Source organism: Pinus tabuliformis, chromosome 2_1 (genome assembly GCF_031772625.1).
Source record: "Pinus tabuliformis cultivar Carrire ecotype Pingquan chromosome 2_1, CPIR1, whole genome shotgun sequence".
Lineage (NCBI taxonomy): Eukaryota > Viridiplantae > Streptophyta > Pinopsida > Pinales > Pinaceae > Pinus > Pinus tabuliformis.
In genome coordinates, this window is record NC_142299.1 from 358444988 (window position 1) to 358589166 (window position 144179).

At 36.7% G+C, this 144179-nt stretch overlaps 1 long non-coding RNA gene and 1 pseudogene across 3 annotated transcripts; both read right to left on the bottom strand.

Annotated features, from left to right (window-relative positions):
• Window positions 1-32021: 32021 nt before the first annotated feature.
• Window positions 32022-85796, bottom strand: LOC149200350 (uncharacterized). Of its 2 annotated transcripts, none has more exons than XR_016253826.1 (4): window positions 83842-85796; window positions 63876-63992; window positions 63499-63657; window positions 32022-32882 (listed from the first exon to the last, which is right to left on the bottom strand). It is a non-coding gene; the product is annotated as an uncharacterized LOC149200350 (long non-coding RNA). The 2 variants fall into 2 exon arrangements; XR_016253825.1 differs by having other exon boundaries at window positions 63876-64010.
• Window positions 85797-92379: 6583 nt separating this feature from the next.
• On the bottom strand, window positions 92380-101217 carry LOC149200351 (cysteine-tryptophan domain-containing zinc finger protein 7-like; annotated as a pseudogene). Its single transcript, XR_016253827.1, has 11 exons — window positions 100484-101217; window positions 99927-99999; window positions 98830-98963; window positions 98288-98686; window positions 96644-98107; window positions 95971-96443; window positions 95469-95788; window positions 95172-95335; window positions 94860-95020; window positions 93100-93266; window positions 92380-92799 (listed from the first exon to the last, which is right to left on the bottom strand). The product of XR_016253827.1 is annotated as a cysteine-tryptophan domain-containing zinc finger protein 7-like (transcript).
• Window positions 101218-144179: the final 42962 nt, after the last annotated feature.

Consider the following 144179-nt stretch of genomic DNA (forward strand, 5'->3'; position numbering starts at 1 on the left):
AAGAGCCAGTGGAAAGCGGAAACGAACAACCAAAGGCATCAGGGATACATAAAATAGGAAAAACAAGGAAAGGCGTGCATGTGCGTATAATCAGAGTGAGAGGAAGCCGAAGTTCAGGCAGAGGCAGGAGAGGCAGGAGAACAGGAGTGAAGTAGAATCTCAGCAGGCTTGGGAGCAGAGAACTACAGCAAAACAGTTTATACCAAGTGTGGGTTGGAGCCCACTTGGGCTGGAGCCTCAGGGCTGAAAGGATTGGAATCCTTGGGATTTGGTGCTCCTAAGTGCAAAACTATTGCCTTGGCAAAGAAGAGTTGGTGCTCTAGAGGTTGGTGCCTCACAAAAGTCCAAGTTGGTGCTTGGAAATTGATTGCAACCATTTATATATTGTATTTATTTCATTGCACTGTTTGTGTTAATAGAAGCATTTATTCCAGTTATCTATTCTGTGTTCCATATATATATATATATGTGTGTGTGTGTGTGTGTGTGTGTGTGTGTGTGTGTGTGTGTGTGTGTGTGTGTTTTGGTGATAAAAAGAACATCACCCCCCCTCTTAGTATTTCCAACAATGACATGTGGCATCCCATACAAGTTTGATCCACTAAACCGGTACATAATCAAGCCATTGTGGAAGAATTTGCATAACTTTATCTTGAAGAATCCAATCTCGATCTCACTGGTGGGGTTGGAAAGAATACACAAATGGCTACCACGGGATGCTATTTAAGACCTTGGTAAGTTGAAATCATAGAGATACAATAGTTTCAATTTCAGCCTTATCAATAAGCTCAAAATCGGGCTCTAAAAGGAGTGTATTTTTTTATTTTCATAAAGTTTGTTTGAAAAACTAGTTTGAAGTGATTCAAAGGGAATAACATAGATATCATTAATTGATTCAAACATTCATCCCAAAAAAAAAATCTACACCCATTAAGCCCTAAAAAAGATTCACTATAGTGCATGAAGAAGAAGAAGAAATGCAACATGATATATCAAAATTGCAGGAACAAGTGCAAAAATTGTCGCTCTCACAAAGAGAAACCAAAAATGAATTGGGAGTGGTGAATGTTAATATGAATGATTTAGAAGATAAAATAAAATCATATATGGAAGTTTTGAAGAAGTTATTAGAAAAAAGTCTTCCTAGTGGTGATAAGTTATTCTATGAAGCCCACGATGAAAACAAAAGGAATGTGAATCATCAATTTAGAGACTCTAACTGTAGGTTGAAGACCAAGCATATTCCAAAGATCGATATGAGGAAGTTTGATGTCAAGGATCCGGTAACATGGATACTACATATGAAGCATTTCTTTGATTTACACGATGTGGAGCACACACAAAAGGTACGCATTTCATCTTTATATTTAAAACCTAATCAATTTGCATGTTATAAATGGCTTTGTTTTCGTAAATCACTTGTCACTTGGACAATTTCTACAAAGGAATTAATAACACATTATGAGGATACGAAGAGAAATACTTTCTTTAGCCAAATGATAACTCTCAAACTCATTGAGGACTTTCAAAGATTGAATATCAAGTTAACTGATATTCCAGAGGAGTATCTCATTGATGTCTTCAGAGGGAGTTTAAAGGATAAAATCCAATATGAGGTTCGCCTTTGGGAACCTAATTCATTAGAGAATGCATTCAGATGGTAAGAAAAGTTGAAAGAAAAATTATAGAAATAAGGAGGTCTACCACTCACAACAATAAAGATGGAAGTGTTACCACTCCTAGTCTCCCACAACCTACAAGGTTGACTCCACAACAACTGAAGGAAAAAATAGCAAAAGGGCTTTGTTCCAGTTGTGATAGAAAATATACTAAAGGTCATAAGTGTTCTGAAAAGAAATTATTTTACATAGATTGTGAAGAGGAGGAAGAAAAAGAAGAAGATATATCAAAAGAAGATACATACTAGGAACCAACCCCAAGGATTGAAAAAGAAGAGATGAATCTGGCCATATCTTGTAATGCATTGGCAGGAATTATGTTATGAAACCAGCTCAAGAAAAGATAGAAAAGATAAATCCACGCCTTAGAATTCAGCCTCTTCGAGGGGGCAACCTCCTTTACATTACATAAATGAACAATTCTTGGATGATACAAATGAAAATACCTCCTTTCTATATATAGGAGTCTAAGTGGTCCCAATACAATCAAAGCCTACATAACAATAATATTGTAGGGCACAACAGTAACAATGGTGGGCTTCTATGTGGCATAATAGTAACAATATGGGCACTACATGGGTACATCAATATAATAAGTGGGTTATACTAATAACAATAAGGGGTTACACTAGTAGTATAGGGGCCTAACATGCCCCTCTCCTTCAAAAAGCGTTGTCCTCAACACTTGAGTAGTTCTCGATGCTTCTATATAAAATTCTTGTCCTCCCATGTGGAATATTCAGCGGGTAAGTTCTTCCACTTGATGAGATACTCTGAAATTGATCGATTTCGTAGCTGTCGGGTTCTTGTTTCTGTGACTGCTCCAGGTTCCAATATGATTTTTCCTTCCTCTTCAATTTCTGGCAATATTGCTTGAATTGGGATCTTTTGCAACTTTTGAATAAGTGGCCATACTTCTTCGTTCTTCTTCCATTCATTTGTTGCTTCGCTTATCCAATTTGGTTGGATAATATAAATAGCACAAAACAATGCTTCCACATCCTCATCCTTGAAGCGTCTTCCCATTCGGTAAGGTCGCCATTTTTTAAGTGCATGTAGTATTGCCAACATTTCCTTCTCATAAATAGCTTGCTTGAGATGTAGCAGTAAAAATACCCAATCAATCACATCAAAACATTTTTCACTACGATGTTGATCTACCTGTTGTTTCATTTGATTTTGCACCGAAGTGGCGTTATCCTTTAAAAGTTGGAGAACTTGTTGTTGATGCTCAATATGATCTTTCTCTACTTGAACCTTTTTCTACTTGATATGTCCTTCTATCTTTTGAGGAGTGGTAATTTCTTCCACTCCTTTACAAGATATGGTCGGATTCATTTCTTGATGCTCGATGTGATCTTTCACTTCTTGAACATTTTTCTTCTTGATGTGTCCTTCTATCTTGATAATTTGAGGAGTGGTAATTTCATCCATTGAATTACAAGATATGGTTGGATTCATTTCTTCTTTCTCGATGTGATCTTTCACTTCTTGCACCTTTTTCTTCTTGATATGTCCTTCTATCTTGAGAGTTTGAGGAGTGGTAATTCTTGCCAATGCTTTACAAGATATGGTCTGATTCATTTCTTCTTTCTCTGGGGTGGTGTCCTGACGTATATCCTCTTCTTTTGATGTTTCTTGATCCTTTTCTTCCTCCTCTTCATATTCTATGTAAAATAATTTCTTCTCAGCACACCTATGACCTTTAGTGCATTTGCTATCACAATTGTAACAAAGCCCTTTTTCTCTTTTTTCTTCCAATTGTTGTGGTGTAACCCTTGTAGGTTGTGGAAGGCTGGGAGAAACAACACTTCCATATTTATAGTTGTGAGGGGTATGCTTCCTGGTTTCCATAATTTTGCTTTCCATTATGTCACAAAGCCCTTTTACTCTTTCCAATTGTTGTGGTGTTGCTCTAAAGAAGGTGTTTCTCTTTATATCATCATAATGTGCTATCATTTCCTCCGTGAAAATTGACCACGTAACAAGTTTTTCACGAGAACAAAGCCCTTTGTACCATAAAAATTGATCTGGTTCTAAATATGAAGATGCAATACATACCTTTTGTAACAGTTGTACACCATGTATATCAAAATATTGCCCCATCTGAAGTATCCAATTTACCGGATCCTTGCTATCAAACTTCCTCATCTTGTTTTTTCTTGATTTTAGGAGCTCTACCTTGAAACGACTGTAACTCTGTACTTTCGGATCTTTAAGTTCTGAACTTGTGACCTGTAGTAGCCCTCTGTGTCCTCTTTCCAATGCCACAAGTCTGATCCAAATTGGATTCTCCAAGAAAAAGTTATGCACAATCTCCCGCAGTGACCTGATTATAGACTAGTTCAGTAGAGCAAACTTGTATGAAGTGCCACGTGTCACTGTTTCAACCTTTGACTCTAAAAATTATATAAACAAAAACTACAGTCCGTCCTCTTTCTGTACCTTCTTACGAAATTTCAATCCGATGCTCAGAAAGAAAGTTATGACGATTTTCCCCAGGTCACCTGTTTTGAGTGTAATTCAGGAGTCTGCAAAAAGACCAACTTCCGCAGATCATATCTCAGAAAATGTCGCGCGAAAAGATCTGAAAATTGGACCCAAGGTTCAGCGCCAATTCTTCTCAAATGGGTTTTTTTTCGACTTCTGAAACGTCACAGAAAAAAAGTTATAGCGAAAATGCCACGATGACCTGTTTGGAGCAGCGAAACCCTAGAATCCAAAGCTCTGATACCAAATGTTATGAAACCAGCTCAAGAAAAGATAGAAAAGATAAATCCACGCCTTAGAATTCAGCCTCTTCGAGGGGGCAACCTCCTTTACATTACATAAATGAACAATTCTTGGATGATACAAATGAAAATACCTCCTTTCTATATATAGGAGTCTAAGTGGTCCCAATACAATCAAAGCCTACATAACAATAATATTGTAGGGCACAACAGTAACAATGGTGGGCTTCTATGTGGCATAATAGTAACAATATGGGCACTACATGGGTACATCAATATAATAAGTGGGTTATACTAATAACAATAAGGGGTTTCACTAGTAGTATAGGGGCCTAACAAATTACTACTCCTAAAACTCTCAAGATATAAGGATATATCAAGAAGACAAAGGTAATAGTACTGACCGATTCAGGTAGTAACCATAATTTTGTTCATTATAAGATAGCCAAGGATTTGAATTGCTTTCTATATCCAACACCAGAGTGTCAAGTGATGGTTGCAAATGGAGGATCTATAAATTGCTTAGGGAAGTGCCATAATATCAATCTAACCATGGGGGAATATGTATTGAATTCTCTAATGCTTTGCATTCCAATGGGTGGTGTTGATGTTGTATTAGGATTCCAATGCTTACAATTTTTGGGGACAATAGCTTTTAATTTCGAAGAAATTTTCTTGATTTTTTTCTGGAAAAAAAAAAAAAAAAAAGGAAATTGAGTTAAGGGGTAAAGCACAGAAACCTAGGAAGATAATCAGCTCTAATGGCATGATAAAGCTTTTGAAGAAGAAACAACAAGGGGTAATTACACAATTATGGTCACTAGATGTTCAAACATCTAAGCCATCCATTTATTCAGATCTCCAAACAATCCTTCACAATCATTTTAGGGTATTTGAGACTTCCAAATGTATCTAGCCTATTCGTGATCATGATCATACTATTCACTTGATTTCAGGAATTGTTCCTCCAAACATCAAACCTTATAGATATCCCTATGCCTAGAAGAGTGAAATTGAACGTATAGTTCCTGAAATGTTGCAGGTATAATTCAACCTATCCAAGGTTCTTTCTCTGCTCTAGTAGTATTGGTGCACAAGAAGGATGGATCATGGCGTATGTGTCTAGATTATAGGGAGGTCAACATGTTCACTATTAAAGATAAATTTTACAATCTTGTCATTGATGAACTGTTGGATGAACTACATGGAGCAATTTGTTTCACCAAGATATATCTTGGTTCGCGATATCATCAAATTATAATGAAGAGAGGAGACATTATGAAAACAACATTTAAAATTCATGAACGTCATTATGAATTTTTTTATTATGTCTTTTTTCCTTACTGATGCACCTTCCACATTTCAAACTTTGATGAATTCCACTTTCAAACATTTCCTTAGAAAAATTTTGTTGGTATTTTTTGATGATATACTAATCTACAACAAATCTTGGAAAGGATCATGTTCAACATGTTGATAGGGCATTCAAGCTATTGGAGGAGAAACAATTGTATGCAAAACCCTGTAAATGTTTATCTGGGTATATGAAGTGGAATATTTGGGTCATAGTGTATCTCATGAGGGTGTTAAGGTAGACCCTAAAAAAAAAATCCATCAAGGAATGGAAAATCCTCACAACCTGAAGGCATATTCGAGAATTTCTCGGGTTGACAGGGTATTATCGCAAGTTTGTTAAGAATTATGGGAAAATAGTAGCACCTCTAACAACATTATTGAAGAAAGACGCATTTTTTTGGACTTCGAAAGCAACTAAGGCCTTTGAACATCTTAAAGAGGCAATGTGTCAAGCTTCAGTCATAGTTGTGCCTCGAGAAATGGCATTGGTGTTATAATGTTAAAAAAATACCCATTGCTTTAGAAATTTGTCCAATCAAGGGAAATGATTTATACAAATCTAATTATGAGAAGAAAATGTTGGCAACACTACATGCCCTAAATAAATGTTGCCCTTACCTAACGGGAAGGGATTTCAAGGTAAAAACAGATCATGATAGTCTTAAATACTTCTTGGAACAAAGATTGTCTTCAAACAAGTAGCAAAAAAGGGTCACAAAAATGTTGGATTGTGACTTTGAAATCATCTACAAAAAATGGAAGAAAAATGTTGTTGCAGATGCACTCTCAAGAAGGAATGAGGATGTAGAGGCATTTCTTTGTGTCATTTCTATTATCCAACCAAATTAGATAATTGAAGTGAAGGATGAATGGAAGAACGACGAAGAGGTGTTAACACTCATTCAAAAGTTGTAGCATTATCCAAATGTTTATGATACATTTATCTAGAAAAATGATTCATTATGGTATAAAGATTGTTTATATATATATATAGGAACTCTCGAATCAAACAAAAGGTTCTTTTGGATTTGCACACCTCTATTATAGGAGGGAACTCGAGATTTTTAAAAACTCACCACAGGGTCAAGGAGGACTTTTTTGGGGGATGGTCTTATATATGATATTCAGAAGTTTGTGGCTGAATGTTTGATTTTCCAACAAAATAAAGTTGATACAATTAAAACCCAAGGTATTTGACAACCATTAGTCATTCCAAGTCAGTGTTAGGAGGAGGTCTCAATGGATTTTACCATAAGTTTACCCAAGTCCGCAGGAAAGAGTGTCATCGTGGTGGTAGTTTATAGACTTACCAAGTATACACACTTTTGTGCACTATCTCATGTTTTCAAATCCAGTAGAGTCGCTATTGCATTTGTGGAAATAGTTCAAAAGTTACATGGAAACCCAAAGATTATTGTAAGTGACAATGATCCCATTTTCACTAGAAATTTTTGGGTAGAATTATTTTTATGTCTTGGTACTCAAGTAGCTCATAGCTCATTTTTTCATCCTCAATCTAATGGGAACGATGGGATAGTGAACAAATGTTTGGAAATATATCTTTGTTTCTTTTTATCTGATAAACAAACATAATGGGTCAAGTGGTTTTTTTAAGAAAAAACACAATGGGTCAAGTGGTTACCTCTAGCAGAGTGGTGGTATAACATTTCCTTCCATACCGCCTCAAAAATGACCCCATGTATGGTGCTTTATGGATATCATCCATCGCCCATCGCATCATCTTTAAGAGAAAATTCTAAGGTTCAAACAGCGGAAGATCACATCGAGTGTCAACAAAAAGTTCTCCAACTCTTAAAGTATAACCTGACTCTAGCGCAGAATCGAATGAAACAATAGGAAAATCAACATCACCATGAAAGAAGTTTTGACGTGGGTGATTGGGTATTTTTACAGTTACAACCATACAAAAAAATGTCCCTCAAGCAAGCTAAGAAGTATAATAAATTACCACCCAAGTACTATGGTCCTTACAAGGTGTTGCAAAAGATTGGTATTAAGGCATGCAAATTGGAGTTGCCTGCATATTCACGAGTACACCCAGTTTTCCATGTTTCATGCTTAAAGAAGGTTATAGCTGACAAGCTCTCAATTCAAACTATGCTGCCAAAACTTGACAAGAAAGAAAAATCATACTGGAACCTGAAGCAATCATGGAAACAAAAATCTGAGAGCGATGGAATCGATCAATTTCAGAGTATCTCATTAAGTGGAACAAATTACATGTTCAATATTCCACATGGGAGGATAAGTATTTTATACAAAAGCACCCAGAACTACTTAAGCATTGAGGACAACACTTTTTTGAAGGAGAGGGACTTGTTAAGTCCCTATAATACTAGTGTAGCTACCATATTGTTATTTTTTTCCCCATTGAAACCCACTATTGTTATTGTTGTGCCCTTATATTATTATCATTATGTAGGCCCTAATTATATTTTGACCCTTTAGACTCCTATATATACCAAGGAGGTCTTGTCATTTGAATCATTTAAGAATTGTTCATTCATGTGATGTAAAGGGAGGTTGCTCCTTCAAAGTGGCTTATTATATAGTTGTTGATTAATCTTTTCTTATGTTTCTATGCTATTTTTTATCTAGATGCATAATATTATGTCATTAGTTTTGACTATGTTTCTAGCAAATTTTTAGAACATATTGGTGAACCAAACCCTAATTGGATCTCAATTTCAAACTTTCCTCATCTGAGACTTTATGGTGTAAAATTTGTAGAGTTTTTAATATAGGTTGCTTTTTTAATTAGAAAATTCTTCAAATTGTGGGAAGAAAACTTTGTTTTATTCTGGCCTTGGTTTTTTCATCCTAGAGTAAGGAAACAACTATGATTCAATTTTGGCATCATTAGTTTGGTTTGGTCGGCAATCTCATTTGATGTTGTTGGTGCAACCATGGAGCACAAAGGAATTCTGGAACTCAAGAGGTATTTGAGAAGGCATGAAGAGTACCTCAAATTAAACAGGACCTCCTTGTTTTCAGTCACCACCAAGGTAAATGAAAATAAACATCTTTAACTTGCATCAATAATTAAATTTTAGTTGAAACGAAGCCAACGGATATCGAGAGACAACACCCCCCTTACTCAAACACTAGTTAGGATGAGGCAACTAGGAAACTAGAGCCTATGTTTTCATTAAATGAATGCCTTTAAAATCAAAAGGAATCTAGAAAAAATTTTGAAACAATGTTGGAAAGTTTGGATTGCATTTCTCATAGTGTATTGTAAGTTTTGATATGCAGTAGCTATGTTGAAGAATCATTTTGGTATAAGCTCTCAAACTTCTAAAGTTGTCTATGTACACTATTTTTTTGTAAGACCAGAGGATTTACATTATATTACTTTGAGGAAAAACTTGAGTACAATATAGATGGACTAATTTGTTTTTCCGTTATGGAGGCAAAACCAATAGCACAAAAGAAAAAATTATATATATTGCCCATATTTTTTTTGACTTGAAGGTCTGATATTTTAAACCATACGTAATGCTTTACATAGACCAAAAAAACAAAATACATTTTGAAACATGTAGAAGAACAGAGACCGAACAAAGAGGATTGTATTTTTGCATGTCATGTGGGCAGCTTGCCTCCTCGTGTCATGATTATAGGTCATGGTTAGTCGAACAACTTGTTGATTCACGCCCACCTTGGGGAGCTCTGTCTTGTTGGGCAATATCCTAATATTCATGTTTCCATTGAGCAGCGGAGATATGTTCTCATCTAGAGTCTAAAACCTCTAAGGTGAAGTTCAACCCTTCATTAGCGAACGTTTCCACCGACTTCTTCTATTTTCTGAAAATATTTTGGAGAATGAGTGCATTTAAGATTAGGAGTTGTTCTGTGATATTCTCTAGGCTAGCCAAAAGATGCCAACTCTCAGTGAATTTAGCTGGAGTGGAGCCATTTTGGATCCTTTTGAGCATGTTGATAATGATTTTGGACTCACCTTCAATAAAAAAATTAAAAAAAAAACATTTCTACGCCTAGTATCTTTGTGATTTTTATACTTTGGTCTACTATATAAAGTTCTGCAATGTTGTTGGTGTTATGGCCAATGGTGTCTGCATACACACATTGATTGTCTCATTTTTCATTTTTGAATACTCTTCCATAGTTGGAAATTCCAAGGTTGCCCTTGAATACATCATCAAAATTGAGTTTTATGAAACCTTTTGGAGGAGGCGGCCAATGATTTGGATTGGCCTGAGTGTGAGTGGGGATACTATGACTTGTCATCTTTGATTGATGCAAATCTTGAAGAATGAAGATGAAGGATTCTGAAGGGTTACATTCCCAATCTCAAGTATGCCATGGGGAAATGAGAATGGTTTCTTTAACTTTACGTAGAATTTTTTTCTAGCTCATGTTTAGAGTTCTCGTGGTGTCTTTAAAGATCCTCTTATTTCACTCTCTCTATATTTCCCAGACTATAAACCCTAGGAATAGTTGTCATACCCTATTGATTATTGGATTCTTAAATGGTGTAGAGTGCCAGTCCTCCAAGATTTTCTTTAAATTTGTTGTCTCTGAGGGTTTTCCTGAAGATGTGTTAAAATTGGCAACCAGGGCAAAACTTCATGTGGGTCATATTATTAATGGCTAATAATATTTTTATTAGATTCCTCTTGTCGAGAGGTGTAGGATTGATATAAAGATCATCCAATTCCGATAAGTATTCATGGAGATATTAATTTATTTTGATTATGGAATTATTATCAAGCCGACCTACAACTCATGTAGGCTCAGAAGCCCAAGAGTCGCATCTATTCACCCACCAACGTTGTGTATAAATATAAGAGGACTTTTCCTCATTTGGACTCACTCATCTCATCACATCTCTCTCTCTCCACTGCGCAGATATGAGTCTCTTCTCTACTATGCTGAAATGGGTCTCTCTCTCTCACACATGTGAAGCCGGAAACTGTTGAATTTGAAGCTGCAACTGCAAAAGTAAAGATTGACTTGCGTGGCCTAGAAGATCTCCTCTTTGGAACTGCGTTGTAGGTTCATCTGAACCTCCTTTGAAAGCCGCAACTTTTTCTAGTGGAATGAAGTCAATCCGACGAACGGTTTGCAAGATATCAACTGCCCTAGTTTGAAGATGGAAACTGCTGAAACTGAAGCTGCAACTGTAGAAGTAAAGATTGACTTGCGTGGCCTAGAAGATCTCCTCTTTGGAACTGCACTATAGGTTCATCTGAACCTCCTTTGAAAGCCGCAACTTTTGGTGGTGGAATGAAGTCAATCCGACGAACGGTTTGCAAGATATAGACTACCCTAGTTTGAAGCCGGAAACTGCTGAAACTGAAGCTGCAACTGCAGAAGTAAAGATTGACTTGCGTGGCCTAGAAGATCTCCTCATCTGAACTACGCTGTAGGTTCATCTGAACCTCCTCTGGAAGCCGAAACTTTTGGTGGTGGAATGAAGTCAATTCGACTGTCGGTTTGTGAGATATGGTCTGCCCTAGTTTGATAATGAAGCCGCTAATGCTGATGCTACTGATCTAGGGTTTGCTACTGTTGATATGAATCAGATTTATTGTACTATTTCTCTCTGCTGAATTATTGAAGATAAAAGAAGATTTGATCAAAGGGTTTCCCCACACATTGTGGGGTTTGTCCCTGGCTAGCCGCCACATCTTGTGTCTCTTGTCTTGGCTTGTTTTCTGTCGATCGTTTAATGTTCTATCTGCACTTTACTTTATGTACATGTGATTTCTAATCAGGTGGAATATGATAAGAAAAAGAAGTAAACTATTATAAGCATAGAACATACCATAACTTAACATGGTATCGGAGCCGAGGTGAAGACAAAGCCCGAACAAGAGCAAGAGCAATCATTGAAGAGAAGATTGGCAAGGCTATCCTAAAAGAACTATGGGGTCCTCAACACTCTTTCCTGCCGAAGACAAGCTTCGTGAGAAAGCTAACTATCACGGATGGAAGATGTCTATCGATCTAACCCTTGAAGATCAAGGAGTGTTGGACCATGTAAGAGGCAATATTTTTGAGCCTTCATCAAATGCATCTGCTGCTGCCTGGAATAAATGGAAAAATGGAGAAGTCAAAACAAAGAAGATCATCCGGGACTCTATCGACAAGCGCTTGGTGGCCTACATCTCTGATCTAGACACCTCCAAGGAAATCTACGACAGACTGGTGAGTTTATTTAAAGTTAATGATGCAAATCAAGTTTTGTTTCTTAGAAATAAGTTGAGGGAAATCAAGAAGGGTAAAGATGAAAGTACGCAAGCATACTTCTTAAGAATCATCGAGATCAAGAACGATCTCCTATCTATTGGGGAAACCATTACTGACAGAGAAATGGCACTCACAACTCTCGGAGGATTACCATCTGAATGGTATGTGTTCAGGACTACTCTTCTGAACAATAATGTAATTCCTAGTTTCGAGGAATTAATGGCTAGATGCATTCAAGAAAAAACAAGGGTAGAAGAGCAGGAAATGCCCTTGCCTAAAGGTCCTCCTGCTGTTTTTTTCTTCTCATGCAAAGAAAAGAAATAATTCCGGGACTAAATCAAAAGGAAAGGTTGGACCTAAGGCTAGAAGAAAATGACGATGTTACATTTGCGATAAAGCAAGTCACTGTGTATGAGGTCATGAGCATCATGGTAAATGAGATCATGGACATAAAGGGCATCATGAGATCATGGACATATAGGATAGCATGATGATGATGCACACTAGTTTGAGCAGCATTATGATGGATAAAATCATGGACATGGGCAGCATGATGATAATCATGATTAGAGAAGCATGGTACAGTATGCAGTGGTGCAACTCAAAATCCCTCTGATGGCAATCAAAGGAATGACAAATTCAACAGCAAAGGTAAGAGGAGAGCTGGGAATCAAGGAAGAGGACAAGCATTCAAGAAGGCTAGAAATTCCAGGATGTATGAAATGCACCTAACCTCAAAAAGAACCTAGTGTCCATCTCGGCAACGGAAGACAAAGGCTACAAGGTAACCTTCAGCGATGGCAAGGTACGTATATGGAAAAATAATGTTAAATATGCCTTTACACTTGGGTTTAGTTTTGATTCATTATATCAGGTCGATGGAAGTCTACTAGGTGTCATGTCTTATGACACATCTCTTCAGTCCGAACTTTGGCATCGGAGGTTTACCCACCTTCATTACAAAGCTCTACCCGATGTAAGACAGAAGGTAACAGGGATGTCTGAATTCCAAGTAGAGAAAGAAGGTGTATGTCGGGGATGTGCCAAAGGAAAGCTCAAAAGGGGACCATTCCCCTCAAGCCAAAGCAAGACCTCCGATATATTACAATTGGTTTAATCAGGCATACCTGAGGTTGGCATTAAGAGGGAGACTACTACACCACATACTCCTGAGCAGAATGGTGTGGTGGGAAGGAAGAACCACACGATGATGGAAGTTGTCTGGGCCATGCTACATGATCAAAGACTTCCAAAGTTTCTATGGGCTGAAACTACAATCACCGCCGTATATGTACAAAATTGATGCCCTCATCAAGCATTGGGTTCCTAAACTCCTGAAGAAATGTTCACCACCGGTCAAAGGGAAGTCGTGATTAGTCATGATGTCACCTTTGACAAAGATATGGCTCTCAGCAAGGTGGACAATCTACTGACTTTGAGTAGCTCTCAAGAAGCCGACACCAGGGAACCAAAAGGAAAGGATGATGAATCAATGCCTGATGTAGAAGAACCCATGGATCTGATTGATCCTCATCCACATGGGCCTTCCTCTTCTAGGAAGAGGCCTTCATGGCTTAGGGGGGATACTTGATGATGCTGAAGGACATGTTGCACCCTAAGGAACCTTCCATCAAAGTAAGAAACTTAACAGGTATCAGGGATACTTGACCATCATGAGCACGATCATACAAAATGAACCTTCATCATTCTCAGATGTCATCAAGCATTAACTATGGAAGGATTCTATGACCATAGAATATGAGTCTATTATGGAGAATGATGTCTGGGAAGTAGTTCCCAGACCCTGGACAAGACAATTGTTACTTCAAAATGGCTTTACAAGATAAAGCATGCAGCAAATGGAAGTATGGAAAAGTATAAGGTTCATTTTGTTGCTCGTGGTTTATCCCAGAAGGGAGGTATAGAATATGATATTTGCACCTGTTTCCAGATATACGACCATCCGCTTGATCATAGCCCTTGTGGCTTCACAAGGATGGAACCTACATCATATGGATGTTAAGACTACGTTCTTGCATGGTTCTATCAAAGAAGAGGTCTATGTGGAGCAACCTAAAGGATTTGAGATTTATGATTGAAAATCTCATGTATGCAGGTTGAAGAAGGCTCTCTATGGGCTGAAGCAAGCATCCCGAGCATGGTATGAGAGGATCGATAGCTACTTGATGAAGTTGGATTCACTAGGAGTGAAGTTGATCCTAACCTTTACTTTAAGGTTGAAGATGACAAGCCTCTCATACTGGTGTTGTATGTGGATGACCTCTTTCTAACAGGTGCAAACCCTCTCATTCACAAATGTAAGAGGGAGATGGCTTCTGAATTTGAAATGAAGGACCAAGGACTTGAAGTGTGGCAGAAGCCAAGGGAAATTTTCCTATCTCAAGGAAAATATGTGGTAGAGATATTTGAAAGATTCGGTATGATGGACTGCAAGCCTGTGACTACCTCGAGGATCTTAACTTTTAGAAGTTATATGGTAGTGATGTCGGACCAGACTTGGGAAATGCCTCTGAGTTTCAAAAACTCATTCGCATTTATGTTCTTGGTGAACCTCCATCCGAACATATGTTTTGCAGTTAGCATTGTTTGAGCTCATATTTGGTTGAGCCTCACTGGATTGATGCCAGGAATCTTCTGAGATGTCTTCAGGACACAATCTCTCATGGATTAAGATACACTGTTGGAGTTGTGAGACTACTTGGATATACTGATGTTGATTGGGTAGGCAGTGTGGTGGACTGTAAGAGCACTTCCGGGTACTGTTTCACCTTGGGATCTGCTTCGATATCCTGGATGAGCAGGAAGCAGAAGTTGGTGGCTTTGAGCACTGCCGAAGCAGGATATATTGTTACTAGCATAACCTCGTGTGAGGAAGTCTGGTTGCGAAAGCTCTTCAGTGAGTTGTTTCGATTTACATTGGATACCACTGTGATTCTCTGTAACAACCAGAGGTGGGATTCGATTATTGAGGAATCCCATATTCGTCAGTTGCTCCAGCAGATAGACATCATCTGGGATATGGTAAGTCGATGAGCAAGGAAGCTCCATCACATTAAGATGATGTACAGGTTGATACACCTTGCGAAAGCCCCGAAGAAAGATCTAATCTGTGATTTTCCCAAACGACTTGGAGTCGGCAAGAAACCTTTGTACAAGGGTCCTGCATGTTGCATACATTGAGCTCTGGGAGCTCTGAGGGTTTGCGGTTCCTACTGGAGCAACATATGACCACAAGGTGACTCACCCTCCCCTGGTGGTGCACACTAGAACAAGATGATTCGCTCTCTAGTGGGACAAGATGATTCGCTCTCTTGTGGAACAGGATGATTCGCTCTCCTGTGTAGCAGGATGATTAGTTCTCCTGTGAGGCCTGGATTGATGTGTTCTCCATGGCAGCCTGGATTGATGTGTTCTGCACGGCGATTGTAGCAAGATTGATGTGTTCTCCTGTGAGGACAGGATTGATTAGTTCTCCTATCGAGGCATCCTACCCATGCAGTCTGGGACTCATGGGAAGTACCTCTCATTTGATCAATGAGCAGGGAAATGAAGTTAGGGACCATAGTAGTACCAATGGATGCATCGTTGTAACTATCGTACTCCCTACGCTAGGATGACCTCCATTGATCTGGGATCAATGATACTGGTCTGGGACCAGTGGTAGGAGTTGTACCATACTATGACACTGACTTCGGGTCGGTTGAGACTGGTCTGGGATCAGTGGTACATACTCTGAGACTGACTTTGAGTCAGTGGAGGATGATATTGGTCTGGGACCATTGGAGTTGTACTCACTATGACGCTGACTTTGGGTTGGTTGAGACTGGTCTGGGACCAGTGGTACATACTCTGAGACTGACTTTGAGTCAGTATGATACATCCTCGATCATTTCTTCTTCTTCATAATTCGGACAAAAACAGAGTAGAACATAACAATGCAAGAGCAGAGCAGAACAAAACAAAAAAGTACAGATCAGTGCAGGGCAGAACAAGACAAAGAAGAACAGGCAAAATAGAGCAGAGCAGGGCAAGGGTCAAGCTGTACAAGGCAGTGCATTTGATGGATGAATAGTAATGATCGATAGACAGATTGCAGATGAAGTTCTCCATGGTTGAGAAGGAGTGTTAAAATTTGCAACCAGGGCAAAACTTCATGTGGGTCATCTTATTCATGGCTAATAATATTTTTATTAGATTCCTCTCGTCGAGAGGTGTAGGATTGATATAAAGATCATCCAATTCCGATAACTATTCACGGAGATATGAATTTATTTTGATTATGGAATTATTATCAAGCCGACCTACAACTCATGTGGGCTCAGAAGCCCAACAGTCGCATCTATTCACCCACCAACGTTGTGTATAAATATAAGAGGACTTTTCCTCATTTGGACTCACTCATCTCATCACATCTCTCTCTCTCTACTGCGCAGATATGAGTCTCTTCTCTACTGCGCTGAAATGGGTCTCTCTCTCTCTCACACATGTGAAGCCGGAAGCTGTTGAATTTGAAGCTGCAACTGCAAAAGTAAAGATTGAATTGCGTGGCCTAGAAGATCACCTCTTTGGAACTGCGTTGTAGGTTCATCTGAACCTCCTTTGAAAGCCGCAACTTTTGGTGGTGGAATGAAGTCAATCCGACGAACGATTTGCAAGATATCGACTGCCCTAGTTTGAAGCCGGAAACTGCTGAAATTGAAGTTGCAACTGCAGAAGTAAAGATTGACTTGCGTGGCCTAGAATATCTCCTCTTTGGAACTGCGCTGTAGGTTCATCTAAACCTCCTTTGAAAGCCGCAACTTTTGGTCGTGGAATGAAGTCAATCCGACGAATGGTTTGCAAGATATCGACTGCCCTAGTTTGAAGCCGGAAACTGCTGAAACTGAAGCTGCAACTGCAGAAGTAAAGATTGACTTGCGTGGCCTAGAAGATCTCTTCATCTAAACTGTGTTTTAGGTTCATCTGAACCTCCTCTGGAAGCCGAAACTTTTGGTGGTGGAATGAAGTCAATCCGATTGTCGGTTTGTGAGATATGGTCTGCCCTAGTTTGATAATGAAGCCGCTAATGCTGATGCTACTGATCTAGGGTTTGCTACTGCTGACATGAATCAGATTTATTGTACTATTTCTCTCTGCTGAATTATTGAAGATAAAAGAAGATTTGATCAAAGGGTTTCCCCACACATTGTGGGGTTTGTCTCTGGCTAGCCGCCACATCTTGTGTCTCTTGTCTTGGCTTGTTTTTTGTCGATCATTTAATGTTCTATCTGCACTTTATGTACTTGTGATTGCTAATCGGTGGAATATAATAAGAAAAAGAAGTAAACTGTTATAAGCATAGAACATACCATAACTTAACAAGATAACTATTGTGTGGTCCCATAATTCTAAGGCGAACAAACAATCATTCAAAAGATGTTCCATTGTTTCAATGTTGGAGTAGCAAAGTGAGCATTGTGTGAGGTCATGAAACGCTCATTTTTTAGACGGTTCTAGGTGAGTTCTTTTGTGGATAAGAACTCGTATAAAGAGTGATATTTTTTGCCAATGTTGTAGCTGCCAAATCCGCTTCCATGAGTTCTCCTGCACTAAAGTGTCTAAGCCCGTGCAAATGTTGTAGGCCTCTTTGATAATGTATTCTCCTTTGTGGTTCGGTCCCCATCTTAGGATGTCATTTCCATTATGAGTCTCCATTTTTCTTTGTTCCAATACCTGATGCAAGGCTTCATAAGTATCAGAGATGATATCATAGTCCTCTCTTAGGTTATTGTCCCATAACCTCCAATGGGGTTGCTCCATGGTGTTATTCCAGTAATCTTTGACTAGAATTTTGATTTGTTGTTGTCGTTCATGCTTGAGAGTAATTATGTTTACATTTCCATCTAGTTTGGGTCGTTGTTTCCATGAATCCTCCTAGAATAAAGCTAGTTTTCCACCCTGTATTTCCCAAACGCTATGGTTTATTAGATGTTTGTTGCTCAAAGATAGATTCCAGAGGAGTGACCCTTTAATGTGCCCTTGCAAACTAATGATTTGATTGTTGTTATATCAGGAACATATATACTTTTCCATGTCATGCTCCGTATAGCATCTGGATTTTTGAGCCAACTCCACTAGATCTTGGTCCCCATTGCCTTGCTTAGGATTTTTGGGTCTCGGAGGCCTTATCCTCCTACAAATTTTGTTTTTCATAGCTTTTCCCAAGAGATTAGCACCCATTTTTTTTCCTATTTGGCTTCTCCCCATAGAAAATTTCTTTAGATGGATCGGATTTTGTTAAGCATGTTTTTAGGAGCTTCTAGGGTTGGGATGCAAATATAGAGGAAGAGCATGAAGTATAGATTTGAGGAGGATGGTTCTACTTGCAAGATTGAGGGCTTTGAAGGTCCAACGGGATAGTCTATTTTTCGGCTTGGAAAGTAGGTTTTCTCAAACCTTGATGCGGAGAGGGTTTTGCACCAGAGGGATGCCTAAATATTTGGTCTAAAGGGAGTTATGTTGGAAAACAAGGAATCTGGAAATATGGGCTTGGATGGGAACAAGGGTGTTGAAGAAAAAAATTGAGATTTGATCAAATTTATTTCAACTCTCGAAGCATTAGTGAAGTCAACGAGAATGGATTGGTAAGTCTAAGCTTCTTTAATGGTTGGTTGGCCGATGAGGAGGGTATCATCAACGAATTGCTAGTAAGAGGAAGGCAGGCAATTGGGTATGTTAGATAAGCCTTTTATGGATCTAGTGGAGATGGCATGCTTTATGTGTCTAGCCAAGGCCATGATTAGGAATAGGTATGGTAAAAGGGGATCTCCCTAACGAATTTCATTAGATGGGTGAAAGGTGGGTGAGGGGTATCCATTAACAAGGATGGAGAAGAAGGCTTTGGAAATGAAGCTTGATATCCAAGAGACCGAAGTGTCCTTGAAACCGAAGCTTTTAGCATGTGGGATATATACTACCAGTTGAGCTTGTCAAATGCCTTTGACATATATAGCTTGATAATCATGCCTCGAGATTTTTTGTTCAGTGAATGGATTTGTTCTTGGGCAATAATGATGTCATCCAAGATTTGTCTTCCTTCAACATAGTCGAATTATTCATGGGAGATGATGGGGGGGAGAAAAGGCTTGAGCCTAATTACTATGACTTTAGAGATAATTTTATAAATGACATCACATAGGGAGATAGGTCTAAAGTCGACGAGGAATTCTGATTGGGAATATTTGGTGATAAGGGTTAAGAAGGTGGCATTAAGGGGAGTTGGGACGCTTTGGGTTTTCCTTGAGTCTTATACGCGCTGAGTGACTTCATTGCCCACGATGTCCCAACACTCTCGAAAAAAATCTATTATGAAATCGCCAAGGCATAGAGCTGTGTTCCTAAGCATGCTCATAGTTGTTTCTTCCACTTCTATTGTTATTTCTCTCATTAACATTGCATTTTGTTCCCGAGTGTTTATTTTGGGAATATGGGTTGTAATTTTGTGATGATTGGAGTTTTGTCTTGAATGGGTTGTGCCATGAGACTGTGGAAGTGGTAGTGAAGCACTTAGGGTGATATAATCATTTCCTTCTATTTTCTGTTGTTGGCAATTCTTAAGGTAAACAATTCAGTTTCTATGTCTATGTTGAGTCATAATCTTGTGAAATAATTCGGTGTTCCTTTTAGCTTCTTTGAGCCATTGGACCCTAGATTTCTAACTCCACAGTATTTCCACCTACTGTAGTGTTTCATTCAATTGAATTTATAAATTGTCTTCTTTTATGGTGCGTTCTTTTGTTTTTCCTCGATCCATCATGTCTTGTTCAACTGTTGTCACATCAAGTTCTAGTTTTTTTTATGCTTGTGTATGTTGTTGAATTCTTGTGCATTCCATCTCTTGAGGTGTTGCTTGATTTCTTTTAGTGTTTGATGAATCTCTACATATAATTTCCCTCTATGGAGGTAGTATCGTGCCACCATTGGTTGATGTTGTTCTTGAAATATGGGTGTTGGAGACAGAAAGCCTCAAAGCGAAAAGGTTGGTTTTTGGGAGTGCCTCTCCAATCTATGAGAAGTGGATAGGCCAATGATCAAAGACATGAATCAAAATAATATTGGCATGAATATTTAAGTTGACAAGGAGAATACTTTCATAAATTAGGAACCTATTTATGTGGGAGGCTACTTGAGATGATCTGCCTCTTTAGTTATTAACTTATTTCAAGTAAATAGGCCATTGTTGGTTTCTATGACTAGTAGCTTTGACTTATGAAGATTTGAGAAGTGTTGGGAGTCTTCCTAGAACTTCTGTGTACCTCCTTTTTTTTCTTGAAAGGATTTAATTATGTTGAAATGTTTGCCAATGATCCAGTGGTGAGGGTTGACAAGCTTTTCTAGGTTTTTTAAGTTGTCTAGGAAGGATTTTTTGTCTCTAGGAGAGGTAGGGCCATAGACATTAGTAATGAAGCCTTTGTTAGTGGGATCCATTGGGTTGAAATTGAGCAGTGAGAGTGTGTTGGGTGGGCAAGGAGTTGTCCAGAGTTAGGGTCTTTGGGTTCCAAAGGATTGCAATGCCTCCAGAAGCACTTGAGGCATCATTGGCAATAGCTTGGCATTTTCTCTAAATAGTACAGGAGAGTGGTGGTAGAGCATTTAGTTTCCTGTAACATTATGATATTAGGGTATTCATCTTTGATTTTGTGTTTTAGGATTCTTTGCTTGGTTCTTTTGTTAAGACCCTAAATATTCCATGATGTAATCTTCATTGACAAAGATGGTGAGAAGGGGGGTAGATCTTTGTCATGGGTTTGACTCACCCTGAGTTGACCACTTATTCTCCCATCTCTTTTACTAATTGTTGGGTGGATTTTCTGCCCCCTTGTTTACCTTCTTTTCCATTTTTGGAGTGATCCTTGTTTATGCTACGTTTAATTCCTAAGGAAGAAGAATGAGTGGGTTTATAACTGTTACATGAGTATTGTTTGCCATATTTCTTTTGTTGGTTGAATTAGACTTTTACAATCAATTGGACTTGCTCCTTGAGGATATTAATGGGCTCTTTGGTCTTTCATTCTTGGGTGATCTAGAGTATATCTATATTCTTTAAGTCATGGTCGTCTGGGTCTTCGTGCTCAGATTCATCAAGTTCATCTTCAAACATCTCGACATCAACCTCTATATTTTTTGTGTTGGATGCATGTGGAGGCTCTCGAGTAGTTCTACTTCTTGGGAAACCCCTAGTCGATGTTGAAATTTTTATGCTCACGGGATTTTTCTCCTAGTCTTGCAACTATACTTATGTTGTATTCAGAGCTGAGAATATGTTTGTAGTTGTTTCTTTGGAAGAAGAGGGGTCGACACTTCCTTTTTGTGTGGTATTTCTTTTGTTTAAAACTTTTTTACAACTATCCTTTGTTACTTACTAATTACCCTATGTACCTTTCTCGGTTTGATTTTGGGAGAATTTCCTAAATAGGTGCCCATATTCATGGCATTTCCTACAGTCGAATGGAATCTTTTCATAATCTATGGGTTGCTCCCAAATGGCATCATGATAATTGATGTTGATACTGGCTAGGACTTTGGTGAGGTCTAGGTTGACACAGAAGCATGCATAAGAGGTGTATCGACCATATTTATTGGTTTTTTATAGCAGCACGAAAGAACCTATGGAATTTCCCAATCCTTATAGGATGTCTAGCTCCCAAAATTCCTAGATAAATGAGTCATTAGAGAAATTGAGGTCTAAAATGGGCCGCCTAAGAAATATTATAAAATAATAATGGAAATAATAAAATAAGATTAGGTCCGCAAGTGGTAACACAATTGGCAAAAAACATGTTGGCAAGCCCTTGTGAATCCAAGTGATCAGAAATTCAATCCCCCCGGACATGTCTCACCATTCGAACCTACAAAAAAAAAACCATTTTTCAACTTATCTCCCTATGATTTTAGCGAAAACAATCGTAGGATGTAGAATTTATTTTTGCATCCAAAGAGTACCCATGTTGCATAGTGTCGACCGACATCCAAAAAATACCCTTTATTGATTATTTTTCTTCGCATATATATATATATATATATATATATATATATATATATATATATTATTTTATTTTATTTTTACTTCTTTATTTTTTCGTTATATATATATATATATATAATTATATATATATATATATATATTTCTTTTGAATTTATATTTTTTTATTTTCCATTAATTATTTTTATTTTATTTTATTTCAATTAATATTAATTATTTTTATTTATTAAATGATTTATGGTCTTAACTCCTTTTTATAATTTTTTATTTTCATTCTGGTTTCGAATTTGAATTTTATTTGTTTTTTATTTTTCTTCGAATTTATATATATATATATATACTTCTTTTGAGTTTATATATATTTTTATTTTTATTTTTATTTTATTTTTCACCGTTTTTTATTTTTTATTTATTTGTTTATATATATATATATATATATATATATATATATATTCTTCCCAGCAATCTTCGGGTGGATCTGTTTAACAGGCCATTGTTGGTCTAACACAGCCTCGGCAATCTTCGGTGGATCTGTTTAACAAGTCGTTGTTGGTCTAACGCAGCCCTGGCAATCTTCGGTGGATCTGTTTAATAGGTATTTTTTTTTAAGCACAAGATCGTTCTCTGGGCTTGCATACTTCACTAGTGAATGAGATTTGTTCCGATTTCATAGATCTTTTCGCAACTGTATGGTTTGTTTTCGCTAAGTCTCTATGCGAAAAAGCCCTCACTCGATAACGATCTCATCGACATCTCGACCTCACTTGATAAAGATCTCATCGGCATCCATTTTCTTTCTTCTTTCTGTCCTTAACAACATTCGTCTGCAGGACATTGTTGGCCTAACGCAACCCCAACAATCTTCGATGGATCTGTTTAACAGTTTTTTTCGGTAGCAGGCACAACTTCTGAATGATAAAGAGGGAAACGAAGAGGACACTTTCACGCGGCAGATCCTCTTCTACATCTTTTCACGGTGTACATTCTTAGGTTCGCATTCCTCCATAGGGCTTTTTCATTCTTCCGCATGGGCATACATAAGCTTGGGAATCATCGATCGGCCTTGATCCGAATGGCGCCCAGCTTCACAAAGATAGTTGTTGGCTCAATTTCGTCCGCCTCTAGGGGGCAAGCTCTTGCCCATATCATCAATGAAGCCCCAGCTCCCACTGTCCAGGTGGTCCAAGCCTCACTCGATGAGGCTTTGAAGTTTTCTGAAAGTGCCCTAATCTGTTGGTTCAATGGTTTTTGGTCGCGGCTGACAAGTCTCCATAGTTGGATCTCGGAGGTATGGAAGCTTGTCATTTCTGATGAAATTAATATCTACCCCTATGCTAGGGGTTTCTTTATAGTAGATTTTGCAAACCCTGAAAGCAAACAATGTATTCTACATTCCGGCCCTTGGTTTTGGGAAAACTCATGCCTATTCATGAAGCCATGGAACCTATCATTAGATCCCTCAACAACAATCATAACCTCAGCACTAGTTTGGGTGAGATTTCCAAACCTACCCTTGCATCTCTGGAATTTCTCCTCGCTAAAAGCCATTGGAAATGCAATTGGGAAGTTTTACTGCAGGTGCCCAGAAACAGAGGAATATGCCAGAACCACCTATGCACGCATCTGTGTGGAAATGGATTTCAGCGCCGGATTCCCAGCGGAAATAAACCTAAGAAGTAAAGACTATGTATGGAACCAGAAACTCGATTATGAAAGTGTCATCTTCAGATATTAATCCTGCTTTGAGACAGGCCATCTAGCCAAAAATTTCCCAAAAGCCTCCCAGAAAAATTCTGCTAGAAAGAATCATCACAGATCTACATGGTGGGAAGGAGCACAAAAAGAACATTACACTGTCATCAAGGAATAAAACTCTTTAGAAAACTCTGAATCACAAGAAAACGGGCAAGAAATAAACAACTCTCAAGACAAGCAGGGGGGAAGCCCCGCCCAACAGCGAAAAGTGAACTCGACAACCCCTCAAGCATCAACAGTTATGAGGATTCAAATACCGCACAGAATAAATCTTCATTTAACAGCAAAGCAGATCTCCGTCTATCTTCAAAAGGACGACCACAACAAATCGCGAAGCTAAGACACCAATGTCCCAAAAACCAGGAGAGATGAAGGAGATGCAAGATAAAGGAAGTTGGAAGACCGTAAAATAAAAAAAAATAAAAAAAATAAATAAAAAAAAAAAAAAACTAGCTACAGCACCAATCTCACTAAGAAAAACGAGAAGCCGAACAATTAAAAACTAGGAAAATTATAAGTCTGATAGACCAATTTGGTCTCAGTGGACGTTAACCACCACCACCATCATATATATACTTCTTTTGACTTTATATATTTTTATTTTATTTTATTTATTTTTCATTGTTTTTTATTTTTTATTTTTATTTATTTGTTCATATATATATATATATATATATATTTCTTTTGACTTGTATATATTTTTGTTTTATTTCATTATTTTCCATTAACTATTTAAGGTTTTAACTCCTTTTTATAATTTTTGACTTATATTCTTGTTTGGAATTTGACTTTGATTTTTGGATTCTTGTTAGAGCTTTTTTCTATTATTTCCGAAAATATTAAATATAGTTGTTACTTAATATAGTTGTTACTTAATAATATCTGTTTTTAATATATTAATAAATTAATATCATAATTTAAATATTATTGTTCAAATTACCCTTTCTCCGAAAATTACCCTTTATTGATTATTTTTCTTCGAATATATATATATATATATATATATATATATATTACTTTTTTATCTTCGAATTTATATATATTTATTTATTTATTTATTTGTTTTTTATTTTTAATTATTTGTTATATATATATATATATATATATATATATACTTCTTTTGACTTTATATATTTTTATTTTATTCTATTTATTTTTCATTGTTTTTTTATTTTTTATGATTATTTATTTGTTATATGATGATGATGATGATGGTTAACGTCCGCTGAGACCAAACATTGGTCTATCGGACCTAAAGAAACAAATTATTTATTTTGATTTAAGATTTTATTCCTATGCTCAAAAAAATTGGAGAGAAGCCTCCCGAGCTCACTATAATTTTGACATTGTAAAAGGCTAGGAAGATCAGTGTTGTAACAAAGATTGTGAAACTAAGATCTAATGTGGTTGTACGCAGGGCACTCTATGAGGAAGTGGTTTTCATCTTCGATGTTCCTATTCTCACATATATGGCAGATCCTTTCCATCCATGGCATTTTAGGAACTCCCCAACGACCTGTTTCACTATGGAGCTCATGAGAATTCGTTCTAATCTTTGCTATATTAATTTTCTTCTTTGAGCTAGTTAAAATAAAGAGATACTTTTGATCTTCTAGGGTGGGGTTGATGACCTTCTTATAATAACTTAATTTTCTTTTAGCCGCTAAATCTTTCTCACACCACATTTTTTCTTTGAACTTAGAAGTAACAATATCTTTAATGTTATTTATGTTTTGCAATGCATCATTCTCATTGATCTCCCAATAGTTTAACCAGGCCTTGTGTCTTTATGCCACCCCTCATTGAGCCTTAAGTGGTTTTGGCTGGAATTTAAAGTTAGCTTAGGAAGTCTATGATCGTCTCTGTTATTGAGTTTGCGCTTGTATAGCAGAAACCTAATCATAGCTAGGCTCTGAATAGGAGAAAGACCTGCTTCTATAAGGAGAATAGGATAGAGTGTGTTACTTTAATTTTTAGGTTATAAGTTATAGAACTCTTCTGGATTTGCTCAATCTTTCTCCATGATTCTCTGGAGATGCTGCAACCCCAAACCTCACAGCCATATAAGATAACAAGAGTGGCTAAAGTTTCAAAGAGGAACTTCTTTTTATCCCACATTACGAGGTTTGCTATATTACAATTATTTTCAAGACCAAAATAAGTTTTCCACCCCCCATTAATCATTTTCTCAATGTTTTGGTTCCAGTTGAGCTTGTGATGAATATCAATTCCTAAGTACTTGTAAGAATACACTTCCTCCAAGTTATTATTGTCATACATAAAATTAGCGTAAGTGTCCTTCTTGGATTGATAATCATAACTTTTGTTTTGTCAGTGTTAACAGTGATACCCATGGTAAAGCAGAAATCCTTAAGAAGCCTGAGTTGCTTATCAAGATCAGATGGGCACCTTGCGAAAAGAACAATATCGTCAGCATAGAGAAGAAGGATGACGACTATCCCAGCTAAGATCGTGCCATCACATCCTACTTCCTCTAAATAGCCTTCGAGCTTATCGATGTAAATGCCAAATAGGGTAGGGGAGAAGGGGCAACCTTGTTTAACTCTGATGTTACACTTAATATCTTTCGACCACCCCTCATTGCCCTTTAGCTTGGCAATTACATTCTTGTATAGCCTTATAGCGGCAACTCTCAACTCGAGAGGAACCTTTAGCTCTTCTAATATATTCCAAAGGTTGTATCTAGGAACCGTATTGAAAGCCTTTCTAAAGTCCACAAAGCAACAAAATAAATTGGATTTATCATTACGAAATTCCTTTGCAATGATCCTAAGCATAACGAGGTGGTTTATTGTTGAGTGATGCCTTCTGAAACCTGCTTGGCCTTTAGCCCACCTACCTTCACTTTCAAGCCATATGCTTAACTTCTTTTCCAAAATACTACCATATGACTTGGCTAAGAGAGGGTTGATCATAGTTGTTCGATAATTAGAGGAGTTATTTGTATCCCCACTTTTAAAAATAGGGATAATGAGGCTCTCAGTCCAAGGTTTACAGAACCCTTGCTTAACTGCTTGATGGAAAAGCTTGTGGATGTGGGGGATGAGAACAGGACCTCCAATTTTTAAGATTTCCACCTGGTAACCTTCAATGTCCTTAGCTTTCCCATTAGAGAGGCGATTAAACCCAAACTTAATGTCTTCTAGAGAGAAAGTTTCTTTTGTTGTGAGCGGGGTTTCCAAATTATCCATGACATTTGGAGATTCATAAAGCTTTTTAAGATAGGAATTTCAATCGTGAAGAGCAATTTTATTATTATCTTTAGCCTTCCTAGTCAAAATCTGCCTCCATAATTTCTTAGGAGATACCTTAAAGAGGTGTAAGAGATTCTCCTGTCTTTGATGAATGTACTGTCTCTTTTTCCTTTTAGTTAGGGCTTTGTATATTTTTATCTTGTCCATTTTAAAATATTCATCAACAGCTTCCTTAATTGCTCTCCTCGCACTTTTACAATCTTTTTCATACCATGGATTGGTTTTGTTATTTCTTTTATTATTTGAAACTTCAATTGAAAACTTGTTAATAGAATATGAGAGGGTTGTAGTAAAATTATGATAGAGCTCTTCTATGTTGTCTATACTAGATAAAGGAAGCAAATTAGTTTTTAATTCATTTAGAAAGAGATCATTTTTATTTCGATCAAATATTAAGTCCTTTTGGCTTTAAGTATTATTTTTTGTGGAAACTCTATGCATGACAAAATTGAGAGTTATAAGTAAAGGCTTATAATCAAAGTCAGGTTCGTGGTCGTTTAAGATGTCAAAATTTATTATTTCATTGTATAATGGGAGATCGGAAATAATGTAGTCTACCACGCTACTACCAAGTCCATGGATGCAGGTCATCTTGTTGGAATTGGGCCACTTCTTTAGACCGTTGCAAATTATGAGATCCTGTGCACTACAAAGCTTAACTAACTCTGACCCAAACAAATTTTCCCTGAGGTCTTCAGAGCTCCTTTTGTACCTACTAGCCAGAGTAGGGTCTTCGTCTAACCAGAGAGGATTAGGGTTGGAATGATTGCTTAAAATAATAGCTTGGTTGTTTGAAGTTTGAGCATTAAAGTCACCTATTAAAAGGATATTACCGTCATTCCTTAAGCTAGAAATATCATTCTCTAAACCATTGTAAGGGTTAGTTTTATCTATATTCTTCTTCTTATAGAAATTAGAATTGATGGGGGGAAATAACATATTGCTCTGTAGGACTTTTTATTATTAATGTCACTGATCTCTATCCAACTATATTGGTTGTGAGGGTCGTTTTTATAAATCCTAGCATGGGGGGAGATGTTCTTCTTAATGTAACAAGCTATTCCCCCAATGCCTCTATGGGAGTATCGCTTGTTCCAGGTAGACCATAGCGTAAAGCCATCTATGTTAGGGACCTTAGATTCTTCGTGCTCCCAAGTTTCAACAAGCAAAATAATATCAACATCATTTGAAATCCAACTTAGCTTGGGGCGTTTGTTCCATAGGAAGCCCCAACAGCTCCAAGAAAGGATCTGGAGCATGTTTAATTGTTATTGACTACTATCTTTTTGGTTTCCATCTCGAATAAAGGCTTTTCTATTTCTGATTATTGCCCATTTTCCTTCCTTTCTAGCTTCTTTTACCTTTTGAACCTCCTTTCTTAATTTTGCTTGATCTTCTGGAATGAGATCTTCATTTATGAATATTCTCGTTCTTTTTAAACTTGAAGTTTTACTAAGTATGTCTTACTTATGATCAGTGGAGCTCACTTTTATGCAGATTAGTCTTCCATTATTCTCAGTTAATTTCTCTAACCTTGTTGCTTCTGTGAAACACACTGTTTCAATTTGTAATCTATTATGTAATTCTGTCTGGGCTAAGGCTAAAGTATTATCATTTACTTCCTCTTTTAAACCGAAGATTATAAGGTTCAAGGCCCTTTTGTTACGTTCGTGGTCTAATTCTATTAATTTTTTCATTTCATCTTTAATTGGTTTGATATCTAATTTATCTACCACAATATTTAGGGTGAGGCGACTATTAACTTTTTCTTTTTGTTCTTTAATCATGTCTTTCATTATAAGACTCTCTAAAATATCATCGTCTCCTTGCTCGGATGGTTGGTTAGTATCTTGGTTATGTTTTTCTATAACCTGCAATCTAGTCTCCATTGCCTCCATTTTATTCTCCAGTGATTCTATTTTATTTTCTATTTGTTTTTGGATTGTGTCTTCAAGAGAACAAATTTATTTTCCAGCATGGCTTCTAACTCTTTTTGTAGCTTGGCTTCTCTTCTTCTCTATGTTTCTCTAAAGACTCTATATACTCATAAAGGCCTTGTAGAGTAACTATGCTAGGTCTGCCCTTGGTAATCTTTGGTAACTGTGGTGAAATATTCATACTTGAAATTATATGAGCAAATATGTATTAAAAAAAGAAAAAAATAAGGAATGTGCGCACCTGATATCAGCAAACCTGACTGCAGATCGCCCGTGCCCACCGCAACCCACAGACCAAAGAATATATGTGAAGAATATATAGAGTACATTTTTAACTCTTTCACCGAGACTCAGAACTTTTTCTTCAAAGAATATATGCAAAGAATATATAAAATACTTGTTTAACTCTTTCACCAAGCCTCAGAACTCTTTCACCGAAGTATATATAGAGTATGTGTTTAACTCTTTCACCAAGCCTCGGAACTCTTTCACCGAAGAATATATGCAAAGAATATATAGAGTACGTTTTTAACTCTTTCACCGAAGAATATATAAAGTAGTGTTTAACTCTTTCACCGAGCCTCAGAACTCTTTCACCCAAGTATATATATATGCGAAGAATATATAAGGTACGTTTTCTTTGAAGTATAATATATATATATATATATATATATATATATATTCCTTTTGACTGTTATATATTTTTGTTTTATTTTATTTATTTTCCATTAATTATTTAAGGTTTTAACTCTTTAATGATTTTTTATTTCCATTTTTGTTTGGAATTTGACTATGATTTTTGGATTATTGTTAGTTTTTTCTATTATCTCTGAGTCATAGAATATTTTAATAATATTTTATTTTAATAAATTAATTTAAATATTATTTTTCAAAAATATAATTGTTAATAATATTTATTTTTATTATATTAATAAATTAATATCATACTTCAAATATTATTATTCAAATATAGCCATTACCTTATTTTATTTCAATTAATATTAATTATTTTCATTTATTAAATGATTTAGGGTCTAACTCTTTTTTATAATTTTTTATTTTCATTCTTGTTTGGAATTTGAACTTGTGAGATTCTTGTTAGTTTGTTTTTTATTTTTCTTGGAATTAATATATATATATATATATTTGTTTTTTTGTTTTTTATTTTTAATTATTTGTTTATATATATATACACACATCTTTTGACTTTATATATGTTTATTTTATTTTATTTATTTTTCATTGTTTTATATATATATTTTTTTTGGCTTTTTATATTTTTGTTTTATTTTATTTATTTTTCATTAATTATTTAAAGTTTTAAATTTTTTTTTTATTTTTGACTTCAATTTTTGTTTGGAATTTGACTTTTGATTTTTGGAATATTGTTAGAGTTTTTTTCTATTATTTCCAAGTTATAGAATATTTTAATAATATTTGATTTTAATAAATTAATTTAAATATTATTTTCCAAAAATATCGTCATTAATAATATTTGTTTTTAATATATTAATAAATTAATATCATACTTTAAATATTAAATATTATTGTTCAAATATAACTTGAAACTTAAAACTTAAAAAAATAGATACTATACTAAATAATACATATACTACATAATACATATATATGTGATATTTCCATTTACCCATTACAATAGCTCACACTACATCGATTGAAAATATATTTATCCATATATCTGTTACAATAGATAAGTTAAAAATATACATGAGAGAGGGATACAGCATGAAAATCTTCCCTGGAAATATATGGAACGGGTCCATTTCAAATATAACTCCATGAAAGATCCAGGGTTTATCCAATATAGAATCACGTCCAATGCACATCCCGAGCATATCGAGGAAGGGAAGGAAGCATAACAAAAGTGAAGAATGCTGGCTGCTTCAAATTTCAGTGTTTGAAAACTGATTTCACTATTTCACTGTTATCCAACAGCGTTAGCAATTCATAAAATCTACTGTCGGCATTGGTATGACAAATCTCCAGCGTAACTTTATTATGGATCAGAATGAAGGCGTAGGCTGATCAATTAACTAAATCACCCAATTCCTGACATCTTTTCAGACAGGATTTTGGCCAAAATCTGGTAGTTGAGAAGGCAATAATGGCCAAACTAAAATTCCATCTACTGAGAACCATGAACTAAGCATTTTTCATGGTCTACGAATCAACCCATATCTTCAGAAGTGTAGTTTGGACAACATACTGATCAGATTGAGAGAATTGATAAATAGCTCCCATTATAAACACCACCATATAGTAAGATCTCTCTCAGGTTGATGTGGCACATTATTAAAATATAATTGTCAATTTAATAAAAATCAACACCGACCTTAAACTGTATAAACATGCATGGAACAGCCATTCATCCCCAACAAAATCTGTTACCTAAAAAAAACTTCTGATTGTTCAATTCAAGTAGAGGAAGGAGCCTCCAAAGAGCCGTTATATTCCAAACCCTTGGAAACAAAAGTAAACCTGGATCGATCATTTATGTGAAACCAACTCAATTACCTTTCTTAAAGGCAATTTTGGAGTGCTGTGATGACTATGGAATCTAAATTAATTACCAAAGAGGGGCAAAACCTGACGTGAAAGAAATAACTCAATGCTAGATTTTCCTTTAAGGACATTATAATAAAAAAATGTTAAAAAAATGAAACTTGTGCACTACAATTTCCTGTGTGTTTTTGGCACAACATAGACTTGTACATTAAAGTATTCTAAAAACCTGAATGTTTAATAGTGAATTGTTCTACACAATTGTATATGGCCAACATACCTTGCGGCAGTGTAGTCTCTCGTATACACATCGACAACAAAGATATTTTCATTCATTTTAACAAAAAAATATACCTAAGCAACCTGGACAATAACCCTTCATAAGGATCAGTGGTTTGTACAAGTGATCATCACTAGTCTCAATTTACAGAAAGTTAACATCTTTCATTGGCCAAAAGAGAATCACACCCCTAGCTTGTTTCCAATCTCTTCTGAAACAGATGTGATGTCTATTTCACTACTTGTTCAGGATTGGAGTTGTTCCCTCCATACACTCTTCTGTTACCCTGACAAGAGATGTTTCGCGCTTTGTATGTGTGAGTGGGTAATCCTCAAATGGAAAACCCTACAGCCTTCTTACAGACCCTGCTCAGTTTGACTGATTACTTCATTTTTCCAGCCTAGTTCAGACCACCAGGGCACTAAGCAGCAGACTGATCATTTATTGCATGAAACAGCAAGAACCTGATTAGCGAGACTATGAACAGACTCCAGAAACTCACTCAGGCCTGGCTGCTCATATATGAGAACTCACTCCCGTAATCCAGCATAGACCTTACCACAAGTCCCATCCAGGCCAGTCCCCTATAACACGAATTTTCCCTTGGGCTCAAATTTACCAGAATCTTTGCTCATATCCCCTGGGATCCTTCCCAACTCAACCACCCAGGCCTTCTCAACCCTGGTTTTTCTCCAAACAACATCATCAGTGTTGGTACCCTCTCAGTTGTCAATGCAGCAGCCAAAATTTCTTCCTCTTCTTCTTCCTTAGATGTGATGTAGTACACATACTAAAACATGCATCTTTGTTAGCTTATTTTAGGCTTTCAGAGCGGCCTAGTGTACTCCTATAGGTATTTAGTGTTGTCCTTCCTAATGCCATTGACCCACATCGTTAGACATTCTTTACAACTTCGATATTGCAATCCATGAAGAAAAGTGGGGCACCATCATGATTGCCAACTACCTGGGTAGATCCATCTCCCTTGGCTGGATTCACAAGCTTATTCATGAATGAAAGGTTATTTACTTTTGACAACATCCAACACACGATGATGGGGATCCGCCTGAAATATCACCAAGCCTTTGGTTGTAAGTTAAAATTTACGTACAATACAGATAATAAATCTAGTGATCGGGCAAACAAGAATACCTTGCCCTTAATGCAACTTAACAATCTATTTATACTTATCAAAACCATAAACTGCCGAACAAAAAAAAAATAAACACCGCAAAAAGATTCTGGCATTTTAAAAAATGAATACAAGGCAAGAGATGTAAACCATAAACTTCATTGAAATGGACTCATTTGATAAACAATATGCAGGATCACCTTTTATTTCCTTAATTGGATAATAATGCTAGCTAATTGACCGACATACTTTGTTAACTAATTACAACTTATAACCAGTATCTCTTTATTAAAGTAAATAATTATGTGGCTTTATTACATCAAACTTTAGTATTGGACTGCCAAAGATTACACCCCTTTAACATGAAAGTAATATTTTTTTAACTATCTAACCCTTGATATCAAAGAGGATTACAAAGATAAAATAAGAACATCTTTTCCAGCTGTTCACCTTTCCAGATTCTGGGTCCTGTATTGATGCTTAATCAAACTGCTGTATCCTCCATTTTTTATGGCAAATCATCTACACGTCCACATGAACAATCATGCCACATGCATGACACAGTCAGAGGATCACCTCATCTTCAAATACTGCATTTACCACAAGATCCAGAAGAGGTTCTTCTATCTATACTGAGATTCGAATGGGTCCCTCTCTACCTTCCTTCAGTTCTCATATTAAAGATGTTTAGCCCTTTTATGAGGGAGATTGTCGATTTTAAATTGTAGGCCCAGCATGTTCCTTGCGCGCCCGATTCTTTCAAGATCACTCTGTTCAGCCCACTCAGGGCAGCAAATGACATGTAGAGATCCAGACGTCTTCAACTATCAAATTGATGAGGCACTGGAGCACCTCTTGGCACCACCCACCCATCATACTCTTGAGCTTTCATCCCAGAGCCTAAGATGGGCGTCATATTGTAGACAAACTTTTCAAATCTGATAGCCCTTCCCAGTTTCAAGTTTTTAGCATATATGTTTAACGCCCACAGCCCCAGATAATGTTAGCTGATATAAAACATTTATGACAAATTAGTTGAAACATTTAAGGACTACTTCTGCACTTCTTTTCCGGATGATATGAAAAATAGACAAGCACACACTCGGGAATTTTTAGACAATGTTTTTGGTCTAATGACCCTGGAAGGAGAAAACCAGTGAAAGGAAGATTTTATTGCTTTTAATCTACTGAAATTTACACAGCAAATAACATTTTACGGTACTTATCTTCCCTTAAATGTTGTTCCAGCTTCTTTGGAATATGTGTCAAGGCATCAGCTCTAATTCTAGGAGTTTGAGCCACAGTTCCAGATCTCAAACAATAGAACCACTGTCAAATCAAAGCTCAGAAAATGACGTGTTCAGAGAAATCTTCCTTTGTTATCAGCCTTAAGTCTGGTGCAAATTTGTATCTGCCTCAACCTGTGTGTTTGGGTCTCTGACAGACCTAAAAAAGCGGCCCAGCTAACTGTGACTGTGCCATAAAATAGAGCTTCGAACAGCTCTTCTCCTCCACAAGTTTTACGCTGAGAATCACTCTCAGCCTCCCTCCTAACCAGCACAGACTTTCACTTGAATCTCGACCTGCAAACCCTATGAAACTCAGCCTGCTAACCCTCCCAAAATTCTCAATCTCCGTGCCAGTATACTTCAGCTGGAAACTCAGATTCAGTAGCCTTCTTGCTGTTCAATCTCCCTTCCTCAGTTCTGCAATCTCAGCCTCCTCTCAAGCTCTTCTCCTCTTCTCAAAATGCACATGAGAATAATGAGAGACACTTCCTTCATTTTTTTTGTCTCCTCAAAAGAAGAGGACCCTAACCCTCAATAGGAAATATAATTCAAAAGCTTCAACAGTCATGAGTTAACAAATTTAATTCAAAGTGCACTTGAGAAGTGCAAAAGAGCAAAAAATAGGAAATCAAAATCAAATTGTTGTCCTGTAAATGTTTGGTTTGATGAGGAATGCAAAATGGCAAGGAGAACCTTGAAAAAGCCAAGCAAGGAGAAGATGAATGTAAAGTTACATAAGCAAATACTAAAAAGGCAAAAAGATGAGTTCATGCAAACAAGGCGAGAAGAGTAAATATATTTAAGCAAGAATAATCCAAAGTTTTTTTTGGCAGGAACTGCAACAAGGAAGAAGCAAATTGAAAATAATATTACATCCAATCAATGGTTTGAATATGCAAGGCAACTCTCTGAGAAAGAATCTGAGGCGAAGCCCACCTTCCCCCCCCCAAACAAGATCAACACAACTTCAAAGCTCTTCACGTTACAGGAGGTGGAGAGTGGAATTAAGAAGCTGAAAACAAGAAAATCAAAGAACTTGGTTGAACTTCAAGCAGAGTATCTAAAATGGTGAATGAACACTCTTGCACCGCACATCATGGAAATATTAAACAACATCATTCAACAAGGACTCCCAAGAGACTAGACAACTAGCCTAGCAAAACCCCTTTTTAAAAGTGGAGACTTTAATAATACATCCAACTATAGAACCATTATGATCAATCCTTTGTTTGCAAAGCTTTTCGGCAGCATGGTAGAAAATAGAATCAGTAAGTGTGCAGAAGTAAAAGAAAAGAGGACAAGGGGACAAGCAGTTTTTAGGCCAAAGCATTCTACAGTGGATCATGGTATCACATTGAGACACATTGTTGAAAAGGTTTGGGAGGACAAAGAAGAAGTATTTTGTTGTTTTGTTGACTTCAAAAAAGCATTTGACACGGTCCCTAGAGATAAGTTGTGGTGTAGAATGGAAGAACTTGAAATTGTTGTGCATTATAGAGCCACCATCCATAGACTTTATGAAGAGGTGAAAGTCAAAATTAGAACCTCAGTAGGTATTTCAGAAAGCTTTAGAAGTGACATTGGAGTCAAGCAAGGTTGCCCTTTATCCCCGACTCTTTTTGGTTTATATATTGACAAAATTGGAAGCGTGGCTAAATCTGCAAGGTGGAGATGGTGTTCGGTTGGGGGAGTTTGTGATAAAGCTTCTTTATATGCTATTGATTTCTAAATCAGCCCATGGATTGCAACTACACTTATATGCCCTTGAGCATTTTTGTAGCGCAGTGGGAATGCAAGTCAATACTAGCAAGACCAAAATAATGATTTTCTCTAAATAAAGAAAGCAGAGCCAACATACTTTCTTCTTTGAAGACAACATTCTTGAAGAAGTAAATGAGTACATGTACCTCGGGATTGATTTCAACAACAAACTCAATTGGGAGGACTGCAGAAAGAAGAGAATTTTAGGAGGGTGGAAAGCATTATATGCTCTTCAAAACAGATGTAGAGAGGTAGAGTTATGGGATTGGAAAACAATTAAAATGCTTTTTGGACTCCTAGTTTGTCCAATGATGCTATATGGTGTGAATTGTGGGCTAGTAGCACCCCCGTCTCAAAATGGAAACAAATTGAGAAAATCCAAAAACGCTTGATCATGAGGAAGTTCAAAATAAAAAGTTCAATACCTTATGAGATAATGTCAAGTGAAACAGGAGCAACTCTCATCGAAGCAATTGCTATGGTGCAGCTCATAAGATATCTAAAAAGAATTGAGCAAATGAGAGTAGGTAGATGACCTAACGTTATCTTCAATGAAGGCATGAGTGAAAGAAAGAAAACATGGATGAAACAAAACTACACATGGATACAAAAATGGAATATCTACCCCAATGTTTGTCCCACAAACAGCAAGGAGCTAAAGAATTTTGTTATGGAGAAGTTTCGTAAAAGGGTATGGGGAAAAGAGTTGGGTAGAAAGAAGAAGTACTACATTGAAGAATTCAACCCTACATGTGATCTACAACAAAAAGAATTCATTGGAACTAGCATTCCATGGAGGGCAAAGGTTCTTATTGCTCAATTAAGGACCAACTCGCATCAACTTCGGTGTGAAATGGGACAATGGAAAAGGCCAAAAGAAGCTTAGGAAAAACGGGTGTGTACATTTTGTACGTCTAGGGCAGTGGAATCAAAAAAACATTTCATTTTGGAATGTGATGTATTTAAAGACATCAGAGAAAGTTATGAGAACATGTTAGCATTAATTTCTTGGCATTGTCTTTTCCGCAAGGGGATTGTTGGAGGTTGGGCCAACTCATCATCAATTTGAATCAGAAAAAGATTGAATTGCAAAAAGTGAAAAACAAGGAACTAATGGTCTCATAAACTACCGTGGACCTTAAAATATCATTTCATTTCTAATGGTTGAGATTAAATCTCAGCTCATTAGATCAAGGGTGGAGATCATTCCCTCTCTTGACCCCTTCTCTCATGTGGTCCCCCCTCAATTAATGAGTCTTCTAGTCACTTTTTAATACTTTTGTACATTTTTTCTCTCATAAAGTCACTTTAATATTAAAAGATGTATTTTGTACTTTTCTTATAAAGTCACCTTATAACACTAGTGACATTAATAAATTAAAGTATATAGTACGTAACCCATAAAAAGTAACTTTGCTCCATGACATTAATAAAACTCATAATGTCACATGACAAAAAGGTCATTAATATGTCTTCCTAGGCCAAAACGATAAATGCACTAGGAAACACTTCTTTGGTACCCGAGTTTTCAACACATATGACTAATGGATAACATAGTTCTAGGAGGTCCTAGACCCAGAGACAAACTCCCTCAATTCAGAGTACTAACCACCTTCACACTGGAGTTTCTTCCCCTTTGCTTTGAGTTGGTAGGAGTGGCAGGTTCTTTGTTATAATTCCAATCATAGGATCCCTCCTAAGATTGCACAGCAAGGGCCCTTCAATCTCACATACTCTACAGAGGACCACCTCAAATGGTGCATTGACTCCTTCAAAGTGATTAAGGACTTTGACCATGAGACTTTCCCCCTCTTTCAGTCTCAACATCGGAGCACCATTGCCACTAGACATGCGCTCATTTTGAGATGGTGCCTTCACTTGTGTTCTTTCATTACTTGACTCCATATTCTTTCCTTCTCAGACAAGCCACTTAGCTCTATATGGCTTGGGTGTTTTCACTTAGCTCTATATTGTTGGATCAACTATTTTCATTCTTCTTGTTTCACAGATTATGGGAATAGACTCCAACATACTTGCTCATAATTTTCCTCTAACTGTTTTCTGGAATAATTTTGGATAAGTTTATGGTTTTGTTCTAAAAGGGTATGTAGATTTTTAGTTTTAACTTTATTCATAAGCTAAGAACTTCTTTTGTTTTTTGACGCTTATGCTTCATGAAAAAAAATTGAGAAGTAAATACCTCAGAAGTGAAAAGATAAAAATAAAAAATACAAGTCCGAAAATGTTTGTGTATGAATTTTAGGGATTTATTCCAATAGCACGGTATTTGTATCTCTGTTAGGATCTGCAATTATATTATCCCTTTATGTTTAAGCCAAACTGCAAGATACTATACCCTTCTCTATTGCATTAGAATCTTTCTGGTATCCAAGATGTCTTAAATAATAATGTTCACATCCCCATACCATTGTTGTGTAAAATCTCCGAGGCATTTCTTGGCATATAAATTTCTTCTTTCTCACAAGAGGTGGAGTCATACCTAAAACATTCACTTTCGAAAAAGGGGTTGCTCTGTATGTGCCTTAGAACATGTTTAATTGCTGGGCATATGGACGTTTTTAATTCATTCAGAATTTCTAGGCATTAAAGCATTCTCCTGTTGTGATTGGTAGGTATCCTCACATTTTTCTACAAAAAAAAAATGAAATTTCTGCAAATGTATTTTTCTTCTACTCACTCTGAATTGTCCTTATTCTGCACACTTGTATATTTCTTCACGAGTGTAGGGTGTATGTATCACTCACACATGAGCACTCACGTGTCTGGACTCTGAATCAGTTCTTTCAAGGATTCTCTTCTTTACATTCAACCAAGTCTAAGCATGGGTGTAGGCAGATTAGGGGGGCTCGCAGAGCAGTTTCAGCTTTGCAATTTTCTTCCACTGTTTTGTAGAATTTCCTTGAAATACTACAACTGCTTCAATGAACAATTCTGAAAACTACTTTCTATTCATAAAGACACAAAATTTCCCTACTTGTTTGCAGCGGAATAGAACAGAAATAAAACACAGTCTCACAATGACAAAATACAATATTTTTCTAAGGAACCCAACTAGGAAAACCCTCTGCTTGTTTGATAATTTTATTGATACAAATTTTGAACAATAGATCTCTTACAATATAGTCATGTTTCAATAGAAAACATTATGGTCTTCCCTGCTTGTTCTAAGCTTAAAACCTTGCAAGAGTTATGATCCTGCTCCTCAATTTCCTTGCCTCGCTGAGCTCCTAAATCCTTGCATTGATCTTGGATTTAGCTCCTATTTTCTAGTGCATGAGGAGGTCCTATTATCAATGTTCCACGTGGACACATCCCCCAGGGTCGAGTGCACGCACCTAGGCAGGGGGGACTCCTCGGGAAACGTTTCCCCAGCGTGGATGATGCATCTCCCCAAAACGCATGCTTCTAGGCACACCCCCTCAAAAGGGGGAAGCCTAGAAGCACCCTTTTGAGTTTCAAGAACTTTTGGGTGGGGAAGCCTAATATTCAAGGCTATGGCCCTATTATTGCTATGCAATTCATGGTAATGTTTAAGAATTTAAAGTAAAAGTGGCATTCTCCTTTATCTTTCATTTTCATCCTTTTACTTAAATTTTAACAATACCATAAAATGACTCTCGATGTTTGAGAGTGGTTCCAACCTCATTGGATTTCAAATGGAGAAAATAGAATTTTAAATCTCACTCAAAATATAGCAGACTTCAATTCTTTTCAGGATTTCAGAATCAGGGGGATTGCAATGTTTGCATTGGATTTTGTAACGTACAAGGGCATGGAACTAGTATTTAATCAAGAGCACCAAGCCCTCTATGTACCTTGATGTTAGTGGCATTGGTTGTCAAACTCCTCTAGCATGACCCTACTAAAAATGTACCCGTCACTCAAACAAAATCTTGACTTAACCTACTACATTTTTTTCTACCTTATTTTAATGCTTAGAGGGTGATATTGATGATGAAGATCCCAATATAGGTAATGATTTTGATGATATGTAGGTATTTGTTGTAGAATGATTTTTTTTGGATGCTAGAGGCCACCTAGAGCCTATTTGTTGGTGTATTTTCAGTCCAGAGATTGATTGCACTCGATGCTAGTTTGGTTATCTGCACTCTTACATGTTATATAAATGAGAGTTTTTGCTTATATGTCTATAAATGGTTTGAATTCATATGGATGCACATAAATATATATGTTTTTCTTTAGACTTTTAATATTTTAGGTGTTTTTGGTCACCTAGTTTTTGGTCCAATTTTTTTACCATTTCTCAGTTCAAAGGGTTTTCCGGTTCGATCATCGGTTTGGTTTCGATAACATTGGTATCTACTATAGTTTATTTTGCTTAGTACTAATTAGATTCTAGAATGATTAATGATGAATTTAAATTTAAATGAATTTACATTTTAGAATGATGAGTGATAAATTTAATTTTTAAATCAATGTACATTCTAGAATGGTGAATGATGAATATGGATCAATGTATTTCATTATTGAATCTCATGGTGTACGGATGAATGATGAGTATGAAAGATGTATGTACCAATATGAACGACGAATATGGATCAATGTATTTCATTATTTAATTCAATTATGTATGGATCAATATGTTTATGTTTTCATTATTGAAAATGAATGAAATATTATATATTATATATATATATATATATATACCCCAACATCTTGTTGGATAAAGTTGTCATTGATGTCAATAAGAGAGCAATTCAGGTACTTTGTTGAAACATACACGAATGAATTCTTGAGTATGTCTGACTAAGCATGACTGAAGATGATGACAATTCCTACTGGTGTTATGGGTATATGTTGAAGCAGAAACATTAGTAAAAGCATGATAAAAAGACCAAAAATCTCTATGCATATATATATTGGCATGTATATATAATATATATAGGCATACTATATTATATATTGGCATTTATATTTCTTTGACATATATGTTTTATCGTTATCTTGGCAGCCACTTCTCACTGGTTCTCTTGTCTATCTCTTCGTGGTCGCTAACTATCCATGTTAGCAATGCTATCTACAATGGTCCCCTCCCTCGATGGTCCACTACACCTCAACACTCACGTCAACAACACAACAATCTCCCATCCCCACAACTGCGACAGTCAGCAGACTCGGAAATCCAATTAGTCGATGGTCCCATGTCTTGATTTGCAAATCAAGAATCAAAAAGAGGTGTGGAATTTCAACATGCATTGGAGTTAACTGTCCCATTTGACCCCGCAATCAGTCAAAACCACACCACGTGGCAAGTTCTTGTGAGTGTGAGTTTCACGTTAAAATTTATCTAGCGAGCATCTTGGAGATCCGCAACACCATTGTCCATTTGATCACGTCAGCCATCGTTCGATCTCACTCACCTTGTTATCTTCTCTAGTCTACCACGATTGTATCTGCAAGTTGAATTACAAGTCAGGGCTAATTTGCTACGTCGGCTCCTCCAAGGGTTGTGTTGATTCAACATTTATATAAGAGTTAAAAAAAAGGGCATTGAAGAAGAGTTTTAAAAAAAGGGGTAAATAAGCGAGGATCTCTTATAGAATAATTCACACCTCGTGGCCTCTCGAAGGCATGTGAAAATATATTTGAAGACCTTGTACAAGTCATATAAAGACATCTACTTACAAAATTGTGGTTAGCAAAGTCATAACTAACATCTGCAATGAAGTTCGTCTAGCACTGTGTCATGTTATAGAGGTGGAAATTACAAATTTGTGCAAGAGATATTCATTTTACCAGCAAACTTGTGATAGAAAAATGTTTGTCTTGCCCTGAAAATTTGAAGAGGACTTATTTAGGACTTACATTCTTGTGACTGAAATATATTTTTTGGGATTCTGTGGACTTGCGTACCTGTGGTGATTCGTTGGAAACCAATTAAGGGGATATCTTGGACTTGAAGAGACATCTGGAGGAAGCACAGTGTCAGTGATACTCTCTTACAAATCTTACAGACTAATGGAATATCTCTTGCAAATCAGTGCGCAGAACAATGTAAAGACCAAACCTTGCAGACCTATATGCAGATGTAGGATCGAGTCTTGAAGAATGGAAATATAGTATTGCAGACTTTGTTTGGAAGAAATACTAATACAGGAAGTGTTAGGTTCCTATACCAATAGGAGTCATAATTTTGAATGACTAAGGTTGAGCCTTGTAGTATTGTACATACCTTTGCTTTCTGCAAATGTTTTCCATATTAAAAAATTAAAAAATGTAAAGAGGGTATCTCCTAAAAGAATAATTAAAAGACAAAAAAAATGAAAAGGTCAAAAAAAATGAAAATATATAAACCCCAAAAGACAAAAAGAGACCATGAAAGTGTGCAAGTCAAAATGCCACTACTATTTACTTTTTATGCATAATAAATGATTGTGTGCAGCTTGTTACTTATGCCGCAATCCATGATAGTCAAAATGTTTAAACTTGGCTATTTCATACTTTGAATTTTATGTTTATAAGTAGTGAATAAATATGACCAAACAGTGTAATCTTCGCAGATCATTAAATAGGTAGAGTGAATAAAAAGAGCTCATCAGTTTAAGCTGAGCCCTTGGATGATACAAGGTTAGAATTAGATAGTTTATTTTGTAAAGAAGAGAAGAAGATTGATAAAGGTTTGCTAGCCTAAATGCACCCAAATAAAATGAATAAAAAATGGTAGGATAAATAAGTGGTTAAGTAGTAGGAAGGTTGCAGAAATATCATGTCATTTGATACAAAAAGCACTTATGTCAATGTTCCAAATGCATCATTTAAATATGCATAAGTGGTAAACAAAACAAAAGCAATGGTTCACAATTTGGTTTACTTAACATCCCCTCATTCATTTTAACCCCCATGACACTCACTAACTTCCCTTTCATAATAAAAATATTAATACCTATAGTTTTTAAGTCAAAAAGGCTCAGAGCATTTCTCTGACTTCTGGTGGAACCGGACCCTCGGCTTGATGACTTAAGAAGGAAATGTGTTAAATTTCATCACAATTCATTCGTCCCCCTCACAAAACCCCTTTTCACCATCACTGTTGAGTCCATTAATGAAATGTTGCAACTCCAACCAAGACCAAGCCTAACCCCACTCTCAATTGGAGACCTGTTGGACCTGTATCCCAAACTTAGCTATACAAAATTGGCCCAACTATTCCAAACCTTCATCAGAGAAGAGAGACACATCCCTAAAGACTCCCCCCCATATGTAGCTGTTCTTTTTCCCCATGGGGCCAAAATATTGTAGCCATGATATCCTGCATTTTGGGGAACACCACTAGTGAATACATTGATGAGGTAATCCTTGCCTTCATGTCCATCTACACTCCATGGTAGCCTCCTGATGTCATTTATGACTATGCCCAATTTATAGCTGATAGGATGCATGAGCAATTCCTTAGAATGAACAATGAAAGGGTTTTCAAGTACTCCTCAGTTTTATACCATATGTTCATATATTACCAACCTGATAAGTTCCCATTCACCCTTCAGAAACTGGACACCAAAGGTCAGCCCAGGTCAGTCATTTTTTGGACCCCGTTGATCCACCAATCTCAGTCTCCATACTCTTATTCTAATTTTGTTGATTTATTTGTACATCCAGTCATGACAATGTTGACTGGAAGCCCTCCTAGAATCAATCCAGAAATAAAGAGAGTCCTTCAATTGTCTAAACAGACCAAAGTGGGTGACTGGTACCTTTACCAGAACCATACATAAATCAGAATCTATGGTTGCATGTTGGCACCATACAAGCTACCAAGATACCTCCCAATGAGGTTGTTTGCATTAGAATACTATAGACAAATCATCAATGCAGATAAGTAAACTTCGTCAATGCCAAGAAGAAGGCAAAGAAGCAGACCTAATTCTACAGAGAATGAAGTTCCAAAGAAGTTTTGTTTGGAGATATGATCCTTTGGAATTCATCACAAAGAAGAGACAAAAGGTCAAGCTAGGACCTTTCATCCACCATCCCATACCTGAAATAGAAGCATATGCAAATTAGACAGAATGGGTGGAGGGTACCCTAGTAGACCAAGACAGCACCAGAGTAGATGTAGAGAATGCTCTAATTGATTTAGAAAAGCAGCTTGATGACAGCTCTTTTCTGCAAGTACCAGAAGAACTAGAAAGAACCATGAGTACCCCTCCAGTTATGCAGACTCCTCAGAATGAGGAGAAGATCCCAAAAAGAAACAAAGAAGGGGCTTCCACTTCAGGAATGGCCACCTCTGATTTGCAGCAGGAATCAAACAAGAGGCAAAGGCTAAATCCAGCCTCTGAGCAGGAATATACTGAAGACTCAGCTGAGGTCACAAATACAAGAGCAGAAAGAAGTAGGCCTACCACTCCATCTGGAGGCATGCAAGAGCCTTCCACATCACAAACTCAGATGTTGGAAAGGCAACTCAGTGTTGAAGTGTCTTCCTTCAGAATGCCTGCTGACAAAGACCAAGATATCAAGGAAAGATATAAAGAAATCAAAGCTAGAAATGAGAGGCTTAAGGCCCAAACATATGCTCAGTACCTGAAGCTGACTCCCACCAATCAAACAAGGCTAATGTCAGCCTTTGACATTAAAGAGGGAAAGTTGTAGATGACCTTTGTTAAGCCTACAGCCCAGTAGCCAAAGACAGCATCAGATTTCAAAAAGGTAGATTTTGAAGTGTTGGCAAGGGATATCCATTCCGTAGACCGGATTGAACTACACAAACAGGCTAGGGAGATGATATACTCCACCCTGACAGGTAAAGCCATAGCAGCCCATCAACTACAGAACTCTCTGAATAACATCTCAGCATAATTCCAGTTAGAGAAGGCCTCCTCACAGGCCAAGGATACAAGGATCAAGTCCTTAGAAGACTTAATGATTGAATTAGGACACGATCCCAAGAATATAAAAGCTATAGAGCAGCTTATTAAGAAGAAAAGTGATGATAATGCTGCACTTAAGAGGCAATTGAAAATACCCCAGCTACAACATCCTCAAACTCTAGAATTCATAGAGAATCAAACCAGGCATGAGGAGTTGATGGACTTGATCCTGAAGCTGAATGATCAACTAAAAGAGACTGAAAAGGAATTGGATGCTTTGATCCAATTAAAACAAGCAGATGTGGCCACTTCTTCAAAAAATGTTATCCCTACAGTCTCCACAGCAGTGCCATCCACACTAGCAGCATCTTTGGCACCTACAACTCCACTTGCAACAGCCTTGCTAGCAACAACAGAGTCTACATCAGCAGCAAGTGCATCAGGAGAGAAAGCAGCAGAACTAGTCAAAGCCATGGAAGAGATGTCTATCTAGGCTACTGAAATGAACAAGTTAAGAGAAAAGGTTGCAAGTTTGGAAACAGACTGCAAACTTGCCCAATTGAAGCAGAAAGAAGAAGCACAAAAGGCTCAGAGAATGGGTGAGAGAATCAAAGTCTTAGAGAAAGACTTAACACTGGAGAAACCACTTGGGCAAACCAAGGAAATGTTGTGGGCCAATATCATTGACTCTGTCAAGGATATTTGGCCCTCAATTCAAGTTATTTTTGAACAAACAGAGTTAGTGAAGATAGCTACAGAAGCTATCCAGAAAGTGAAGGAGGAGTTGGGAGATAAGCCAGAGGATGCCAATAGACTCATCCACTTCCTCAATAGCAAGAATAGATATGAGCTCCATGAGCTAAATATAGAAGATAGGACTGCAACCATTTTAGAAATAAGGAAGTTCCTCTCCAAAAGGAACCTTACGCTTAACTTAGAAAAAAAATGTCACAATATGCAGGTAGCCATTGATAGGTTCATGGCTAAATTCTAGATTTTAAGGGAGAAAGGTCTGCCCAGTCCTATGGTTATCAATGACAAACTCATGACATAGTTAGACTATGATACTAGGCTCAGACAGTTGGCAAAGGAGCAAGCTAGCTCTTCATCCATAAAAGCATTGCCAACAGGCAAAGTGTTGTACAACACATTTGAGAACTTGTTTTTCTTGGAGCATGAAATCAAACATTTATTCCTCACCAAGCCCAATTTTGCCAAATATATTGAAGTTGATGAAATCTACAGGAGAATGATGAATGTAAAGTTACCTGATGCAAAATGGTGGGAGAAAATGACAGATTTACAGTGATAAATTTACAGCAGAAAGTTACTGCATAGTAAAAATGAAGGCAGCCAAGTAAAACAAGTGAAAACAGGGCAGCAAGGTCAAAGAGCAAGGTTAAAGAGTATCAGTTGAATGAAAGTAAAGAAGACTCCAACATGAAACTCCACAACTGCAAGCTAGAATAAAAGGCTATCACTTGAACAATAAAGGCCAGCACAACCATAATAAAAGGGACGTCATGAAACAATTAGCTGTCTCTATCTTGCAAGAAGATATTTGTATTTCCTAGATTAAATCTCAAGTTGTTTTGAGATATTTTGTAATAATTTTTTTGTATAAATACTTCACAATTCGAAGTATGTGTGGTGGATTCTTACACATTTCTATAGATTTTTTTATTGAACACTGTAAGCTAGTGTATCACTGTTTGGACCAGCAAGCTGGATTATTGAATAAAGCAAAGACATTTCACTGGATTCATGTGTAGTGCGAAATACAGACAAGTATCTTCTTTTGTGTTGTTACTTTTCTTTAAAAAAAATTCCATAATCTTAAATGTATCTGAAATCTAAATGCTATAATATGGAATGATATCTCAGAACTTGCTTCACTGCACTCTGTTTTAACTATTATGCATTTTTTATGTTTTTTGCTAAATTATCTAAGTTAAGGAATTCTTGATTGCTCCTTAGTTCAGGTAGTTTCCCTCTGGTCTATAGTAAAGGATTCTTAACTGCCCTTTGCTCATGATCATCCTTTGTCCCTCCTTTTAATCCCAGTTTGAGAATTCTTAAGTGCTCTCTCACCCTGGTTAAGATCATTTCACCCATTCGACCTAAAACCTGTGCTTCACTCTGCTAGCTTGCCCATTGAACACTCCCTTTAATGATTTAATCCCAGTTCTGCTGCCCTTCTCCATAGCCCAATAGCCAGAGACATCATTCTATCCATCTATTTAAGGATTCCACCATCCAACTTCCAATACAAATCCAAAACCCCTTGAATTTTAAGAACTAGCCTAAAATCTCAACAAACAAAGCTAGATTATATAGAGAGAGCCCTCTCAGAGTCATAGGTTGGCTAGAACCTATACTTAAAAGATTAGTTTGTGGTTACCTCGATCTTTTCCTTCTTCTGATAACTTCTAGGGAAAATTTCTAAGTGATAACAGGAAGTATTGTTGAGGGTTCGTAGAAGTTGTGTTGACAGAAACATTAAAACAAAACTTAAGAAATTTTTGGGCAGATCAGATTTGAAGCACCCTATTGACTACAGTTGGAAACATAATAGAAGCAGATCTTGAAGTATTCCTGAAAACCATGATACATGATTGAATCTCTCATGGATTGCCTTTGAAGAAAACAGATTTGGTATCATGAAGAGTCTTGGAGACACCTTCAGCAATTGATGAAGTTGTCATTGATGAGCTCAGTGTGTTGGAGATCTATTGAGGGCATTGTTGAAGATGAAGATATTGCCAAGGCTTGTTGCATAAGACACTGGGAGACTTGAAGAATTGTTGAACCCACATTGAACATCTGAAGCAAAGGGTTGGAGCCCTAGAGGATTGTTGAAAAATGTGTAACTAGGTTGAGTCTTCATTAGTATGAAATGTATTCTTATAAATGTAAAATGAAAAATAAATTATTATTATTATTATTGAAGCATGGGTTTCATGCTCAAGTTCTTTTATTTTATAGGTCAAGCACCCATTAAGTGCTTCTAGGGTTTGTCATACGTATAAGAGTCATTGTCATATATGGACAACCCTATCGGCACATTGTATATTGTAAAGAAAAAATTATTTTGTCTTGAAAGTGTCAAAATACCTCCAAGATCAAGTCGGCCTAATGAGTTGTCAAGTCGGCCTACATGAAGAGCCATGTCCACTCTTGAAGAAGCCTATATATAAGAGGAACTTGTCCTCCACTTGGATCATTCATTCACTCATCTCTTATGCGGAAAAGGCAGAAGAAGGAAGTGTGAAGAAGAAAAGGAAGAAGTTGAAGTGTTTGGGTCTCTCTCCATTCTTCTGGAAGTGCGAAGTTAGGGTTTCTGCATTGGGATAGTATGAGGCTCGATTTTGAAGCAAGAGAGAAAGGAAGGCAAGCGAAGGTCTCTTTGGGCATCTTACTAGCCTTAGGACTCAAGTCAAGGCAAGCGAGGTCAAAGGGAAGGCAGTTAGAGGGAGATCGAAGTCTCCTAGGGAAGCAGCAGCAATTGTTGGGGAGCAGAATTTAGGATCTACTAGGAGGTCGAGGATATTTCAGCAAGAGGCTAAGGAAGACTTGATCTTGGAGGATATTTGTTTGAGTCTAGGTCATGGTATTCGTCAATTGAAAGATTTGAAAGATAAGAAGAACTTTTTCGGGTTTTCCCCTCAAGAGGAGGGTTTTGGCCCTATCTTGCAGCCTATATATTGTGTCATTGTTCTTAGTGTTTTGGAAAATGTTTGATGTATTACCCACTAGAATAAAAAAGATCAAAGCTAATAAGTAAAAAGGTCACACAAACAGTTATCAAGTTAAGAGAATTAACATATACATTGCCCTACTGAATTCTCAACATGGTATCAGAGCTTTGGTTCTCTAAGGGCATCATGAAGATCTCCTCTACTATGAAGGTCATCAAGAAGATTGCAAGCCATCTCAAGAAAGGTATCAAAGAAGTATGGAGTCTCATATTCTCTTCAAAGAAGGTATCACTCAAAGAAAGGGATGAAGGACTCTTCTCGGCTCTCTCTGCGACATTCCAAGACGAATACATCTGGGTGATTAATAGTAGTGCATCAAGGCACATGATTGGTCACTCCCACCAATTGAAAACCTTGACAAAAGGAAAATCTGCATACTTAGTGGAACTTGGAGACAACAAAAGCTATCTAGTGAAAGGCATTGGATCATCATCCATAAGGCTCGAAGATGGAAGCAACATCCACCTCAACAACATTTTGTTTGTTCCAGGTTTGCACAAAAATCTACTTTCTATTTCAAGCTTAGAAGACAAAGGAGATAGAGTAGCCTTCATTGATGGTAAAGTAGTTGTATGGGCAAAAGGCTCAAGCATAGATCAAGCAAAAGTGATTGGTATCCGAGAAGGAAGGCTCTACACATTAATATCTCCTGTAAACCAAGCCCTAGTCCACACTAAGATTAGTCCATGTGAACTTTGGCACCGAAGGTTTGGTCATCTAAATTTCAAAATACTTTCGACTCTAAATTACATGGTAGATGGAATACCAAATCTGAAGGAGGATCATGAACGTGTCTACAAAGGATGTGCGTTGGGCAAGGATACCAAGAGACCATTTGGAAGCAGTGATTCACGGTCGAAATAAATCTTGGATCTCATTCACTCTGATCTGTGTGGCCCTGTGACTCCAAAATCACTTGGAGGCCATCTTTATTATGTCACATTCATAGATGATCATTCGAGAAAGACCTGGGTCTACTTAATGAAAACCAAAGATGAAGTATTTACAAAATTTCAAGAATTCGAAGCTGTAGTGGAAAACCTTACAAAAGGAAGAATCAAGATACTAAGATCTGATAATGGAGGAGAATTTACATCCAAAGAGATAATAGCATTCTGTAAGGAGTCTGGGATTAAGAAGGAGCTAATAGTTCCATACAATCCCGAGCAAAATGAAGTTGCAGAAAGAAAGAACAGGTCCATTGAAGAAAGTGTAAAAGCAGTGTTACACGATCAAGATCTACCTAAGTTTCTGTGGGGTGAGGCAACAAAGGCAGCAGTTTACATACAAAATCGATGCCCTCACAGATCTCTAGACAACAATACTCCAAAAGAAGTGTTCACTGGGAGGAAGCCCTCTGTAGATCATCTTCGAATCTTTGGGTGTCCTGTGTAATATTCATATACCAAAAGACAAAAGAAAGAAGTTGGATCCTACCAGTGTGAAGGGTATATTTGTTGGGGATAGTAACTCATCGAAAGCCTATGCAATCTATATGAAACACTGACATCACATTGAAGTTAGTCGTGATGTCATACTTGATGAGAGCATAGCATTCAAGAAATCAAAAGAACTTTCTATAGATTTTGATGACGAATAACTTTTGATAGTTGAGGAAGGAGAAGGATCTCACCATGAGGAAGAAGGGCCTAGTGAACCTGTTCAACCCGTGGTCATTCAAGAAACGAGGAAAAAACCTAATTGGTTGAAGCCTACACTACTTGATGCAGAAGGTCATGGAGCAGCTCAAGAATCATTTAGAGAAAGTAAAAGACCCAAGAAATATTTTGCGTATGTTGCATACATGACAAAATTAATCGAAGCAGAACCATCCATCTTTCAAGAGGGGTTGTAGAACATCGGGAATGGAAGGATGCCATGAATGAAGAATATCAATCTATAATGAAGAATGGAGTCTGGGAGATTGTACCTAGACCTGAAGACAAATTTGTAGTTACTTCCAAATGGAAGTATAGATAAGTATAAAGCAATATTTGTGGCTAGAGGATTCTCTCAACTTGAAGGCATCGACTATGAAGAGACATTTGTTCCAACTGCAAGATATACAACAATTCGGTCATTAGTCTCGCTGGCAGCATCGATGGGATGGAACATCCACCAGATGGATGTCAAGACTACTTTTCTAAATGGCACTATAGATGAAGAAGTCTACATAGAACAACCCTTAGGATTTGAAATCAAAGATAGGAAGGCATATGTTTGCAGATTAAAGAAAGCATTATATGGCCTCAAGCATGCACCAAGGGCATGGTATGCTAGAATGGATGCATACCTACAGAGATTAGGCTTCACGAAAAGTTTTGTTGATTCGAACCTCTATATTAAGGTTGTAAACAATGAATTTGTAATTATTCTTCTGTATGTAGATGATCTTCTCTTGACAAGTGTAGAAGGTCGAATTGAAGAATGTAAGAAACAATTGGCAACAAAGTTTGACATGAAGGTTCTTGGGTTGATGCATTATTTAGGACTAGAAGTCTGGCAAGAACCTAATGAACTCTGTTTAGGTAAAGGAAAGTATGTGATCGAGGTACTCAAGAAGTTCGACATGATGGATTGTAAACCTATGACCACTCTGATGATCACAAACTTGCAAAGACTAAGGAGTAATGAATCAAGCCCATTGGATTCTTCCAGATATAGACAACTGATTCGCTCATTGATGTACTTGGTGAATACTTGACCGGACATATGTTTTGCAGTAAATGTACTCAGTGAATTCCAAGTGGAGCCGAAGCATGATCATTGGATAGCAGCAAAACATATTCTGAGATATCTGCAAGGAACCATCAACTACAGCCTGAAAATATCTTAGAAGGAATGATGTTCAATTAATTGGTTATACAGATTCCGACTAGGGAGGCAGTGAACAGGATGGAAGAAGCACTACGAGAGGATGTTTCAGTTTAGGATCCTCTATGGTCTCATTGATGAGCAAAAAGAAAGACATTGTTGCTTTGAGTAGTGTTGAAGTTGAATATGTTGCAACATGTGAAGTTAGCAGGGAAGTAGTTTGGTTAAGGAATCTGACTTGTTTGAAGGACCGATGAACCCTACAATGATACTTTGTGATAACACCAGTTGTATCTGTTTGTTTGAGGACCCAGTGTTTCATGGGAAGACAAAGCATATCAACAAGTATCACTATATTAGTACAAAATGGTGTGGTGTAGCTACGATATATCTCCACTAATGAGCAAGTAGTTGACATATGGACAAAATCACTTCCATACAAGAAGCTTGTATACTTGAGGGACAAGCTTGGTTTGGTGGATTTGTCCTCCCTAATTGAGAGGGAAAGATAGACATAACATTCTTGTCTTCACTTGGGAAGAAAAAATGGATGATTGAGTTACCATTTGCCATTCAATACTCTTTGAGAATGTGGTAAGGCATTCAAAATAATAGTTATGGACCTATATTCTTTGAGGATTAGCTACCCAAGATAAGAATAGTCCAATGGGAGGTCATACTCTGTGAACACCCGGGTGGGGTATGTACCTTTGAGAGACAATGATGATGGTGTCTATACATTATTGGTCTCGCCAGCATTGTGCTCTGATCTTGTGGAGAGATAGAGTTGTTAGTCAAGGCCTTGCTATGTGACAATGTTGGTTATTATGATGCTAAACAGATGGGTTACCAATCTGACTCTTCTTATGAGATCTCTTCAAATTGAGAATGACCATGTACCTCTAATGAATACCTCCCTAGTTAAGAGGGAGTGTTGAAAATTGTGTAACTAGATTCGGTCTTCATTAGTATGAAATGTATTCTTGTAAATGTAAAATGAAAAAGAAATTATTATTACTATTGAAGCATGTGTTTCATGCTCAAGTTCTTTTATTTTGTAAGTCAAGCACCCATTGAATGCTTCTAGGGTTTGTCCTAGGTATAAGAGTCATTGTCATATATGGAAGACCCTATGGGCACATTGTATATTGTAAAGAACATTTTATTTTGTCTTGAAAGTGTCAAAATACCTCCAAGATCAAGTCGGCCTAATGAGCTGTCAAGTCAGCCTACATGAAGAGCCACGTCCACCCTTGAAAAAGCCTATGTATAAGAGGAACTCGTCCTCCACTTGGATCATTCATTCACTCATCTCTATGTGAAGAAGGCAGAAGAAGGAAGTCGAAGAAGGAAGTGTGAAGAAAAGAAGGACGAAGAAGTCGAAGTGTTTGGGTCTCTCTCCATTCTTCTAGAAGTGCGAAGTTAGGGTTTTTGCGCTAGGATAGTCTGAGATTCAATTTTGAAGCAAGAGAGAAAGGAAGGCAAGCGAAGATCTCTTAGGACATCTTACTAGCCCTAGGAGGGAGATCGAAGTCTCCTAGGGAAGTTGCAGCAATTGCTGGGGAGCAGAATTTCAGATCCACTGGGAGGTCAAAGATATTACAGCAAGAAGCAGAGGAGGACTTGATCTTGGAGGGTATTTGTCTGAGTCTAGGTCATGGTCTTTGTCAATTGAAAGATCTGAAAGATAAGAAGACAAGAGGAGGGGTTTTGGCCATGGTTTGCAGCCTATATACTGTGTCATTGTTCTTGTTGTTTTCGTAGTTGTTTGATGTATTGCACGCTGGAATAAGAAAGATCAAAGCTAATAAGTAAAAAAGTAACACAAACAGTTATCAAGTTAAGAGAATTAACATATACATTGCCCTATTATATTCTCAACAAGGATTGGAGTCCTCGAGAGGACCAGGTTGGAGCATGAACCAATTGAAAGGGTTGGAGCCCCAAAGGATTTGAGTCATCAAGAATACCAAGTTGGTGCTTGGTGAAATACAGGTTGGAGCCTAGTGGATTGAAGATTGGTGTCTTCATCTAGGGTTGGAGCCCTAAACTATTATTGTACTTGACTTGTTGTAAAGAGGATTGGAGTCCTCGCCAATCTTATAAATAAAATTATTTATCTTGTTATTGTTCATTTTTGTGTTCTATTTAAGTGATCTTAACTAGTAAAATAACAATTGTAAAAGGAAATATTGATTTACCCTACCTCTTAGTATTTCCACCACATATCCTCGTCCTCGCTAAATATCCCTAAAATTTGAGGGTACTCCCACACATCTTACCTTTGCGTCCCCCCACACCTGTGTCCCCCCATCCTAGAGTCTTGGTGGAACATTGTCTATTATTTAAGAAATACCTCCTAAATCATAATACATTCCTCAAGGAAATTGCCCTCTATCAAATTCACACAAGCTTCTACTTAGCTCATCTTTCCTTCACAAGATCTTCATAAAAATATGTGCTCAACAAATAATAATACAAATTGTGCCTTGGTCCTCCTTATAAGCAATTTGAAGTAGCTAATTCTGTTAAGTTCTAGTTTTTGAACTCAAACTAGTGAGTGATGAGTTTATCGAGTCCACGAACCTCACAAACCGCCTCAAAACTATCTTCTCGAGTCCTAGTAGATACACCTTGTATGCATGACTTGTCTCACTGTATCCCACGAAAATACCATTTTCTGTTGTGGGCTCCAACTTCTTCCTGCTATCTTTTGGACATATGGCAACAAACTTGTGCCAAAAATCCGGAAGTGTGAAACATCAAGCTTCTTGCCTATGAAAGCCTCCTATGGTGTAACTCGTCTAAGAACCCTGTGTGGACTCTTGTTCTGCAAAAATACTACAATGTTGCATGCCTCTGCCCACAAGAACATAGGCAGTCCCTGATCATGCAACATAGCCTTGGTCGCTCCAAGAATATTGTGGTTCTTCCTCTCAGCCACCCCATTCTGCTGAGGGTTATGGGGTGCAATCAGCTCCCTCCTAATGCCCTCTTTCACACACAACTCCTTGAAGGCATTGGAGACATATTCTCCCTCATTGTCACTTCTCACTAACTTGATCTTCTTCCTTGTCTAGTTTTCTACCAAGGCCTTAAACTCCAAGAACTTGGTTAAAACCTCATCTTTCTTCTTCATAAAGAATATCCAAATTTTACAAGAATAATCATCAATGAAAGTAACATAATACTTGTGTCTCATAAGAGACGGAGAAGATAAGAGTCCACACACATCTAAATGCACTAGCTCCAAAATACATTTGGTTATGTTGTCTTTGCCCTGAAAAGAAGACTTGGCATACTGGCCAAGCGTGCATCCCTTGCACACTCCATTCTTGTCAAAGCTACATGTTGGTAATCCTGTAGATATCTGTTGAAGAATCTTCAACGGCCCATGATGCAAGTGACCCATGTGCATGTGCTAACATTCTCCAATATCTCTACTCTGCTCACAACTTGCCTTGTTGCTCACGACTGCTCAAGTCTGAACCTGCAACTTGTACAAATTCCTCATCCTCACACCTATCTGCTTCACAAATCTAGAAGCTCTGTGCTTGAGGTACGCCTTACCTCTACTAAAGTTGACATCATATCCCTTGTCCTCAAGGGTTGCTACTAAAACCAGGTTCTTCTTCAACCCTAGAACATAGAGAACATCTCTAAGATGGAGAGAGTTCCCAGACTCCCTCTCAATGTTGATGATACCAACTCCCTTGGTCTCATACTTGCCATTGTCTCTAAGCTCAATATGAGCATGCATGTCCTCCTCCTCCAACTAGTTGAAATACTCCTTGTTCCCGATCATGTGGAAAGAGGCTCCTAAATCAATATAAAGCATGCTACTGCCTATTGAGCTTTCCATGCAAGCTATCAATGAGAAGTCTTTCTCATACTGAGAAGCAAACCCACCTACCTTAGCTAATGCAGCAACATGATCCTTACCAGATCCCTTCTTTCACTTTGGACACTTAGTAGAATAGTGCCCAAACTTGTGGCTATGGAAGCACTTGATCTTGCTCAGTTGCTCAGGTTCTTCTTCTTCTTGTCACCCTTCAGACTAGACTTGCCCTTCCCCTTGCCTTTCATGCCCTTGGCTTTGCCTGCAACAGCAAAATTCTCCTCGTCCTCGGTCCTGACTGATCTCCCTTCTTTGGTTCCTCTTTTGATATCTTCCTGTATGCAGTCAGTCCAAAACCTTTCCCAATTGGGAAAATTCTCTCCCACTAACAACATCTTGAAAACCCTGCCAAGACTTGTGAAGTCCAAGTAAGGCAAAACTCACAAGGTCGTGATCAAATACAACTTCACCCACACCACCTAGCTCATCTTGAACCTGAGTGAACCTAGTAAGATATGTGGTGATGGGCTCTCCTTGTATCATCAAGACACTCCTTAGCTTCTCCTGACGAGCAAGCTTCCTAGAATCATTGGTTCTCTGATATAATTTTAAGATGACTTGGAACATCTCATATGTTGTCTTTTTGTCATGGATGTGGGGAACTATATGATCTTTGAATCCTTCTAGATTAATCATCCTTGCTTTGATATCATTCTTATTATGTTGGGCCAATTATTGGATAAATTCTCCCACCCCATTGTCTTCCAACACTACCGTGATCCTCCCTTTCCAAGAGATGAAGTTCGATGGCCCCTCTAAACAATGATTAGTTCTCGGTCCTTAATACGCCATTCTTCCTATCCTAGGAACTGTTATTCGCAAATTTGCTTGCTCTTCTTCTCAAATCTGAACTTTGTGCACTAGTCGTACACTGTTCTATAGCTCTAATACCATGTAGAATTACCTTGAAATTCTGCCACTGCTTCAATGAACAATTCTGAAAACTACTTTCTATTCATAAAGACACAAAAATTCCCTACTTACTTGCAATGAAATAGAACAAAAATAAAACACAGTCTCACGATAGCAAAATACAATATTTTTCTAGGGAACCCCACTAGGAAAACCCTCTACTTGTTTGAGAATTGTATTGATAGAAATTTTGAGCTTTAGATCTCTTACAATACAGTGATGTTTCAACAGAAAACACTCATTTTCACTGCTTGTTCTAAGCTTGAAACCCTTGCAAGAATTCCAATCCTACTCCTCAATTTCCATGCCACGTTGAGTTCATAAATCCTTGCATTGATCCTGGATTTAGCTCCTATTTTCTAGCGCATGAGGAGCTCCTATTATTTAAGAAATACCTCTTAAATCCTAGTGCATTCCTCAAGGAAATTGCCCTCTAACAAGTTCGCACAAGCTTCTCCTTAGCTCATCTATCTCTCACAAGATCTTCATACAAATCCATGCTCACTAATAATAATGCAAATTGTGCCTTGGTCCTCCTTATAAGCAATTTGAATTAGCTAATTCTTGCAAGCTCATTTTTTGGAACTCAAACTAGTGATTGATGAGTTAACTGAGTCTAACTGACTCATGTAACTCCTCCTGCCTCAATTAAGAAATTGAGACTCACTCGCTTGCCTTTTCCAAAGATAACTCACACTAGAAGACACCAAATTGAGCCTTCCACTCCCACGCATAGGTTAAATTGCTTCATAACTCATCCCAATTTTTAGGAACTCAAGCATGCAAAAGAAGCACTCGTTGTGGTCTCTTTGACTAAGGCACAAGTCAAAGAAGACCTTCACCCGCTCCTTTTCAACATGTTTACTTAGTATTATGCTTCATCAAGGTTGACAACCTACTCATGGATTATTCTTCATCAAGCTTGACAACCTGCTCATGGATATTTTCTTTCCTGTGTTCACAAGTGCTTTTCCAGAATTTGGTACCTTCTGCACATTTTCTTAAAAAAATTTCGCTATAGTCTCAATTTGATTTTCATTTCATACGATATACATCTAGTTTTCCAAATGTTTGATCACTTCAAATAGTGAACAAAACAAATCACTTTTAAATCAAATTACACTTGCCTTTTATATGTTCCTCCAATATGTCTTCTCTCTCATTAGATGAAACTAGCACAATTTCCAGGAAACCTCAAATATTCAAGGACTCCAATATTGATCACATTCCACATTTAAAAATACATATAATATAATCTAGGGATGTAAAATATAAACTTGTGGAATTTGGTCCCTTTTATTTTATCAATTAGGTAGCTTTGTTATTTGGTTCACGTAACCAATTTATTAACTAATATCACTTTAAACTGGTATCTTATTATTAAAGACAATAATAATGTGATTTTGTTACATTGAACTTTAGCATTGTAATGTTAATACTCGAAAACAATAGCGAAAAAACATCTCTTGGGGTGGTTCCTGCTCGTGGATATTTTCTTCTCCACGTTCATTGGTGCCTTTCCAGAAGTACTTTTGCACATTTTCTTAACAAAATTCCATTATAGTCTCTCTTTAATTTTCATTTCATATGATATACATTTAGTTTTCCAGATGTTTGATCACTTCATACAGTGAACAAAAAAATCATTTTTAAATCAAATCACACTCGCCTTCTATATTTTCCTCCAAATATGTTTGTTCTCTCATTAGATGAAACTAGCACAATTTCCAGGAAACCTCAAATCTTCAAGGACTCCAATATTGGTCACAATTCCACATTTAAAAATGAATATAATATAATCTTAGGATGTAAAGTATAAACTTGTAGAAATGGTCCCTTTTATTTTATCAATTACATAGCTTTGCTACCTGGTTCACCTAACCAAATTATTAACTAATGTCACTTAAAACTAGTATCTTATTATTAAAGACAATAATAATGTGATTTTGTTACATTGAACTTCAGTATTGTCATATCAATACTCTAAAACATAAATGAAAAACCATCTCTTGGGTGGTTCCCATTCAGCCAAACCATGGGTTAAAAACTACATGGAAATCAGTAAAAAGTTTGGAACTTTGTAAATCGTTAAAACCCAGTGAACAAGAAGACTACCAATGCCAAAATGCATGTTTCCTATAAAAAAAATTCACCTCAAACATAAAATACTAGTTTTCAGCTAAGTCACCTAACATGGGAACATGGGACACGAAGGACATGAGGATTCGAGTGCCCGACATGGGCGCGTTGACCCCCCATAACAAGACACATGAGGACACATTATATATATATATATATATATATATATATTTCTTACACAAATTCTCATTCATGATACAAACTCATTGATTCAAACATAGATCTTCATCTAGATGTAAGTTTTACAAAGTAAGATTATAAATACAAATAAAAGTGAGTCATGACATATTCATTAATGATCCAATAGGAGAAAGACAAGATAATGCAGTTTGCTAATTAAGTCATCAAAATCAAAATGTGTTACATAGGAGTAGCAATGCCAATGGAAAAATAGAAATAGCAAATACAAAACAACTACAAACCTCAATGCAGTAGGTAGCTCATGAGTCGTCAATCGTCGTCATCAAAATCAGCATCATTGTCATCATCTTGGTCACCACTGTTCTCCTCTGCTACATCCTACTCCTTTGTATCCAATGTCATCTTTGCATCTGCTGGGGTGGAGGATGACCTCTGTGCAGTATCACCATCATCAAAAGTGACAGTGTCTAGCACTGCTCATTAGGATCCAAGTTGGTCAATGCCAACTCAACACTATTGTCCAAACCCATATCATCAGAAAGACATCCCACATTTCTCTTTCCCTTCAACCACTCATCCCTCTGCCTGTAAATAAGACAAAGGTTGGTGTGCACATACACCATTGTCTCTGTCCTGGACTGCTCAAGCCTGCTCTTCTTGACACTATACAAATTCCCATATGTGCTCCGATTCCTCTGGCAACAAGAGGATGAAATCACCTGAGAGAGGAGCCTCATGGCTAACTGTTGTAGAGGAGGGCTTGTTTCCCCATGAGTTGCTCACCAATAATAGGGCTTCTTATCCCCCCCATCTCTAATCACATAATATACTACAAATCAACCAGTGCCAGTGGAAAACTTTGCAAAGGCATCCTCCACCTCATCACTATCTTGAAAAATCTACCTCAATGCATCTTTCCTCCCCTGAGAAATTTCACCATCCATGTGAGGAGGGAATCTGCAGGAAGGTCCACCATTCAGCGACTCATGGTTGTAGTATTTTGGTTCAATGAGTGAGCCAAACAATGCAAGGGTGTGCAATTCTTGTCCCATCTGCTAACAAGAATATCCTGTATGGTGGTGAAGAAGGCCTCTGATTCGGGGCACTCACTCTGTAAAATAATGCTCCTCACAGACTCAATCATGAAATCACATCCCTCATAAACCTCTCCTAGGATGGGCTGGTCTGTATCTGCAAATAGTAGCAAAGAAATGATAAGGTCCATAATCTTAATAAGTAGATCTACCCTCTCCCACCAAGCATAATCTAACATTGTGTCCTTCACTCTTTTTGAGGTTGCTTGATCTGTCTTTCTCCAAAAAGACCAAAACTCTGAAATAACCATGGCTCCAAGAGATGCCTTGACCTCCCTCAACCTCTTCAACATGATGAATAAAGAGGCAAACAGTGTTATCTGCAATCTTCAACAATGATAGATTGGTGTACTCCTTGTAGATAGTGAGGGCATTTATATGATTTTGTATAAAGTTGTGGATATGTCGTGCATCCTCAATAATACTTCCAATCCAAATCACATGAAAAGCAATAAATTTAAGTGCTAAATTCAAAAAATAGACAATGCAAGGTGTCCAAAATACTTGTGGATATTTAGCTTCCACAATCATGCCAGCAACCTTGCAAACAGGTGCATTATCTGTAATAATTTACACACAAGAATCAACACCTACATCTTCAATAACTTTAATGAACAACTCACCCATATATTGTGCATCCTTGTATTGTCCAAGTGCATCCGCTGATTTCAAGAAAACTGGAGCATTCGAGGAAAACACCATGAAGTTGATGAGTGGGTGGCATGTTGGATCTGTCCATCCATCAGAAACAATGCTAACCCCAAATGTTGACCATGTTGACTTAATAGGTTCAAGCATTTTGTCCACCTCTTTCTTTGCCTTCGTCAACAATGTGGTTCTAAGCTTCTCTGACCCAGGAGGCACATAACCTGATGGAGCCCCTTCAGTTAGAGCTCAACACATCTCAATAAATAAAGGTGAGCGTACAACATTAAAGGATATGAAATTCTAATAGAAAAAGAATGCAATGGTGAGATCAAGCTCTTCCCGTTTCTCTTTCTGAAAAATCCAGTCCATTGGACCAAGTGCCACTGCCTTTCTTTTTGCTGCTTGTCCCCCACCAAAACTCTCAAATGGAAATTTGTTGTTTTCCACAAGAATGAAAGGGGGTCATCATTCCTGTGTTTTTAGATGTTACAATCACCTTTTCCATACCAGCATTGGCTTCTTTTTCCATTTATTTCCTCTTAACTAAAGACACTTGTGTACATGTTGCAATTCCACAACCTGGTAAAGCGAACAAATGAGATTTCACACGGTAATATGTGCTCATGAAATGATTGTTGCAATAGTTTCATTTCCAAGCAAGATTGCCTCCTCCCTTTAACTTGTTGCCTTGCCCTTGCTCTCATGTGACATGTTTCCACAAGGGCTATTTGTTATCTTGAAGTTGTTGTCTTCCCTCAACATTTAAAGTTGTTGTTGCAGCCCCACTTCCCATAGAGGAAACACTTGCAGACCCTAATGAGATTGGAACAGTAGGGGCATCTCCAATGGGGACATTCTTCCCCTTCCTTTGCCCTTCCCTGCTGCCCTTGATTGAGCCATGAATGTTGTAAAAAAATAAAGAAAAAACGCACAAATTTGTAAAAAAAATGCACATGCAAACTGTTGTAATAAAAATGCAAAAAAATAGAGACAAAATGCACTTACATGTTGCTTGAATCACCTCGAAAATGCTCCCACACCCTTTTTTATTCGCTCCCACACACCCACAGCAAGAGAAAAAGTCAAATGTGAAGTTGAAATGGGGACCAAACAACCCTTTATGGGTCGCACGACACTCAAAAAAGCGGACACGTGTCCCACCAAATCATGTCCAATTTGACCAATTCAGGACACGAGGGGAGCTGAGGAACGAATCCAGTTTTTTAGGTTTTCAGATTTTTCTTTTGGAAAATGACTATGATGAGTGTTGTTTTTTTTGCCATGGAGGAACCCAGTAGCCCACCTAACACATAACTACTAGTAAACCTTTGGGCTCTACCACCTGTCCTCTTTGTAAACCGGGCCGCAAACAAGGGGATTTGAACCTTGGATCTCTCAGTTTTCACAGATTTCACATTACTTCGATCACCAATTGAGCTGCCCCCCGAACGACTACGATGAGTGTTAACAACAATAGATTTATTCATACATAGAATGCTTGTTTGTGCAAAATATCCACTTGTTTTATCTCTGTGTTTGTAAACGTCACATTGAAACTTCAGGGCCTCCATTACATATTTAAAACATCTAAAAGTACTTCTAAGATAGATCTCGCCTTTGCCAATCTAGAAGCAGGATTTGGGATAAAAATACCCTAGTTGACATGTTAGCACTCACTCTCAAGTAAGAATATGCATTAAGTATCTTGAATGTAGTCAACAACATTGTTTTAAAAAACAGCCGAGTCGACTCCGACTCGGCCGGGTTAGCGCAATGGCCGAAACAGAACGACTGGCTGGGTTGTTACCGAACCAGTCATTGACTCAGTCGACTCGGTAACAACTCGTCCGACTCGGTAATGACTCGACCGGCTCGGTAACAACTCGTCCGACTTGGTAATGACTCGGTCAACTCGGTAACAACTCGGCCGGCTAGACTCTTTGACAAAAATCCTGAAGCACATTTGTCAAAATTTGTTCCGCCTCCTACATATCAATGGTTGGGTTGTTGTTTATTGCATATTTATAGCCCTAAACTAATCTATCATTGTGAGAAAGTTTTGAAAATTACAAGACCAAAGTATGGTTATCCTAGTGGCATGAATTAGAAAATTGAAACAATGCGTTGAGCCATACAATGTTTTTAAAAAAACAAACGTTCTGGCAATGGACTAATAAATACATATTTACCTCTGATTGTTCTGGAGCTTGACCAGAATTAAATCAAGGGTTTTGAGACTTCATTAGGGGCAAAGAATTGGTATTATTGTTGTTGTAATCTAGTGATTGTCTTTAGGTTGTTGCAGAAAAGAATCCTGGCATTAGTGGCTAAGTATGAACTTTGTATTGGACAGTGCACTGTGTACCATTTTCATATAATGGATATATTCATGAGCCTACTTTGATCATATGTTGTCTTCTCTCAATATTCTAACGTTGTGTTTGGAAACATGAATGAAAATCTTTAAAATTATGTTTTTTATTAAAAAAAAAATTATTTAATGTATTTTTTACAACAATCGAATCATTGAAATCATACCAGCCGAGTCGATACTGAGTCGGAGTCGACCCTCGGCGGTTTCCGAGTCGAGGTCGTAGTTTTAAAACATTGGTCAACGATGATGTGTGTTTCCGCCAGAAGCAAATATGCTTGTGATGACAAATGCATGTCATATCTTTGTAAACTGTTGTAAAATGGTTGCACAGATGATATATCATATTCTGTATGGATACTCTACCTGCTATCATGCATAACAAGAAATTTCACAGCTCATCACCAAAATCACGAAGTAAAATGAAGACTCGTGTGCAGGTAAAATCACTGAAGGCACCCCAATATGACTACAGTAATTGCAGATTGGCATTTAAGCAGACGTATGTTTAAATCATCTTAGAACTGCTCTTGCTGAACACTATAGATAAACATCTACAAAGTAACATTTCTGATCATTTAAAACCTGTAAAATGAAAATGGCTTCATAATTATCTTAATCCTAGATAATAAAATAGTGATAAAAATAGATCACCTATAGTGACGCTATATCAGTCTGCTCAGAAACTTAAGCTACAACTTTGACACATCACTAATAAAAAATACCATCTTTCCAACAATGCATGATATTTGGCCAAAAACTATAGTCCAAGCATGATATTTGGTAGAATAGAAACCCTATGCTACTTTTGTAGCTTGTATATATTGCTAAAACAAGGTTCAGAATTGAAAAATACAAGATTAGCCAAATTACCAGGTGAGCATTATGAAAAGCTGCAAGTAGCTCATGCCAATCTCTGGTTAAACACGAAGTTTTACAAAAGATAACCATCATGTGCACTACTCCCATGTATTTATATTCCAGGACACAGTTGACATTTATTTGTTTCTGTCATCTGTTAAGGCACAAAACCTGTAAAGGAAAGAGAAAAGCCATCCTATCAATATCTGAATTAGCATGACTATAATTCAAAACTGCCTAACAAATTGTCCAAAAGTATAAGATTATGCGGTGTTATTCATATCCCAAATGGCAATGACAAAATAACAATCAAACCTTCATCTCAAATTCTAAGTAGTTATGGGACTTACAGAGCCTAGCAATATCTGTGTACACCTTAATAAACTTACTTCTCTATGCCTTGCATGCTCAGCACTGCAAGTCTCCAACAACAAAGCACTGTGAAGAAATTCTGAAGCCATTTGAAAGTAAAGGCTAGTGATATCAAGGTCACTAAGCCGCAGAGTCTGCAACATCTATTGCAGCTACATAAGATTTCCAAGGCAATTACAATTTAAAACATTAAATTGCATCAAATCACGAGGTACTCTTTTAGGAAATTATAATTTGATTAATAGGGCACAAAACCTGTGAAGGAAATAGAAAAGCCATCCAATCAATATCTGAATTAGCATAACTATAATTCAAAACTGCATTAGAAATTGTCCAAAAATATAGATTATGCGGTGTATTCATAGTCCAAAATGGCAATGACAAAATAACAATCAACCTTTCATCTCAAATTCTAAGTTGTTATGGGACTTATAGAACCTAGCAATATCTGTGTACACCTTAATAGACTGAGTTATTTTTCTATGCTTTGCACTGCTCAGCACTGCAAGTCTCCAACAACAAAGCACTGTGAAGAAATTCTGAAGCCATTGAAAATAAAGGCTAGTGATATCATAGTCACTAAGCTGCAGGGTCTGCAACATCTATTGCAGCTACATAAGATTTCAAAGGCAATTACAATTTAAAACATTAAATTGCATCGAATCACGAGGTACTCTTTTAGGAAACTATAATGGACTGATAGGGGTAATTAAAACCAAGCAGACCTTCAATTTCTGCAGTGCCTTTCAGATCATTGGCCTCTTTTAATGGGGTGTTTCTCTCCTTACACCACTTGCAGCAACTCCTTCCCCAGGTTTCCCTCCCTTAGTTCCATTAGATGTAAGACATTTCACATGACCGATCAATGCTCTATGCAAGTGATCAGACTTTGCTCGACTCTCTGGGAACTCTTGACAATTCACCATTAGTGCCATCAATTGCAACTGCCTTGATCTTTTCAAGAGGTTTATTTTATTCCAGCTCACTTTCATTATTGCACTTTGTTTCAAACCAGGTATGATTCTTTGTCCAACATTTCCCTCTACGAGAAGGGATGAAGACACCATTATGAAGAAAAAAATTCAAGGCCTAAGTACAGCAATTTCCACTCTACATCGATAAACAGAAAGAAAGAAAAAGATTTTGCAGGAAAATGTAACAAGTTCAGCATATTATAGATAACTAGCAAAGTCCCCGGATGCGGGTGTCACCGAGCAAGGGCATGGCGTGCCACATGCTCAGCATGTGCCGCCACGTGAAGGACTGAGGGAGTTATTGCCCCTTGCCGCCGAAACGTTAAGTAGGGGGAGGCACGGCAGAGTTCTTAATGGCGCCGCTGGGAACGATGGAGAGCCTGCAGAGGGAATTCAATGCCTGCAAATCCCAAGGGAATGACAGCAAGTTTAAGTGGGAAGGAATGTTGCTGTTCAGGGCTCAGAGAGCCAAGCCAGCAACACAGAATTCTGAGGGCAAATCGAGCGCAATTGAGGCGGAGGGTGAAGGCGTTCACTTGGGCGACGTTCGCTTCCTGCTGGCTCATACTGTGCGCGGTTTATGGGCAGTTGAACTCTGCCTTGAATCGAGTCGGGGACAGCACTCAAGTGGCAGTAAGAGTTGTGAATTCAAGCCCACAAGCTCGGTCTTGGAGCAAATTGAAGGAGCCGCGGAAAATATGGCGCGACTGCGGGAGAGACAGCCGAGTAGAAGGGGACCTGGGCGTGGGGCATCTTCACGCCCCCCTGCAGCGGATATACACCATCACTGCTGCTGCTGCTACTGCTACAGGAGGGCGGGAGCCTTACCAGTTCCAGCCAGTCAGTTCTTGGAGGTTGGCAGCTCCAGTGGAGGTGAGCCCGTGCTTCCAGCATTCGGCTCAGTTGTTTTCACCTTGGGCAGCTCGCAGGAAAATACAGGCATTAACGCACATATCTCAGTTCTCTTTACGAAGGTTCCTGAGGAGAATGACGATGGAAAGCAACCGGTTTCGGCTGAAATACCTCCAGAAGGCAATCGCGAGGAAAGTCCAGTGCTGCAGCCACCAATTGAAAAGGGCAATTCAGGGAAGGAGCCTCAGCAAGCCCCTCCCCAGCCTCCAGAGCAGGAACCGCCGGCCACTGCGAAGGACCCTATGGCAATGTGGGCTGGCATCCCGGAAGGCCAAGGCTGGTGCTACATCATTGAGGAAGAGCCAGATGACTAATCCCCAAAGGCACTCTCTGGCTTACCTTTTTCTCTATGTTTGTAGGCTTTTAGTTCTTTTTCATATTCTGTGTCTATCTGTTATGCGTCATGGCAAGGTCTACTATGAGTCTTTTTGCTGGAAGCCCCTGCGCGGGCCGTTTCATTACTGTCTGAGTTCAAATCTGTGTCATATGTTTTGGTTTCTCATGGAGGTGCTGCCCCTGCGTGGGCGAATTCTGTGTCAAGTAAAGCCTTCCAAGGTGCCTCAGTTGGCCTTGGACAAAATGTTTTTCTACATGTAATGTTTACCTGTATATAATATAATAGATTAGCTAGTTTTACTGAGAAAAAAAATAGATAACTAGCAAAGTATATAAAAAGCTTCACCAAAGGCAACCAAGACTAAAGAAACAATTTGCAAACCCATACATTTATCAGAAGCATTTTGTTTCTGTTCCATTTTTCTTGTTTGAAATTGTGTGTCCCATTACAACATTATTCCCCTTAATTGTTTGATGTGTTGTACCCTGCTTGACTTGTTTCTAGGGGCTGTTGAACTACATTATTGAAGCTCTTGCTCTTAATAGAACTCAATTTCTTCTTTTCTGAAAAAGAACTTGAGTGGTTCAATCAGCTTGCAGAATCCATGAGTCATATCGTTATTTGGTATTTCTTACCATTGCTGGAATTCACACTTGGCGTGGATCTTTTACATCTTGTATTAGCTCAACCTGTTTGAATTCAAAGAAGAAAAGAGTTCAAAAAGAAGAGTTCCTGGAAGATGAAACTGCCTTTCAAGTTTTACTTGCATCCATCTGAACCTGGCCCAGTTGTATTTCATACATAGTAGCAGGGTGGGGTACTTGTGTAGTCAACAGTTTGTAAAAAACTATGCATTAGCTCAGCCTGTTTGAATTCAAAGAAGAAAGAGTTCAAAAAGAAGAGTTCCTGGAAGTTGAAACTGCCTTTCAAAGTTTACTTGCATCCACCTGAACCTGGCCCAATTGTATTTCATACATAGTAGCAGGGTGGGGTACTTGTGTAGTTAACAGTTTGTTAAAAACTACGCTGAATCATGTCGCGATTTGTTGCCAAACTTCCCATCTCCCGAGCCCGTTATCCGGCCCTTACACTATGCATTCACAAGCTGCTCTGGGGTTGACCCTCCACGCTGACCTATCTATGGGCCGACACATCTGAACCAATGGTTGGGTTGTTGGGCTCAAGTGTTTTCCACCACGGCCTGGGCTGACATCATCCCACCCCCCTTCAAACTTGCGTCCCACTTTGCACTCCCAGTGGATAACCTCTGGACTTACATGCCCTAGTGGGTCCACGCCTCTATGCTAACAAAACTTTTGATTGGTCCACAGCCCTTTATCTTACCTAGCAGCTCCGATGGCCCCACTCTTGGCATGCTATTCCAGTCCCCATCAGCCTAGGCATTCCTTCTGCACAACCTTCTGTGGCCTTCTAGGATGCAACACTCCCGGCCTTACGTGATCCTAGGCCCCTACCCAACCGTCGATTGCCCAACTTAATCTTGGCCTTCCATCATTGACCTCGCGCTCAGTTATGTGTTGTAGTCATATGGCTAGTCAATGTCACATGCTTCGGGTTCAATTTCAAGTTCGACAATGATTAGGTTCGGTTTGAATTCGAATTTTTTGATGAGGTTCGGATAAGGTCTGCCATTAGGTTCATCTATATATATATATATATATATATATATATATATATATTAATTTAAAATGAATTATAGGATAAAATAGTAAGAAATCAACATCAGTAATCATCAAAAATGCTTTCACAAACATGGAAACCACAAGGATAAATTACAAGCTTGAGTTGTGACATCAAGTTACGAGTTTTGATCTCTGGACTTGGTTAATGGCTATGAGGTTCGTCAAAGCTCAAAAAAATTTTAAGGTTCGCTAAAATTCGAACCTCAAGGTTAAAGTTCGACAAACCTTGTGACATAGTGGCTAGTGACTTAGCTTTCAACCAACCCCATGCGGCCCGATACATCCATCCAAGTCATGGATAAGGTTAAGAGGCTGAGAATGCAGCTAAGGTCTTTCTTCCACGCAACACTTTGAGCCATTTGCGAAAGGATTGACCATGGCTTGGCCACAGTGGTTCTAGAATTGATTAGCCTTACAACAAGGTTCAACCATCGTTATTGAAGTTATGTGAAGCACATGCTGGTGCTATCCCTCCTAAATTTACAAGTTACCATCTCCGAGTCCTTGATGGCAGAGATACAAAACACAACCCAGGGACTCATCCACCAAGCCAAGAACTTGCCCATCCAGTCTATTATAGTTCTACGGTCTCTTGGGTCCTCTGAGTCATACAGGGAACAAACCACACTCGACACAGAGTTCTATAGGCCTTAAGGAGTTCAACGTTCCTCAAATCAACAAGAAATCCTCCTTTACGGTCTGATTATAGACATAAGCCATATATATAGGCACATAAGTGACTATAATACAAGCCTGCAAGCATTTCATTCTTAAGGGCAAGAATTCCAAGCATGAGCCACATAGTTAGTCATCAAACATTCATTGCTACAGGTCAAAGCCAACACAAATGACATTCAACGCTCATACCTCATAAAATGGCATTACTTAGTGCATACAACACTAGCAAAAATGATTATATATCAATGTTTCCTGCGTAAGAAACATTAGTGCAACATTACAACAACAATGTACACATGCATCAGAGTTTCATACAGTAGATGCAATAATGATTCACAACTCAACATGAGCTCAACAACAAGGAGAAGCAATTGCAGACACTTATCTAAAATCAATACTAGAGTTGGCAATACAATGGTGTATGCAGGCCTTTTCGGGCTATTTCTCCTAAGCTTGCAGGTTTTAGATCAAGGCCAAATAATTGATTTGTTCCTAGTTAATATATCTTTTTTATTAACATAGATGTGTTCATCTCACCATACACAGACCTCAAGCCAAATTTCAAGCACATAACGAACACAAGAAGAAGCCTATACCTGTAAAGATATTAACAACACCTGAAACACATTTTTCATGCCCACTTCACATCCTTAACCATTAATCTAGCCAATTAACAGCTTTGGGCCAACATATTATATACAACACACAAATCATAAGTAAACAAAGATACATTAGTCCTTTAGGAATGAACCATTCCTCATCCATCGCATGGACCTTTAACATTGTTCAAGAATTCACATTCCTCATTATGTCATAAGCAGAACAACACAATGAAACAATATCATCACAGACATTAAAGCCAACACATTAAACATGCGCATAACAATCAATGCATAGAGGTTTAAATATACTTATCTTATTAAAATGTACTCAGCAACTGAGATTGGGACTTCAACTCTCCAACCAACCATAGACAAGTTGCATCCAAGTCTCTATTGCAACTTCCAATGTTTGAGGTAGACTACTCTCAGAGGAGTTTCAAACCACTACTTCAACTGAAACAAGTTGCCTTGAGGCTGCCTCACCTCCACCCACCAGCTATCAAACCCAGTAAACACAATGAACTATTTCAGTGACTTGCAACCATCTTCTACTAAGGAGATTACACCAATATCATCCACTGAACAGAGTGTCTCAGGGCTACCTTGCCTTAACCCACCAGCTAGTCCAAGACTTCACATTAGGCAAGGAACACTCCATTCCATGTAGAGGGACTTTTAAATCAGTATCTCAAATTCTCTAGGGATTTAGACCAATGTTTTTAAAACCGGAACCGGTGACCGGACCGGTCCACCTAATGAACCGGTTTACCGACCGGAACCGGTCTAACCGAGACTGGTTTGGTCTAAACGAACCGGTTTTAAAAAAAACATTAAATAATTAATTTTTAATGAAACAAAACTATTTTTAAGATGTAAAACCATGATTCCAAGCCAATAGAGACAAAATATGCAAAGTTTGCTCATTTATATACCATGTAAAGGTGAATATATCAAAATGGCACCGAGTGCAATACATATCATCGACAAAATAGCAAAATACATAAGAAATGAGGCTCTAAATGGCCTATAAAGTCCAAAAACAATGTTGCAAGCTATGAGGCCATTGGCCTACAGTCCTACTACAAGTCTACAGTGTACACATGATCAATCATCAAGTTCATCACCACTACTAGACACAGGATCATCATCAGGAGCTACATAGACATCATCTGGTTCAGAGTCTGAGGATGCCTCAGCCTGATTTGCAACCTCAGTATCAATGCCACCAATGACAATAGAAGTGGAAACGAAATCTTTCCTAGATTTGAAGTTTACCGTCTGTCTGGTAAGGACCGGTAATGTGATGTTAAAGCAACCATAAAAAAATGCTAAGGCATTTTAAGTGCAAAGGGAGAAATGTTACAGATAAAAAAGTCACTCGTAATTCTGAAGATGTAAATGACATTTTAAGCTTTCAATTACTGGGACAAGGTGAGAATGCTTGAGGGAGGACATTCCAAAGGAATATGGAGTCACATGGGGTGTTTTATTTCAAAATTGTACAAAAACAAGCATAATTGTGGGCACTTGGGATTTGGGGGAACACCAGCTTAAGAGGAAGTTTGATCTGTTGATTACAAAGTTTCATGTTGAACTGTTGAGCTTACATCACATATCTACATAAATGGTTGTCTTTGATGATTTCCAAGATTGGCAATTGACCTAATCAGAAAAGCTTTCTGTGCAATTTCTTATCAGTCTTATAAAAACCAACTGAAATGTAATCTGAAACTCAAGTTTGTGCATGGGAGTTCCGATAAAAGGCAATTTTGTGAAATTCTTGCTGCAAAACCTTGGAAGTTGGCTGTCTTTCTAATTAAATCACTGGGAGGTTCCTGAATCTTAAATCGCCTTGGCCAATTTTAACAGAACTTTGGTATCCATTGTTCAAGAAGTTGGTTGCATGAATCTGTTTCATCTTGTGGCTTTTTGACAGTGTCATTAATCATAGTGTGGTCATAAATACAAAATCATAACTCAAGCACAAAGATAGGATCACTGGGGTGTGATATCAATGAACGTTGCGATCTTTTTGATTTAGCCTCAGATTCAAGGTCGATAAAATGTATTAACGAAGCATAAACCTTACCAACAAGGATTGTCACTCTTCCCAATCCTGATAGACTTACCATTTGAGGGCACTAGTAGATTCTGTACCGAGAAAGTTAGAAGCACATTCATCACAATCCTCATGCCTAAAACCGGCCGGTTTAGGACGGAACCGGCCGGTTTTTCACCGGTTAGGGCAAAAACTGGGCGAAGGGGGCCTTCCAACCGGGTTTTTTGGCCGATCTAGACCGGCGGCCTTGCTAACCGGCCGGTTAGACCGGTAACCGGTTTTTTAAAACGGTTTTGAAAACTATGATTTAGACACAAAGAGTCTCAATTCAGCACCAGAGAGAGATATAATTAACAACATGGAGGGTTTATCAGCTATGTTACCTTTTGAAGAAATAAAAGTGCACTTTCCATTTGTAAAAGGTTATCAACCAGCAAAGTCTCCAATGGATCTATCAGCCTCTTAATGCATAACCACTACTTTATGATTATCAGTCAGCAAACCTTTTGGGGTTGCTCAATTAGCTATCATCAAAGTTATGCTCTTCTCCCTCAATCCTGAAATCTCCTTTGCCCTCAGTGATTTGATCTACTCTTTCGAAAGCCTCACGACCTCCCTACCTTTTCCTCTATTCCCTTCCTCTGCCTATACATACAAGCAGTGGGTGATTTTTCTACGAACTTTTCGACTTATGCTGCTTTCGTCAACCAAAGCCTCTCGATCTCCCTTTTTGTCATTGTAACAAGAGCCTCTCGACCTCCTCTCTTTTTTCAATGTGCACCGACTCCCACTTCCTTCACGCGTGAGAGAATGTGAATGAAGAGAGTCCCCTTCTTGCAGTGCATGCGATAACTTAAAGACCAAATACACCCAAAAACAAAAAAACTCCTTCCTCTTTGTGTCGTTTTTCGTTATATCCTCCACTGCCTTCTCGACCACAATGGTTCTATCATTCCAAGTGGTCTACGGGTCCAACCCCTCTTGACAGCATAACCTGTACCTTTCATTAAACGTTTGTCCTTTCTTGCTTGTAGCCCTTGCTCAACAGGGACATGGGTCTATCCTTATCTGTCCAATTTATTTTAATACACAATTGGCTCATGTTAACTAAATTATTAAAATAATAATAACAGTATATATGGTTTAAAATAATAATCATAATAATAACAATAAAATGTTTGATATTATAGAAAGTAATTAAAAAATTAAATTCTTATTGTTATAAAATTTTAAGTATTATTATTTTACATATTGATCTTTTTATTAAGAATTAATTTTGAATGGAGCAAATATTTGTTGGAATTGCATGTTTAAGAAAGAGAGATTCATCTTCACCGTCCACTCTAAGTCCTTAACGGGATGCAATCTTTGGTGATGTAATTTTTTTTTGCACTATAAAAAGGGTTTGCACCTTAAGAGATTTGATCCCTCTCGACTCTTGCTAGATCTATGGTCAAAATGGATCTATACTGGTAGAATTCATTTAGAAAGACGAACACAAAAGGGCCAATTAATTTACACACCATATTTAAAGAGATAATAGCATTGTTTTTTATATGTTTATTTATGGTCTTTTTACACTCTATTTAAGTGTCTTGTTATGATCCTTGACCCTACAAATTACACTATCAATTTATCCTTCAACGAATGAGTTTTCTTTCCATCATTTTAGCTCAAGGGTTTCTTTCAGTGAAACAAAACAGTTTTAGTTACGTAATCCTAGTCCATGATCCACGTGGTAATGATGTTTATGCTCTTCCATGGAAAATCATTGGCTCTCATTGCCATAGATTTAAAACTCGTACTCGGAACAGGCCAAGGTTGACTCTGATTCCGACTTCAACTCAGTATCAACTTAGCCTAGTTGATTTTAATGACTCGGTCTTTGTAAAAAATACACTAAATATTTAATTTTTATGAAAAAACATATTTTTAAAGATTTTCATTCATATTTCCAAACTTTAAGCATTAGAATAATTGAGAGCAGACAACATATGATCAAAGTATGCTCATGAATATATATACTATATCAAAATGGCACCCAATGCATTGTCCAGTGCATGTAATATAGAGATCAAAACAAAAACACATAATCAAAGAAGCTCTAAATGGCCTCTACAACAAAAAATCACTAGTCACTACTAAAAGACAAGGCAATATCATATGGCTCAGACTCTGAATCAGAGTCCGAGTTGGAAACCCATGGATCCTCCTCTTCATCAAGATCTCCAACTCCAACTCCTCACAAACTCCTCACACAAATGCAATGAGATAATTGTGAGCAAATATCAGGGAGGTGGGTCTCTTTTATAGGCTTGGAAGAGGAGTAAAGACATTGGGGAAAAACAAAAACAAAAAAAAGAATTTGAAGTTCGTCTTGCCGCCTTTTTTCCCTCCATCCAGGCCGACGAATTTAATTCAAGCTCAACAAAACCGGCAAGTCCATTACCAAACTGGCCGAATCAGTGACCAACTCAGTCGGTTCGTCGCAAGGGTTTGGCTGACTCAACCAGGCCAAATTCGAGTCGAACCATCCTGGTTTTAAAATTGCGCTGATTGCAAAATAAGTATTTTTATGCTTTAAAAAAATGTTTTACTTGTAACAAACCTGTTTGTATGCAGTTGCGTACTTAATAATGCTAATGATGTTGGAACAAATGATCAAATAATACCAATAAATCTAATGCATTGTCGTGAAGCATAACATGTCATGTGATTTAAATTTTTTTCTTTCACTCAACTTGCCTTGCTTTTTTTGTCTCATGTTAATATCCATTAACCATTATGTATGATGCGTTTTCTATTTGTGGTATTTTCTATGAGAGAAATTTGAATCTTTATTTGAGTTTGAGCTTGTTTCATGCATTTTGAATTCTTACAGCGTTCTAAACGTTTTTTTCTTTTCACTAAACACATAATAAATATATTGTGCTCTTTGGTTTTAGTCAACAAAGAAATCAAAAACCTGTACTTATTTTATTCTTGTTCTAAACGAAGTCAAATTCCGCTGGCCATGACTAATATTCGCTGACTTATCGGTGATCTCTATCAATTTTGCTTTAACCTAAAACTTCAGATATTTTGTAGAACAGTAGTACCAAAAAATTGTCAAATAGTGCAGTGGTGGAGGTATTTAGTTATTTGATTTATAGATCTTAATTCGCTTGGATGTAATACCATATATTGTACATTATCCAACTGTGAACCATCACATTAAAAATATTTACTCTGTTGTCTAGTAAAATACATTTCAATAATCTTTTGCAGCTCTTAATTGCGTACTTGATAATGATAATAAAGTTGAAACAAATGATCAGATAGTACCAATAAATCTATGCATTGTCGTAGAACATAACATGTCGTGTGATTTAAATTTTTTTCTTTCACTCAACTTGCCTTCCTTTTTTGTCTCATGTTAATATTCATTGACCATTATGTATAATGTGTTTTCTATTTGTGGTATTTTTTATGAGAGAAACTTGTATCCTTATTTGGGTTTGAGCGTATTTCATGCATTTTGAATTCTTACAGCATTATAAACGTTTTTCTTCTTTTCACTGAACACATAATAAATCTATTGTGCTCTTTGGTTTTAGTCAACAAAGGATTCAAAAACATGTGCTTATTTTATTCTTGTTCTAAACAGAGTCAAATTTTGTTGGTCATGGCTAATTTTTGCCGATTTATCCATAGTTTCTATCAATTTTGCTTTAACCTAAAACTTCAGATATTTTGTAGAACAATAGTACCAAAAAAGTGTCAAATAGTGCAGTGATAGATGCATTAGTTATTTGATTTACAGATCCTAATTTGCTTGGATGCAGTACCATATATTGTACATTATCCAACTGTGAGCCATGACATTAAAAAGATCTACTCTGTTATCTAGTAAAATACATTTCAATAATCTTTTGCAGCTCTTGTTGTTGACAGTGGCAAAGCTTAGGAGGTGTTGTCATTTCCACAAAGGTAACTTCAACAGCCAACAATGTATCGTCTCATTCAATAGCATTGGCCACCAACATTACAAAAAGTTGGGAAATGATTGTAAGCGTTGTTAAAAGAAGTAGAGAAATCTTCCATTTAAAAAAATGGATTGATTGTTAAGATCGTAAATATGGGTGATCAAATGATTTTCAAATTACAAATTAAAATGTGCTTTAAATATATTCGATGTATTCAGAACACTGCAATTTACAACAAATTAGGCCTTGTGATTTCTCTTTGTTACTTAAAGATAATTTGATAATGGATAGGAATTTCCACCTAAAAGAGAATCTACTCCATCTCCACGATCTCCCATCTGAGTGTTTTCCATTTTGTTTTTGTTTGATAAAATTATATTTAATTTAATATCTTTTGTGGGATCCAGATACCTTTTCTAGATCATCTCTAGGTATATTGTTAGTTTGTGTACTACAACAAATTATGATATAGAACCAAATTTCTTACTTTCAATTTTTTCTACCATAAATTTTGGATAGAGTTGACAATGTTTTGCAAAATAACATGAAAATTTCACATTTATCAACTTAAGACAGTTTCAAGAAGTCCCTTCAGAAATGACTTAGAAATGTTAAAGGAATTTTTAAAAGCAAAAAAAAACAAAGGGATATCAAATGGGAACAAAAGAAAATATACAGAAATAACAAAGCCTGATACTAAATTGAGAAAAATGCATATCATCATGAAAAGCAAAAAATGGAAATCATAAGTGAATCCAAGAAAAAAATCCAAAAGGTTCTAAGGAGTACAGAAAAGTAGGAAGAAAAAATCAATTGATCATTCTTAGAGATGATATGGTAAAATATGAATATAATGAACTAAATGGAAATAAAGGTTTGAGCATAATCAAGAATACAAAAAATGGGTTGGTGTTAGTTTCTTTGAAACAAATGTGTTAATGTGCGAAGAAAGAATACCTAGCCAAATGGAAGAATTCAAGAATGTAAATGATTGTATAAATTTTCTATCTCATTTAAAGAAGACTAGGACAGAAAATCTTAAAGATCATAAAACACCTTATTGGTGCCAAGGAAAGACATGGACAGAAAGATGTCACTAATGGAACTTCAAAAGATGAGGCTCATCTTTTGAAGTTCCATTAGTGGCATTTGAAAAAGTGTGGTTGTAACACCTTCCTAAAAGTCTCATCTTTTGAAGTTCCATTAGTTGCATCTTTCTGTCCATGCCTTTCTTTGGTACCAATAAAGTATTTTATGCTCTTTAAGATTCTATGTCCTAGTATTCTTTAAATGAAATGCAAAATTTGTACAAGCATTAACATTCTTGACTTTTTTCACTTGGTCGAGTACTCTTTCTTTGCACACTAACACACTTGCTTCAAGAAAACTAACACCAGCCCATTTTGTGTATTCTTGATCCTGTTGAAACCTTTATTCCCATTTAATTTATTATGATCATATTTTACTGTATCATCCTTATGAATCTCATTCATTGATTTTTTTCTCCCTTCTTTCCTATACTTCTCAGAACCCTTTGGATTTTTTTCTAGATTCACTCATGATTTCCATTTTTTGTCTTCCACAATGATGTGCGTTCTTCTCAATTTAGTATCAGACTCTGTTATTTATGTATATTTTTTTTTGTTTCCATTTGATATCTCTTTGTTTTCCTCTGCTCCTCAAAAATCCTATAACATTTCCAAGTTATTTTTAAAGAGACTCCCTAAAATTTTGTCTTAAGTTCATAATTGTCAAATTTTTATGTTATTTTGCAAAACATTGTCAACTCTATCCAAAATTTGCCACAAAACAACTTGTAAATAAGGAATCTAGTGCAATATCACAATTTGTTGCAGTATACAGAGCAACAATATACCTAGAAGTGATAAGGAGAAAGTATTTGGATCCCAGAAAAATATTAAATTAAAATAACTTTATCAAACAAAGACAAAATGGAATACGTTTGGATGATAGATCATCGATATGGAGTAGATTCATTTTTTGGTGAGAATTTATATCCATCATCAAACTATCCTCAAATAACACAGATAGAGAAATTGCAAGGCTTAACCTATTGTAAATTGCAGTGTTCTAAATACACCTAATAAATTCAAATTACATCTTAATTCACAATTTGAAACTTATTTGATCACCAATATTTAAATTTTTAGCAATTAATTCCTTTTTCAAATGGAAAATTTCTCCACTGACCTTAACAACGCTCACAGTCAACTATCCATTTTTTGCAATGTTAGCGACTAATGCTTTTGAACAAGACGATAAATTGTTAGCTATTGAAGTGACCTTTATGAATAAGATAGCACCTCCTAAGCTTTGTAGTTGTCAACAATAAGAGCTGCAAAAGATTATTGAAATGTATTTTTGTAGACAGCAAAGTAGATTATTTTAATGGCATGGCTCTCAATTAGATAATATACAATATATGATATTGTATCCAAGCAAATTAAGATATATAAATCAAATAATACCTCCACTACTGCATTGTTTGACAATTTTTTAGTACTATTGTTCTGCACACTATCTCAGGTTTTAGGTTGAAGCAAAATTGATAGAAATAGTTAACAAGTCCGCAAAAATTAGCGATGGCCACCAAATTTGACTCTGTTTAGAACAAGAATAAAATAAGCACAAGTTTTAAAATCTTTTTTTGACCAAAACTAAACTATACAAAAAAATAGAGCATTGTACATTTATTATGTCTTCAATGAAAATAAGAAAAGTGTTAAACACAGTAAATTCGAAAAGCATTTAGCACACTAAGTTCAAATCTTTAAAAGAAAGCTGCAAGAATTCAAAATGCATAAAACAAGTTCAAACCCAAACAAGGATAAAAACTTCTTTGATAGAAAATACCACAAATAGAAAACACATCATACATAATGGTCAACGGATATCAATATTAGACAAGAAAACCAAGGGAAACTAAGTAAAATAATAAAATTTAAATCACACGTCATGTTTTTTTTTTTTTTTTCTGAATAAAGACTAATTCTATTAAGATAAAAAAAGTATAGTACAATTAAGCTTGCAAGCAAGCGAAGCAGAAAAGCAAGGGAGCCACCGGTGAAAGGCTAACCACCTCGCGCTAAGAGACATTCCATTTAAGGACTAAGTAGACAAAGGAGAACAAAAAGAAAGAACTCGGCTCAGAGAACTACCCCGAGGAGTCATTTCCAGCCACACGACATTTTTTGCCTTTTTTCTTGTTTACTTTGACCCACCCAGTGGAGTTTGGCTGAGCCATGACAATCTGAAGACTATTCTGCATTGGCGGCAGAATCTCCTTGTCAGAATCTGAGGAAGAAGACAAATGAGTACGTTTCTGAGAAAGCTGTGGGTCAGAGGATACTGCTGGAGCACCCGAGGGAGTGTCCATCGGAATCACATCATTCTTCACATCTGCTACTGTAGCCTCATCATTCTGCAAAACATCTTCAGTTTCCTCCTCATCCGAGCTAGAGAAATCTAGATCAAACATTGAGCGGGGAGGCTCACAAGGATTCCAGTGCTTGGATTTGGGTTTGCGATTTAGATTCTTCTTTTTTTGGAGGAACTGAGAACATGTACTTTGGAGGTGCCCCATTTGATGGCAATGGCGGCATCTGAAGGCTGTGTTCTCGTAATCCAAGGTTTGAGTCCAGTTTAAATCTCCAATCTTGAGATTAATCTGATCCGGTAGTCCGTTACTGATGTCTATTTCTGCACAAAGTCTGCCGTAGGTGTAAAGACCATTTTCCTTTCTTGAGCTGTCTACAGCCAGGAACCGTCCCAAAGATTCTCCAATGGCTATGAAAACAGATGCATGCCATAGATGAGCTGGAAGATTCGGGAGCCTGACCCAAATGGGAAGCTTGGTGATGATTGCTGTAGAAGGGTCAAAGTCTGGAAACCAGGGGGTGAGAAAGAGGCCAGCCGCACCCCAGAACCAAGGGCCTTCCGTTAAGGCCTTCTGGTAATCTTCATTTGAGTCAAAAACCACAATGAAGAATCCTTTTGAACATAAGTAAATCTTGCTTTTTTTGGTCCAAGTGGAGTGGATCTAATGGTAAAGATCTGCTGTGCGAGGCCAAAGCCCATTAAATCTACAGATGAGTGCCGATTCTTCGAAAATCTGTAAACGATTTTCAATCTCAGGATGAGTGAAATTGAGGGAGGGAATTTCTTCTGATTTATCTACCAAAAAAGGCTTTGGAGCCCCGTTTGGATGAGCTGTTTTCGAAGAAGACTGAGGTTGGGCAACGTCTTTGCTAGCTGCATCTTTGTAAGAGAAAAAAGGGGCAGAGGAGGTCTGCCCAAAGGAACCACCTCTTAAACGAAAAGAAGCCTTGATGGAGGCGTCCTTATGAATGCTGTAAAAAGAGAGAGGTAGGGGATTCATTAGTTGCTTACCCTTATATAACAATCTGATGAGGGAGGAGGGGATCCCCAGCCGGCATTCTAATTTTTGCAGTAGATCCTGGACTAGATCTGTTGCTCGAACCCAATGCATCCTTGTCTTTCCCAGTAGTTTGACTTGGATTTGAAATTCCTGAGATTCTTCCAACAGATCTGGCTGAATCAAAAGAGGAACCTCTGCAAGCAAGTCTGGCGAGAATGAGGAGCAGATTCGCTGCTTGCTTCCGGCCAGAAGTGCCTTGTCCATACAGTCCTTCTGCGCATGTCCTGTATTCATGGTAGTCCATGAGACCACATTTCTCTCAGTCTTTGCCCAAAACAACTCCAGTGCATCGTCCACTCTCCCATTCTTCACAGAACCAGAAAGCGATGCATTCCAATCAATAGCGTCTCGTTCAGGACTTTTCTCAAACACTTTGTCTGCAAACTCCATTTTCCCCCATTTAACATCGAGTCTCCATGTGAGCGTGTTCAAGATGCCTTGGCACATCTCGGACGTCACCAGATTCCCATCTTTCCTCGCACTGAACCGCAAATCCACAGCAACGTGCTCACTGAACCCTGACGCGCAGCTCGGATGGTCAGGCAGGTTTTCAGAAAAATTGATACAGGCAATCCCCATCATTATCTTCCCGGCTCTCTTGCTGTCCGTAACCTGAAAAACACTCCCTCGCTGATGAGGAGATGGTGAAAGGTCATCATTATTCTCCCCTCCTGCTGCTGCAGCAGCAACTGCGAATGGAGGCGAGCAACAAGTGTGTATTCTGTCTCTCAAACTGCGAAGCTGGTGAGCCTCGCCTTGTTTAAGACCCTCCCTTTCGTGCACTGATCGAACTGGCAACAAACCCTTAGTAAAAAGGATGAAAATGATAAGAGCCTCATTTGGCTGCTTGTTCTAGAGAGTGTCTGTCGCCGCTTCCCTTGCATCCTGTAACTCTTCTTCCCTGAGAGTGAGCAGTTCCATATCTTCTTGCCCAGGGAGATTATTCAACTTCTTTCAAATCACACGTCATGTTATGCTCCACAACAATGCATAAATTTATTGGTATTATATGATCATTTGTTCCAACTTCATTAATATTATCAAGTATGCAATTTTTATTCACGAAAAGAAACCCTTGAGCTCAAATGATGTCTAAGAAGAAAACTCAATCGTTGAATGAAAAATTGATAGTGTAATTTGTAGGACCAAAAATCATAACAAAAAACCTAAATAGAGTGTAAAAAAACCATAAATAAATATATATAAAAAATACCACTATCTCTTTAAATATGGTGTTTAAATTAGTTGGTTCTCCAAAAAGATCAAATCGCCTGAGGTGCAAACCCTTTTTTATAGTGTAAAATTTAAAAAAATTACACCTCCAAAGATTGCATCCCTCTAAGGACTTATAGAGGATGGTTAAAAAGAATCTCTCTCTTAAACGTAAAATTCCAACAAATATTTATTCCATTCAAAATTAACTGTTAATAAAAAGATTAATGTGTAAAATAATGATACTTAAAATGCTATAACAATAAAAATTTAATATTTCAATTACTTTGTATAATACAAACATTTTATTAATATTATGATTATTATTTTAAACCATATATAATGTAATTATTATATTAATAATTTAATTAACATGAGCATTGGGAAATTTTATTTGTGAGTTATAATTTTTCTATTAATATATTTCTAAATACATTTCAATATTACTTAATTTTATATATTGAGATAACTTTTTTATGATGCACATTGAATTTTTTAATTACTACTAATATTTTTAAATGTCACATTAATTTTATATTAAAAAATAAACATCTCCCTCTTATCAGTGTTACAAGGAAAAAATTGAACCTTTTTACTTTCAATTACTTCCTCTTTGCACATTGAAGTATTTTATTGATATTAAAATAAATTAGTTAACATGAATATTAAAATAGTAAACATGGATATTAAAATAGTAAACATGGATATTAAAATGGTTTATTTATAAAAATATAAATAATATCAAATTTATTTGTATTTTGTTTAGTTTAAAAGAATTTTAAAAGTTGATATAAAATTATCTTATTTCAAATGGACATAGAAATATTTTGTTTATAACTGAGAGTGAATGAAATATTTTTACCATATCTCCTTTGTATTGGGTTGTGATATGAACAAAGAATAAGTCAAGTACAATTAAAGTGGCTACATTTTATTTTTTTATGTAAAACTAACTAAATATGTATATTTGTTTTTTATTTTGATTATAGCCAACGTTATTTTTTAATTCAAAGAATATTTTATTTTTATTTCAAAAAGGACACGTGTCAACTCCACATTGAGCACAGATGGAATTACACATTGCCTTCATACCGCGCTGTAGAATGAGCCTCTCGGCTCAATAATGTTGACAACAATGAAGACAAACAGCAAAGAGAAACTGTTATGCAACCAACCCATCTCTGATGTCCCCATACTTCTACTCACCAAAATTCCCAACCAAGATTTCTACCCTGAATTCTTCTAAAAGTAACCCAGAACATCCTGCGTTCAATATTATTGTAAGAACCTAGAAAAAGCTCTTTCTCAAGTCTTGCAAGAAGAGAATTCCTCCTTACATACTAAGAAACAGCAAATCCATCAACAGAGATGTTAAACAAGAAGAGAATGCAGAAGTGCAGAGAATGCCAAGGTCAACCAATAGGATAAAGAATGAAAGCAAAACAAAAAAGTCAAACAAAACTACGCAAGACTTATACACACAAATAGCCCAGTTCCAATACACTCTCATTCTCTGCTAGCATATTGAGCAGCAATAATTCGAGGACAAATCACTATTTCAAGGGCTGGATAGTGTGATTTTGGCTTGCAACTCTTTAAATGGCATCCAACAACTAAGTTATGAGCCTTCTTATTGCTTGATAGCACACTCTAAGGCTGATGATAGTCCAGCATATATTTCTAGATCGCTTTGTATTGGTTCTGTAACTGTGATTTTTGCCAACCCTTGCACTCTCATTTAGATTTCCTGGATTGTGATGTATTGTGATGTATTGTAATTATAGCAACGTTTTTCTTTTGAGAGCACCAGTGAACTAACTACAACATTGTGTTGAATTATCATTTCCAATTTTCAGCATTGAAAATCGTTTTATTGCATTCCTTTCCTTTCCTTTCCTGGTGTGATTGCATTCCTTTTTCTGCATTTGTTTAGAAGTCTTGGATAAATGCACTTCTGTCAATTCTAGAAGTCTAGTAACAGGGCACCTCTTCATTAATCCATTATCTGGCTAACTTACAATACCGTTAAACATACAAACTAAGTTCCACTCGTGGAATATTCCCCTTCATGTCTATTAGGTTCACCATTAGTACCCAACCATAGCATACAATAACAAAAGTTTTGGTGTTTAGTATATGAGAAAATGACCATGATGATGGCTCAGAACTCTCTAATGATTACATGGCATGAAGAGTGAGCACAATAGTGTCATCTTTTCCCAACATAAACACCTGTACACACCTGCACAAACACAGCTGGGCACAGCAGAATACTCTTCATTATCCCACTGAGAAAGATATTAGCATAAATGAATCAGGAAACAGTGATGTAAAGAAAAACATGGTAAGAAGGTTTGAGGGATAGGAAACATGAACCCACTCCCCCATTTCCAGTGTCTGTTATGCATAAAAATTGATTAGTAATAGTGATGTACTAATGTGGTGGGAAGACAGGAATATTAAGGAAAAAGGAAACTCGTCACCTGGTCAGGATCCTATAACATAATAACTATATGATTATTAGAAACCCATGGCACTTGGGAGAAGAGTTCATATTGACTGTTTTAAAAAATTTGATCACAATCTTCAACAACTAATGTGCCCATGCAAAAAGCAAAAAGTCAACCCATCATGTAAAAGGCTTATAGTTGTCACTCTGAACATTCATTAACGGGCAGAACCCACAAAATCAAAAGCACTACATACCCATTTCCATATCCCCTACACCGACCAGAACAAAGGAAACCTCTGACTCTTAAGCTGGGTGATCCAATAGATTGGATATGGTTGTAACTCAATTAAAATTCAAGACCATGAAGCATCCGAAGTGTTTGCATTTTGACACCAAAATAAACCCAACTTTGCCACACCCGGGAAAATTTTCAGTTAATTTTTTTTCTCTTGGATTCTTAAAAATCCACCCAAAATTCCCCTTGGAAACCGCCAAGCACTGGATCACAGCACCCTCAATAAAAGAAGAATAACAATAATTAAAACCTAAAACAGGAATTTGAAGAAAACAACTGTGTGAGAACTTAAAATGTAGAATACAAAAAGCAGGGATGCAGTTAGAGTACTGTACTGGTAGAAGCAGGCCACTCCTTTGAGGTCGCTGTCCTCCATCGCCACCATTGGCCACTCCATTACAATGCCACACCGTTACGTTCAAGCTCATTTTCCTCCGATGCTGCCACTGGCTAACTTTGTTACTATGCTACACCTTCAAAACACAAACTCCTCCCAACATACATTGTCACTGCTGCAGAGTCCCAAATGTTCAATGCCTGAAAACTATAGGAAGACAGAACGACCAAATTAAAGAAACAACTAAAAATAAAATAAAATAAAATAACCCAATCCATAACTGCAATTCAGCAATCAGGGCTTAGAGAAGCCCCAATTTCTTCCAAATGATTAGGCACAATTTCATTAATTGCAAGGCCCCACAAAAAGAAAAATTGCAGAACATAACTCAACAGTTATCCCATTGCTTCTGCTTCCACCTGTGCATGACTTTTGCATTTATTTCTTTTTGGCATTTAATTGACAATCCTTGGCCCTCCTCTAGTACACAATCAATCAATATTCTAATACGACTGCAATTACAACAATACAGTACAGGAAGGCAAGTAAACAACAACAAAGGGACAACAATAAATTAAATGAAATGAAAATCCAATGAAAAAAAGAAATGCTGCCAAATTTAAAAAGAATTGATTTATGGCCCAATTAAACATACATGCAGTCAAATTCAGGAGACAAAAAATATATGTTAAATAAAGATGTCATTAATGGATAGATATTGGGGGGGCTGTAAAAACTTTCTACTTTTCATTGCTTTTTCCTGTGAGGGGTAGAATTTTGTTACATTGCTTTTAATTTAACTTTCTGACTTGGACTTTGAGTGAAATCATTAACGTGGAAGTATCTCTGACAAAGAAGGCCTAGAAGTTAGTGATGTTGATGTTGATAATCATTCCGTTGAAATTTTGAGAGTTAATTGCTTGTGTATACCTTGCTAACTTGTAGGTAGTTTTTACATTGTTGGGGTGTAGTCTAGCAGGAAGTTGATGTGGTTGTCATGATGCAATTCATGTGTAGAATTATGATGGAAATATTCTCTATGATAATGCAGTTGACTGAGTCTTTCTGAGGTGTGAGGTCGTATTAATAATATGAAGAACAATTCTATACCAATGGTTGAAAATTGATGATGGTATCAAAAAAAAAAAACATTTTTTTTTGTGAAATCAACTTTGGCATGCATTTCAACAAATTGACTTTTCAAAGACATCAACTTTGACATGCACTTCAAGAAACTGATCAAAATACATGTCTAACAAAATTAGTCATTAAACATCTCTAACAAAACTAGTCATAGAACATGTCTAACAAAACTGATTATATAAACTGGCTGAATATCATGCAGACTTGTCACCTAGATCAAACACAGAAAGAACCATTTCAATTGTGAATCCATTACTAATGTACAAGGTAAAAAATTTCAAAAGTGGATCTATAGTTGATGACTGGATCTATAGTTGTGAAATCAACTTCAGCATGCATTTCAAGAAATTGGCTTTTCAAAGACATTAACTTTCAAAAATGGATCTATAGTTGATGGCTGGATCTATAGTTGTAAAATCAACTTTGGTATGTATTTCAAGAAACTGGCTTTTCAAAGACATCAACTTTGACATGCACTTCAAGAAACTGATCGAAATACGTGTCTGAAAAAATTAGTCATTAAACATCTCTATCAAAACTAGTCATATAACATGTCTAACAAAACTGATTATATAAATATTATTTTTCTATAGTAATAAATTGATTTTCAAAGCAATGGAAAAGTCGATGGGCAACAAAATTTCCTTAGTGCATTATTCTTGGCATATTAAATGCTTTTTATCTACATTTGCAAATCCTTGAAAAGCAAACCTAATTAAACAAACAAGAGGTAAATTTCGATTAAATCTAAATTAGCTCTTTCACTACCTCTCAGAGAGAGAATTCCCCTTCCTGAAGACCATAAAATTGTGGCCCTTGTGCCCGTACCATTATCGCTTAATGAAAACTCACCTCCTTATCCCAGGAAAATTTACCAACCTTGCCACTATATACATATATTTGGTGGGGGGGGGGGGGGGGTGGGGGAGTGTTAGGGGGAAGGGGGGGTGATGTAGCAACAATAAGAGTGCCTCATAATTTGAATATCCTCTGATGCAGAACTGTCACCTAGACAAAACACAGCAAGGGGGGGTGGGAGAGTGTTAGGGGGAAGGGGGTGATGTAGCAACAATAAGAGTGCCTCATAATTTGAATATCCTCTGATGAAGAACTGTCACCTAGACAAAACACAGCAAGAACTATTCCTTCAATCATGAATCTATTAATAATCTACATGGTAAAAAATTTCAAAAATGGCTCTATAGTCGATGACTGGATCTACAGCACGGAGCAAGAATAATGACATATACAATTGCATGATTGTTGAGATTGTCAATAGATGTTTCTCTTTAACGTTCTCCCTCGTGCATATGGATTTACTCTAAGGACCCTGTTTGCACGGAGCAAGAATAATGACATATACAATTGCATGATTGTTGAAATTGTCAATAGATGTTTCTCTTTAACATTCTCCCTCATGCATATGGATTTACTCTAAGGACCCTGTTTTTGTAATATGAGTATCCTTTGCCTTTTCCTTGTTATTTGGGTTTTTCCTGCTCCTCCTCTTCTTTCCTTTTTTCTCTCAGCTTCAATCTCCTCAGCCTTCTTCTTATTCTCTTCTTCTTCTTGGGCTAGAGCTTTAGCTTCTTTATCCACTTTAGCTTTCTTCTCATGTTCTTCCTTGGCCTTGGCTTCTGCCTCTGCCTTATCTTTTCGTTCTTGCTCTGCTTTGGCTCTAGACTATTTTTTACAGAGAGATACGACAGGAAAAGCTATCTTAGACATATTTGGAACAGATCCATGCCATATCCCTTCCAAAATATAATTCCTTCAAGGCTCAAAGACATATCCAACAAAGAACCACATCCCATACATATCTGGGCATTACCCACGGAGGGACAGGATCCCATAACAAAGATGAGGATTTTAGTTGCTTCACATTTTTCTCAGTTCTTGAACACTGTTTAATGTCATGAATGATGAAACAACACTAGCACTTCATAAAATCTGCTGTCGCCATTTGGAATGACAATTTCTCTAGCATTTCACTCTGTATAGATCAATATCAACACCACCATAAAGTAAATATCATCCCCTAGTTTGATGTGGCACGCAAGAAATAAGATTTGCCAGTGTGACAGCAACACTTAAAATGAAAATCAAAAAAACACATTTATCAAAGTAACATCTAAATGAAAATCCCTCATAATTCAAGTCAAGCACATAAGAAAAAAAAATCTCCAAAGAGCTGCTACTCCAAAACATCTAAAATACAAAATTGAACCTCGATCACAGATCAACTTTCAAGTAAAAGAAAAAGAGAAGAAAATTATATTAATGTCATTAGAACTCAAAATTACAGCCGGAACGATAGAAAAAAACTAAAATAGATAAAACCCAAGGTAACTAAACACTAAGATGCTAAAACCCTCTGAACAAAGTAAACATTGTATACATAGCGAATGGAAACAAAAGTTGATGACCAACCGGAAACTGAGACAAGAGATCGGCACCATCACATATCTCTATCAAATGCTCAAAGCAGAAAAAGAGGGACCGACCATCTGCATCAAAATCCACTGCTCTGATAGAACCAATATTGGATATATTTTAATATCCATAGGAGAATGCCCAGGGCTGATAGGGCTAGGCTGGACAATCCTTGGAGACCCCTGTCCCATTTTGCAGGCGAAGGGGAACTAGATGGTCCTTTCCGTCAGGTAGAAGCAGATCCTCAAATCCTGAAATGAAAGTGAGAAAGCTGGGAAAGCAGAAACACAAATTGGAGTATCTTTCTTAAAGGCAATTTTAGAGTGATATTGTAACCCTGGGAAGCAGAACAAATTACCAGAATGAGGCAAAACCTGATACAGAAGAAGACACTACATAGTGCAAACTAAATTTGACATTAAGAACACTGTAATAACATCAAATGCAAAAGAAAATAAACTTGCATAATGCAATTTCCTAGGTGTGTTTTGTGGCACCTAAACAGACTTGATACAAAAGGCATTTTATAGACCTAAATAAGTTGTGAATTATTCTATACAATTGTATGCTATCATCATACCCTGAATTAATCTTGTATACAAAGTAACAAGAGAGTCATCATCATTCACATTTTAACACAATTGAAGTAACTAAATGGTCCTCTCTGTCGGATAGAAGCAAATCCTAAAATCCTGGAATGAAGACGAGAATGCTGGGAAAGCAGAACACAATTGAAGTAACTTACTTAAAGGTAATTTTAAGTGATGTGATAACCTGGGAAGTAGAACTAGTTACCAAAATATGGCAAAACATGATGTAGAAGAACAGAAACACTACATGGTACAAACTATATTTGCCATCAAGAACATTACAACAATATCAAATGCAGAAGAAATGACACTTGCATTTTACAATTTCCTAGTGTGTATTTTGGCACATAAATAGACTTGATACATAAAAGGTGTTTTATAAACCTAAATAAATTGTGAATGATTCTATACAATTGTCAGTGTCACCATACCCTGCAAAAGTGTGGTCTCCTATTGTATACAAAGCAACATGAATGTCATCTTCATTCATACTTTAACAAAATAGCATACCTAAGCAACCTGAACCATAATACTTTAGAAGTATTGGTGGTTTGTGCAATATATCATTACTAGTATAATACTTTAAACAATAATTTTAAAAACCGGAACCAGGCTTTGAACCAGCCATCTATCTAACCGTGATTCGAACCGGAACTGGATCAAACCAGATTCAATAAAACCAGAATTGGAAAATACATTAAAAATTAATTAATTTTTAATAATAAAAAACTTATTTTTAAGATTACAAACCATAATTAGAAACCATTGGAGAATCTTCTCATTTGTATACCATGTAAGGGTGCATATATCAAAATGGCACCGAGTGCAATATATATCAATAATACTAAATCAATAAATAATGAGGCTCTAAATGGCCTTTAGAGTCCAAAAACAATGCTACAATGAGGCTCTAAATGGCCTCCAGAGTACAAAAACAATGCTACAACTCAAGCTACTAGGCCACTAGCCTACTACAAATAATTATCAACATGATCACTCATCAAACTCATCACCACTACTACACATGGGATCATCACCAAGAGCTACATAAACATCATCTGGCTCAAAGTTTGAGGACTCCTCAAACTCCTCTCCAGCCTCAATAGCAGTACTCGTAGTAGTATAAACAACAACACTAGGCCTAGCAGAACTGGAAGTATGAGCTCGCCGAGCTACACAGCTACTGCTTCCCTCACGAGTCACCATGTGCCATGCTTGGTCTTGCTGGTTAGCTTCCTTCAGCTCCCGGTTCAACAACCGGATCTGCACTAGGATCAACACCCCCAACTCCACTAGACAGCTCCAAACCAGCTCCAAAATAACAGAGCCTCCAAACATGTTGTTGCTCCAACTCAATGCTGTTGCAAAACTGTCCAAGCTCTCAAATGCTCACAAACACTAGAAATCAAATGTGTGAGGCAAATAGGAGCTTAGGCATCCTTTTATTAGCTTAGGGGCAGATTTAAAAGGTAACCAGCTCCAAAATAACAGAGCCTCCAAACATGTTGTCGCTCCAACTCAATGCTGTTGCAAAACTGTCCAAGCTCTCAAATGCTCACAAACACTAGAAATCAAATGTGTGAGGCAAATAGCAGCTTAGGCATCCTTTTATTAGCTTAGGGGCAGATTTAAAAGGTAACCTACTATGGTTCTGCCAAAAACTGCCTGCAAGTCCCATCAACATGCCCAGCCATGTGGCTTCCTAACCGGTCAGTTTTTTACGAAATCAGCTGGTCAAGAGCAGTCAGGTCCCAAACCAGCCAGTTTTGTACCTAACTGGTCCTGACCAACAACCAAATGGCCGGTTTGATATCTCAGGGAACTAACCCGCCAGTTTGACCGATTTTCAGTTTGACTGGAGCAGTTTTTAAAACCATGCTTTAAACTTTAGGAACATAAATATCTCCCATAAATATGGAACACAAAAGGTGTTTTATAAAGCTACATAAATTGTCATTATTCAACACAATTTTCATTGTCAGCATACCCTGAAGTAGTGTAGTTTTTTATTGTATACAAAGCAACATGCATGTCATTCCCATTAATGATTATACATACATAAGCAATCTCGACCATAATCCATTAGAGTATCGGTGGTTTGTACAAGGGATCATTACTAGTTTAAACTTTAGGAACATAAATATCTCTCATTAACCAAAAAAGAAACATGCTTCAATCTAGTTCCCGATTCTTTTATAACAAATGAGATATAGTTCAGTTGAACACAATAGTCAAAACAGAAATCGAATAACAAGTTAGGATTTGAGCAGCTGATGCCTACAGTTCAATTCAAATCTTCATGCCGGAGCCACAATTGTTGCTGGTCACAACCTTTTTAATGTATGATTGAACATTCTGAAGTCCTAATAAGAATATTTCCCACATCATTTTCCACAGCCTCCTTATTTAAATCTGAACATTCTCGAGTCAAAAAGAGAATGTTTCCATTGAACCATCAGATTTAATTTAACAATGGAATTGGCCTCGCATGATTTCTGACATCTCGGATTTACTGTAAAAATATCAGGGCCTCGCATGATTTCTGACATCACGGATTTTCCAATTAAACAGCAGTCACTACTAATTTTATAAATCAGGACATATGGTATCAATTGCAACCCTTGGATAATCTATGGCACAATATGCCAAGGCTTCAAAGCCAAACAGTCTTTCTTCCTCTAACCTGCTAACCAGCCTAGATCCACCTGAACTCCGGAACTACCAGGCGCTGAAAGGGGTTAATTGCATCTCAAGAGATTTGATCCCTCTCGGCACTTGGTAGATCCAGAGTTAAGATGGATCTAGACTGGTTTAATTTCCCCCTTTAAATAGGCTATATTCCACATGAATACCATGGGTCAATACCATGGTCCATGGATCATTTTTACTTTTGTTATATTCCACATGAATAGCATGGATCATTTTTATTTTTATTATTATTTTATTTTTTCAGGATTAATTTTTTCTATTTTTTTATTTTATTTTTATTTTTTTATTTTATTTTGCCCGATTTAAAATGTTAATATTACATTACATTAATATTTTATTATTTAACTTAAATTTTATACGTTTATTTATTTTTATGTAATTTGGCTTGGTCAAAATTTTAAAAATTACATTACAACATTTCTAACATTAAGCTATAAATATTCAAACCTATTACATACTCTGAAAAGGAGCTAAAAACACAAAGCTACAATGGTGACATGGTCCACACAACGTATAACTTCCATGTCATAAGGCTCTACAAAACTTCTGCATGTTACAGCAGAATATTAGCCATGACTCTCTCTAGAATCTAGACGCTATTGGCAAACATGACAAGCTCCATTTCAAAAGGGTCCCACTTTAGAGACATTACGCATGCTTGCCGTAAACTTCTCAATTTATATCCTCTATATCAGATGCAAAGAACATCAGTTATTAGAAATCTGTAGCACTACATTAGACTTCAATTGTAACATACTTATTCTAGCACAGCAAAGACAGGAGATGATATAACAACTTGTGCTAGGAGCCTACGACAGCAAAGACAGAAGCAGATATAGCGACTGCCATAAAATTGGAATATAAACTACTGCTGCAGAGCATTTACACACTAAAATTACAAGCCCATTAGCCAAAACAGGTGAATGTTAATTGATAATATAGGGAATAGATCCGAGGACGTAAGGAATTTATCCACTCCTGCAATGCAGCTCTCTACCACCAAGCTTGATCTCTGAAATATATCATGAGATTAAAAACATCAGTTTAAAACCTCAAGGAACACGATAAAAGCTATTTACAAATCATGTCAAAGCCAATATAACAAATTTTGTGTAGTCGAAATCCAGTAAAGGAAACATGCAAAAGCATGTTGAAAAACAAGAACTGGAGAATTAAAATGCATACCTGGTTTCACAACAGCCCACAATATTAACTGTTGTTGCAAAGACAATGGTATCCCTGGATAGCACAATTAAGGACAATGATAATTTAATAGCATTTTCTACTTTTAATTATGTGGATTCTGTTTCAAACATTGAAATAAGAAACCTGTCAGGGGGGCATTGTAGCCTCGGTATGCACTAGAATTATTTTTATTACTTGAAAAGATATATTACTGCAAATTCCCCTTACTTTTATTGAAGTATTCAGAAATATGAACTGAGCAACAAAACTTAACAATCATAATCTGAAGCTCCTGTACAAAATTGTGCCGAGAGAATCCCTTCTTAGATGATCCACTCTTAAAAAATCCGATGCCTGAATATTTGACCAAATTTATCCGCCAAAATCATTCTCCACATTTTCGCATACACCTCATGTTATCAAAGTACACAACCCTTCAGCTGTGAACTTGAAAAGATCAAAAATTTCACTACTAATACTGTTTCAGAAAACCATGAGAAAAAAATGCTTTATACAAATCACAAATCATTGTACATATTGTACAGTTATGAATAACTCATTCCGTGGAAAATAAATGGGCATAATTTGGGCAGCAGTGATGGCCATAGAAACCATTTGCTCATTCCTATGGCCAGTTCGCCTGAGCGATTCAGAGAAATGAAGCCTTATTCACAAGGGCTGATGTTACATGTATCGATCTAATCATCAATTGCTTCCATGGCAAGTCGAACAAGTCGGAGCAATCCATCTATATCATGAAAGCTGAAATCAATAACTCTTTTCACTGCAGAAATTCCTTCCGTCCCATTGTTTCCATCAGGCAAATTGACCACAGCAGCTGAGAATGCACTTTCTGACTTTCTAAAAGCTTCCATGCCAGCACTAACATCATGTGTCTACAGTTCGGAAGCAAATAGAAGCTGAATCAGACCAGCTTGCCAAAGAAAACAAACTAGCCCTACTTCTAAAGAAGGTACACTACATGACAAGTCGGGAAAAAATGGAAAAGCAGACAGCATGCATAGAATAAAAATAAGTCAGTTATAGATGCGGTTATTTATATTCCTACTTCATATTTCACACCAGATAATTTCTTTGCTGGTAACTATGCATTTCAAGTCCTATGGTTCTTCATAGTCTGAAGACAGACATATTATTTTTTCTTTCAAAACAAGAATACATTCTTTGCAACTTACATATTGCAATACACGAAGAAAATTGGGGCGATGTCGAGCAGCAATGACGTGATTGCCAGCTACTTGGGGAGATCCATCTATCTTGGCCGGATTTGGAGGATTTTTATCCATCAATGCATGATTATTTAAATTGTCAACATCTGATGCTGATGATGATGGCGATTCACCTGAAATATCACAAAACCCTTTGTTATACAGTAAATCTAAGTAGAATTAACATCACAAATCAATTGAGCATGCAGACAAACACATCCTTGACTTTAAGACAACTAAAATTAACTTTAAATGTTGCTCAAATGAATAAAGATAAGTAAAATTGCAAAAAGGTCTAACAAAAACAGGACATCTTTGAGTGGTTTCCCAGTCAGCCAAACCATTGATTAAAAAGGTAAACCAAAAACAGCTCAAGAACAGGCGTACAGCCATATTTTCTGAATCTGATAACCAAGAGCCTACCAACATTAAAATGCATATTTTATATAAAAATATTTCACCTCTACTCACCTCTATAACCGTCAGCCTACTAACATTTAAATGCATACCTTCTATAATAACATTTTACATTAAACCACAAATACCTTTTGTACTGTTTTTCCTGATCTTTGCCAAATGACTACTATGAGTACAGCAATAGATTTATGCATAAAGAGCATGCTTGTTTGCTCAAAATATCAGCTTGTCTATCTGTGATTGCAAGCATCACATTGGAACTTCTCAGACTACATTACTTGTTTAAAGATTTAGGAGTACTTCCAAGAAGACAGATCACCTTAGTTAATAAGACAGGAAGGTTGTTAAAAGAGTTGGAACTTGGGAGTATTTCTAAGAAGACAGATCACTTTAGCTAATCTACTAGCAGGTTTTCGGGTGAAAATACCCTGGTTAAATGCTTGCACTCTTTCTCTGCTAATAATATCCATTAAGTATCTTAAATGTGGTCAATGATGTTATGTAGCATGCATGTTCATGATGACAAATGGATAATCTTCATAAAATGGTTGCATAAATAATACAGCATATTCTTGGCAGATAATCTACCCGCTACCATGCATATCTATAAGTTAAACAACTCAAAACCCAATCGTGGAGTAAAATGAAGATTAATATGCCACAAAACACCATTATGATTATAGTTGCAGTTTGGTGTTTCAGAAAAAAAGTAGCTTTAAACGTCTTTAGATCTGCAGCTGTTAAAAGACCATATTAAATCTTGAAGGGAAATGACATTTATGACTATCTACAACTAGCAAAAGAAAAGCAACTTAACAGCTATTTTGAATTTTAAACAAAAAGCCAAAAGAACAACTAAGTGACACTTGCTATATCAGATGGCTCTGAAACTTAAGTTTCAACATTGACACATCGTAAGAGAAATACAGCATCTTTCCAACAATACATGATATTTTGCCAAAAACTATTGATTGTAAATTGTGACTTTTTGTAGAATCACAACAACTACCCTACTTTTATGACTATCTACAACTAGCAAAACGAAAGCAGCTTAATAGCTATTTTAAATTTTAAATAAAAAGCCAAAAGTACAACTAAAGTGACACTTGTTATATCAGTTGGCTCTGAAACTTATGTTTCAACATTGACACATCATAATAGAAATGCAGCATCTTTCCAACAATACATAATACTTCGCCAAAAACTACTGATTGTAAATTGTAACTTTTTGTAGAATCACAACCACTACCCTACTTTTGTATCATGTATATCTTACAGAAACAAGGTTCAGAATAATGAAGCTAAATTACCAACTGGAGCTGTCTGAAAAGCTGCATGTAGCTCATGCCAATCTCTCGTTAAACATGAAGTTTTTGAAAGGACGACCCTCATGTGTGCTACACCCATGCATTTATATGCCAAGGCAGCAGCTGCCATTTCTTTGTTTCTCTCATATGTTAGGGCACAAAACCTGTAAAGGCAACACAGAAGCTAACCTATCAATATCTGAAACAGCATGATTATATTTCAACATGGCCTCCAGTATGTTCACCTCCAGATTGGTCAATGAAAAAGCATGGATCAAACATTCAGCTCAAACTCTAAGTGGTTATGGGACTTACTCACAGAGCCTGGCAGTATCTGTGTACACCTTCATAGCCTGAGTTATTTCTCCATGCTTTGCATTATCAGCGTTGCAAGGCTCCAATAATGAAGCACCATGAAGAAATTTTAAAGCCGCTTGAAAGTAAAGCCCAGTGATGTAATGGTCACTACCTCCAGTAGTCTGCAACATCTATTGCAGCTAAATTAGACTCCTAAGGCGGTCAGAATCTTAAGTACTATATTGCACAAATCACAGGTATCATATTAGGCTTAAGTATAGAAGGAGCAATAAGGGTAGTTAACATCAAGTAGACCTTCAATCTGTCTGCAGTGTGTTTCAAATCCTTGGCCTCTTTCAATGCAGCACTTCCTGCAGCTTGCCCATGTTCTCTCCTAAAAGGACTTGCAGCAACTGCTCCCTCAGGATCTCTTCCTGTAACTCCGTTAGATGCAAAAGGTTTCACACCACGTGTTGGTGCTCCGCGTAAGTTATCAGATTTGCCTGATTCTCTGGGAACTGTTGACACTTCACCATTAGAGCCGTCAACTGCTATTTTGGCCTTAATCTTTTTAAGAGGCTTGTGTACCTCCGGCTCACTTTCATTCTTGCACTTTCCTTGGCCTGCATCACCCTCTGTTACAAATGAAGAAAACGTCATTGCTAGAAATTTTTTTAAGAATTAAGCAGAATGATTTACACTCTCAATGAAAGAGCAGGGCATAGAAAAACAAAAGTTTAAATGAAAATATAACTAATGCAGCATATCATAGATAAACATAAGAATCAAAAAAAAAAAACAATTTGCAAATACATACCTTTATCAGAAGTATTTCGTTTCAGCTTCAATTTTTCTTGTTGTTTGGGTTTGTGTGTTCCCACTACAGCATCATTCCCCTTCATTGTTTGGTGTGATATGCTTGTTCCTGCTTGAACCTTTTCTAAAGGCTGTTGAACTACATCACTTAAGCTCTTGCTCTTAACAGAGCTCTGTTTACTCTTTTTTGAAAAAGAATTTGAGTGGTTCATTGAGCCTGCAGAATTTGAAGGTCGCATTGTAACGTGTTCTTTCTTAACATTGTTGGAAATCACACTTGGCTTTGGAGCTTTTACATCTTGAATTGGCTCAGATTGTTTGATATCAAGGGCAGGTTCAGAAAGAGGAGCTCCTGGAAGTTGAAGCTGCTCTTTATTTGCTTCCACCTGACCCTGGCTTGGTTGTATTCCATACAAGGCATTAAGAGCCCTTGTAGTTGCATCTTCACTAATATCACACCGATTCATGTTGGGCCTGTTGAAACAAGAACAATTCAACAGCAATTAGTCCATAAGAAACTACAAAACTCACAACCAACTCAACTGCACACTTACACACGTACAGCATACATGGCATTTATGTACTTGAGCATCGGCTGCTAGGTCTAACAAATATGAAATAAGACACAAGGTAAGACTGTTAGTTTGAAATATTGTGCAAGCACAGAAACTTACAGCCAATCAAGCATCCAGCAAAACCACCTCTTTGGAAGTGTTGAAGATTCCATCCCATATGGAAGCAAGCGCCATGTCTCACATTTATCGCACTGTACCCAGTCTTCTTTTATAACAACTGGAACTGGGGGTAACAAACATACATCAGTACCCATAGGAGCTCCATGGGGTATCAAACCTGCATTAGTACCTGAGGGAACTCCTGGCAAAGGCTGAGGAACTACAGAAGTTGAAACATGTGCTTCACTAGCTGAACTATGATCCAACTTCTTAAATGAAGATGCCTTCGTTAAAATATGCTCTCTCTCTCTCCCCTTCTCAGACACCCTTGAAACCCCTTTCTCAAAGGGCTCAGGTCTTGATTCTTTCATGCTATCTTTATGATAAGCATCAATAGGATCTTTTCTAGTTCCATTCGGTTCTGGCCCACCTTCTTTGACATAATCTCTGTGATAGTCCTTGGCATACGCATGCTTTGATTCTTTTCGAACCTTCATACCTTCAACCCCAACAGTTTCAGAGGTCAAAGAATCCTTGACATACTTGTGTTTTCTTGGATCTTTGTGTGATTCTCTTGTATGATCCCTAGATTTTTCTTTCGATGCTTCTTTAGATGAATTAGTGTCTCTGTGCATGTCTTTTTGCTTTTTCTTGCTGGCTGATCCATGCTGATTTTCAAGCTCCTTATCTCTGCCACCCATTTCATCAGTGGTACCCTTACCAGAAGCCCTATCTTTTGAAGTTTCGATTATTAGCATCTTTCTGGCCATGCTTTTCCTTGGTACCCATACGATCTTTAGCCCGGTCACTTGTCTTGCGATCCTTACAATTGTCTGTCCCAATCTTCTTTAGATGAGATGCAAAATCCTTATGACCACTTACATTTTTTACTTCTTTCACTTGGTCAGGTACTCGTTCTTTGCAATCTTGCTTCACAGAAACTGGCATCCACAGAGTTTCTGTTTTCATGATCCTGCCCAAATCTTTACTCTCGTCTAGTTCATTATGTTCATCTTTCAGTATGTCAGACCGAGGGATTTTGTCCTTTGATGTTTCTTTTGCTGGTTTCCTGTATGCATCATATCCCTTCAGTTTGTCTTTCTCTGATTCACCCGTGATTTCCCTTTCTTGCCTTCCATGATGAGAGTCGGTTGAAGAGGACTTTTTTGGAAGTTTCAAATTAGTTGAGGCATTCTTTCCCAATTCATTATCAGGGTCCTTTATTTCTGTATATTTTCTTTTGCTCCCACTGGATGTACCTTTGTTTTCCTTTGATCCTCGGGAATCCTTTACTGACTCGAAGTCATTTCTATTTGTGGAGGGCTCCTCTGGAAACTCTGTCTTGACTGTCAAATTTTCAGGTTCTTTTGCATAAACCTTCTCATCTCTCTCTGAAAATTGTGGCAGAAAATCCCGAAGGGGTGTAAGCAAGGAACCCCCCGGAATCTGATGTGATGTCATAATCTGTTCCAGTACAAGCAGACAAACCAACAACATGCCTTTAGTAATCTAGAGAAGGTGTTGGGATCCCAAAAAAGGAAACAAACTAATATGATTTAAAGAGAAAAGAAAAACCAAAAAAAAGAGTAATAATAGTAATAATAATAAACTCAAGTGAGCAAACACAGAACATAGAAAACATACTTGTATGATTGAGAGAGGAGAGAGAGCAAGAGGGGATTCAATATCAGGTGAGAATTCCTGGGCATCATCAGGGCTATCCTCGAGTGACGGAGATGGAGAATTCTCGAGGCCTAACCCACTGTAAATTGCAGAGTTCTTGCTGCGAGGAACAGAATCGGAACCCATCTTAATCCGCAATGTTAACCTCTTCTGATCACCAATATTTATGTTCTTAGCTATAGAATCCTTTTTCAAAGGGGAGATTTCTCTAATGCCTTTAACAGCAGTCCCAGCCATCTCCCCACTTTTTGCAATATCAGCAGCTGAGGCTGCTGAACCAGAAGATACATTGGCGGCTGCTGATCCCAGCTTTGTAGAAGGGGCAGTGCCTCCTGTGCTTGCAGCTGACGATCGCATGCGCTGCAAAAGATAGTGAAAATTATTTTTCCAGACAGTAGTGTGTAAAGATCTTTATTTATGTAATGGCTTCCAATGGCACAAGGTACAATTATATGATAATGCGCGCAAACTAAATTAGCATCCGTAAATCAGATGAATAATACCTCGACCACTGTTTCATTCGGTGTTTTTTGTGTACTATTCTGCTGCACAATTGCTGGAGTTTTAGGTTGAAGCAAAACTGATGGAGACCGCTGATGAGTTGGCAAAAATGAGCCATAGCCTCCAAATTTTGACCCTGTTTGGACCAAGAACAAAATAAGCACAGGTTTTAGAGTCCCTTAATGACTAAAATAAAACAAAACCAAACAAACATATAATGCACATTACATTTATTAGACCATCCGTAAAAAGGAGAAAAGGGTTGAGCAGACTGAGTTCAAACCTTTAAAAAAGAGGCTGTCAGGATCAGAACCGCATATAAAATAAACTAGACCCAAACAAGGCATAAAATTTCTATCATAAGATATATCAGAAGCAGAAAAAACATCATTCATGAGGTAGAAGGATCAATACAAAACCTTAAAAAACAAGGCAAGCTCATTGAAAGGAAGTATTATTAAATCTTATGAATCTATTATATATCACTCAAGTATCAGAATGTCCAGAGTCACAGCTCATAGATATAGAAAATTTAAGAATATTTTTTTGAACTTGGATGTTATCCGATTATTCGATCTGGATTTATTAGTATTATCAAGTACATACAAGTGGCTCTGTACATTAAAAAAAATATCGGGGCATTAATCCATTTTCTTTCGCAATGAGAACCACAATTATTTTCCATGGAAGAGCATAAACCTCATTATCATGTGGAACATAGACTGATATTACATAACTAATACTCGTTACATTCACAGAAAGAAACTCGTGAGCTATAAAGAGAATGTTGAACGACCTGTGAATTCAGATAAATATAACAATGTTTGAAAACAAATTTTAGCTGTATAAAAACTGGTAGACAGGTTTGTGGGACAAAGAATTATTGTAGTAGACGTTACAAGAGTCTAAAATGACCAAAAAGAAATGTATCAGAAACAAGGCCACTGTGTCTTTTTCCAAATAACGTATAAATTTCGTTGGCATTCCTGTGTTTTTGTTGCTAGGTAAACTCTACAATGTTATTAACATGGAGGGCAGACACTAAGACGTAACTGCTATGCAACCAGCATACTCCCAGTGTACACAACCTTCTACTCACCCAAATTTTCAGCTGAGACTCCTCCTTCAAATTCCTTCTGGAAGTGACCCAGAAATTCTTGTAGTTTAGCATCCTGCAAAAACCAAAACAAAAGCTCTTTATCAAGCCTTCCTGCAGGAGGCCTCCTACTTTTGGACTGAAAAACATCAAACCCATGGACAAGAAGACAGCATGCAGAAGTGCAAAAAATTCAGAAGCCGATCAATGGAATGAAACATGCAAATAAAAATAAAAAAGGGTTATATATAAACCAAAAATATATAAGAATAAATAGCCAGGTTTTGAAAGTATATTGAGGAGGAAGCCGTGCCAAATTTTGTAATTTGCCACCAGAACAAACCCTAGTTCGCCACCCCCACCGCTCACCGCCCCTCCAAGTGTTTGGTCAAATTTTGATTTATTCTAATTTTTTGTCCCTCGGGTTCCTAAAAATTCACCCTAAATTCTCCCTAAAAGCCCCAAAGCACTGGATCGCGATGCCCCCAATTTAAAACCAGGTTATCAATAATTAGACCCTAAAATATCCATTCAAAGAAAAAAACGACGTGGGCACTTACAATGTAGGAGAACGCCACGTCAGGGTCACAGTTAGGGTCTTCCTCCTGGTAAAAGTAGGCCTCTCCTTCTTCAAGCTCGTTGTCCTCCATCGTCGCTACACCATTCCCTTCAAAACGCTCACTACTACCCAACGACAGCATCGCTGCTGCAGACCCCCAAAATCATCGGCTTTCCGACATAGCAAAACGAAAACTTATAACAATATTAAATCAGAAAACCCCCGATCCGCAACCCCAATTTCACAATCGGGGCAGGCAAAGACCCCAATTTTTTTCACAGGATCGGGCACAAACCCTAATTGCCGAAGCCGCCGGAAATCAAATTCACGAACACAATTCAACAGTCCTCTCCCGTCTTTGCTATTCCTGCATCGGTTTTCCACGGGTTGATTATTTTTCTCAAGGGTATTTCTTCAAGGGCCGAGGCAGTTATTTCTCAGCCGCTCCCCAGCCCTGAGTTTCTCCCATAGGCAATGAAACAACCTATTCCCTCTTTTCTTTTCTTGATACCCACCGCAACAATTTGCTGCAATACGATACAACAGCAGGACAGGGATGCAGGTCAGGCAACAAAATTGGTATTACCTAGACCACGACAATTTAAATGAAATGTGTGTAAATCCGCTCAAATACTCGTAAATGCCGCCAAATTCACGAGGCACTAAATTACGGCCAAATTAAACGCATATGACATAAATGCAGTCAGGATTCAGAAGTACCGGCGAAACTCTGGAGACGCGGAACGGTTTTACGCTATATTAAGCTGTCAAAAACTTTCTAATTTCCACTGATTTTTCCATTTTTCATTGCCCCGTATTTCTTAATTGTTTTTATTTCTTGTAACGCTAAATTGTTCGATGCTGCGGATATACTTTCTGCTTTTGACCGTTTTCAATTTTTATGTTTTTGACTCCCATTTGCTGACTTCTACATACTTTTCAAACATTGTATTTTGTACCGCAGTGGTCTATAATGTGATTTTTTGGAACTTTTTTCCGTGGGTTTTTCAAGTCAAATAAAGTTTGATAGCTAGTTTCTACACAATCAAAGCGTCACAGGGGTTTTTCAGGGTGTTGAATCCAAGTATGCAGTTAAAAAACCATTTTAAATAATACAAATCAAGATTTAACCTCAATTTTTTCCACCGGATTCTGTCACCGAAATCTCCAAAAAGTCGCATTATAGACAACTCCTTTTGTACAATGCCAAACTTCAAAGTTCATGCAAGGTAAAGTCTCTACATCTTCTTAAAATGCTACATAAAATATGTATATCTTCATAAATTTGTATTTAATATACAAGTCTTTTATATATTAATTTATTATATGACTAGGTTTTAACTTAGTGTATAATGTGGTTGTAGTTTCTATATAGTGAATTAGTTCTACAGTTGAAGTTGTTATTTATGGCTTTTTAGGAAAACCTTGTCGAGTTTGAGAAAGAATTGTCATTAGAAAGAGAATGAGTTTCTGCATTTGTTAAGTTGCTCCTAGTTGTGATATCTATAATGAGAAGTTGGAGGGAGTGTTGAAATTATAAGTTCACTTTGAATGTATTTTATAGGTAGTTTTAAAAAGGGAGATGAAATTTTGAAGCCATAGAAGTTATTTCAAGGTGGAAAAAATGATGTATCGCATTGTTTTGTTGGAACATGTTCATTTCTTTTTTATTGTCTTGCATACAAATCCATATAACACATCTTATAGTTGAGAAGAGTGAGGTTGAGTAAGCATGCATATTTATCTGACAACCAATCAACCATTATATTAGTAGGAGTGTCAATACTTCTATGTATACCACATTGGCATAAGGACCAATGTAAATCCATCTTAACCTTGTATTTGTTAACAAGGTGGCAAACATGATGTATCATTTTGTTCTATTGGTATTTTATAGGTAGTTTTAAAAAGGGAGATGAAATTTTGAAGCCATAGAAGTTATTTCAAGGTGGCAAACATGATGTATCGCATGGTTCTATTGGTAGATGCTCATTTCTTTTTTATTGTCTTGCATACAAATCCATATAGCATATCTTATAGTTGAGAAGAGTGAGGTTGAGTAAGCATGCATATTTATCTGACAACCAATCGACCGTTATATTTGTAGGAGTGTCAATACTTCTATGTATACCACATTGGCATAAGGACCGATGTAAATCCATCTTAACCTTGTATTTATTAACAAGGTGGCAAACATGATGTGTCGCATTGTTCTATTAGTACATGTTCATTTCTTTTTTATTCTCTTGCATACAAATCCATATAACACATCTTATAGTTGAGAAGAGTGAGGTTGAGTAAGCATGCATATTTATCCGACAACCAATCGACCATTATATTAGTAGGAGTCTCAATACTTCTATATATACCACATTGGCATAAGGACCAATGTAAATCCATCTTAACCTTGTATTTATTAACAAGGTGGTGAATATGATGTATCACATTGTTTTATTGGTACATGTTCATTTCTTCTTTATTGTCTTGCATATAAATCCATATAACATAACTTATAGTTGAGAAGAGTGAGGTTGAGTAAGCATGCATATTTATCCGACAACCAATCGACCATTCTATTTGTAGGAGTGTCAATACTTCTATGTATACCACATTGGCATAAGGACCAATGTAAATCCATCTTAACCTTGTATTTATTAACAAGGTGGCAAACATGATGTATCACTTTGTTCTATTGGTACGTTCATTTCTTTTTTATTGTCTTGCATACAAATCCATGTACCACATCTTATAGTTGAGAAGAGTGAGGTTGAGTAAGCATGCATATTTATTTGACAACCAATCGACCATTATATTAGTAGGAGTGTCAATACTTCCATGTATACCACATTGGCGTAAGGACCAATATAACTCCATCTTAACCTTGTATTTATTAACAAGGTGGCAAACCTGATGTATCACATTGTTCTATTGATACATGTTCATTTCTTTTTTATTGTTTTGCATACAATCCATATAACACATCTTATAGTTGAGAAGAGGGAGGTTGAGTAAACATGCATATTATTGGACGCCAATCAACCATTATATTAGTAGGAGTGTCAATACTTCTATGTATACCACATTGGCATAAGGACCAATATAAATCCATCTTAACATTGTATTTATTAACAAGGTGGCAAACCTGATGTATCACATTGTTCTATTGGTACAAGTTCATTTCTTTTTTATTGTCTTGCATACAGATCCATATAACACATCTTATAGTTGAGAAGAGTGAGGTTGAGTAAGCATGCATATTTATCAGACGACGAATCAACCATTATATTAGTAGGAGTGTCAATACTTCTATGTATACCACATTGGCATAAGGACCAATATAAATCCATCTTAACCTTGTATTTATTAACAAGTTGGCAAACATGATGTATCACATTGTTCTATTGGTACATGTTCATTTGTTTTTTGTTGTCTTGCATACAAATCCATATAACACATCTTATAGTTGAGAAGAGTGAGGTTGAGTAAGCATGCATATTTATCATACGGCCAATCGACCATTATATTAGTAGGAGTGCCAATACTTCTATGTATACCACATTGGCATAAGGACCAATGCAAATCCATCTTAACCTTGTATTTATTAAAAATCATGAAGGATCATCCTTGAAGGTGCAAAAACTTGATGAAAGAATTGCACCGTGTGGATTTTATCCATCTCGATGCTTCATAAATAAGGTTAAGATGGATATAAGATTGTCTCTATGTGATGTGTGTGTAGAGAGAGAGAGAGTTTATTGTTGTTGTTGATATCCATTTTCATTGTTATTGGTGTTTTTAATATCCTATTGCTAATATATGATCATAAATGATGATGTCGATCACTCACTTGTGGTAATCTTCCATTTATTATAGAGTCCATCTCTCATGCAATCATGGTATTTTGGGATTTATATGATGTCTTGGATCAAACCTCAACACCAGTGTGGGATAACACATAAGAGAAGGGGGGAATTTAGAGATGGAGAAATTATTCCAAGACTCTAAAAATGACATATCTCATTGCTTATTGGCATAGTTAGTATCTTGTATCTATCCATTGAAGTGTGCATTGATGAAATTATCCAACTCATAGATTTTATAGGTTAAACAACAATGCTCATCATTTCCCCTTTACATTGTTCCATTAGGTGTGCACTCTCGCATTAGTTGATAAATTGTGTTTGTTTGTAAGGCCCACATTCCACAAGCTTATTTCTTCTTTTTCTTTATTGTCCAATATAGTGAGTTTGATCTCAATAAACATTGTTGTTTAGGCTCTTTATACTCATTCCATGGGATCTCTATACACATTTAAGTTGTCCCAAGATTTAATAAGTGGATAAACTTAACTTTCCTAGTAAGTATTTTTTTATATATGATATCTATAATGGGAAGTTGGGGTGAGTGTTGAAATTCTAAGTTCATTGTGAATGTATTTTATAGGTATTTTTGAAAAGGGAGTTGAATTTTTGAAGTCGTAGAAGTTATTTCAAAATGGCAACCGTGACATATCACATTGTTCTATTGGTATTTGTTCATTTGATTTTTATTATTTTGGATACAAACCCACGTAGCTCATCTTATAGTTGAGAATGGTGAGGTTGAGTAAGCATACAGATTTATCCAACAACCAATAAACAATTATTTATTGAGAGCCACTCTCTAGCCCAATATTGTAGAGATGTTGAAACCTAATGTAATGTAATGTCTTGTAAATATTTTTACTTGGTCAAAATAAAATAAGAACCATATGTTAAACATTTTTACTTGGTCAAAATAAAATAAGAACCATATGTTAAACATTTTTACTCAGTCAAAATAAAATAAAAATAACCTACGTTAAAATAAAAATAACTTTAAACTAAAATAATAAGGTAAACTTGACTTGGTCTTGGTGGTTTTTGAGCTCCACCTTTATGAGAACCTATGGTATTGATGCATGGTATTCATGTGGAATATAATCTATTTAAAGGAGGAAATTAAAACAGCCTAGATCCATCTTAACTTTGGATCTACCAAGCACCGCAAGGGATCAAATCTCTTCATATGCAAACCTTTTTTAGAGTGAAAAGAGATTTGATCCCTCTTAGCACTTGGTAGATCCAAAGTTAAGATGGATCTAGGTTGGTATTAATAGGACTGTCATCAAATCTCCTCATATGCAAACCTCTTTTAGAGTGAAAAGAGATTTGATCCCTCTTAGCACTTGGTAGGTCCGGAGTTAAGATGGATCTAGGTTGGTATTAGTAGGATTGTCAGTACTTCTATGTACACCACATTGGCATAAGGACCAATGTAAATCCATCTTAACCTTGTATTTATTAAACGACGTGAAGGATCAAATCCTTGAAGGTGTAAAAACTTGATGAAAGAATTGCAACAAGTGGATTTTATCCATCTTGGTGCTTCATATAAATAAGGTTAAGATGGAAATAAGTTTATTTCAATGTACGTGTGTGTGAGAGAGAGAGAGAGAGAGAGAGAGAGAGAGAGAGAGAGTTTATTCTTGATGTTGATAACCATTTTCATTGTTATTAATGTTTTTAATATATTGCCAATATATGATCATAAATGATGATGTTGATCACTCACTTGTGATAATTACCCATGTATTATAAAGTACATCTCCCATGCAATCATGGTATGTTAGAATTTATATGATGCATTGGATCAAACCTCACAACCAGTGGGATAACACATAAGAGAAGGGGGGGATTTAAAGATGTGGAAATTATTCCAAGACTAAAAATGACATATCTCATTGCTTACTGACATACTTATTATCTTCTATCTATCCATTAAAGCTTGCATTGAGGAAATTATCCAACTCATAGATTTTACAGGTTAAACAATAATGCTCATCATTTCCCCTTTACATTGTTTCACTAGGTGTGCACATTGGCATTAGTTGATAAATTATGTTTGCTTGTAAGCCCCACATTCCATGAGCTTATTGCTTCTTTTTCTTTTGTATCCAATATAGTGAGTTTGATCTCAATAATCATTGTTGGGTAAGCTCTTTTTACTCATTCCATGGGATCTCTATACACATCCAAGTTGTCTCAAGATTTAATAAGTGGATAAACGTAACTTTCCTAGTAAGTATTTTTTCCAATGAGTTAAAACTTCACCTTGATCCACTCATTTTGTTGGAAATTCCACTAATTTGGGTTGTCCTGACCTGGGCCAAAATCCTTAGGGATAAAATTCTATGGTTGAAGTTGTTGAGAAATGGCAACACGAAATTCTAGTTTAATTTGTCCTTGAATTAAACTAAGAATTAAAATTGAATTATATTCTCATAGCAACTTCTAAATAGTTAATTAAGTTTACTTAACTTAATTAGCTTATGAATTTCGAGTTGGAAGTCTTTTTGTAGTCATGTATATGTTCACCCTAAATTTTAGGGGTCTAGTATGAGTTTAAATTGAGTTGTAAATTAGATAACTCAGTTTATTAGAGTTATGTTCAGTTAAATTAGTTCCAAATTATTTGTGGAACTAATAAAGAGTTAACAGTCAGTTGGTGAACTAGTGCATCCACAAGTGTCACTCCAGTTAACTGAAAATTCCCTCATCGAAAACTCATGCATTTCGATTTTGAGAAAGACCCAGCTAAAACTAGAGTGTAGGGACAATGTACTATCAGTTGTGTGATTTACTGAGTTGTAAATATCATGCATGCAATCAGAGAAGGACCTATTTTTGATTTCACAGTTTTGGAAGCATTAATTCCCTTTAAATACAGGTTATTCATCATAGGAATTACGCAAGAGATTAGGGGCTTGGAGAGCTGCATAATTGGCTAAGTGTTGGCCAAGAGCTTGCTTGTGAGTTGAGAGAGTTGATCATACTTGTGCGGAATTGTTCTAGTGAGAACAAGATTTGTATCTTCACTCATATTTATGATATATGAAATACAGATAGCAGGGTTTTGAGCAATGGCTTTCCCCATATACATCTTGTGTTATGTGCCATTGATTTATCTTCTTCTTGTTCATATTGTTTTCATCGATCTATTGGCTTCCGTTGGTTGAAAGTAGAAGTAGATTCTTTTCCTGTGCTTTAGTAAATTGCATGAGCTTGTGAATCTACATGATTTTCTACATGGTATCGGAGTTGAGAACAATATACTAGAGGAGATTTCGAAGTCTTGAGTTTTGGATTACAGGTGAAATTCAAATTTGAATTACATACTTCACGATCGACAAATAACATTCTACGGTTTGCGGCTCGAGTATGCCTTGGAAGGTAGCTCAAATTTTATAGCTTGGAGGGACAAAATGGAGGTTATGCTAGAGGATAATGGCTTGAAGGAATTCATTGATCAAGAAATTCCTAAGTCAATAACATCGAATGCACAAAATTTGGCTGATTGGAAGAAGTGTGTGGCAAAGGCGAGGCGGATAATCCTTGAGGGAGTTCGAGACCACATTGTCTCGAGTCTCCATGGCAAGGAAACTATGTATGCTATGTGGAAAACATTGATGGACTTGTATCAGAACAACAGTGGCCAAAGGAAATTGGAATTGAAGGACAAACTTTGAAAAATCAAAATGGAGAAAGATGAGACGATTCCAAAATACTTGGCCAAGTTCACTCAGTGTCACGATGAACTTGGAAGTGTTGGAATCATGGTTGTCGAGGATGATATGGTGAGTCTTGCTCTTCCAGGACTCCTAAAGAGTTGGCATAGCCATCAAGACCCTATCAATGGCTGGGAGAAGCTGTCAGATTGGGAACGACTGTGGTCAGATTTGATGTAGGAGGAGATCAAGAGGAACACGAGGGATGTCTCTTCATCAAAGACTGATGATAAAGAGAATTGTGCCTTAGCGATTAAGGCGAAGAAGGGGAAAGGGAAAGCTTCCTATTCCAAATTAGATTCTTATCATGGAGGTAAGAAGAAAGACATGACGAAATTTAAGTGCTTTCATTGTCATGAGCTGGGTCATTTTGCTACAAATTGTCCACTCAACAAGTCCAAGAAGAAGTCATTAGGAGGAGCGGCGAGTGAAGCTTTGGCCTCTCAATTCGAATTGGAATTTTCCCTCATTTCATGCATGGTGTCATCAATGATGGGAAGTGTATGGGACTTAGACAGTGGAGCTTCATTCCACATGGTTGGCGATAAAGAGTTATTCAGTGACCTAGAGAAGAAAGTTATCCAGATGCATATCGAGATGGTTGACGATGGGAAGTATAGCGTTAGTGGATTGGGCATGATTACTTTTCAGAGGGAGCATGAGGCTTCACTCACCTTGAAGAATGTTATGTATGTGCTCGAGCTGAAGAAGAACTTCGTATCTGTTGCCATGCTCGAGGATAGAGGTTATGATGTGATCTTCTTGAAAGGAAAGGTGTTCCTTCGACACATATCCACGGGTCAAGTAAATAAGATAGGAATTCGGGTGAAGAATCTCTATAAGCTGGAGGTAAAAGAGCGTGCTCCTTTGAGCACAAAAGTAGAAAGGGTGCAGAGCCAAGACGTTGGCGAGTTGTGGCACAGACGATTTCGCCACTTGCATCATGGGGTTTTGAAGATATTGCAACATATCTCTACTAGTCTTCACAAAGGTATGCTTGAGCAAGTTGAAACATGCAAGGGGTGTATTTTGGGAAAATACACTAAGTCTTCCTTGCACGACAGAGACAATTGAGTAGAGGTTATTCTAGAGCGAGTCCATTCAGATATGTGTGGACCATTCTCAACAGCATCCATGACCAAACACAGGTATTATGTTATATTTGTTGATGACTTTTCTCGAAAATACTCGACATTTTTCATGCAGAAAAAGGATCAAACCTTCACAAAGTTTTGTGAGCTTAAAGCATTGGTGGAGAAGAGTCGGGTAAGAAGGTTAAAGCTCTAAGGAGTGATAACGGTGGTGAGTATGTCTCAAATGAGTTTAAGAACTTTTGTGCAGCGCAAGGGATTAGACGGGAGTTTATGGCACCCCATAACCATCAACGGAATGGGATGGCCGAGAGGAAGAACAAAAGCATAGTAGGGACAGTGAGGGCAATGTTGCATGATCAGGGCCTACCACTACACTTATGGGTTGAGGCATGCAACACAACAGTTTATTTTCAAAACCGTAACCCACATCAAATACTTGAGATGAAGACACCAGAGGAGGCTTATTCTGGTAAGAGGCCAAATGTTAGTCACTTCAGGATTTTTGGGTCATTGGTATATTTCCATGTGACCAAAGGTGCATGGAAGAATCTTAAGTTGTCAATAAAGTTGGGGATATTTGTGGGGTACACTGATACACCTCACAACTATCAGGTGTACTTGATGACCAGCAGGATGATAGTGGTTCGCAGGGATGTCAAATTCAACGAGGATAATGCCATGTGAGTTTCCCGTGAGAGGGAGCTTCAACTACATGTAGATGAGGAGCTTTTAGCTCCTAAGTTTGAGGAGCGTCAAATTGATGTGGAGCAGACACATGCAGAGGATCCGGGAGTGGAGACATCTCCTCAGGCAGAGTCTTCCAGAGAGGGAAGAAAGCGCACTAGAGAGGCTAACAGATTGTTGCATGATGCAAGGAGAATGTGGGAGCACCCACTTCTCAGTGCAGGCAAAGGAGGTCACCTAAGAGGTACACTGGATACATGGATCTTATGGGCGAATGTGTTGTGACAGAGTCATATTCCTTTAAGGAAGTAATGCAACAACCAGTTTGGGTTGATGCAATGGTGGAGGAGTATGATTCCATAGTTCATAACAGTGTTTGGGATGTGGTACCAAGACCAAAGGACAAGTCAGTGGTGAGCTCCTGTTGGATTTACAAGGTAAAACAAGCTACAAATGGTAGTGTGGAGAAGCATAAGGCTAGATTTATGGCCCATGGCTTTTCACAGGTAGAGGGGATTGACTATGATGAGACCTTTTCTCTTGTTGCAAGGTACTCATCAGTCAGATCTATATTGGCACTATCAACACAGATGGGTTGGAAGATACATCAAATGGATGTGAAGGAAACCGTCCTTAATGGCATGATTGAGGAAGAGGTGTAAATAAAGCAGCCTAAAGGTTTTGAAACCTTTGACCATGATTCGCGTGTGTGTTAACTCAAGAGAGCATTGTATGGGCTAAAGCAAGCACCTCGTGCTTGGTACACTAGGATAGATAGCTACTTCACCGGGTTGGGCTTCACGAAGAGTGAAGCAGATACAAACCTATACCACATAGTGGTGGAAGGTAAATTGTTGATCATTGTACTTTATGTTGATGATCTCATACTTACAAGTGATGATCAATTGATCAAATATTGCAAGGAATACCTTGCAAGAGAGTTTGAGATGAAGGACATGGGGCTCATGCATTACTTTCTTGGCATGGAGGTATGGTAGGGATATGGGGAGTTATTTGTGTCTCAAGGAAAGTATGCCAATGAGATACTCAGGAGATTTCGCATGGAGAGCAATAAACCCTTGGAGACTCCTTTAGCAGGTAACTAGAGGAAGGAGGATGCTACTTTAGGGGAAGTAGTGGAAGCTATTGTTTACAGGTAGCTTGTGGGTTCACTCATGTACTTGGTGAACACATGATCAGATATGTGCTATGCAGTTAACCAACTTAGTCAAGCGATAGTTAGGCCTACCAAACTGTATTGGAAGGTGACAAAGCATGTGTTGAGATATCTCATGGGCACTTCTCAATATGGATTATGGTATAGACAGACAGAGAAAGTGAAGCTTCAAGGCTTCACCGATGTAGATTGGGCAGGGATTCCATCCGACCAAAAGAGAACATCAAGAGGAATCTTCAGTATTGGGCTAGTGACAGTTTCTTGGTACAACAGAAACATAGATCGATTGCACTCAGTTTGACAGAGGCAAAGTACATGGTTTAGTTAGGCAACATGTGAGGCCATCTCGATGAGGAAGATCTTGGTTGGTTTGTTTGGTCAGTAGATGGATCCAACTGTGATTTATTGCGATAATCAGAGTTGTATCAAACTCTTTGAAAATCCATTTTTTCATGATCGGTCCAAGCATATTGATATCTGGTATCATCATCTCAGAGATTGTGTATTGAGGTGGATGATGTTGTTAGAGTACATTCCCATGGAGGAGCAAGATGTTGACATTTTGACAAAGGCATTGTCAAGATGTAAATTCAAGTTTCACAGAGACAGGATCGAGGTAGTTGATAATCCCTTTCTTGTTGAGAGGGAATGTTGAGAAATGGCAACAAGAAATTCCAGTTTAATTTGTCCTTGAATTAAACTGAGAATTAAAATCGAATTCTATTATCATAACAACTTGTAAATAGTTAATTAAGTTTAATTAACTTAATTAGCTTAGGAATTTCGAGTTGGAAGTTTTTCTGTAGTCATGTATACGTTCTCCGTAAATTTTAGGGATCTAGTATGAGTTTAAATTAGATAACTCAGTTTATTGAGTTATGTTTAGTTAAATTAGTTCCAAACTATTTGTAGAACTAATAGAGAGTTAACAATCAGTTGGTGCACTAGTGCATCCACAAGTGTCACTCTAGTTAACTGAAGATTCCCTCATCAGAAACTCATGCATGTCGATTATGAGAAAGACCCAGTTGAGACTAGAGTGCAGGGACAGTGTACTATCAGTTGTGTGATTTACTGAGTTGTAAATATCATGCATGCAATCAGAGAAGAACCTATGTTTGGATTGCGCAATTTTGGAAGCATGAATTCCCTTTAAATATGGGTTATTCATCCTAGGAATTATGCAAGAGATTAGGGGCTTGGAGAGTTGCAGAATTGGCTAAGTGTTGGCCAAGAGCTTCCCTGTGAGTTAAGAGAGTTGAGCATACTTGAGAGGAATTGTTCTAGTGAGAACAAGCTTTGTATCTTCATTCATATTTTTTATATATGCAATACAGATAGTGGGGTTTTGAGCAATGGCTTTCCCCAGATACATCTTGTGTTATGTGCATTGATTTATCTTCTTCTTGTTCATATTGTTTTCATTGATCTATTGCCTTCTGATGATTGAAAGTAGAAGTAGATTCTTGTCATGTGCTTTAGTAAATTGCATAAGCTTGTGAATCTACATGATTTTCTACATAAGTTCTAATAAATTGAATGGAATTATGACTTTTAGTAAAAAAAATCCTCCTAGATTTAAGAAAGAAATTTCATTGGAAATGGGGTGAGTTTGTCCATTATTCATTGTTTGTTGTAATATGTTTGATGGGAAGTTGGGGAAGTGTTGAAATTCTAAGTTCGATTTGAACATGTTTATATGTAGTTTTGAAGAGAAAGAGGAGAGGGGAAGAAACTTTAACATCATTGAAACTATTTTAAGATGTCAAATACATTGTGTTTCATTGTTTATTATCATATTTATTTAATTCATTGATCATCGTCACACAAAGATATCCAACAATGGATTCCATATAGGAGGAGGGTATTCAACAAGCATGTGCATTCATCCCATGACCAATTAACCATTATGTTAGTAGGAATATCATTACCTTCATGGACACCCTGTTGGCAAAAATCTCAATGTAAATCCATCTTAATCTTTGATCTATCAAGCATTGCAAGGGATCAAATCCTTGAAGGTGCAAAAACTAGAGGAAATATTAGCATTGCAAGCATTTCACCCATCTTAATGCTCGACAGATCATGAGTCGAGATGGATATAAGTTGATATATATATAAAGAGACTTAATTTTAAAGTACAATGATTCATTGTTGTTATTATTGATATTGTTAATATCATATTATCCTATGTATGATGATTTATGATGATGTAAAAAATATGCTCACTCACTGATAATAATCTCCCTCATATTGGATTGTAAAATGTACCTCTTATTTCAAACATGGTATGTTGGAATCTATATGATCCCTTTCATCAAACCTTGCAATTAGTGTGGGGAAGCGCACAAAGTTAGGAGAATTTAAATTCATAAAAAGTATTCCAAGATACCAAACACAACATTTCTTATTATTTGTTAGCCTACATATTACTTTGTATTTATCCATCAAAGTTGATGTTGAGGAAATTTCCCAACTTCTAGGTTTTATAAGTTGGATCACAACAATGCTAGTCATTTCCCCCTTATATGTATGTTAGTTTCTACAATTTTCCCACATATGAGTGTGTTACATGTTGTATTTGTGAGGGTGGATTTGGCCATCATAGGACTGTAATTTCCCTCAATGATTCATTCCTTCCAATGCATGTTTTGTGTTGCACAATGGCTTCTTCATTGCAATAACAATTTCAATAGTGAACAAATTTTCCAAGGCCTTACTAACTCAGGTGCGGTATTGCACACCAGTTGGACATGGAAAGAACCCGACTCGCATTGCCTCTAATCCCAATTGCATCGTTAAAGCAAAGGGTATAAAAAAACATATTTTTATAGAATTGTTTAACCTCAAATGCCCATGTGAGTGGGGGAATGTTTTTGGTGCTTCTTTGGTCTTCTCTCTGGATAAGAAAAAATAATCCAAGTAAAAGATGGTTAATAACATGCAATATCGCTCTCCTTAAGGGAATAATTACGAAAAAATGGTAAAGCATACATAGCTTCACCACATCACTCTTTCTATAGGCCCGATTATGGTAACAATGACAAACTATAAATAGTCACCACAATGTTCTCCTTACAAGCCTAGTTATGATAACAATGCCTATACACTATCACTAGGATTACTACCAATGACCAATGCATATATAATTAGTAGGGGTGTTGTCCCTGGGTGGAGTTCATCCTTTGGTGGATGCTTTATTCAATAAATCTAGTGCTCTTGTGATTTGATGGCATAAAATCAAAGTTTTGAGAAAACTAATAGAAAATCAAACCTTTAACAAAAACTTATAGTCTAGTTCTTGTATTTGCAAGAAAATTAACAAAGACAAATCTTGCAATTAGCTAAGAGGGAAAAGTAATGGATGATGATGCTTATCCCATCACTTTTAAAAAATATCATTGTAACATGCCTTACACTCCATGCTACAAAGACTAATGCAATATTTTCATCAAATGAAGGCTACAAAGATTAAATATTTGCAATATTGTGGCTCAAAGATAGTAAGATCTATGGTTGCAATATGGATGGTCAAAGATAGTCAGATTCAAATGTAACACTGAAAGCTCATCAAGAAGTAATGGAAGATCTCATGACCGACATATTCTTCTGTTGAACAGTAAAATAAACTCCACCACTTGACAAGAAGTTAAGTTAAACGAAGGAAGACACTTTAAAAAAAAAAGGAATTTGTGAGTAGAATAGGAAAATAAGAAAAATCCCTCTTAGACACACATACTAGCCAATTGGACATTTGTAATTTGAAGTTGGACATATGGAAGCAAGAATAATATACACATGATGTGTTGAAAGTCTAAGAACTCCACATATTCTTTGTTTAAAAATGTTGCTTATTGAATCAATCCATTCTTTTGATGAAAATTAAATATAGGAATGGCAATGGCCATGTGGAATGATAAAGTCCCCCCTATTTATTGGTTGGGCCTGACCCTTGACCTAACCACCTTGAACAATGAGTGGTTTTAATAGTCGACTAACATAGGACATACTGTGGAACAAATCAAATCTACTACTCTACATATTAACCCACTCGACCTTTTTCATGAAACCTAAGGCTTAATGGAGGATGGGCAACTTATGATTTATCATTTTTGGTGGGTGGGGGGAGTCGCTACTTCTTTCCACATATTAATCGTGGAAGAGAAATGGGTTCCACAATATTATAATACAATCCATTCATTAGAAATATTGGAAAAATGGAGGTAGTGTGAGAAAATAGTTATGAAATGACACCTCAACCAAAGCCTAATAAAGCATTTAGAAACGTCAATAATTGATTAGAAGACAATTAATAGTTCTTGTGCCATAAGTAGGAGGAATAGAGATAAATTTATAGTCATATATAGATGGATCAAATTAAAATGGTAAATAGGAATTTCTAGGGGAGGAACATGTCATTTTTGTATTAAATCATGTATATGTTCATGGATAGGTGTAGAGAGATTAACAATTTATCTCATCATAAATTTGCAAAGCTCTTGAAAATTTAGGAGTTATGTGCTACTTGCCATGTAGCCATTGCTAACTTCTTCCCATCTCCAACTCCTCCACATGCATGAACAAACAATTGTAAAAAGTACTTGGAAAAGTAAGCTTACAACTAGGCACTTAGGCTATTAGGGATCACATGAATGGTCAACAAGAGAGCTCTTTTAGTGATTTGGTCATTGAATATTAGAAATTAGAAAATTTATGGGGAATACTATAAGGTATTTTAAATGTGCATCTGAATCGTGCGATTTTGGATATCAGTGTAGTAATCAAATATGTGAGTGAATTTCTCAAGTTGTTAACTTGGTCATAAAATATCTAACATGAAATATTCAAAGTTGAACAAATTGATTATAGTAAACTAGCCTTGAGATATTATTGAACAAACTGATTTTTACACTTTACCTATGTATTTTTTCACTTGTCATGTATTTTTTCAAACTCTATTATATTTTTCTTGACAATATATAAAATTAAATAATAAGCAAACATTTAATCTCATATTTTTATTGGTTACTTTTTATACACTTACTCTTCATACAACATATCTTTATATCTTTTATTTCGTAGACCATCTTAAGACAATCACGCATTTTTTGTAGTCTTATATATGTAAACTCTACGAAATAAGTCGGTAGTATTATACATCAGTGTATTTACAAGCATTTTATGTGTATAACTTTATCTTATATGCTATGAAATGAAATGTGTTTCTATTTTTAATTCTTATGTTAAAAAGGCTTTTAGATTATGATAAAAGGTTTCACCAAATTCATCTAAGGAGCTACTTAAATAATGATATTTGTTTAAGGATACATTGTCATATCTTTGTGTAACTTTTATTGTCCATATTTATTGTTTGGCTTCTTTTTTTTCCTGTAAGATTGGCAAGTCCTTTCTATTCTATTTGAAAAAAGCATGCAAGTTTTACATCTAAATCCAACAAGGTCGGATGGCCTCAACCTGGCCACTGGAAAACCAGGTCTGTTGGCCATCTCACTGCATTGTAAGGCATCCAAAATTTTAAAAGTCTAAGACTATCTAGTAGTGCAATGTAAGTCTGAATGTCTTTAATTTTCCTATTAGCTATGTAACTATAGCAAAATCTAAAAGTATGTAAAGCAATCATCTAAACATCTCAAAATTTTTGCAAACCATAACCATGTTGATCATCAAATTACTCATCAAAAGAGTCTATGGGCTTCGAATCTTTGGTGCTAGACCCCAACAATTCAGTCTGTGGGAGGCATGGGATGTGCTTCTTGACTTACTCTTCATACAACATTTCTTTACCATCTTCAAACAATCACCATTTTTCAGTTATTATTATACTTAAAAAATCAATATATTTACAAGTATTTTATGTGTACAAATTTATCTTATATTCTATGAAATGAAATGTGTTTCTAGTTTTAATTCTTATGTTAAAAAGGCTTTTAGATTGTAATAAAAATTTTCACCAAATTCATCTAAGGAGTTACTTAAATAATGATATTTGTTTAAGGATACATTGTCATATATTTGTGTAATTTTTATTGTCCATATTTATTGTTTGGCTTACTTATTATTATTTTTTAAGCTTGGCAAGTCCTTTCTATTCCATTTCAAAAAAGAAGCAAGTTTTACATCCAAATACAATAGGGTTGGATGGCCTCAACCTGCCCACTGGTAAACCAGGTCTGTTGGCCATCTTACTGCATTATAAGCCATCCAAAATTTGAAGAGTCTAAGACTATCTAGCAGTGCAATATAAGTCTTAATGTATTTAATTTTCCTATTAGCTATGTAACTATAGAAAAACCTAAAAGTTTGTATAGCAATCATGTAAGCATCTCAAAATTTTAGCAAAACATAACCATGTTGATCAACAAATTACTCATCAAAAGAGTATATGGGCGTCAAATCTTTGGCATTGGACCCCAACAGTTCGGTATGTGGGAGGCAAGGGATGTGCTTCTCGACTTACTCTTCATACGACATTTCTTTACCCATCTTAAAACAATCACCATTTTCTAATTATTATTACTTAAAAAACTAGTATATTTACAAGCATTTTATGTGTACAACTTATCTTATATGCTATGAAATGAATTGTGTTTCTTGTTTTAATTCTTATGTTAAAAAAGGATTTTAGATTGTGATAAAAGGTTTCACCAAATTCATATAAGGAGCTACTTAAATATTGATATTTGTTTAAGGATACATTGTCATATCTTTGTGTAATTTTTATTGTCCATATTTATTATTTGGCTTACTTTTTCTTTTGTAAGCTTGACAGGTCCTTTCTATTCCATTTCAAAAAACCAGGCAAGATTTACATCCAAATCTAAGAGGGTCGGATGGCCTCAACCTACCCACTCGAAAACCAAGCTTGTTGGCTATCTGACTGCATTGTAAGGCATCCAAATTTTGAAAAGTCTAACACTGTCTAGTAGTGCAATATAAGTTTGAATGTCTTTACTTTTCCTATTAGCTATGTAATTATAGCAAAATCTAAAAGTTTGTAAAGCAATCATGTAAACATCTCAAAATTTTAGTAAACCATAACCATGTTGATGAACAAATTACTCATCAAAAGAGTCTATGGGCGTCAGATCTTTGGTACTGGACCCAAAAGTTTGGTCTGTGGGAGGCAGGGGATGTGCTTCTTGATTCGATTGAGGTGAGCATTTTGTTGTTGAATCTGATGTTGAATGAGTTGAAATTCCCTGTGAATTTCCTGCAGATCTGTGTCTGGCTTGGTTGAACCGGCAGAGAAGGACGCCATTTCTTTTGCCACGATGTTCTTCATTATCCAATATAAATAAATTATATGTTGGAACTGAGAAATCTTCTTTTAGAATGGCCTGAGTCCTGGACCAAGGTCTGCCAATCCTCCAATGTAACACCTCCTCTCACATCTACCCAAGTAACTGACCAATTAGGGTAAACATGTGACGAGAAGTTACTATGATATGATTCAACTCCCTATGTGTCAATTAAGGAAGTGGAATCGACAAAAACAAGCGATACAAACCTTCCACATCAGCAACAGAACTCCCAGAAGCCATCCCAACTACTCGGGTAACCAACCCCTGGGTCCCACTGAGTTTTTAAACCATTAAACCCCTAGAAGCTCCCTTGATATGAGCAATCATGCATCCAGGAGGCTCTGGACGCTCCCACAGCCTGGGTATGCATGTGTCTAGGGACTTTTCTCCTCAGACATGTGCCTGCGTCTCCGGGATTTGTGCCACTTTTTCAGGCCTAGAGCCCAGGTCACTACCCATAACTCAATGCCACTTTTAGAATTGAAAGATAACAACCGAATAATGATACAAATGCAATTCCTTGAATAAGGATTTGATTGAACCCCTACTAGCCATGACAAACATTTCGTCAAACATGTCACAAATATGTAATCTACAGGTTTAAACAACATATTTGAGCATGGGGTATCATACTTATCTGAGATTCGATATGAGTAATTGTTTCCTTATCACTTTAGATGCATTGTCATCTATTAGGCCATAGACACAATATTCATTCATTTACAAGTAAGAACATGATGAGAGCCATACATAGCCACTGTCATAATACATGTGCATAACCAATATAATAACAACAGAAATATCAAGGAAACAATAACCATGAAATCCACATATAGATGAGTAGAATACTCTTGAAATAACAAGGAGAAATAACCTCATATTAATGATGCAAAAGTCAACCCAATATGGGACTACCACGTTCCACCCAACCATAGATTGGTTGAGCCAATTCTCTCTTCATCCAATCACCCCCATGCCATATTCCAAGCATGAATGTGGGATCTCATAAAACACATCAATCAAAACCATCAAGGGCTTCCAGAGGCCAAACCACCTTAACGCATCAAACAGTGATTCCACCTTATGGTCGAACATCACAAAACCATCATAATATTGGTCTCTACCCAAGCCTTCTAGGGCTCTAGAGCGTTTGTTCCAACCCAGCTTCCAGGACTAATAACTCAACCCAAGCTAAAGGAAACATGAGAACCAACGATAAAAACAAGGAAATGAACCCACAATGCCATGGCTATCCAGGAAATGGAAAGGCTAGGCAAACTAACTGTCAATCCAAGAAATCCTCCATGCCAATGATAGATCATGACCAATAAACCACATGCGTATGCCACATTCCAAAATTAGTGAGGAAAACATACATGCAACTCAGTACCTGCAAGCAAAATCCGTTATAACTGCTGATCCTGATGTCCTATTGCACTTTCCTACTCTTCCTTTGTCTTCTTGCTCCAAAACTCCAAGTATGCCACACGCCTGCAAGAGTGTTCCAAGAAAATCGTGTCCAAGAGTATGAGAGAGAGAGCTCAAAACTGAAATGACACAAAGCTACTATGACCAAGCCTGCCCATTGATCCTTAGAATTATTTTAATCAATGAGGCCTCTATTTTCTTCATTTTCCTTAATTTTCCTCCTCACGTGCAACCTATGACCTTTCACCTCCATTTTCTCCTAATTTCCTTTATTTTCATAAATAAATGTGCCAAAAATGCCATTTTGCCTTTCAAAAGCCTTTGCCATTGCTTTTTCCAATTTCCCTAGCCATAATAAACCGAATGAACACCCACTAGGATGTTTTTCCCACCATTCAGCTTGGAATACATGTCCCATGTCCGTGGTCTTATATTTTACATGGATTTTTAACAAGGGTTGTTACATAACCCTCGCCCTTGGGGGAACACCATCCTCGGTGTTCAATGACACCTATAACCAACAAGATCGTTGAAAACAAAACATACTGCCCATGTAGCTTTATAACATAGCTCGTCATACTATATACAATGACCATCTACTAAAACATGACAAACATACTGTTCACTGGAGCTTTATAACACAACTCATTACAGTATTTACAATAATAAGCACATATACACACATACACATTTGCTTCAACCAGCAAATAACCATACCGTCTATGTAGCTTTATAAATCTAGCTCGATACAGTGTTTACAATAATACACATATATGCACATTTTCTCAACCAACAAATAAAATAATATGAAGCCTGCATCCGCAACAAGGGAATCCAGAGGCTCACACCTCCACCCTCAAAGTAATACCAGGATTCACGTCCTTCCCAGGAAGTCCAGAATCCATTGCAAGGTCAAATATGCATCCAATGTCCAGTGCTATAATCCTGTGCCACTTGTCCTCTCAGTGAACAGTTACCAGCTCATTGTTCCAAGGAACACTCCCAATGTGCATTTGATTCCATATGGCAATGTTAATGACCCAAACAAATATATCCTTGACCTTATCTTCTCTGCTACACAGTCCCTCGGGAAATTTGGTCACCCCCTTCCATGCAGTCACACACCTTCCAAGTTTTGTTGACACCCCCATCCTGGGCAGTCCATCCCTTGGTAAGGCTTCATCGCTTCAGAAGATACAAAAACCAAGGTACATACCTACCTCAAAACCATCATACAAGTCATAACATGCCCATGGAAATCAATGGACACTATTGGGTACCAGTGTCGCACAATGGCCCTGCTCTTGAATGCTTTACCAACATACTACTTATTGTTCCAATCCTTTTGTTTTTGCTCCTAATTCTTGTAGTCAGTTTCAACCACCCAACTGGGCATTTATGTGCTTCTTGTACCAAGCACATAACTTCCATCAGATTTAAAATAAATTGAAATAAATTCACATCATACCTCATTGATAGCTTATCAATAAAGTACACTTGCAATCTTGTTTACTTCCTGTCACAACAAGTCAAACTAATTGTTTGATCAAATCAGTGTGAATAAACGTATCACATCCAATTAGCTCAAACTCAACCATCATAAATTAAAATCATGAATTGCATGAAATCATCATAAACCATAACCATAAATCACATGTAATCATCACAAGTCATAATCATAGATCACATGCATAATAAAACTGAAATAAGAAATCGATACTTATCCTTTAATCAATCCTTAGCTTATGCCTTTGTTCTTTTTGTACACACATCGAGTCGGTTGCCACACCCAACAAACACCCAATGCCTTTTTCTCTTCTTTAATCACGTACACATACACAATGTATATCACAACACATACATCCACACACAACGTATGACACCACACAATGCATACACCTACACCTGATATACAACACATACATCCACACACAACGTATGACACCACACAATGCATACACCTACTCCTGATATACAACACCTACATGTACTACACAAAGTACAACACCATGAGTACACATGTCATGATACCACAACTACACAATGCACATACATAGTACCGAATGCCTGAACACAACATGTACGACATGCACACTACACATGTACAACAGTATGATAGTACAACATGTACACATACCACTATACACAACACCACATGCACATGTGTACACAACATCACATGTAACGACAACTTGCACGACATGCACACAATACCACATGTACATTAGTATCATATGTACAACATGTACACATTACCACCTATACACAACACCACCTGCACAATGTGTACACAACATCACATGTACACGACACCACTTGCACAACGTGTACACAACACCACATGTACATCGTACCACTTGTAGAACATGTACACAATGCCATGCGTACGCAACACCACATGCACATGTACATGACACCACATGTACACAACACCATATGCATGACATGTACACAACACCACCTGCACACAACCCATAAGTACAACATGTACATGACACCACATGCTCACATCACCACTTATACAATCATGCACACAACACCATATGTACATAGCACCACATGTACAACATGCACACAACACCATATGTACATAGCACCATCTATACCCAACAGTGTATATGCAACATTCTCACAACACTGTATGTACTACCTTGTACATAACATTGCATAAACAATATGTACACACACTATATATATATACAAAACACTGCATGCGCACGACATCACAGATGCAACATGTACAACATATACAACATATGCACAATAGTAGTACCAGACATTCAAAACCACATTGTCTCTACCAAGAAACCTTGATTTCAGTGTCTCTCCGCCATCATGCTTATCTTAGCATGCCTCGGATCTCACTACTTTCATTCAGCTGATGTATCCCTCAAAGTTACCTATCATAACTTAAACATAAGCATAATACAATCATACAACATCGATTCATATCCACATGATACTGACCTCGTATATTTGTCATGACTACTCTCCCCACTTGATTCCCCATAAGACTAAGAACCTCATCATGCCATTCACTTTCATAAGCAGTCACTCCTCCACAAGAATGATCAGTGACAACCTTGTCGGATAGTGACATAGATACATGGATACATACATACATATACATAAACATTAGCATAAAACAATCATGATCCTGTCAGACAATGACATACATACACACATATATACATATAAACATAAGCATTAAACAACCATGATCCATGTCAACACTATCAGACATGACATACATACATACATACATGTATACATATATAAACATAAACATAATCATGATCATAACATAATTACCATATAACATAAGGTCAAGGTTAAGAGAACTCCCTTTATCTATGCACACCATGCACAACATTGAGAATAATCGTTCCCAACATAGCCAAGGCATATGATGCCTCAAATCCATTTACTTCACCTTTCCTGTTACTTTTCTCATGATTGTACTGCCACTATCCATTTACACCAATGGATCGAACCAAGCCAACCGATTGTCCTATTTTTACTTCAATTTCCTTTACTCATGCACCAAGCTTCATTCGGGTCTTACATTACCTGTTAGGTTTCATTCAACTCTCCCTGAGCTCCATTAACTTCCTCCTTTCCCAACCAAATCCCAAGACCCTCAAAACAAAAAAGGGCAAGAACCAAAAGCAACCAAGAAGAAAACCATGGAAAACCAATAACAATACGACACTATGAACCAAGTGGTATGGCCATACACTAGACATAAACAAAGCCGCAAATCAAGCACAACAAATCACAAAAGACCATAAGCACAAGACTAGCAACAAACACCATGACTCAATCCCCATGGTTCCCAGTGCTTCCAAAAAAAAGCTCAACCAGAGCCTTATTCATAATTTCATGGCAGTCTCTTTGCCATGCGATCCCCTTGCTGTGCCAAGCACATTGCTTGCAACTGAACACATCCATGCCATCTCTCAAGGGACTTCAATCCTTTAACGAATCTAGTCGTAACTAGAACTAATTATTATTCCTGTCAAATACATATTTATCAATATAACACATATCCTCATAATGTCAGACAAATTCAAGGTTAAGAGGACTTCATGTATGCAAAGCACCCATTCGTTTGCAATTGTGGTTTCCAAACATAGCCAAAGGAATTCTCACCCAATTCCTTTCTTTTACCTTTACCTTGCTGCAACTGAGTCTTACTATGCACTATCACATCACTCAACTGTTAGTTATATAAAAAAATCAACTATTACCTTGTCAAGCTAATATCAAGCTTATTTCCTTGCAACTTTCTCAAACATGTTAGTCTCTCGTTCCAAAGATCAAGATATCATGTATATTAATTTGAAATCAACCTTTACCAAGTCTAACAACCATGTCATACTCAACAATCAACTCACATTCACCAGTCATAATACATAATGCTACAACTATCACCTACTTACACTCAAGTACATGTAAGCTATCTCAACACATATGTGCGAGTAAAATAATCTTAAAACAAGATCATTTCGGTAAGAAATATTATAGACAATACTCATATCATTCAAGTAATCAAACATTCAAACAACTATAAACACACCATGTTAGATAAATAAACTAGACGACATAATAGACACCAAACATTCAAACACCAAATAGACAGCATAATCAAACATTCAAGCACAAAGTAAATGACTTAAGCAAGCTCATACCTTAATGTATCTCATGGGAAGCTATATTGTCTGCACAATCAATCTAGTTAGCACATTATAACTTCATAACACATCATCTCAAACACAAATAAGATTATGATATCCATAACAATAACTAACTAACATGTTCACAACATAAGCTTATAAATACTTATCATTCATGCATAACAATCACATATGCAAAGTCAATATAGATTAGTATGACATAATATCACAATATATTAACTCATACCTGAATGTCATAACCATGATCATCTACAAAGGTCAATCCAAATTAGCACAAAACACAATAACATCAACATATTAATGTAATAACCCTAATAACAACAAGAAGTTATATATCATGCTCATCATCAACTTATAACCTAATCATCAAGCTAACCATCATATAACAACAACAAGTTAACCTATAACATACTCATCAACAACATTTAACATAATCATCAAGTTATCTAGCATAAAACAACAATAGTAATGCATACAATCACATGTTACTATCATTCATGACTATCTGACACATGTGTATATGACTACACTAATAAACTAGCATTTATCATAGATGTAACCATAATACTAATAGAATGAAAAACATATCAATAACCCTAATGCTTATAACAAACATTAACAAACATACATACAAGCCCACCATACAAACCTATATGATGATCTGCTCTTACCCTGAAGTCCATTGTTGTAACTTCACTTTAGTGATCTGCATCTCCTGCTTTATCTCAGCCAACACATTTGCCTCGTAACATACCAATAGCATCATGATGACCCAATTTTATACAATGACCTCTTGCACAACAACCTTCACCATGACAATGCATGCATAACAACATACAGACACTGACATGCATAACAAATGCATATACAACCATACAATCATGACAACAGTTTCCATAACAACACCATCAACCTTCACATGGCGACATCACTACAACCATGATCAACATCATGCAAATGCAACAAGCACGTGAACTACAAGCATAAGGAACACATATGAAACCGACATGAATGCGTGACCAACACACCTTCCATCTAGTTCGAGGGGTGAACTTGGCTCTGATATCACTCTGTAACACCCTCCTCCCACATCTACCCAAGTAACTGCCCAGCCGGGGTAAACATGTAACGAGAAGTTACTATGATATGATTCGACTCCCTATGTGTTAGTTAATGAAGTGGAACCGATGGAAACACACCATACAAACCTTCCATATCAGCAATAGAACTCCCAGGAGCCGTCCCAACCACTCGGGTAACCAACCCCTTGGTCCCACTGAGTTTTTAAACCATTAAACCCCTAGGCGCTCCCTTGACATGGGCATGCATGCATCCAAGAGGATCTGGATGCTCCCACAGCATGGGTATGCATGCGTCTAGTGACTTTTCCCCTCATACCTATGCCTGCATCTCCAGGATTTGTGCCACTTTTTCAGGCCCAGAGCCCAAGTCACTACCCATAACTCAATGACACTTTTAGAACTGAAAGATAATAACTGAATAATGATACAAATGCAATTTCTTGAACATGGACTTGACTGGACCCCTACTAGCCATGGCAGGCATTTCGTCAAACATGTCACAAATATGTAATCTACAGGTTTAAACAACATATCTGAGCATAGGGGTCTCATACTTATTTGAGATTTTCAATGAGACATTGTTTCCTTATCACTTCAGTTGCATTGTCATCTATTAGGACATATATACATTGTTCATTCATTTACAAGTAACAACATGATGGGAGTCGTACATAACCATTGTCATAATACGTGTGCATAACCAACATAATAACAACATAAAATACCAAGGGAACAACAAGTATATAATCCACATATAGACCAATATACTCATGAAATAAAAAGGAGAAATAACCTCATATTAATGATGCAAAAGCCAACCCGGTATGGGACTACCACATTCCACTCGATCGTAGATTGGTTGAGCCAAGTCTCTCTTCATCCAATCACCCCCATGCCATATTCCAAGCATGAATGTGGGATCTCATAAAACATGTCAATCAAAACCATCTAGGGCTTCCAGAGGCCAAACCACCTCAACCCATCAAACAGTGATTCCACCTCATGTTCAGACATCACAAAACCTTCATTAGATTGGTCTCTACCCAAGCCCTCCAAGGCTCCAGAGTGTTTGTTCCAACCCGACTTCTAGGACTAATAACTCAACCCAAGCTAAAGGAAACATGAGAACCAACCAGAAAAATGAAGAAATGAACCCACAACACCATGGTTATCTAGGAAATGGCAAGGCTAGGCAAATCCACTACCAATTCAAGCAATCCTCCATGCCAATGAAAGATGCATGCAAAAACTAGTGAGGAAAGCATACATGCAACTTGGTACCTGCAAGCAAAACTCATTGTATATGTTGCTCCCGATGTTCTATTGCGCTTTCCTGCTCTTCCTTTGACTTCTTGCTCCAAAACTCCAAGTATGCCCCACTCCTCCAAGAGTGTTCCAAGAAAACTCCAAGTGTCCAAGAGTATGAGAGAGAGAGAGAGAATAAAGAGAGAGCTCAAAACTGAACTGACACAAAGCTACCCTGACCAAGCCTGCCCACTAATCCTCAAAAGCCTTTTTATCAATGAGGCCTCTATTTTCTTCATTTTCCATTGTTTTCCTTCATTTTCCTCCTCACATGCAACCTGTGACCTTTCACCTCCCTTTTCTCCTAATTTCCTCTATTTTCATAAATAAATGTGCCAAAAATGCCATTTTGCCTTTCCAAAGCCATTGCCACTGCCTTTGCCAATTCCCTTAGCCATAATAAATCGAATGAACACCCACTAGGATATTTTTTCCACCATTCAACCTGGAATACATGTCCCATGACCGTGGTCTTATATATTTTTACATGGATTTTTAACCAGAGATGTTACATCAAAGTCCAGGTCGATATTCTCAGCATGTTGTTTTAACTCTGATTCCCACCCTGAGATTAGCTAACAGACCTGAGGAGGCATATTGAGATGGTGTGCCTGTGCTGCTTCTTGGGTCTTCCTAGTGATGATACGCCTCCCTTTAATCTTGGACTGCCAAGGCTGAGATTTCCCAACACCTCGACCCCGTCCACTGCTCCAACCCTGAACTTGGCCCTCCTGGCCTAAGTTCCCTCTATGTGAGGAGGGTCATGCCATGATACTAAATTGCACTCCACACAAGGGCACATGAAACCAGAATCTGGGAATCACAAAAACTGTCACCCAGGAGCCCGACTAAACTGGCAACTAGCTTGCAGAGAGATAGGCTAGCACGGTATCCTTACAAGACTAAAATCAATGTAGCCCTGGAAAGGTAGAAAGACATGATACACTATGATAGTAAGCAAGAGACTCATAAAACAAAGTATTCCTGATGGAGCTAACCCAACCCCAATGCAACGAACCACCATATTTTTCCTTCAATGCACAACGCCCCCATGAGGTCGGGGCCACTAACCATTCATGGGAATTCCTCTTACAATTTCCTCATACCAATCCAAGTAAATGGTTTATCTTTAAGGAAACTAATTGAAATAAAACCCATAAACTCAAGGCAGACTAGAGTCCCAAAATAATTTGTAGAATGCAGAGCCATCGAAGAAAGAAAAATGCCATAATAAACAAACAAACTATCAAGGTGTGTGAACCTTTTATCAAAATTGAAATTTCTTATCTCTCATACAACCCGTGAACCTTTTATCAAAATTGGAATTTCTTATCTCTCATACAACCTAGGAACCATCATAACGTTCCCTTCTTATCAACTTAGAAACAACCATCTTAAGATTTAAGAAATTACAGTTAACCAGAACAGGGAGGGTGTGTTTAGAATATACGAAAAGGACATACCTGTAGCAAATGCTCATAGACAAAGAGAGGAAGTCTCGCTAGTGCATTCCTTTCGCAAACCCCCTTGGATCTTGAGAGGATCAGTTTCCTGCTACACCAAACCACACTATAATTCTTAGGCTAGACCCCAAAGGTGTGCTTGACGTTTGAAGCCCGCGCCTCATAATAAACCTACCAACATTCCTTGCCACCTTATGCATGTAGGGGAATAAATGAGGGTCGTCATCCGACCACCCATCATTATAACTCATTATTGCTCTGCTCATGGCTTAGATCCCACCAAGGCCACTTCACCGACTCTCACCCCGTTCGGGGGATTGTTTGGCTTACTTATAAGTAGGGAAAACAATTTTAATTAAATGTTGTGCACATTTTTATCAAAATTGGTTTTTTAATTTATTTAAAAGTTTCGAATTTGTTTTATAAGGGTAATTCAAAAAATATTGAAAATTTTGAAGAATTTTTTTTATCACCTTTCAAAAAAATTGTAAATTTTTTAAGTTACTTGTTATTTATCAAAAGATAAGTCACATTTTCATCCCATCAATCTCCAACCCTCCCAACTCTTGGATGCTCAATGAGAATTGTACCTTTCATATTATATGTGAGTAGATGTGAATCATGAGAAAGATTTAGAATTCTGATACTCATTACTTTTATTTGGCATCCAAAGACTAAAACCATCTCTATGGCTATTAGCTCTCATTGAATCCTTTATATGGTTTACCTTTCCAAAACATAAACTCCATCACAAACCCATGCTTAGAGAATCCTATCGATGTTTTTCCATATCCACCATTTTAAGTGTCACTTAATGTAAGCTTCAATGATAAGTTCAAACACCTTATCTTTTTAAATCCCCAATTGAATTCATGTGTTAAATGTATTTTTTTTATCCTTGTTAATATGATAAATGGCATGATATTTAATATCCATTTTTAATTCATTTAGATCCTTAGCCACTAATGTCATTTCTTTTATTATATTTGCCTCCGTTCTCACTTTGCAAAAAAATCAAACCAATTAGTCATCTGTTATGGGTGTAAATTGTAATGACATTACAAATCTATTAGCAAGATTCACTACAAATGCATGGTCTCATGACAAATTTAAAGAACAAGCAATAGAGATTGATCAAATCTAAGGAAATCAGGTCATCTCTCTTTCTTCACGTTCATATAATATTCCCTCTTTCTAAAAGCATTTACTTTATTGACAAATCTAACATGGTTATAACATTGTTATCTCATATTGTATGATTCATTATTTGATAACATTTGTTGGTCTCCGAACCAATTCATATGTAGTTCATGATATCCACATTATGACAATAGATACTCAGGGAAAAACACATAATTAATACGTGAATGCAAATATCTCAACAATCCACTAAGCTTGTATAGTTTTGTAAGCCTCATCGCAAACATAATGCATGTTCTTTCTTTGTTTTACACAAAACTATGCTAATGATTTTGTTTGGAATAAAAAACACTATTAAGATCGATAATAACTTACATGTTCTTGATTAAGTTTATATATGAACCTTCACAAAACAAATCTTGTCAACATCACAAACTCAAAATTAGAATTATAACAATAAGAATCATGATATTCTATTCGTTCAATTTTATGCATCATCAATTACTTACCATGTTCATTCTCCTTTTCTCAATTTTATGCATCTTTATCTATCATTGTCTTTCACTTTCTTTTTCTTCTTTCTAGAAACATTTTCATTGGTGTGACAATAATTAAGTGTCAAATATTTGAGAATGCTCCTTACATCTCTTTCCCTATATCTTAATGCAAGCCCAAGAGCAATGGAATGTATCCTTTACAACTTTCATGCTTGGAACAACACTTTTTATGTGGTGGGATTTTTATGTAAGATATGAAGAAGGTAATAGAACTCATGTTATCATGAGATCTAGGAAACAAAGATTATGTTATAAATCCACTATGTCATGTTTTTTTTTGCATGTTTTGAGAGATAAAGTGAACATTCATTGTGCTCAGCCAAAATAACATATTGATGAGTAATTTCCTTTCGTTTTGTTTTTGTATTGACCTCATAATTTATAAAGACCTTAGCATGCAATGATAAATAGATACAATCATACTAGATTTACATATTCCTAGAACAATATAACCCAAGAAAACTCTCTTCACAACTCTTATAATGTTTTGATAAAATTACCACCCTTTAATAAAAACCTCAAAATTTATGACGATAATATTTTTTATTGAAATTTACAACAAACACAATTCCTATGATTAAGAATAATTGTGTCACACTTAAGACATCGATTTAAAAAAAAGTGATTAATCATTTTATAGATATACAAAACAAATCCTCTATAATACTATAAAGCATCATAAAAAAAATTGATGATGACTTTTTTTTAAAACTTTACATTGCCATTTTAATAATTTAAAATTCTTTAAAAGAAAACAAATCATATATATATAAAAAACTGATTATGACTTTCTATTTAAAACTTTACAAGGTCATTTTTAATAATTTAAAATTTTGTAAAAGAAATTAAATATAATTCAAGTAATATTCTTTTTTATATATATTATTTTTTAACGTTGTAATTTATTAAAAACACTATTACTTTTATTTAAAAATTTCTCAACTTTTAATCATTAAAAAGATGGGGGTGACAATATACATAATTTAATCATAAAATATACTTAATTTTGATTTGGTAACTAATGGTGTATTAATCCTTATGTGTGGTGGGAGGTTGGTAAGGGATATATGTGAAAAATAATCAAATCATTAGTTTATTGTTTTTATTTTTATTTATTAATTTTCATATTATTTTTATTTAATAGATAAAATAAAAAAGTAAAACCAAACCAATGATTTAGTTATTGTATGATGTTTGTGTGTGGTGAGAGGTTGGTAAGGCAAATCAAGCATATATATGAAAAATAATCAAATCATTAGTTTATTGTTTTTTATTTTTTTTTCTAGTTTAAGACTAACCTAAGTACCCATGGGGGATTTGAACCGGTGACCAATCGCAAGGAGTGCCTTAACAACGCACCCATTCACCGTCAATCCAAAGCCCCGTGGGCCGTTTTTTATTTTTATTTATTGATTGTCATATTATTTTTATTTAATAGATAAAATGCAAAAAGTAAAATCAATGATTTAGTTATTGCATGATGTTTAATATTTTTGTTTTCAAGCTGGGTTATTTTTAGTGTTGGATGAAAGAACATGTTATCTATCATCAAAATTTTGCGAAGTTTGGTAGAGATTGGATACTTCTTGGGATAGTTTAATTCCACCAAAGTGGCTCCCATCTTCAATCCCTCTCACGAGATTTAAACCTCTAACCGACGGAGACTAAACCCCACATAAACCAATTGATCTACACCTCATTGATTACATGATGCTTAACATTTGCTATATCATTAATCCAACAATCCAAAAGTTGAACATGCATTTAACCAAATAACTAATGTTGTATTAATCATTATGTATGCAAACTTGGTTGATTAATAAGACAAATAACAAGCACACTTATACAAAGCCAATCAAATCAATAGCTGCTTGTCTTTTCAAATCAATAGCTTCTTGTCCTTTAATTTTGCTTATTGAATGTGATATTATTGTTAAAAATGATAAATCAGTAACTTAATCACTGGTACTTAATATTTGCTATATCATTAATCAGTGATTCAAAAATTGAATGCGCCATTAACCAATTATTTCATGTGCAAAGCCAATCAAATTGATAACTTATTCTTTTCATTTTAACTTATTATCTTCTCATTTTATTTATTGAATGTGATATTATTGTTCATTGATACCATACAATAAACATAATGATAAAATGTTAAATCAATTACTTACTGCATAATACTTAATATTTGCTATATCATTATTCCAGCAATTCAAAAATAAAAATACATTCATTTTTGAATTGCATGCATTTCACATGGATTCAGTTATTTTTCTCCAATAGCAAGGCGGTATACTGATGCACTCCGCTAGTGGATATCTTTGCTGGACATGTGAAACCCGCATGCATCTCTGAATTTCATTCAAAGTTGTTGCAGGGAATGTGTTACAGGCTGCCATGATTGTAGCATCCATTTATTGAGGCCAAACAATCAACAATAATTGCCACTGCTGCAGGTCCTTTAAATCCAACCGACCGTTATTTTGCAGTGCTGGCAGGGAATCAAGCAGAGGAGCAAGATCATACTCAACCATCAGTAAAATTGGATTATGTAACTTGTTCATATATTTTCACCAAATTTTCAGGGTAAGCTATAATCACGCCTTTAAATCCAACCGACCGTTATTTTGCAGTGCTCGCAGGGAATCAACCAGAGGAGCGAGATCATACTCAACCGTCAGTAAAATTGGATTTTATAACTTTTCAGGGTAAACAATAAATCATAGTTTAATTCATTTCCAAATTTGTTTTGAAAATTTTGGTAAGATTTTGATAAAATCCGGTGAATTTTTTTGTAAATTTAAACTATAGTTGTCAAATTTCAAGATTTTGAGTGATTTAAAAATTTGTTTTTCACCACGAAAAAATTAAATATTTATATTAATATCGATGATGATACATACAGTGACTACATATTATAACTATGCAATCACGTGAAAATAACATTGGATAGATGACGTATTCTCACATAGAAACTGACACAAAAGTTCCAGAATACACATTGATGGAAAGCTGTGTGGAACACATATGAGATTGAGCTCAAATATGATTCAAAATACTGCAAAGAGTGTTGTGTATAAAGGAAGAAAATATCAGTACTGTTTGAAACTGAACTATATGGATAAGACGTATATTAAATTTACCAAAATTTCCCCATTGTCACTTAGAAATTTGTTATCATCCTGTATCAATTTCTAATACCAAAAACATGATTTAAACACTCATCTGCAAGTTTTTTGAAATTTCTTTTACCGAATCACCCTTTTAAATTCAACCATCCTTATTTTGCAGTGTTGGCAGGGAATCAACCAGAGGAACAAGATAATACTCAACCATTTTCAGCAGAGGAACAAGATCATATAACTTGTTTATATATTTTCACCATTTTTCCAGGGTAAACAATAATCGCCCCCTTTAAATCCAACCTACCATTATTTTACAGTGCTGGCAGGGAAAAAGGAAAGGAGTAAGATCATACTCAACCATCAGTAAAATTGGATTATATAACTTGTTTATATTTTCTCACCAAGTTTTAAGGGTAAACAATAATCATCCTGAAGTGAATTAATTATTCGACCGATCATTGTGGGTAAAATGACAGATGCCCGGACCAAGTAACTATTATCTTTTTGTATTTTATTTTATTTTCCCCAATAAATGAGTAGTCACACAAGAATTTATTTTCAGTAAATGTGCCATGATCAATTATTTTTTTCTTCTTTTTTTTTATGGATATCCAACCATTCTTACTCATGTCGACGAAAGATTAAAGCATCACTGTATCTATTTCTCTTCCAACTTTTCTTTCCAAATGCACTATAGCCCCAGGGGTCACAGGTTTTTTTCTTTCCAAATGCACTATAGCCCCAGGGGTCACAGGTTTTTTCCTGCCAATTGGGGTTCTTCCTTCCCCACCTCCATGAGGATGGTCTACATGGTTCATAGAATCCAATAACTTGTTTATATTTTCTCACCAATTTTTAAGGCTAAACAATAATCATCCTGAAGTGAGTTAATTATTCTCTTGGTCTTTTTTGAATAAGAATATTGTGATATTCAATAAACCAGATGAAAAAATAGTATAACTATAATTATTTAACTGTAGGGAGGTTATTATTTGTCATTTCTTTATACAGTTTCTGTTGCCAAAAATCCTGGAAGATATATATGCCCTGTTGCTTCTGGATAAGAGCTCCAAAAATCTTGGAAGATATACATGCCCTCTTGCTTCTGCATAAGAGTTCCTTTGTATGCTCAGCTTGATTTTCCATGTCCTGCGTTTCCAGGTTTGATTTCTCCATGATCCAGCGTTCAAATCCTTTGCATTCTTCCTCTTTTCTGCTTTTGTATTTGTGCTTTATCAGGTTCATGGTTGTCTCTTGTATTCTTGACAAGGTATTGCTTTATGGACATTTAGGTTTCGATTGCATCTTTTCTTGGCCTCTAACTGCCGGTACAACACTGGGCAACCAGATCAAATGTATGGAAAGCAGAGATATACTTTAAACAGGTATCATTATAGGTAGAGGGTATCTATTCAAGGATGCATTGATTTTTATTATTGAGGGGGTATATCTTTATTGTACATTTTGGAAATTTGATACATAGGAATGAAGTGGAAATTTGATACATAGGAATGAAGTTAACTATTTGATTTTGATTTCACCATTGTCTATCAAAATTTCTAAACATTATTGAAATCTCCATCAAATTATTTTTGGATAAATATTTCAAATTAATAAATTTGATGTTTACATGCACTTCTCTTTTATTTTGTTTCAAGCACAGGGTTTGTACATTTTATTTGTTTTTTTTGTCCTTTTTATCATGATGAATTTGTAATTAGTGAGGCATCTGAGCTAGGTCCAAGATGCCCAAGGTCAAATCCATAGTTTTAAAATTCGGACTCGGACTCTGAACTGGTCGAGGGTCGACTCTGACTCGGCCTAGTTGATTTCAATGACTTGGCCTTTTTTTTATAATAAAAAAACATAATTTTAAAGATTTTCATTCATGTTTCCAAACACAAAGCAATAGAGAGAACACAACATATGATCAAAGTAGGCTCATGAATATATCCATTATATCAAAATGGCACCTAGTGCACTGTCCAATACATGTATAATATAAAGATCAGAACAAAAACACATAACCAAGGAGGCTCTAAATGGCCTCTACAACAAAACATCACTAGTCACTAGTCACTACTAACTGCTGCTAGAGAAGCCAAAATCATCTAGCTCAGACTCTGAATCAGAGTTAGATGGGGAAACCCATCGCTACTCCTCCTCGTCACGATCTCCAACTGCAATTGTAGAAGTAGTAGCACTAGAAGGCACAATAGTTGCATGTCAAGATAGACGAGTTATGCACTTGCGTCATGGTTGAGTAGAGGAAGTGCATGCAACTGGAGGACTTGGGGCTGGGCCTGGTACTAGTGGATTTGCATTTAACTGAACATTATGTTCAACTAATGCCTCCATCTCTAAATCCAAATCAAGGCCAATATCCTCATCAGAATCAAACTTTGTTGGATGACTCTCCACTACCAAATCTGATGGATCAATATCTTCCAACACAATGGGATCTGTATAAGGTCTTTTGTTCATCAATTGGTTGCATTTTAGTTGGAGGTTGTATTGGACATACACTAGATCATTTAACCATTTTTGTTCCAAACAATTTCTCTTCTTCATGTGAATCCTCTCAAAGGCAGACCAATTGCTCCCACACCCAGAAGCACTGGAAGCTTGACTCAAAATACGGATTGCAAACTTCTGCAATTGAGGACAAGGGCTACCAAATGCCTCCCACCATTGTGCTGCAAAAACATAGTTGTGTAATGAGTTAGCTCAACAAATTATATCCAACTTTCAAATTATAAACAATTTAACAAAATAAGAATTTGAAAATTGAAATTGTTTGTTTACCTGGCTCATCTTATTCCCTTGCAATCCTTGTTAGGTTCTTGCCAAATGTACTCGTGGCTCTACTGAACAAGTGATTTGTCAGTGTATCTCAGTTGGTCACTCTCCTTAGGGACCAGCACTCAAGGCACTCAACCAATCCATCTCTAACCTCCCTAGTCAAAGCTTCTGCCTCTAGAGCTTTATAATGATACCTTGGGTTAAAAAAAAACTCAACTGCATGTATAGGGCAATGGAGTTGATTGTTCCATCTTTGATCAACGATTTCCCAAAGGAGCTCATACTTAGCCACTCCATCCTTGTATGCTGCCTTTATTTTCTCATTTTCTTGATCCATAGCCCCATAAATGAAGCCCATAGCCAATCTTTCCCCATCCACCAACCACAACACCTTAACCAGTGGCTCAACAACTTTCACAATCTCTATTGCCTTTTTCCAAAATATTTCTTCATTAACTTTCTTTCTCACATCTTTGCCATCCTGTTTGCGAGCCCATTGAAATTCATTCCATTCATCACTGGAAGTCATCCTGTTTGCAAGTTTCTATGTTAGGAAAGCATAGATTGCAATGTAAAAAAATGAGCTGCAAATTTAGTGATGGTAGGCCTAACAATATCCTTACCCCCTGTGTTTTTCCTCACTAGGTTCAAAATCCATGAGTGATTGTAGATATATTTTGTTATGCTCTACAGTGTTCTCGATCCAATCTGTTTTACCGATATCCTCAAGCATGGGGTCTATGCAATGTGCAACACATGTCGTCCAAAAGATGGTTTTGTATTTTTCCTCTAACATTTTACCAACAAGAACATAGTTAGAGGCATTATCTGTGATGATTTTAACAACATTAGCCACCCCCACCTCTTCAACAACCTCATCCAAAAGATGAAACAACAAGTGTTCATCTTTCACCCTATCAGATGCATAAACTGATTTTAGAAACATGGTTCCTTGTAGGCAAAAAATAAGAAATTTTATGTTGGTACAGTTCCTTTGATCAGTCCATCCAACTAACATGATGGTACATCTTGTTTTTTCCCATGAGGTTTTGAAATCTTTCAAATATTCATCAATGGACAAAACCTATTTTTTCAAAAGAGATCCCCTTAACTCATGCATAGTAGGGCCTTTGAAGGCCTTTCCAACAACAAATATGGCATCAAACATAGGTTCATAATATGGTGAACAAGAAGCATTGAAGGGGATATCAACATCATACCACCATCTAAGTATGTAATCACATACAATCTCTCTCAATTCTTTCTTCCAATGGTCATCTAAAGTGGGTTGCATTTGACCTCTATTAGCTTGAGGACCATGTGCACTATCAGAGGGAGAGGAGGGTGTGAAATAAATTTTGATATCACCCTTCTTTTCAATTTTAGCCTTACCCTTTTCTTGAATAGACAGCGAAAGGGGTTTGATGCATCAATGCAAGGGATAGATGAAGAGCCCTCATAATCAAAATTAGGGTTGGCAGCCATCATGTGCTTTATACTCCTCTTCCTCCCAATTTCAACCTCTATTTATTTTAGCCTAGCTTTTTCTTCCTCAAACTTCTCAATTTTTTCTAGTAACTCCTTCCTAATATCCCCAATTTGTTTTGTTGGTGCTGCACATGGAACAGTTTGGCCTTTAATACCAACCAAGTGTTGTTTCAGCCTATGAATGCCCCCTCCACCTCCCTTAATTTTTCTATGACAAAATTTGCAATGCATTTGATTATCAATCATTTCAACATATGCCCAAGCAACATCTTTCATTCTAGGAGCCATTTTCTGATATTTGGACTTGGAAATGAAAGGACAAAAATATAAAAATGAAAAGAAAAAAAACAACTCTTCAATGTTCATTTCTTTTACAAAAAATATTGTTTTCAATTTCCAGATATGCAAAAAAAAAAACAAGCAAACGCAGATTTGATAAGTGAAAGAAAAAACACCTCCAGGCTCTAGCCTCCTCAATGCTGCTCCAATGACTACCCAAGAAGCTCTTCACTGCTGCTCTAGTGATTGTCCAAGAGACTCCTCACTGCTGCTCCAAAAACCAACTCCACAACTCTTCACAAACTCATCACAAGTGCTCACACAAATGCAATGAGATAACTGTGAGGAAATGTGAGGGGGTTGGGTACATTTATAGGCTTGGGAGAGGTTAGATCGACTTGCAAAAAACCCAAAACGCAACAAAAAATCTAATATGGAGTCCGATGTTCCCTCCTTTTTCCGTCATGGACTGGTTTTGACTGGCTCAACCGAGTTATGCCGGGTTCGGCCAAGCTGGCCGGTTCGTTATTGAACTGGCTGAGTCAGTCTTGGTACAAAACTGGCCTAAAAGCCAGTCCGTTACTGAACCGGCCAAGTCAGTGATCGGTAACAGACTGGCCTTTGGGCTGGTTTTTGTACCGAGCTGACACGGGCAGGGGTCTGGCTCGGTTAGCTCGGCCAATTCCGATTCGGTTCAACTGCTTTTTAAAACATTGATAAAATCTAGTAGCAGTCATTATAACACCAAGAATATATTCAACAACCCATAAGCTAGATATACTAAAAATTTATGACTTATCAAGAGTTGAGACTTCTAATACTCCATGAACTTATTGAAACAACTACTAATTTCACTAGTATGACAATCTTATTGGATTCAGACAAGGTAACAATTGGTTTTCCACTTCTCATGGAAATTCCTTTCAATTTGGTTTACATTTGTGATTTGTTTGTTATTTATTTTCTTAGTCTTAAATTTCCTCCATTACTTATTTACTTAAGGATGGAATGGTGATTTTCAAAAAAATCAATTAATTTGTATCAATTTAATTTCCATTATGTTTTTAATTCAAATTTTATGGAAAAAAAATAAAATTAAAAATTAATTATAAAATTATTTTGTTCCAATATTTAAATAGATAATTTCTAATAAAATATTTCTTTCCCAGATTTACACTGTCTTGACATTGACCATTTCATTTATAAACAAATATAAATACATTATTCATATTTATTTAGGGATAGAAAAGAAAAATATTTAAGATGAAGTTGAGTACTTATCAACTTTCAAATTTAAATTTTATGAAAAAGTTAAAAATAAAAATAGATTGTACAATTACATTATTCCAATATTTAAACACATCGTCGTACTTTTCACACACATTTATTTTTCTTTCATAAGATTAAGTAGCTGATAATTTAAATGCCTATGATATCAACTTTTCCCAAGGTTAACCCTGGCCTTTTCTCTTTCAAGTGTCTACAAAGATTTGGTACCTTTTCTTTATGATTCAAAGTGCAGCATTCTTCATTTATGGTTTTTATTGCAGATTTTCTGGTTTCCTTTCTATTTATGAGCCTGATGAATACCAAACGTTTCAAACATTTTGTAGACTTCTTGTCACTTCCTTCTGTGGAAGAAACGGAAGCAATAAGAACCATAACATTGATTTCAGCATGAAACATGCAAATTATTTTGAGAACACCTTGATGGAAAATGTATTTAATCACCTTTTCAAACAGATTAGAATGAAAATCAGGGAGCAATACAGCTCAATTACAATCCTAAGGTCACTTTATTTTGTTTCATAATATTTGAACAGTTTTATTAATTTGAACTTATGCAGTTGTAGATTCTCTCTTTGAATGGGTATGGAAAAAAGTAAGAAAAAAGTTAACTTTGATAGATACATGAAATTTATAATCTATATAAAAATGTTATTGATATTAAAATAGAATTTACTGTTTATTATAAAAATAGTTAGAAATTTGTGAAAGAATTATAGTTTAAGTGGTTTGGTAAATAATTATTTTTTTAGTTAGATAAGTTTAAATTTCTAGAAACATGTTGTAACGGGTCATTCGTGACATTTGTAAAATAACTTTATCTGCCGTAATCTTGACAGTTAATATTTCAATGTTACTAGATCTCCAAAATATTCTCATTATTCTAATAAAAAGTCACAAATCCATACGTTTAAATCTCTAAAAATATGTTGTAACTAATCCCCAGTAACATTTTTATAAAATAACTTTAACTGGCAGCTAATATTTCAAAGTTACTCATTCTTAAAAAAAAAAAAAATCACAAATCCACTTATCCTTTTTCCATTCTTGTACACCATAATGATTTACAGGTCTCTCAACCAGTGGAAACTTGTAACTTTATATTTTTGGTTGCACTCATTATTAAGCAAATTCAAATAGCAAAGAAAAGAAAGTGAAAATTAGCAACTGTACATTTTTGGTTGCACTCATTACCAAGCAAAATGAATACTAATATAAGTAAGGAGTTGTCTATAATGGGACTTTTTGAAGATTCCGGTGACGGAATCGGGCAGAAGAAATTGAGGTTAAATCTTGATTTGTTACAGTTAAAATGGTTTTTTAACTGCATATTTGGATTCAGCACCCTAAAAAACCCCTGGGATGCTTTGATTGTGCAAAAACTAGCTATCAAACTTGCGATTCCAATAAATTGCTGTCGGATTTTGACCGGTAAAACCCACCGGAAAAACTTCCAAAAAGTCTCATTATAGACAACTGCATATAAATAATGTTAATACTTAATTTTATGCAATTAGTCAAACTCTTTCATAATTGGGTTGCTATATTTCAGTTGGGTTGCCAGTAACATATGCCTCAGCACTACATCAGATTCAATTTTTTGTTCTGTGTATTTTGAATTTCATCTGTTTTCTTGGTTTGTTTATTTTTTTTTGATGGACAAAGGATTACAGGGAATGTATAGAAATTGTAGAATTTGCAATCCCTTCATTTATTTCTAGGTATTTAGGGATTTGTATGCATATCTTAATATGCGGTCAATATTGTTCTAGAAATCTGAGTCTGTATATATCTGGCTATTGAATTTTCTGTTATGCCCTTTCATTTAAACGATAAAGCACAGGATTCCAAATTCAGATCAGGTTAAGATGCTCTTTGAAAAAGCACATGTTCCAATCGCAGCCACTGGATTAAAATAATGTGTTTTTTAGTTTTTGTTTTTTCAAAGATGTTATTTTACAATTAAAAAACAAAACTAATATCAGCCAATTTGAGAGCCCGGTTGATGAAGGCAGCATCACTATCGTTGTCGTTGAAAGATATGGTTCTTGAATCATGCTTTTTAACGCAATTCAAGGTTTATGGATTTTCTATATGTTGCTTTAGTTGTTGCTTTTCTTTCTCCTCGTGCTGTGCAGCCCTAGAGAGCATAGGTTTCCCTTGCTTTATTCTGGTTTATACAATGGTAAATGGTATGTAAATTAAGTAGACTTTGTTGAGTCTTTTATAAGTAGTAGTTTGCATTGCTATAGTACATTCTTATAAGTTAAGCTTAAATTAGATGGTTGTAAGAGATAGACTTCTAGTTGTTTGGTATATTAATGATGATTCATTAGGTTAGATTTATATGATTATGTTAGAGTTTTACTTATTATTGTTCAAAATGTGATATGGATTTATTAGAATCGTAAATTTATGTTGTCTACATAATTTGAGTGTTTTAAAAGTTTTTTAGGAAGCTGAATTAATTTATGCAATCAAAAATACAATTCAAATAACAAGAAAGTTTAATCTCACTAAGAATGAGACCACTAAATTTCGATGAAAAAAAAAAGTATAGAATAGTTAGATTGCACCCTAGTGATATGTATACATTGATGATGAAAAATGAAATCATATTGAGGGCTAGTGATCATGTTCCAATTTGGTGTTAAGATTCCACTAGGATTGGAAATGACTTGAGAAATGACCACCTAAGTAAATCAAAATGAAAATGGGAAAATGGATATATTGTAATTTACTTTTACCTTCCTTGGGATGCTCGTAAATTCTCTCATAATTCTAGCTTTTCCTTCATTGTTAAGAAAGGGAACATGTCCTTTAGGAATGATGGTGCGACTAAGGGGAACTTATGGTGATTTATATATTGAGAAAGAATTGGACGTTTTAGAAGTGATGCTAGAGTTATGTCATTATGTTGATTTCTATTGAGGGGTCGACATTGGTAATAAGATCCTTATAGGACAAAGGAAGCACTACAACTAGGGTCTTTTGTCAAGGAGCTATAATTTCATAATAAAACCTTCTTGAGATATTATTAGTGTGATTTGCATACCATAAATTATATGGAACGTTGTACCTTTTAGGGTATACCTTTGTAAACTAATCTCATTATTTGATGTTGTTTTAGACTTGATATGTTTTTAGGCTTTTCTCCCTCTTCTCCTATATATGTTTTTCGTTTCCCCCTCCTCTCCTCCTTTCATTATGTTGTCATGGTTTCTCCGTCTAATTTCTTCTCATATAAGTTATTGTGTTTCTAAATCTTATTAAATGGATTTATCCCATTCAAATATATTTAGATCAATTATATAAAACATTGTGCCTTTTAGGATATATCTTTCCGAGAATGACCCAGAGAGTTTGAGGGAGATGGGGGGCTCGATGGAGCAAGAAAATGAGGGGGGTTCATAGTCACAAGCTACAAAAATGCCCTCCTCTAGTTCTCTGATGCTCCTTTGACAACAATCTGACAAGCCGGACGCCTCATGGGCCCCTATCGCTCCACACAACCCATGCTTTTTACACATGCATTTTGCTTTATACCTAGACTGTGAGTGTTACCACACTGGAAATGGCCTTGGGTGAAAGGATTCATCCCTCTTGCAGCTTAGTTTCCCAACAAAGAGTACATTGCATGCAAGTGGTTTCTCAAAGACGTTTGGTTAACGACGACCTCTTATCCCTGTTATGGCCAGTACATCACAGAGGGTTACCGTATGATGATGTTATGGTTATAGTTTTTACCTTATGGAGGAATTGATTGATTTTACTTAGGACCCCCATGAAGGTTTATCCATTTACACCTCGTCGCTTGTCAGTTCTTAGAACAGGAAGCTCGACCACCACACCTTGGAAGATATGGACCCAAAGAAGGCGCACACCCATAAGATTGAGAATGATTTAGATGGTCATCAAAGGAGGAAGCCTAGCTCAGAGAATGTAGTGGATGCCAATGTTGGCTCTGGCTCTACCATTGGAACCTCCACCCCTACTTCCAGATCTATCATATATCTAACTTCAGGCTCCTCTCCTATTAAGAATCTATTTCCCTCGCATGTTTCTTTGGTTGATCCTACTTCTCTACTTCAAAATGCCCCTCTAAATGTTGTTCAACTCTATGTCAGGCTTTAATCCAATGATGAATGCTTCCTAAACTTTGATTGCTTTTCCACAACCTGGTCTCACTGGAGAACTACTCCCTATGGGTTTTTCTGAACCCCCCTAGTGGACCCTCCTTCGCTCCCAATAGGCATCCCCAACTCCCCACTCTTGCTTGTTGATTCCCCCCGATAACCCTCCTCTTACTCAATTTTTTGATCTCCCCCCCTCTTCCCATCATCTTTTGATTCAGGTTTTTATTAGATCTTGGAGGCTTTTTCCTCATTGCCCTCTTCTTTTCTGGCGAATGACCCTTTTTACCCACCTATTTATTTAGACCCCTTCAGCCTTCTAGAACCCCCGTTGCCACCACACTCTACCCCATTAATTTATCCCTCACTTTCTCTGGATCTCTTCTTCTCCTCCTTCTCAAATCTTTCGGAAATTGATTTTGGAACCAACTCCCTTCATATTCCCCCTTCCTCAAACCCTCTACCCCATCAGCTAAAAGGAGGAGAAAAGAGGAAGCCCCACCCAATCGTCAAAGGAAAAAAGGGAAAAACGATGTTTTAGGGGAAGATGTTGATATCCATCAAGTCATGCATATGGAAAAACACTCTATGGTCGACAAGGCTAGTAGCTAGTGGTTCAGTAAAAAAAACCTCAAAGAATGGGTCAAATAAGAATGGGGAAATGACCTAAAAACTCTGCTTAAAGTTCATTCCCTAGTTAAAGAGTGGTTCTCACTGATTTTCTTAGACAAGGAGGTAACCTCCTGGGCAATCCAGAAAATATGGCATATTCACTCAACACCCCTTCTGCTTAAATGATGGAATCCATTCTTCGATCCTAAGAAGGAGAGGATAGAAAAAATCCCAATCTGGATTCGCATGCCTGGGATTCCTGTGAAATTCTAGATAAGCGACACTCTCACCGCATTCGTCTCAAATTTGGGCGAATTATTGGATGTTGATACTTCTTTTCTCAAAATTAAAGAATTAAAGGTCGCTAGAGCCTTAGTTCTTTTGGGTATATGAGGAGGCATATGGAGTGAAACATAGATCATTCATAAGGGGGT